Here is a 144,179-nt window from a genome sequence, read left to right on the forward strand (position 1 = left end):
TGTTTTCCTACACCCCATCTCCTGAAATTGGTACCCAGAAAGACTCTGTTTTGTGATATACTGGCTCTTACCTTGGCAATGGGATTGAAGTGTGAAAAGGTTAGCACACTCTTCTTCCTGCAGAAATATAGATTCACCAGTGCACTCCAGAGAGGCTCTTAGAGTGGTATAAATTGGTTCAGGAACACAATGTACCCCAGTACGGCTGCCAAATATGATATAGTAATGGTCATTACATATCTTTTCACTTACTGCTGACATATGACCTCCTCTTATACTACCACAATGGCCCAGAATCAAAGAAAAATAAAATGACTACTCAACAGCAAAGTGTTTGGTCTGTGCCATTTGTCACAGCATGCAGCACTATGCATATGCTGTAAATCTCATGCAAAGATGGAAATATTGTTCTAGTCTGTGCTTGTATATGAGTGTTTGCTGTCTCTACAGATTTTCTTACTTTTACATTAATCTAAAAACCTAAAAAAGAGAACAATTTAAAAATGGATTTTTATTAGTCCATGGCTATTTATTGATACTACAGACTGGAAATAGTGTATATGTGAAAAAACAATTGTAATACATTTAATGGAGATATATATATATATGTATAAACTCCTAGTTTTATTAGCAATATAAAAAGAAAAAATACATCAAGACATTCCCTCTTTTTGTGTGATGATACCCAGTCTATAAGGATACACAATAAAGTCTTAAGAGGAAGTGTTCTATATATTTAATTTTAAACTTTTCTTTGTTTTAAATGCTAATATGTCCCAATTCTACTCATCATATCACATATTTTAGGATATCAAAATACATGACGAAATATTTCTTCTTAAAACAATGACTTTAAAAAAAGGGACAAATTTACAGCCACCTTCTTTTCCTGTATGAGCACTATCTGCTGCTTTCTGTATTGCTTATGTTAATTGTAAAGTCAGTAGGAATCGTTATATTGACATAAGATATTGATTAGTAATATTCCTAAACTCACTAATTTCTTCTGGCAATACACACACATTGAAAAAAAGTGAATTCTTACCCTCTGTTGAAATTTCTCCTGGGCAGTACTACATGACTTGTGAAAACTGTAAGAGCAAGGCACAAAACTCTCTTTTTTTACCTAGATCTTACAGTCTCTGCAGATTTGAACAGAGAACAGCATTCAAATGATACAAGATTTGTTCTCAGGAAAGGCCATTTAACTGCGAGGTCATTGATCTGTTGGTCTTAACACAATACTTTCACTGTTATTAAACCATTTAATGCAATATTGTTTATTATATCCTATATCTACCAGGCAATTATTCTCTGTGTTTGGATCTGTGGATTTGTTTAATCCCACCTCTTGATCTCCAAGATCTGTCACAGAGCTGGAAACATAAAGAGAACATACCTTGAGGACCCACACAAACAGGTCTGTGCTCTGGGATGTTCTTTCTCTAAGGGTAAAAGATCTCTTCCATGATGGAGATGGAGCTCTGATCTCTCACCTTAAGACCAGAAGGGACCTGATGAGATGCATCCCAGAGTTGTAAGGGAATTGGCTGATGTAAGTGCCAAGCCTGGAGAAGAGATAATTTGGGGTGACCTAATTGCAGCCTTCCAGTACCTGAAGGAGGCCAACATGAAACATAGATAGAGACTTTTTACAAGGGCATATACTGATAGGACAAAGGGCAATGGCTTTAAGCTGAAAGACAGTAGGCTTAAATTAGATATTAGGAAAAAATTCTTTACTGCGGGGGTTGTAAGGCTCTGGAACAGGTTACCTCGATAAGCTCTGGATGCCCCATCCCTGGCAGTATTTAAAACCAGGTTGGATGGAGCTTTGAGAAACCTGGTCTACTGAAAGATGTCCCTGCCAATGGCAAGGGGACTGGAACTAGAGGAAATTCAAGGTCCCTTCCAAACTAAACCATTCTTTGATTTTATAATTTTATGATTCTATGGCTTTGCTTTTGCAAATGCTAACATTGATTTCCACATGCCTATTGGAGTATGAGAATACAAGATAGCTTGGAAGACTACTGTCATGATTTTCATGACAGTATCCTGTAGTCTGTAGTTCAAGCTTTGTCATGCTCAGTATAATGAGCTATTAAATACAGAGAATAATTAGGGACTCAGATGCTTTTTAGACCTTTTCTACAGAAGTGGAACTGGTACATTGAATGGAACTGAAAGACAATGAACACAAAACTTACTGCAAGAGGGCAAACATAAAACTGATTAAAGAGAACTTTATATAATATATGTCACCTGTACCACAAGATAATATTGAGGATAGCAGTGTAACAGTTTACAAAGACAAGGTGAGTGGATGAAAAAAATAATATTCAGTTGTATCTGGAAAGATTAAAAAATTTTATAAACTTTTTTAGATATACTGTGAAACCACTTTGTGAAATGACTGTTTCACTGTTTCATACAAAATCTGAAAGTCCTGGGTGATGGTTTGCTGTAAAAGCCTTCTTTCATGCTGTTAGGTGTCTCTATATCCTCACTATGCTGAATGCTAGAAAGTTATAGTTTTTTTAGAAAAAGAATGGTTCTGGTGTGAAACATTTATAGTGAAAACTGCTGCTATAATTGTGAAAAAAAATTAAAATCCCCACAAATAATGTCTTCAGTAGTTACTTACTGATCAGAAAATTGATAGAGATACATAAAATGTACTCATAAATGTAGCTGCAGTGTAAGTTCCACTGAAAAACAACCATGCAAATAAGTTTAATTTGCCAAATAATGCTTTCTGAGAGCATCTTAAGGTAGATTTGTGTTGAGAGGAGGCTGATCATTCACTTAGAACAAAAATAAGATTGGGAATGAAAAGTAAATCAGCTGTTGTCTACTTTTACATCACTAAAGCAGGGCATGTTTCATTTCACCAGTTTTACTGTAAAATAAAGATAATTGTAGGCTAAAAGAGAAATTACAGCAGAGATTGTTTTCCAGTTTGGGGTTTGGAGATTTCAGTAATAATAATTTCTTAACAGTTCATGTTCTTTGTTCTTTCTGCATTTCTGAAGTGAGAGAGACCTTTGCAGAGCATAGTGATTCTTTCAGATACATTTGAATTTGACATATGGTGCATTTGATATATGATGCACCTCAGCTCTCCTCTCACTCAGTGACACAACTTTTACCATTCCCACACATTTTGGCCATTGTGTTTCAAACAACTGTCTTTAGTCTCACACAGTGTATTCCCATATGTTTAAGCTCCTCAGGGCAACTGCAGTATCCATCTATTTGTTTGCAAGACACATGGTCCTGTCTAGAGTGCCGGCATCGTTATAATGTGCATAAAAAATTAACAGATCTTCCTTCCTCACATTTTAGTTTCTCCTTGATACTCTCTCTCTTTTCCCATTTAACCTCACATCTGTTTTCACTCCAGAGTTTCTCCTCCTAAGCTGACCTGTGCTACAGAAACATGAGCCCAGTTCTCCTGGTTGCTTAGTCCCACACTCAGCATCCCATGATAGCTCCCCCAGGATCAAGAAGTCTCTTCTCTGACCATAACTTGAATTCACACTGTCTTTCTAGCTCTCTATGACATATTGCTTTTAGAAAAAGAGTTTTTTTTTTTTCTGTACCAACCACAATCATGGAAATTATTAGTATAATGTTAGTCAGATAAAAGGAGTACATGCGAAAAAATTTTAAAGGACCCGAAGTGAATTCTGGAGTTGGATTCACAAATTCAGACTCATTTGTTGGTTTCTTTTTAACCCTTCAAGAAGTTTGGCTGTCATAAACTGTACTGATTTGCCAGTAATGAATCTCCATTGGGAGCAAGCATTTTAAACTTCAGCTTTTAAGATATAACCTAAGGTGTAATATTATGAAGTATAATGTGCTTTTAAGCTATGTATTTCTTATTTATTAAAATGAATTCAATGCAGAAAGAACCGTGACTTGCAGAATATACCATCCAAGGAGTTTTTCTGCTGAGCCTTTTGCAATCGGATATGTCTATCTCGTATTGGCCTCATTAGCCACCAGCGTGCCTGTAACAAATGTGGATAGAGCCTTCCTAAATCTTCATTCGTGAAGCCCAGCCATGATTAAAATGAATAAATAAAGTGTATGCTGAATGACTTTGATGTAATATTTTAAGAAATGGGTCTTTGATTTTAAGAATTACACAAAATAGAAGTAATATAATAATTTAAATTTTATCTTTTAACTGTCATGGGTAAACTATGATATTTTTCTGAATCATATTCCATAAAAAGTAGTGAACTGTAAAATTTACTTAAGACAAATTTCACATCAAGTACATAAAATAAAAGCCTTATTAAAGTGTTGGATTTATTTATTGTTTGAAAGGTAAGCATTTAACAGATATTCTTAAATTTTTTGCTGAAAACCATTAATTGTTCAAACATTTGCTATTCTCTTCACCTAAATTACACATCTAATACAGAAACATTAAGCAAAAGTCTATGTTTCTAATACAGTCATGGTAGAGAAAGCAAAGTTTACCATTGCCCTCTGAAGGAAACAAAACCATTAGATGAGTTACAGATTTAAATTAAAAAACTATGGATACTCCCTGAGTATCTATCTTAGCAAAGACAAGTATAAGCACAGTGGATAAGAACAGGAGAAATTTAGTGGGCAGAAGGGCAATCATGGGGAGCAGACACATGATCTGTCTGGGAACGTGAGCCAGGGGAATTGGATCACAGCAAGAAGACAAAAAGCTTCCATAGAGCTGGTGCTGTATTATGAGACCACTCCACAAACCCACCACACCCAGGTCAAGAGAGATGGCAGTGGCACCAATACTTAGCAAGAGCAACTTTTCCACTTGTAGAGAAGGGTCCCGACTTTGTAACTCTAAAATCATCTCCTTATAATGTTCAAAGTTTCTTATTCTACACAACAATTACTTTTACAAAGTACTTTTGACTGAATTTACACCCCCACCACCACCCTCCCCCCCCAGGAACTTGGTATAGATTGGGTAAAGAGCTACACTAACATAACTGATCTGCTTCCAAAATTGAGCTGCCCTGGGAGGAGTTTTTCCATATCTTATGGTTCTGTATTGGGACAATGAGCCCTCGTGGGATTCATCTGGTACAAGTAGAGGCTCTTCTGGTAAGTCTGAACAGTAAGCTTAGTTTAGTTATGGAACAGATAAGTAAAGGAGACTGACCACATGAGTAAAGAAGACTGGCCATATGTGGGAAGAATAAAACTAATTCTGATTGCTGCAAATTAGATTTTTTTCCCAAGAAAGATAATTGTAAAGGGAACAACTTTTTACATGTAGTAGATGTTACCTTTGGAAGGGCCATGGAATATATTGGCATTAAAAAGAACACTTAAAAAAAAGGAAAAGGAAGCCATATGTTATTTTATCTTTAGGAAAATATACTTCATTAGGAAGTAAGGTAAGGTTGGTTCTATCAATAGAATGTAAAATCCTGCAAAGGACATGGAAATATCCTTCATTTTAACAACAGAACTTCTTCTCTGGAGATTAGAATCACTGCACATGTAGTAACCAGCTACTGTAAGGTCATGTCTGCTTTGCCATTGTCAAACTGTGTTTCAGACAGGACTGGGAACTGCAGCTGTGTTTAAGAAAGCAGACATCTGAGACAGTCAATTCTGTTAGGTAAACTTCTTATATTATTCATAATTCTTTGTTGTGAAATATGAAAGAATGAAGGTCATGTCCAAAAAAATCAAATTTGAGAATGGCTGATGCAGTAGATTTATTGAATAGAAGCTATCTGATAAAAATGATAGTTCAAACAATGGATCAGAGAAGGGAGTCATGGAGCAACTCCAATATGACCATCTTCTTTTTTTCCGATCAAAAAAAAAAGTAAAATTTGAGAATGCAGAGGTACTGGACAGAAATAAATACAAAACATTCTACAAATCAAGCAAAGATCACGTTTATTTGTAGCAGGATGTTAAAGATAATAGAGTGGTCATCAAGTGCACTGGGATGAGAGAAAACAACAACAGGACTTGAAAGCAGAATTAAAAATAATCTTCATTTATTAAACGCTACCTTTAATCAGATTAATGTGCAAGTCAGGATGTCTTCAGTCTTAATTTACAAAAAGCTGGATATGCAACTTCAGACATTGATAAGCTGCGAGTATAAATATTTAGCATGGCAATGTGCTTATGCTTACTGTGCACTCCAATTAGAAGATCAGAAGTGTTAATTTGTTGTTGCTTTTTGTGCAAACTACAACTGAATCACTTTGTGCAAAAGAGATAAATCGGCTCAAAAGATTGCTGCTGAAAAGGCAGTCCTGCGCTGCTATGTCAGTGAACAGGAGAGGGGAAATTATTTTCTGTATCATCTGGTACATGGAATTAAAAGCTGGCAAGATAACACAAACGAAATGTGTATTTCTGCATTGTAGGAAGTAAGAGATAGTAATATCAACATGGTTCGGCAGCAAAATATTGTTTTTCTCAAATACCCATTAATGTAAGACTGATAGCTCAGTTCAGAACCTCTGGGAAATAGAAACAAAGAACAATGGATTTTCACCCTGCCTGATATATGGTGGGCAAAAAATCTTGGAATGAAAATAGTGGCACCCCTAAAGCCATCAAGCTTAATAAACTATAAACTAACAAATTTATGAAAATGCTTAGTACTCTATGTAAAAGGAAAATGTTCTCTTACCTTACAGATACAACTAACAGTCTAATATGGGATCTATCAAATCATTTTGTGGCAAAATTGATCAAAAAGATCAGCTGTGAAGACCATGTCACATTGGAAAAGATTTCTAATTAATACTTTCTATGGATCAAATTTCAGATTGTTTTTTGGAACTGACTTCAATTTTCTTGTCCAAAAAATATATGAAACTATTTACTTTTATAATAAAATCTAAATAGGATCAAAGCTTATATTTACAGTCAAACTGACCCCAAACAACTGATTTACTTGAATACAAATGCTTGCAAAATATTGTATATAAATATTTTGTCCTTATTTTGGACTGTTTTCTGTAAATAACTTTTTAATGAGATAGAAAATCAATTTACCCAACCTCTCCTTTCCTTTTTGTCCCTTCTGTAAAGTGAAAAAGCTACAGACAGCTTTTTAGTCAAACTGAATAATGCAAGACTTTCACCTAAGAAGCTGGTTGCTCTTTCTTGTTACTAGGATAAGCATTCTACTCCGTGTCAAAATCAGAGGCTCACGAATCCAATGTAGACTCAGCTTTCTGGCTAGTATAGGAAATTTCTTTTTTTAAAGTATGAAATTTGCAGCAAGTCTAGATGGCCTGCCCCTCAAATCATGGAATGATAGAAGAGCTTGGGTTCGAAGAGACTTTAAAGGTCATCTAATGCCAGTCTTGGGCAAACACACCTTCCACTAGACCAAGTTGCTCATAGCACTATCCAACTTAGCCTTGAACACTTCCATGGAGGGAGCTTCCACAGCTTCTCTGGGCAACTTGTTCCAGTGTCTTACCATCACAAAAATGAAATATTTCTTCCTAATATCTGACCTAAACCTACTCGCTTTCTGTTTAAAGCCACTCCCCATTGTCCTATCACTAAATGCCCTCGTGTAAAGTCCCTCTCCTGCTCTCTTGCAGAGACCCTTTAGGTACTGGTGGGCTGCTGTAAGGTCTCCCCAGAGCCTTCTCTTCTCCAGGCTGAACAGCCACAACTCTCTCAGCCTGTCTTCATAGCAGAGGTGCTCCAGTGCTGCTCTGATCACCTTCATGGTTCTCCTGTGGTCTGACTACAACAGGTCAATACCCTTCCTGTGCTGAGGACCCCAGACTTGAAAACAATATTCCACATGGAGTCTCACCAGAGCAGAGTAGAGGAGGGGAACCATCTCCCTCAACCTGCTGATCCCCCTTCTTTTAATGCAGCCTAGGATGTGGCTGACCAAGGAGAAAGAAGAATGATGTTTCAACAGCTGAGTATACATAAGCAAAGATTCTAGTGAAATTTAAGTATACAATGTTAACATTGACAGACTTTGCAGATAATTTTTTTCCTTCACAGTTCCTTCCCATAGTTCAAACAAATGTCTGATACACACAAAAAACTTAATTTTTCCTTATTCAAAAGCAAGTAATGGTAAAAATTCTCCCAGTTCAACATTTACAAGGAATTTGTTCCTGATGCCCAATAGGAGAGACTAATAAGAATTAATTTGTGAGAAATCTAAAAAGACTGAATGCTGGAGTACCATACCAATGCATGCATTACAAGATGAGGGGCTCCATCTCCTAAGAGACACCTCAAAGTCGGACAGCTGGATGGTGAGATTAGACCTGAGGGATGTCTTACTATCCTGCTAGTGAAAAAAGTGTCAAAGGTTCCTCCAGGCTTTGCTGGGAAGGAGAACTTTGGCAGACCTCCAGCCTACCATTTGGCCTCTTGTCAGCTCCATGGTAGCAGCCTTCTGCGTGCAAGGGCTTGGGATAATAGTCTGTTTAGACAACATGCTGACTATGGTACAGAACAGAGAGCTTTTAGCAGCACAAGTTGATTTGGTGAAAACAATTCTCAAGAGCCAGAGTCACTGAAAAATTACCGGGAATCAAATCTGGCTGCTGCCCAGAAAACAAAAATTTGTTGGATTTGCAGTCCTGATGCCGCTGCTTCAGATGTTTTTAGACCTTTCCAGGGTGTAATCTGGAAAATAAAATGACTTTGGGGAGACAGTCATTCACCTTAGGGGAACATTATATGTCAGTGTAATTAAATTAAGAGATGCAAAAGGCATGTAGGTCATCCTATCCATCTTGTCAAAGAGGGAAGGAAGGCACTGTGCTCCAAACTTCATTTGTTTCCCTTCTCATCTTCTTTCAATATTTCAGAGTAATGGGTCCACTCCTTTGGAAGGGAATTCTATAACATTTTTATAAGGTTTTTTGCATATAAAAATTATTTTTCCATTTCTTGTACTGCTGGTTATGTAAAAACATGGAATTTTCTATGCCCCATATTGATTAGTCCCAAATTTATGAAACTGTGGAAACCTCCGTTCCTACATTTTTTCACTTCTTAAAAAAAAAAAAGTTAAAAATTAAGTAAAAAATTAAATTCTTACTTTACAAAATATTTTCTTCATCTTTTCAACTACATGAGAAGTAAAGCTCTTATAGAAAAAAAACAAAAAAAAAATTACAATTTTCAATTTTTTCCCATTTTTATAACAGAATTAATTTCTTTATGCAAGTAGTTTTCTTTAGGAATTCCTCTTCTCAATAAAAGCTTTTGTTTGAAAAATTGACAGGTATCTTAAGAATCAAAAGATATTTACTTGCCATATAACTTGTATTATAATGTGTAAATATCTTGCTTTTACTAACTGTGTCTCTTCATTGCAGTTTTGGTGCCTTCCATAACTAAAGAAACAGTGAAAATAAAGAATTTTGTCACTCTGTGCAGCAGTTGTATTATATCACACATTAAGAAAAATTTTCTGGAGGAACAGCTCCTGTTAACACATTGCTCTCTGGATATATATTATTAAACAATTCAAGCTTTGCAATGTTTTCTGTCTACAAAATTTGCATTCCCACAAACATACTCACAGTGTTGGAGTAACATGATTCTTAAATGCCATTTGCATAGCACTTAAACAGCAACAGAGAAAAACAGTCCATGGCTTGTTTTGTCCTTAAACAAAGTCTGTGAATACACATGATCTTGTTTTGTTCATTTAGATTCATGCAGTATTTTTAATGTCCTATCTAGCTGCTGCTTTTAAATGACTTAGTCTTACTGGAAAGCCTTCTGAAACAGGAACCAGAATGAGACATGACTCTGGATTCAGGATACTAATGCTAACAGAGCACCTAAAAAGATTTAGGGAGATTTAGCGAGTTGAGCGAATGAGAAAATGGTCAGATGCTCACCTGATGAAAATAGGCAAAATATTTAAAATTCAGCAAAATATTTACAATTCAGCAAAATATTTAAAATTTGAAGAACTGGGAAGTGGTGAAAAAACACAGAAACACAAGTTGAGTCTAAGGTACATGCATTTAAGCATTTTTCAATCCTATCCAATCTAGTTTAAAGAAACCAAAAGTAACAGTATATGAACATTCGTGAAACGAAAATTAAGTATTAAAAATTGTACATCAATGGCATTGCATAAATCTTTTTACATCCATGTAAATTCTTAAAACATTCTTTTAGAACAACAGATATTTAGTGACTTTTTTAGATTAAATGCACTACAGATGTGGCTACAGTAATTTCACAGTTTAAGCCTTGAGCATATGGAATTTAAAACAGAACTTCATCACTCTAAAATTACACAGTTCTTTCTCCACTGAAAAAACCAAGAGGTAGGTACATTAACTCCAAACAATCATTACTTTAGCACAGTCTTCCTTAGTTCTAGCATTTCTATTTCCCTACTGAAGCATTATGTACTTCCATGGCCCCTATTATTATAGCTCTCTCAACCATTTCTTATGTATTTAGCTGCCCAATTACACCGTGAGACAGAATAAATCCACTTATTTCTATTTTATGAGATGAGGAAACAGGACTTGGAGGACTGGTGACTTAACTAAGGTCACACAGCAGCCTTCTCAAGCAACAGCCTTCATTTCTGAATCGACCCCATATGCTGCTTGAAACAGCCTAGGCATGGTATAATAAATACATTATGAGATCAAAGAGCTCATTGCTAAGAAAAGAGCCTTTTCTCACAAAGTATTGATTTTAGAATTCCAACTCTTTCAGAAAATCAAAAAACCCTTGTTGTCCCACCAGATATATCCAGTTTATGTGGAGAAGTAAAGTTTTTATATAATTTCAAGTCTCTCATGCCGCATAACACAATAATTATTATTTGCAATATTAATCCATATTTTGTAATTTAATGTCATTCATATCCACACTAGTAATGGTGGATGTACAATACCTTGACCCACAGTTAAGCCCTGAATGGGCAGTACCCTGTGTCTGCAGAGTAACATGCAGGGGATTTCCCTGGATGTCCCCAAAACTGCACTGTTCTGTGACACTGTGAAAAGTAGTCCTCTATTATTGGCAATTTTCTCCTCTTTCCCAGAGTACAACAACATGCTTTAAGTAGTCAATATTTTCTTGATATTTTTCTTGCTAATTAATAACTTACACTGTCCTTGATTTTTACCATTCTGTCTTCTTAAACCTCTATTTGTAATAAACACACAGACATACAGAGACAAATACAGACATAGAGAGTCACCCCCACCCTTTTGCTACAAAAAGTTTTCGTTGAGCTCCACAGCAGCTAAAAAGCATGAGAGATGTCATTGTTTATAGGAAGAGCATGGTATCACATAAATTAGAGAAGCTACACCTGCTTTATCTCTGAGAACAGTTAGATACAGTCAGTGTGCAATGTATACTCGCACAGGTACTCACGCAACACACATACTGGTATTTTGGAAAAGTATCAGAACTAAATTCTGTCATAACCGTTACAGATAATAAGATGTGATGAGATTTGATAGTTTCGGAAATGGTCTGCATTGCATACATTCCTAAGATTTCTCCAGTTTCCATACATCAATTACTTGAGTTAAGAAAGCTTTATGCTAGAAACCTTAACGTAACCAGATTAGATAGGCAACTACAAATGGCCTGTACACTGGGTAAAATCTGCAAATCCTGTCCATGGTGGTAGTAGTTGGATACAAATATTTGTCAAAAATCAAAACTTTTCAAGGATGGCTGGAAAGTTCACTCCAAGATGGAGACTAAAGTTTCACTTTACCTGTTTTAAAAACAGGAAAATCAGTTTCAATGATTAAAGAGAATTGGACTATAAATCTACACATACAAACAATATGCACTCATTTAATGAAACTAATTCACATTATCCTTTTAGTGACTCAAAGACAAAACCAGATACAGTTTTTCTAACAAACAAATTTACAAATTACCAAAACATATTTAAAAAACTTTCTAGTTATGCTACTGTATTTGCTCTGTTATGCTTAAGAGGTTCAGACAGCTCTCATCCTGGTATAAGAGAGGCAATAGAATTGAATTGACTTAGAAAAGAACCGTGCTTCCCTGAGATGCAAAGAAGGTGGGAGGCTTCCTGAGTGTTGCTACTGTTCACATGGAGGAAGTGCAATGCTCCCTGAACATAACAGGGCTCAGGAGGTGTGATTATGGATTAAATTCTCATTCCAGGTTACTCTCTACAATCTACCTTCTAAAATTTAGACACCTAGCACTCAAAGGCAGAAATTTCAGAGTTTCTGACTATCTCTTGCTGAAGACTAGCAGGAGATTAAGTTATCCAAATCTAACATACAAATTAGACTGTTAAAGTCAAATTCCAGATAATAGAGGGTGACCGTGAAACTGCCAGGTGCTTAATTTTGCACTGGGTCTTCTTTTCACATCTGTGACTGACCTATCATACATCCTCAGTCCAACTGCTTCACTTCATCACGTCACTTTTACACCACATCTCTCAGTGGTCTATTAGTGTGATCGGTTTCATAGTGGAAACTGGTGTGAGTGAAAGTTGCTTTATAACATTTTCCTTTTTTTTTTTCTCTACATTGAAGCACAATGTATGGTAAAACACTACATATAAGCATGAAAAGGAAGATACCACATAGAATATCTGTTCTGTTGTTTCATTTCCTAATGAGTACTTTCTTAATATCATTGCATCAGGAACAGTGTGGCCAGCAGGAGCAGGGAAGTGATCCTTCCCCTGTACTCTGCATTGGTGAGGCCACACCTTGAGTATTGTGTTCAACTCTGGGCCCCTCAGTTCAGGAAGGATAGTGAGGTGCTGGAGCGGGTCCAGAGAAGAGCAATGAGGCTGGTGAAGGGACTGGAGCACAAGTCCTGTGAGGAGAGGCTGAGGGAGCTGGGGTTGTTTAGTCTGGAGAAGAGAAGGCTTAGAGGCGACCTCATCACTCTCTTCAACTACCTGAAGGGAGGTTATAGCCAGGTGGGGGTTGGTCTCTTCTCCCAGGCAACCAACAATAGGACAAGGGGACATGGGCTCAAGCTCTGCCACGGGAGGTTTAGGTTAGATGTTAGGAAGAAATTCTTTACAGAGAGGGTTATCAGGCATTGGAACGGCCTACCCAGAGAGGTGGTGGATTCACCATCCCTAGAGGTTTTTAAAAAGAGATTGGACGTGGCCCTTAGTGCCATGATATAGTAATTGGAGTTGGATCAGGGGTTGGACTTGATGATCTTGGAGGTCTTTTCCAACCCAATCTATTCTATGATTCTATGATTCTATGATTCTATGATTCTATGATTCTATGATATGATTCCACACCAGCAAGAGTCAATTTTGTGCTATTGTGAATGCAGCACCCTCAAAAGACATTGTGAACAAATACCAATTTGTGGAGAGATCTATTAAATTTGGAGAGTGTTCAGAATGCTAACAATTTCCATGAAATGATAGGTATATAATGTTTTCTATACAGTTCCTTCCACCTGACAAAACAAATAAGGGAATTGAAAAGAAATGATCCCAACTAGATCAGCTCACCCATCTCTGATGTGAAAATCTTCAGGGGTTAGTAAAATTCATTAATAGAATAATTACCATGAGAGCACATTCACCCCAGCCAAAGACATTTAATTATACCCTGAAGTTTCGAACTATTTTTACTTCAATCAAATTTCAAATCCACTGGAGATTTGGGTATAAAGTTCATCCCATAAAATAGAACAATTTGCTTAAGTGTTTCTTTTTCTGGGAAAGGTGCTTTGCAGAGAGCCTTCCTCAAAGCAAGGTTCTTGCAGGGTCAGCCCTTTTTCCTGACTGTAGAAAAACCACCAGTAGCTTTTTGCAAAGTGATATGCAAAAGACCACACACTGAGCTAGTGACAGAGCCAAGCTTGTAAACATGGGACATCTTCGTGTGTTTGTTTTCATTCTCTCAGAATAAAACTTAAAAAAAAGTCTGAAAAATCCGCTTTGGAAGGGATGAGTAACCATGAGACTGAATTTTCACTTCTACAAAATGCTGGATGCAATTCATCAAATGTTTTAGCATACGTCTGTTTTGAAGCAGAGGAGGATGGTAAGAACATACAGAAGGCCTTTTTGAGGTGTATACAGGTAACATGGAAAAAAATTTGACAAAGTGTCTCAAATATGAATAATTTGAAAGATATCTGCATGCTCTAAGTGTCTGTTCTGGTATCTCACATTCCAGTACATTATAAATCTGTTGAGCTGGCAGCATATTAATGCTAGGAGAGTGTTTACAAATCCATTATGTTATAAATACTATTGTATTTTTTCTGTTCTGGTCTCAAAATATGCACCTAATTGGAAAGGTGCTGTTGCTTGCAGTACAATCCGTGTCACAAATACACTTTTGTTAATGTCAAGTGAAGCCATAAGGAGATGATGGGCCTACAAAATGAATCTAACACATTGAGTTACTCTGATGGAGCCTTCTCATTAATCACTATTGAGAGAGAGTTTGATTAATGCTTTAGTGCCAGAGCTGCATTTGTGAGAAGACACAGCATATGCAAGGCAATGTCTTGAGACCTCACACCCACAATGTTCCAAGACAGGAACAAGAAGAACAGCTGTAGGCAGTCTGAAGTCAGAAGTTGCTCCTACCACACCCAGTGGTTTCAAACTGTTTGGTAGGGAAGGGCACCTTGTCAATGGCATGCATCCTGCGGGCAGTCCCCCATCATGTTCATTACTGTTGACAGAGCTAGCAAGTGCCCTTGTGCTAACGAGAGGGCAGGTAGCTGGCTCCCAGGCATCAATATGCTGCACTGCAGGAGGGAACCCTGCTACCCAGTACTGACAACTTCCGTGCAGGGCATTTTGTCAATGTTACTGACACCTTGCCTTTTAGGAGTACATCTGGTGTTTGGGAGAATGCTAAAGAGTTGTCGCAACCTGCGAAGCCGCCTGATGTGTCATGAATAATCACACTGAAAAACTTAATGCTTCCTAGACATTTTTTAACATGTAGACTCCATCAACAATAAAGAATTAATTAATATCCTGTAAAAAAATCCTCAGACAAATGCAAGGATACTATAAGGTCTTTTTAATTATCAATCTTTGCCCTTGGAAGCCAGCCCAGCTCCAACTGCCTTTTGCTTTTCTGGCTCCTCTCTCACAGCTTTGACCAACTTCTATTCAACCCTTGAATTTTAACTCTCTAGGCCTCCTGTTTTCTAATGGAAATACTATGACTTTGCTATGGCCTGCTGTACATCTCCGTGGTTCTTTCCTAATTTGCAAATACTCCAAGCCAGAAAACACAGTGGAGTTCTGTTTGTTACTCTCAGGTGACCTCTGAAAGAGGCTTTCAGAGAGAAATTTTTCACTATAGTGCATGTTTTTTCTTCTCTGGAGGTAAAGTCAGGGGCTGTGCAATGATGACAACATTAGCATATCCTGAAAGTGCTATCAGCTAAGGTAGAGAAGCAGAGGAAATGGAAAGAAGAGCTCTGTAATCCTGAACGCAGCTCTGGCATGCCCTTGGTTGGGTGGGTCTATGTTGAACTATTTCACTAAGGCCAAACTAAACTACAGGGACTTTTATGTTTACTAAAGTAATCTGAGCCTAATTAATGCCCTGTAGGTCAATTCATGTGAGTTTACTTTATGCACTATTATCAAGATGAGATGTGCTGCTTAAAAATAGAACATTTATGGAAAAAAAAAAACCACCAAAAAAACAACAACAACAACAACAAAAAACTACTAAAAACCCCCACAAAAAACTCACACATAAAAATGAAGCTTTGAAAGGTGTAGAAAAGTAAATCCATGACTGTGCCTCTATATTATTTGGAGAATTAAACAACTTCTGGAAATGTAGACAATCAAATCAATGTTGACCTGAATTTGCAGTGGTGAGGATTATTCATAAAAGCTGTAAGCTCACATATTATTAAAACAAATACCCTGATTATTATTAAGCACACTCAAAAATCCTTTAGCCAAATCATCTGACATGGGAACAGAAAAGCAGTAACCTTAAATCCTTATGTAGACAATAAAGCAAGGTTGGCATTTGGTTTATCAATCCCTTGCCTTCAGTTGTCTTTTTCCACAGCAAAAACAGCTGGGAGTGGTATTCCTGCTCTGTACAGAGTGTAGGACAAGAATTAGGCACATACGAAACATTAGCTTATGGAAAGATCAATGGTAAGTTCACTGGCATGCCATTTGGGCTTTTTTTAGCAGAAGAATTTAAGCATTTTAATGTAGACACCAGCTTCAGAAGTATTTTTAAGATCTTGATGAGTCCGAACATGTTATTTAAATTGTTCATTTCCTTAGTCTGGCCACTAATAGTATGGCCAAATTTGCTTATGGTCCATGGGTGCTGGACAGCTTCAAGTCTGAAAGACAACTTTGCTTCTCCACAAGGTATCTGCTTGCAATTTGTTCAGAAAGGAAGAGTCTGGCTTGTCAGATGTGACAGTTTGATTGATATGAAGACTCTTTACAAAGGTGGATTCCTACACCCTTCTCCCCCAGCCATCCTTATTTCTTTACCGGCTCAGTATTTTATTTCTTGGTTACAAATTGTTTTTCTAAATTGTGTGGTTTATCACCTTTTATAATCTAGTTTTGGCATTTTTTTATGTGTTATAACTTTTCCTTCTTACATAGAGTTAGAATGTCTCTAAATAGACAAACTGAAACTTTCTGCTGATTCAGAGTCATGTAGCTTCCTGGGCACACTGTTATCTGTGCAAACTAAAAAAGAAAAAAAACAAATGCATAAGCATCTTTCAAAATAAAACACTTTGCAAATATCATCAAAGTGGTGTTATAAATCTCACTCAAGGAAACATGTACAAAATACTTTCTTCAGTGTTCGTTGACTAATGTCAACTTACCAGTCAGTGTCTGTTGTCTTCCAGCAAGCTGTACTGCACAGAGGTTGGTTGCTGATGACCTGTAAATCTCAACTTTGCTCAGAAACACGATTAGCTGATCTTCTGTCTCATTCAGATTTGTGTTGCTCTATCAGTAATTTGACAGATACAATCAAGGTATTATGGTGCACTGCATTCAACTTCATAGACATGGCAAGGATGGCTGCTCTTAACCATGCAGCTTTATTAGATTTATGGGATGTGTTCTCTTTTCATGTATGTTGAAAGATTATCAGAAAAAATAATTGCATGTTGAAGTAATTGTGAAGGTCTCCACTAGAGTGACTGGAGCATAAACATGAGAGAAGTTTATTCAACATAATAATTGGAATGGGCTGCTCAGGGAGGTGGTGGATTCACCATCCTAGGAGGTTTTTAAGATTAGACTGGATGTCTTAGTGCCATGGTCTAGTAACCACGGTGGTGTTGGATAAAGGGTTGGACTTGATATCTCAGAGGTCTTTTCCAACTCAGTTGATTTGATGATTCTATATGGTTTCTGGGACTGATCCTGAGAGGCTTAGGGACAAAATAACTGAATCAGCATTCCTTTTTTCCAGTATTATCTTCTGTTCTGGATTTCACTCATTTTCTTTAAAATGTGTTGGATTCAAGAATAGTGACATTTTCAGGGAATACTCTTGTCATAGGATCCCTCACTCCTGGACCCTTTCTGTTCTGCTATTTTATCCTAGTTTCCTCCTACCTAACAATGCAGCAATCACAAATCAGCTTGTCTGTCTTTTGAAATGACTCTTTGTATACAAATAGTCTTGATGGCTGTGTTTGGAGACTGGTACCTTGGGCTCTTATATTTCATCTAATCAGTTGGTGGATATAAAATATATGTAAATGCTTTAGAAGAATTCCTCTGTACCTGATACCTTAGGCAGCTGATATTCCTTAATCAGTCCATGGGCTTATTAACTCCATCCAGTCTGATCTGTTTAATTCTCTGTGTATAAATTGACTGCAGAAAATTAACAAAACTTGTTAAGCAACACATATTCCATTTATGCTCCTGATCTCTGTTATATTACCAACTCACTAAAATGAGATCATGAGAAAAGATTACTATGTCTAAGTTCACTGACAATTTGCTCTCCTTTATTATATATGATATTTTCTCTTTCCAGTTTGCCTTGCTTCATGCTTTTAGCCACCTTGTTAATTTTTACAATTTGTTTGTTTCTTTAGTTCTTGCATGATATAAACAATCACGTGTGTTTAGTGCATATGTACATACCCACACACCACAAACTTCTTTTAGAACAAATGTAGGCAAATATTAGTTCAGCAGATCCAATAATGAAGGCAGTGTGAAAACTGGTCTTTCATTGTTGCACTGGACTGGACAATCAAATTGACATGTATACATGTGTATGAGTACATGAACACATTAAAAATTGTTTGGAAAATTGCTGATACAATAATAGGATCAGTAAGAAACCACCCAGAGATGCCAACTATAATACAAAGAACTCATAAAGTAATTTGAACTGAAAGTATAATCACATATTCAGTTATGATTTGTGAATAATAGCAATATTACTCAAATACCCCAGTCAATGGATCTATTTTTTTATTTCTTAGGTTAAAATTATTTTTCAGCTTGCTTTGGTTACACCTGGTAGCTCAGTTTGAGATAAAAGTTTATGAAAACATTTCAGAAGTGATAAAATAAAATATTTTACTAGTATCAGCTTTTTGAAAGCCATCTAGCTACACAACTATGAGGGGGAAAAAAAGGATATTGAATATTTTAACGGTTTGCTTTAAAATATTAATTCTAATTTATGTTTAACCAACTATATTATTAGAGAAAAAAAGATTAAGAAGAAACATACTTTTGTTAGTGGCAGTCTGGTTTGTATAAAAATAGATACATGTACACTTCTTTAATGAGGAGAAATCAACAAGGAGATGATGTATGTCCTCTTAGGATTCATAATATCTAACCATTTGGATTTAGCAGGACTGGACTTTTTTGGGAAAGCTGTTTAACCTTGCACCAAGTTTTCATAATTTTTCATAACAGCTTTTCCTTTGGCCTTAGCTGCTTCAGAGGAGAAGGTGCAATTTGCACCATTTTTCTAATTCTTATGAAAAGAAAAAAAATCCAAAACAAACACCTAAAGAAAGTAAAAAAAAAGGTGGAGGAATCAGGAATCCCAAGAAGAATAGCAAGAGGCAAAAAAAAAGCATTATTGGAAGAGGACTAGGAAAGTAATGGAAGGGAGGTTAATAGGAGGTCCATAAATAGTAATTAGGGAAAAAAATACAATCATAGGAGCAAACAACAATTTACTAGTATACTCTTACACAGTTAGGTTTTTCTTCTAGAATTGTTAGAAACTCTGATGTATCCCTGCCATTTTCTGTTTCTTTCTAAACTCTGAGTTTTCATGTCTTGCTTTTCTGGAGTCTTTCAGACAATCTTTTTTATTAGTATTTATGTCACTCAGAACAAATGCATGGAAAGAATAACAAAAATAAGTGTTTATTCCATGTCTCTCAGACTCTAATGGCTGAACTTAGTATTTTCTTAATCTTGTGATGTGAGAAAAGAAGTAATTTACCCAAACAAATTAGTGCAACCAGGTGTGCAAAAGTGTTTTCCGTGTTCAACTTTGGAAGCAGAACAGGCCAGACACTGCTACTGTATGTAAGAATCTAAGAAAAAAATTATTTCATTAATTGCTTATAATTGCCTTTATAATATTTCTGATTTGTAAGAATTATACCTATGTTGTAAAATATACACTTGTAGCCAAGGTTTTAATAATAATTCACTATTTCTGTAAATTGCTTATGATTTGTTCACACATCACATTTTCAAATGTTTTAAATTATTTTTTTAATTCTTCCTTCCAGTCATGCAGATGAGGTGGTTGAATCTCAAGGGATCTGTGCAATATAAATAAATTTAACCAATAAACTCAGAGGACTAATTAGATGAAGATAACTTCAGGACATTTTTGAAGTCTAGAAACCATATAATTATGATGTGTTTGCTACAGTAATATCCCATGATTGTCATTAAAGGAAGTACAAACCAATTTAAATATACGATTTTTCTGGCAATTCTATGCACTAGCATCTAATCCTATAATGCTATTCAACTAAGTAATATTTTTTTTATGTAAAATAGTGATATAGAGATCCAGCATCTCTTCAGATCCTTTCTGGAAAATGTTTTCAAAATATATTATCACTAATATATTTTTAATATAATTGGAATTCTTATACCTGATTGAGAATATTTATTTTTTTTTTAATTTGAGTGTATGGCACCACAATTTGGAAATGTTTATTAAACTTTTGCCTAATTCAGTCTTTTAAAATATAAATACCAGTCAACAGTAATTGTAATTTTACCTGAGCAAGGATAAATTCTAACCATTACAGTTCCTTCATGACTTGCCATAAGCATTTTTTCTTCGTCCCACAGTACATAAAAATGACTTATATAAGCATATGAGATTATTTTAGCACAGAGCACACACAGCTTCAGATTTTCTAATGCAGGCATATCACAGGAAGGGACACTCCGATCCTAAAATAAAAACTTTTAGATAAATTAGTTTGCACATTGATAGGAACACAATTAAGGCTGAAATTTCAAAATACTGGGAGCATTTTTGTATTTCAGTGTTTAAAGACTTATAGGAGTTATTCCCTGTGCATCTAATTAGGATATAGCCAGAGAAATACTTCTGACTGCAGCAGATCTAGGTTAAACCAGAAGTTACCTCCTCCTCAGTGCTGCAGCTTCAACTATTCATCTATACATGAAAGCTCGCTCTCTAGCAAGTGGATTGAAAACTTACCTCTCCTCATCAGTTTTCATAGACTTGTTGGTGCTGTTGTTATTGTTTGTGCTGTTCCCTCCTCTGGGTTGTTATTTCACCTGTCCCACCCAAAGGCATTTGTGCCCTGCATTGCACAAATGCATGTGGTCATGAAACTGCTGCAATACTGACCAGCACAATGACAAGAAACATATCAAATGCCTTTGGGTCTCGCTGTGTTACACAGCCCGGGGTTGAAGACTTTGAGAATGTAAGAGACTTTTTATTCTTTTTCTTTTCTTGATGTGTGAAGAATAACTTAAATGTTCTTCTAAAACAGCACTCTTGATAATGAATTTTATTAAACAGTGTCCCCTTTCAACCTATCTTGAAGGGAAATGGTATCCTGTGAATAACAAACAACACTTTGGGAAAAAGCAGAGCTGTATTTAGACCTTAAAAAATCCTATTCAGAACACAGGTAAGGAATGGCAGGTGCTTTTGGTTGTAGGAAAGGAGTACACTTAGTATTGCCAAGTGTACACTGAGGCAAGAAGATTTCTGGTTTCAAGGTCAGGACAGATTACCAGAAGGAGTATGTAACTGAGATGAAGAAAGGAAAGGTAAAGAATGAAAAATTTTGGTAGTTAAATTAAGGGTGGGATACACAAAGAAAATGGAGAATGCCAAAAAAATATAATATTGGCAGAGAGCAGAGTTAGATGTCATTTCTCTCCACTGTATTGGAGGGTCACTACTGTGGCCTTAGATTAATTGTTTGATTTCTTTGTGCTGTATTTCTTTGTGCAAGAAAATCTCCTTGCAGGACTGTCAGGATAAATAACTTGAAGACTGTAAGGCAGACAGGTAGTCTAATTGCAGGGAAAATATGAGTAACTTATATCCACAGGAGAAAAAAAAGAGGGATCCATCAACAGATTTTGAAGTGAAATCCAACTTGCAGATATCTATTTCCAAGCCAAATTTAGCAGTGCAGCTGAGACTGGTTGGGAAATATGGATCTGAAATATATAAGAAGCTAGATTTGATTCAAAAGATCAGAAGTGATATAGCAGTGAGACACTAACTTAAAACTTTATCTAGAATTATATTTCATTATTCAAGATTCCTTATTTGAGAAAGGATTTGAAGGAAGAATATTTAGAAGAAACATTTCACTATATTTCAAAATAAGTACCTAAATTGTGTAATTCATTAGTATATTATTTGCTACTAAACCCATACAAGTAGCCAGTTGTATTTTTCTGTATATAATAGAAAAATACTCTTTCATGAAGACAAATAAGTCACTATGTTGTGTCAAAAATGATCAGTAGACACAGATATTAAAGAAACATTCTCCTCCTTTCTTGTGAGAAGCCAGAAGGCCTTTATTTCATTGTTATGGAAGCTCCCATGAGATGCTTTTTGTAATCAGCATATTCACAGTCCCTGTGGGACAACATTTATTATTAGAAAAAGTATTGCAGCATTTGAAATCAGAAATAAAAAATTTATTACAGGGTTTATTAGTAGAATGTGAATCTCTAGTGAATACAAGTACATAGAGAAGTGAATTTATAATAAACTCTATAAAGAAGTACTCTTTTGAATACTCAACACACTCTTCTATGTCTTTTAAGTAAACTTTTTTCATGAAATTTCAAAGTCCAGGGATCAAGCTGACCTCAAAGACCTAACCTTTCACTATATCTGTGAAATATGGATTATCCATCTAGACTTTGACTCAGCAAAGTATTTCAGCATGAATTCAAGTATTTTAAATTCTTTGTTGAGCAAAAGTGAGAAAAGCATAATGTAGAATCCTGTTTTATTGAACAAGGTGATAAATAATAATTTTATCTGTTTACTTTCAACATTTTTGAAGAAAGAAGTGCTGATAATCAGTTTTGATGCTAAGGTTTTATTTTCAGACTATTTATAATAAGGCCTATGGCCCTCGCTTCATAAGTTCTTAATTACTCAAGAATATATCCTCACATGAGTGCCTTTTGCAAATCAATAAAACCATGCATGTAAATGAGTATAAGAAATTACTTGTTCAAGTATATTTGAAGGATGAAGATGTAAATCCACATAGGGAGTTAAAATGTGACTGTAGAAAAAGAGACAGTTCTTCTCTTTAAGTATTACATCTAATTCTATAAAGAATGACAATTTTTTCCTGGCAATATTCAATGGAAGAAAAGTGTTAATAGGAAAGGCAGAAAATAATCTCCAAGAGGAAGTCCCTGACACTTTCAGATGACAATATTGACAGTGTCAGAAGAGCTTTTGGATAGTAATAAATTAAGAATAAATCATGTATTTCTTCCCAGAAGTATTAAGCTTGTGATGGCCATCAGATTAATTTTCTCAGTGTCCCTCAACTCCCAAAACTGTACATCTAGGAAAAATTTCTGCCTTGGACATCAATAGCAAAATGCTAATTGGTAACAGTGGAGACAGGATTTTGCCCTGGATGAAAAACTACATCCCAGGCTGACTTAAGTCCTACCCCTGGGTCCAGAAAATAGGGAAAATATTTCTGAGACTCACAATAAGGCTCTGAAGGATATGGCTAATACCACATGAGAAGATGACCCCATGCTCAGTCTTTCATATACATCCAGCCAGCCACGCCATTAAAAGGAAAATTCAGGATATATAGAGCCAGATGTGGTGATGACATGAACTAGCAGCTGCTTTAGAGTCTGAACTGCCATACCAGATAAAATCTGTCCCTTGGAGGTTAGCACAACTGACCCCTGTGTGTGTGGCTCGCAGTTCTCAGTGGAGAAGGCATCAGAAGAAGCTGGTGTAGCACCAAGGGTCAAACCCAGAAGAGAACATGATGCATATTCCCAATCTTCTCTCAAGTTTCTAATTCCTTCTCTCTGAATGGGACAAGAAAAAATTATTTAATTTAAACAGTACCATGGAAATCGAGAAAAAAAGAGAAATACAGAAAATTTTACATGGTTTTAATATATTGACTTAGAGTTACTCAGTTGTCACTGAAACAAGAAAAGTGGTAAAAATACAGGGTTAGAAAAATAGACAGGAACTATGCTTATATTACCCATTGAAAGGAAAGACTGTTTAACTTCACTATATTACCACACAGCACTAGGCATTTATTTTTACACTAGCACTTTTAGTTTTGAATGGAGATGATTTCAGTTCTAGTAAGGGTGAAACTTCAAAAGGTTGGCAAATGAACTGTTTTAGTGAAAGCACTCATGAGGTCTCTTGCTATGCAAACCTCTTGACTGTAAACATCTCTGAGAGATTTCTATTATTATTTACGGTCACATGATAAATACCATAAAATCAGCCTCTCACGTGTTTTTCTGGCCTGACTTGCCTGTGGTCCCAGAAAGGTGTCTCAAAAGAGCAAAATAAATAAACAAGTTGACTGAAATTTTTAGACATAAGGGAAGATTTCCATGAGATTGACTTGGAAGACATATTTGGTGGGTGGAGGGTAGGTTGCTATTTTGGCTCTAATATTTACTAGTAGTGGAAAGGAAAATTCATTGAGTTTTGGAGTGCTAAGGCTGGTTCTGAAGGCTTGGAGCTAGCCAGTGCTGGGTCTTGTACATCACTTGCATGACTTTCTGATTTTTTTAACAGATATTTTTACAACTAAAAATTCCCTTCTAGAAAACGAAACACCAGTGCCACCACCCCACCCCCCTACCCCCTTCCATGGCAGGTGGGTTGGAACTAGATGATTTTCAGGTCCCTTCCAACCCAAACCATTCTATGAGTCTATGAGAACAAATTCGTGTGGATAGCTGCTTCCATGATTCCAGGCTTCTCTGAGAAATGGCCAGAATCTATATCTGGATTCATTCTTCAATCATTTCCTCTCCCATCTATAATCCACAGTTCAGCCTCTGCTGCTGGTTTATATTTATTCTGCAGAATGGCTAAACATTCTAACTCTGAAAGAAATCTCCACATTCTCAACAAAACTGTGTGCCAGAGAGGTAAGTCATGAAATAATATACCTTTACACAGAAGCCAAACATGTGGCAACCACCTGAGAAAGGAGGCTATGAAAGCAAGAGTATGTCCTGCTACTGCAACAAGAGCTTTAAAAAATTACTGTTGCCTTCTGGCCTATAAAAATAATGCTAGTTTTGAGCAATACCTTACAGTAAATAGCTTGTCATTTTCCCATGGAAGTTTTATAACCTTCCTCTGTTTATGACTTCAAAGACCCTGTTTGCTGAGCTTCCCAGTGTTTTCATATGCTATAATTTGTAGAATAAAATGAGAATTTTGTGTTTAATGCAATTAATAATGACCTGCCGAAAAAAAGAGAATATATATACTTTTAGAGCAATGTTCATTTATTCAAAGCAATATGGATAAATGTTCACTTTCAGTTGATTTCAGTTGTTAAAAATTACATATTACATTAACATTTGTCTGTGTAAATATCTTGCAACACAAATAAATTTCTGGTACTGAGACTGTAATCTGCTTTGAAAATAGGAGTCATTTCCTGAATCTTATTGTACTTCATAAGTAAATTTAACAAACATCTTTGGTAATTAGCATTATGTATGTCAAGCAAAGTATTACCATATTACTGTTATGTTATACTGTTGTAGCCATATTGCTATTATGCTGCTATCTCTTTGTGTTGTGACAGAAGCAGAGAAAATGTATTAAGCTTACTGGGATAATGTGTTGAGGATCATGTTATATCATTTGTATTCTAATTATGATTCTGTGTTGATTCAAGAACTGTTTGACTCATAAGTCTTTGTCTACCTTTTGTTTTCCTGCTTGCATTTTAAATTAGAATTCTAAGAGCAGCTAGAAAAAAAAGAATATTAGAAGGCTTTCTAGTACTGGTCACACAAAGACAGCCTAAAATAGTAGTAGTAGTGGTATCAGTAGTAGAAACAGTATTACGAGCAGTAATATTAATAATAATGCTATTAATATGGAAATCTGCTGAAGTATTTCTTTGGCAGTCATCACCTAAAATTCATCTGTGAATATCAATGTGTGCTTTTCAGTGAGAAATCTGATAAAGATCATTCATGGAAAAAGAAGAAGGAAGTTTGAATATTTCAATAGGAAAAGTTTTAATAAATAGCAGGCACTCTGTCTAATATGACCTTCCCTGACCTGAAAGAAGCATTAGGCAGTCAGAAAGACTGAACTGCCATTATATTTAGGGCATTTCTTTCTATTCCTGGACAACATACCTCTTGCAACAATTCAGCTCATTGCTCCCTGTCTTGCACTAATGGGCATGGACTAGTTAGATCTCAAGACACATATTTGTAGAGGATGCTATGAGCTCCTGCCTTGATGAATTTATACCTGCTTCTCAGGTATATGGAGTGCTTATGTAGCTCAAGGCCCTTTCCTGCATCAGGTTAACATAACAATCCATAGAGCGTATGGAAGAATTTCTTTATGGTAATATATTTGTTTACCAGTGTCTTCAGAACCTTTAGCCTCTTTAGGTCATTGCCATGAACAAGGTAGAAAAATAAGGGCTTTATTTAAATGTTTACAGCTCAGAATGATTTCTATAAATAGCTCACTTTGAACATGTTGAGCCATTCTCCTCTTTTCCTGTACAATGGGGCATTTTTTTTTAATTTCTGTCTTTTATTTTGTCATGGGAGAGGGTGTTCTTACATAGACAGTATGTCATTAGGATTGAAAGGATATGATATGTACATGCTCAGCGGAAAAAGGATCTTTTATGTTGAATCCAAAGGGATTCGGTTGACATGTGAAGAGGATAGATGGGCCTGTACTTAAATGTATTTCCAACTATGTGTATGAAGTTTTTTCTAAGGACCTGGTGAGAAAACAACTACACCACATAAAGCAAGATGGAGAGAACATGACAATTATGTAGAGAAAGCACATCACTAATTAAGTCTTCATGAATCGGTAAGTAAGTTTTCTTAAATTTATGCTTTAAATGTTATGTTTATTGGCAAGAGCTAAGATGTAGGGAAAAGAATTGTACACACCACAATATTTAGTTGTAGTATACAGTTTTACACTTTTCACCTTTTCAGATTGCTATCTTTCATCTTTCTCTCTCCCATCTCTTGCTTCTTCAGTATTAAAAATCTGTGCGTACTCTGTTCCATCTTTACAGTTAATTATTACTATGGAAGAAATAAATTCACTCAAAGGATATGCAGCTAGCAGCACAGGAATCACATGGTTTCCTGAAGAGCTATGCCAAATTAATCAGCTATACAAAAACATGTTATTAGTCAAAAGGCTGACATCAACCCAGTGTTAGTACAAAAAAATACACAAAATACCTTTTAGAAACAAGTCAAACCCAAGATCATCTCCAATCTTTTTCTTAGTCTAGCTACTGTGTAGAGTTCTTCTAAGCAGACTGGGACAATAATATTTCAAATGGAAATTCAGTGCTGAAAGTGTATGGGAAGGATGGGCTTTCATATTGTTCTACTTTGTTCATTTTTTTTTTTTCTACCTGATTGGCTATATGAAGTTTAAGATTTTAAATGACCATATGAATTTCATATTACTACTGAAAAGAGACACAGAAAACCTACACCTCTTCTTTGAAAAGTTGATGTTCACTGTACACAATAAAACATACTGTCAGTACTCGCCATCCTTAGCATCTGTTTAAATTATTACATGCCCTAAGTAGATAGAAGAACTGTAGCTTTTGATTCTTAATAGGGAAATTGAGGGAAGATATTTTTTCTTTCTTCCTTTTTCAGTACTTAATTAGCTCTGTAAAAGTGAGAAACTTCATTTATTCAACTGGTATGCAAAACCGCTAGTTATGAACCAACCCCAAATCACAAGTTTCCACATGGGAGTATAGCTGAATAGCAAATCAAACACACATGACATAAACAAGTGTTCTTTATTACAAAGGCTTTCAAGGATAATTTGCATCATAAACCCAATCTAGCAAGGTGCACAATTTTGCAGTCTAAGAAAGATAGTACGCTGTTTATTCATTTTCCTCATTTTGAACATTGTTATTTCTAAAATTATATGAGAAAAACACAACTATTACCTAATGAGTTCTATATTCCCCTAGCCTGTGGGCGTTGAATTACTCCAAATTGTTTTGTCAGAATTCCATATCTTAGACCTTGCATTTTTGCTAATGACATGATATCAGTGTACAACTAGGCACTAACTTCCATTTGTCTGTTTTGACCGTGCTCCATGCATGTTGTTAGGTGACACATCTCCTCTAAAGCATAGAAAATCTTAGACCTTTACAGCGCTCCTGGGAACTTGCCATAAATATACTTGTGTTGTGCTATCTTGAAGTTTCTTTCTATTCTATTCTGACCAAGATAAAAGATAATCAATATTCAGCATTTAACCTGGAAAAACAAGCCAAAATTCCTTGGTTAGATAGTCCATAAGGTTAAAAAAATCAGAGATTCAATGTTTAAAAGAGGTGACAAGCTCTCTCAAATTCTCTTTGGCTGTGGAAGGAGTATGACAGCAGATGTATGTTGTCTGCATGCCATTAATTTTATATTTCCTTGCTTTACAAAATTTATTTACTTAAGTGGAAAGTTCCTCTTAGATGGTCAGGCTTTCCAACATTTAAAATTTGTGCGGTCTGTGGGTTTGTATTTTATCTATGCTACAATATCCTTTAAGGTATTTTCCAAAAAGGTTAGTTTCATGTCTGTTAATAATTTGTCTTTTCATGACTGAGGCTAAGAAGCACCATTCCAACACACTGTGAAATATCTGGCTATGTTTATTATTAACAAGACCATCTTACAAGATAATCTTGTTAATAATGCAGATCACATCAGTGCATAAGATTTTCTTCTTGAAAAACTTTATTTCCTCTGATGTCTTTTCATCCTAGGGGACTACCATACAACTGTCACTCTATAAGTTACTGCTAAATTATGCAGAGGAGCTTGCAGACAGTTTTACTGTAAAGTAAATTTTCCTTAACAATCAGTTCTGTAACAACTTTTATGAAAAACAGATAGGAAACATGTTTTCTACATGTTTTTAACATCACACAAAAAAAACCCCAAACAAAGTTGTAGGTAAAAAGGGAATTACATAGCATAGGAGATTTAGAGATCACAAAGTGTGTTACTACACTGACTCATTTATGTAGGATTCTCTTTTGAAATTGGGTCCAAGATTATGTCCAGAGAAATTCTTCCTGCTTATTTCAGTTGGTCTTGCTTTTGTCAAAGACAGGATCTTCATACATTTGTGCAAGATCACCTTGCCTGGTCCTATATCTCAAAAAACATCTCTTCCTGGTACTTTTTTATGATATTGTCCTAAAGTATTTTTACTAACTTGATTAATATCAATTGAAACAGCGAAGAACATCAACCTTTGCTGAAAAAAAAATCACATGGGAAAAGTTATCTAAGTATCATATCTAGCAACATACACTTAAGTTAGAAATTGACAAACTTGCCAGATTCACAAAGAACTACTGAGGGTTTTTTAGCTGTCTAAAAATGTCATCACTAGCCTTTGAAATTATAACCACCAGCCTTTAGCTCACCTTGTTGCTGAATTCCTGAATGATCAGGAAGAATTGTCATTATCAGCCTAACCTGTAGCACCTGTCAACAACCACTCCTGAAGTGAAAGGAAAGGCATTCCTGCTATGGTTGTCTTTATTTTGCTGTATTTTACATCCATATATTTTTCATTATTTTTAGGTAGAAAAACAGTATGCTATTTGAAGACAACATGTAGTTATTGGACAGCAAACAAAAGCACTATTTTGTCGAGCTTCTTGAGAACGTTCTATGAGGACTCACTTATTATGCTTGCATACAACTTAAATTAATCCTAGACTATATGAAGAGATTGAATAAGACAGCAACAAGACAAGGGATGCTTAATCTGGCGCCTTCATAAACCTGGTTGACAACACAAGTTGTTGACAGCAGAGTTGCTGTTATTATTAATAGTCCTTTGGACTTCATAATACTTTTCATAGAGAATTTAATTTTCTTTCTGGAAACACTGACTAATTGCACCTGTACTGACAAAAACAGTTAATCTCCACATTACAGATAGGCAAGGTAGGAATTTAAGTAGACATTGGTAATATGAAAAGATAAGGTTGTTTCACTAAGGGTATAGAAATTTGGCAGAAAATAAACTCCCTTGTGTTCCAGAGATCAGAGAGGCTGGGTGTGGCTGGGTATAATTTCTTATTATAACAAATTCAGCACTGTTATTCTGGTCAGGCTCAACAAAAACTTGTCTGATCTTAGATTCACAAATAGTGTGATTTATCAATCCAATACTATAGGTCTGACCTAGTTCTGTTAGAACTTTCATGATCCAGATTCATGAATAGTACTGTTGATTGAAACAACAGGAAAACAGAGTCTATAGAGACTCAGACTATGGACATAACCTAAATATAATACAGAGAAACTCTGGATAGAGATTTCAGAATCACAGTATCACAGAATGGGTAAGGTTAGAAGGGACCATAGGGGGTTATCTGGTCCAATCTCACTGCTCAAACAGGGCCATCCTAGAGCACATTGCACAGGATTGCATCGAGATGGTACTTGAATATCTCCAGTGAGAGAGACTCCACAACCTCTCTGGGCAATCTGTTCTAATGCATGGTCACCTGCACAGTAAAGAAGCTCTTCCTCATATTTAAGTGGAACTTTCTGTGCATCAGTTTCTACCTGTTGTGTCTTATGCTATTGCTTGGCACTTCCGAGAAGAGCCTGAATCCATTCTCTTGACACCTTCCCTTCAGATACTTACAGACATTGATGAGGTCTCCTCTTAGTTGTCTCTTCCCAAGGCCCAGCTCCCTCAGCCTTTCCTTGTAAGAGAGATGCTCCAGTCCCTTAATCATCTTTGTTGCCCTCTGATGGAGGTACTCCAGGACCTCCATGTCTATCATGTACTGAGGAGCCCAGAAGTGGACATAGCACTTCAGATATCGAGTAGAGGGGCAGGATCATCTCCCTAATGCACCTTGGGATACCACTGGCCTTCTTGGCCACAAGGACACACTGCTGACTCATGGACAGCTTGTTATCCACTAGGACCCCAGGTCCTTCTCCACAGAGCTGCTTTTTCAGCAGGTTGACCCCCAGCCTGTCCTGGTGCATGAGGCTACTCTTCCCCAGGTGCAGACCTCTGCAGTTGTCTTTGTTGAATTTCAGGCAGTTCTTCTCTGCCCATCTCTCCAGCCTGTCGAGGTCCTTTTCAAGGGCTGCACAGTCTTCTGGGGCATCAGCCCAGAGCTTCTCCCAGCTTTGTGTCATCACTGAACTTGCTGAGGAGGCATCTGCCCCTTCATCTAAGTCACTGATGAATAAGTTAAAATACTTGGCCCAGTATTGAACCTTGTGGGACACGACTAGTGACAGGCCTCCAACTGGACCCTGTGCCTTGATTACGACTCTCTGGGATCTGCCGTTCAGGCAGTTCTCAATCCATCCTACTGTCTACTCATCCAACCTAAACTGCCTGAGTTTACCTATGAGAATATTGTGAGAGACAATGTCAAAAGCCTTGCTGAAATAGAGGTAGATGACATGCACTGCTCTCCTTTCACTCATCCGGGTAGTTGTTTCATTGTAAAAAGCAATCAGGTTGGCCAAGCATGATTTACCTTTCCATGTGGATAGAGATGGACTCCTGAATGAGGTGCTCCATCACCTTTTCAGAGATTGAGGTGAGGCTGACTGGCCAGTAGTTCCCTGGATTGTTCTTCTTGCCCTTTTTGAAGACTGGAGTGACATCTGCTTTCTTCTTTGTCTTACCAGAGAGAAAAGGGAACTGGAATTATAATAACAGGAAAATTTAACTGAAGTTTTTTTAAAAAATTAGGTGAAAAAAATCCCTAATTTGAGGTACATATGGTAAAGAAATAAGGAGGAATCCCCTTGTGTCCCAGAATTTGTGCATCATGCAAGATGTAAGAAAATGCTCATTTCTCCAGGTAGTAGAGGTTTAGGGCTGCGGATATTCTTTCATCAACACTGGGCAGCAGTGTACAGGGTAGTTCCAAATCAGATTGCCAAGGGTAAAAGAGAATGATACGTTGCTGGGCAGAGGTTTGATATAACATGTAAATTTATTTTGATATATCAGAAGTTTGATATAACATGTAAAATTATGCTTTTTTTGGCCAGCGATTCATTCCCAGCAGGAGAGATGGTAAAGGTACCTTTTGCTACAGGCATTCTTCTACACTTTTAATTTTTTTTCTTTTTTTCGTGTTCATTTCGTTCCAACGAATTGATTCCAGTGTAATGATTCATTTATAGTAGTTGCTTACCAGAAAAAGCAATATTCTGGCAAGAGAAGCTTTGGATGTGTCTTCCTAATATGTCAGGTGTTACAATACATGCATTGGTTTCACTCCAGCACCTGGCTTGCATCCATACACAACAGGAAGCAACTATTCCAAACTTTCTTAAGCCTGTAATTCTTATTAATGACAGAACTAAGCTGTACTGATTTTCTGTGTAGCCCAGCACCCTTCCCTTTGGTTTCTCATAAGTTACAGAAAACAGCCATAGCTCATGTAGAGATCAAGGTGAATAATGGATATAGCCAAAATCAAGTATACCTTGAACAAGCTACAATCAGTGTGAACACAACATAAAGATCATTTAATTGTGTTTATAGTGGAAGGATCAAAATTGCTGCTGTCATATTTGGTGTGCTGGTAGGCCTCTGTCTGTGTAGTGACTTTTCTTCAAAGATGACAAAATACTTCAGAAAATGTTAAACCAAATCACAGAAGTGACAGGAGATTAGAAAAAAAATTCTGCTCAGGAAATGGCAAGAGGAACTTAGGTCTTTCATCTTGGATAAGAAAAAAAGCAAGGACTTAATTCAACGCTGGGCAATGCAAAATGTGTGGTTTCAAGGCATGTCTTTTTAGTTCTTCCTTTTTTGATTTCAATTCTTATATATGTCAAAACTGCCTCGTTTTTTTCTTAGTAATAAATGGTGTTTGTTTTCCATGTGTTCCAAAATCTGTAGAGAAGTCAGAAAAATACACTTCTGAGGTCTAATTCAGGATAACAGATACAGAATTCGGTATATGGATTCAGCAGATTTTAGAGCACACCAAAGTGAAGATTCACATTTATAATCTCCATCCAAAATATGAAAAATATGAGTGTTTTGATGCTACTTTCAGAAAAAGCATTAACGTAGCCAAAATATTTTGCATTCAAAAGCAAACGGGTCCTGTCAACTCACAGGACCCATCCATTCTCCCTTTACAAACATAGAGAAAAGGAGATCATTATTACAAAGAGGTGGATGTGCGTTCTACTATCTTATTTGTGATTAAGGTTTAAGTGGACACTTTTAAAGTTAAAACTCACTCCTTTGCACAGAACTGTAACTGGTTCACATCTTAATAGGCACAAATGAGGATAAATTGTCCATTATGAGATTGCAATAGTTTAAATATAAAGGTTAAATCTCATTTCAGTTAAATCAATAGTAAAATCCATTTACTTCAGATTAACTGGTGAATCACTGCATTTTTCCCATGCAATAACTCACTTTTAAAATTATTAGTGGGAAAAGGAGTAGAAAGTTTCTGATCACACAGAGAGTTTCAATAAAAATTAAAAAACCACTAGCAAAATTTTTTTCCAGGTAAAAAATACTAAACATTCACTATATCATTCATCTAAAGACAGCTAGACTATAAAAACAATTATTTCAATCAATACTGCACCCAAAGTCGCATAAGTCTCAAACCAAAGGGAAACCAACAGTATGTAGTATGAAATGGAAGGGTGAAAGAGAGAGAGAAGAAGGGGTTAAATTGAAAGAAACTTCAAGGTATTTGCAACTGTAATTAAAAAGAAAATAAAAATAGAGTTAACAGGCAACCTGCCATTTTTTAAAGGCAGGAGAATAAAAATGGGAATAACTGGCAGAAGAGTTATATAGAAGTAAGGGATAAGAAAGAGGTTACTAATCTCTATAATGATTTTTTTCTTCCACCAAAACGAAAACCAGACAACCAAATAAAAAGCCCCCCAAAACAAAACAAATTTACTGAATGTTTATAATACAAATTTTCTTTTCAAAATGTATTGTCAAAGAAGTGGTTTTCATATATTTTGTCAATCTTTGATTCCCTCCAGATACTCTTCTCTTTATGCTTGATGGTTTCCAGCATTAATAATCCTATTTCTTCCTCAGTGCCTCATGAAACCATGAAGTTTAAGAGAATATTTCACAATTGCTTCTGAGAAACTGGAGTTCCTGTGTCATTTTGATTGCTTCATTAAGATATAGGAAATGTATTTTTCTTTTTTTTTTTCCCTTCAGATTCTATTAATATTTCATTTTGAAAAATCAACAAAAAACTTTCCATGTTTGGAAGTTTCATTGTACTCAATATTGTTTGGAGAGAATCAAATCTCCAATTAGTAATGGAGAGGATGTTAGCTAGTATATACACAAGGCCTCTTTTCCCCTTAGGCCAAACATGCCCTTCATTTAAAGACAGAATAACTGTGAGAAATAAAAAGTAAAATTTAAGAAGAAGCCTTTACAGTCCCCTATAAAAATCACTAGAAGTGAAGTGTTCACAAAATGTTGTCTGTAAGCTGACAATACCTGAGCTAATGCTATCAATTTGTGATTTTACGTCCCTTAGCTAAACAGATGTCTACCTGCAAAGGGCTCACACAGACCATCTAAACCAAGGAAACGTGAAAAACCAGGCCTGTGCCACTATAACTCCATTTTCCCTTCTTCTCTATAAATTTCATTTATCAGGTGAATGTTTTAAGACTCTGATTGTCTTTTATTACGTGCTTATATAGTATCTCATATAATGGCGAATTGATATAGCTATGCTATTTAGGAATCAGCATTATTAATTAGAATTTATTAGCCTTTACAATAATATATTTACAAGTGCTTCCAATTAAGCACAGTCCTCACGATTCTGCATCCCCATAAATGCAAAGGCTTATCTAGACTTGTCTCTCAATAGATGTAGCATGCTTAGGATGTATTGCGCCTTAAAGCACATATCATGCTGTTGTCTCTGATGCTGTCAATTACTGACATGTCATTAGAGCACTGCTGTCACTTCCTAAAAACACGGTCTTTAGGGCCTGTCTGACTGTATGTGTGTGTAAAAACAGTGGCTAGCACGTTGTGGGTGTCACTGGAATACAAATGACTGTGATTCTATTGTATATAGCACTTCTTTTGCTCAGTAACTCAAAATGTTGCATTTATCATTATGATTAAAGCTACAGATGTTCTCCATAGTGAGTATCACGTAGTGGGAAGCCATACTGAGAAAGTCTAGCAGCTATCTAACATCTTGTTTTCAGCTGATCATAAAGGACTTTCAAGGGTTATAAATACCACAGGACTCATTGTGTAAATGGGGAAATTGAGGCAAAGAAACATGAAGTCAGTGCCAGATGAAGTCAGAAGAAAGTTTTCCTTGTTAGTGTAGCTTTGGAAACAGCAGGATAAAAAACTGGAAATTCTTTCAATAATAATTTCCTTTAATTTAGATATTTAAATGCTTCTATACTTACTTCAGCATCAGCTGTTAATAGGTCATCCCTACTAACAAGCTATATTAAATTTGCCACTTTTTTTTGTGGTGTAAATTATAGCATGTTATTTTTGAAATGTATTGTAAATATATTTTCCTTAGGCATCAGATGTATAGGACTCAGAGTAACCTCTCATTTTCCTTGTATAAATCTTCCTGCTGATAACTTTAGAAAACACAATGAAGAACTCTCTTATTCCTACAATAATTTTAATTTGAGGGTTTTTCAAAATTTAGAAGTACAGAAAGAACAAATACATTCTCATATGTTCCTTACTAGTTTTCTTCAATGCATATTTTCCCCCATTTTTGTTTTTTTGTGTGTTTTGTTGGGTTTTTTTTGTTTGGTTTGGTTCTTACTTAGAAATTCTATATAAAATCCATTATTCCTGTTGCTTTCTTCTACTTGTGACATAAGTTTGCTATCCATTTTGCTGCCCACAGCTCAGCAAAGACCCTAAATACAAACCTATGCTTAATGAGGATAGATACTTTAAATACATTCTTAGCTTAAAGCATATTTGCAGGTGGTTTTATAGAATATAAAATAGTTTTGCAGATTTGGGGTTTACATGCAAAGTTACTTTCTTCCCTGTTTTCTTCTTTCTGCCCCCAATTTCTTCTTTCAAATTCCTTCCTTAAATATACTCCAGCACTGAAATTATCAATTTAGTATCCTTGAAGACTAAACTTTCTCCTTGAGTACCTTTACAAGTTATTTCTAAAGAATTACCATGTCTATAGTCTGTTGGTTCAGACATGAAGAATTTATATTTTTTATATCATAAAAGCGTGGCCATATGATATAAATTAAAATAGCAATTTTTTTTCTATTTTTTGATTGCCTGCATGCTAATACTCATGGCAGCACTTTCTATGCCTTTCCTTATGTACATATTAACTTTCTACTTTCTTCTGAATTATTATGTGCTCAAAGTAATATTTTCTCCCAATACATTTTCAGTAATATTTTCATTAAATACAAATTTCAAGCCAACATCAGATATTGTCTGGTTTTACTCTTTCGAATGAAATAATCCACCTAATATGAAATGTTATCTTAAATACACTTGTCCATACTTTGCCTGATGACAGTATTATGCAAATTATGTTAGCTGACAGGCTGTGGGACGGAGAAGGAAAAGGAGTTGTTACTTGTTTTATCTACTCCTTTGAAAAAAATAAATCTGATTCTACTCATCATATCTCTTAAAAATATGAGTTACACTGAGTGGATTTCATTGATATCTTAATACAAAGCCCATTTGAAACCTGTAAGAATCTGTCCAGTGACTTTAATGGCTATTGATTAAACCTTGAGTATACAGTATTTTGCAGTTCTATTTCTGTCTGGTATTCTGAAAATATCTTTCTTATTATACTCCCCTGAAATTGTTTATTACCTTAGAAATAGCAATTGATTGGCACATTCAAGACTGCAATTTGAATTGTTCTTTTGTATGGTTATAGACTGCAGAGAAATGGGTCTATTATTGACATTCAGGTTACTCTGTGTCTGCATAATTTGGATATTCTTACACTAATTACCATGAGCCACCATGTCTCCTTTCACCTGCAATATTCAGTGCAGAAAAGAAATGACCTTGAAATAAACATTAACCTCGAGGCTGCAGCTGAGTATAATCAAATGGTGTCTACACACGCAAGTACATAGCAGAGTACATATTAGGGTTTGAGATGACATAGTTTGAAATAGTTACAAGCATAAAAATGGAGGTCTGCCAATCATGTCTGTGATGAGCTGCTGGAGCATTTGATGGACTAGAAGCTCATGTGATAACATTTGGTCAATTAATCACTTCTCTCTGAGTGCTTATTTCTGAGAAGAATTCTAATGTTTCAAATTCCTAACCATTGCTGAACAAATTACTGTTTCTAATAATTAACACTCCAAGTAACTTTTTCTTCCCTTATTCAAAATCCACATATTTTGATCATAGTATAACACTTGCTGTTGGCTGAAAGATCATCATACACAAGTGTGTTTGTTTGGATACTTGAAATCCTTACTTTAGAGTCAAAAAAACTAAAATATGGTTATGCTAGCAGAAAACAGATTATAATCTACGTATGTGAATCAGGATTGTATTTAATTTTTGAAGGGTTCCAAGACATTAGATATTTTATATATTAAGATTAATAAGGACAAGAACTCTAGTTTGGGGTAATTTGGGAGATCTTTTATGTCACAAAGCTTTTTAATTCTTTGTCTGTTGGCCTCACTCTTAATGACAGGAAGTGGCTTTGCGGGCAGGAGGATACATTAAACAATTCCCATAGTTTCTAAAGACTCTCCCATGCAGTCTAAGATAACTTTTCTGTAGTATATGTAGCCTTACTGATGAGCTGTGAAATGAAAATTGTGACTGAAACATGGTCCTTCTGAAATGCATTTTGAAAAACAAATAAACACATCATTGTGTTAGATATCCTGTGCACCAAAAGTCAGGTTGGCATTGGTGTTATCATGGCATCACAAGCGTCAAAGGCTGTCTGTCCTTGCCCTTGTCTATATGTCTCCCTCTGAAGGTTCATGTCTTGCTCTTTGCCCTTTGACTGCCCATAGTTCCTTGCTGAGGACCAAATTCACTGATGAGTCCAAACACCTTATTTAACATTTTTTGTGGTTTGGATTTTAAAGCATCATCTGTTTTCTGTTTACTAAGAATAGCATTATTTTTGCCAGCAGCATGACCACAATTACCTTTACACTAATCCCTATTTAAGTCTCATTGCTGTCTAAGCACTTTGCTGATGCTATTTAATAGTTATAGATCCCTGTTTTCTGAAATGTTCCAGGAGTACAACAGGCTACATCTCTAAATAAAATGCATACAAAGGATTCTACATGACTTATGTACACTACATTACTCTGTGCACCTTCCTAAGTCTTTTTATAGTATAAAAAAAAATATAGATGGAATGGTATATCTAAGTCTCAAATGTTGCAGCTTAAGTAAAAAGAAAACACTTTCTGAAAGGACAAAACAGTCAGACAACTCATGTACCAAAATAACTGACCCAGAAAAAACTCCAAAACCACCAATACAGCAGCATCTGGAGACCTGTGAAGAACCAGATGCTGCTGCAAAAATATCTTCCACAGTTTGACATTTGGTGCTGTGACTGACATCCAAAATACAGTTGTAAATATAATTAAGCTTACCACCAGTCTACTGCTACTCCTTTTTTAATAGAGAAAACCACTATATAACATGATTTAAGACTTCCAAGTAGTTCATGAGTGGGGGAATGACATAGATTTAACCAAAAATCAGTAATAATAATTAAAGAATTATACTGTGTACTTCAGGATTTGCAGTCATTTTCACATAGATGAACTCCAGATCTGACCCAAAGACCTTGAATTAATTCTCAGGTTTTCTCTAAAATGTTACATTAGGGTTTATAAATACATTTGTCAAATTTCAGAAAACCTTGGAAGATGGACGTTGTTTATTGCTATGTGTTTACTGGACTTGGAAGTTTACTTACAGTGAAAGTCAATGATTAAAATAGACTTTTATCTCAATTGACAAGACTTACCACTGGAAATAATTTTTAAATGATCTTTTTGCTTTCACTGTGTATACTTGAAAGTACTTGCTTTCCCCTACCCCAAAGTAGACCTCTGGATGAGGCATACTCTCTGATCTACTTCAGTTTTACCCATCCCGTTTCCTTTTTTTCTCCTTTTATGAGGTTTTTCTTCTATTATAGTCGCCAAAACCACTCTTCAAGCAGAGCAGAAAGAGGCTGATCTTGTTCATACATTGCAAGGAGGAGGTTAGGCAAAAGAGGTTCAGAGTAGGATCAGAAAAAGCAGACTGAGATGAGTAGGATGAGATATGCAAGTTAACAGCTGATGTTTATCCATTAAAAATAAAGTAATGAGCATGCATACAGGAATATGGAGCCAATCTTTTCAGAACTCATTTGAACTAAGGTTCAAAATGAATTTATCATTTTCTGTTGTTTACAAAATTGCTATGCACTAAGTAGCCTTGGTAGCCTGTGTGTTTGCTCTGTCAGCCAACAACTATGAAATAATGAAAAGAGTCTAGGAAAAATAAAAATTACAGCAAGTCATATTATCCTGCCTTTGCTCCAGGCAAAAATGTTGCAAACAGGCAATTCCTGTGGCTCAGCCAAAGTGCTGTAACCGGTTAAGCTACGATAAATTGTGCAAATGTGTAAACATCTAGGTTAGCTCATGCATGCTGTACAGACATTCACAAAGAGAGGCAAGTGGGGTCAATCCTTACTGCAACCATATCAGAAAATCACATGCTTTACTTTCTATTAATTCCCAGTTTCTTTAAACCATTTTAGCCTCGAGCACATGCTCAACCTATTTTGAGTGGTGTCCTGAGTAGTTAGAGGGCAATCTTTATTTTAGAAAGAGAACAACTGGCAACTTGCTATGTTTCTGTGTAGCAATGGCTGATCCATTAGACTGAGACTGAGGCTGACTACATCAAGCTCATTGTCTTGCTGTTACTTTGTATTTTCCCCATCTGTTAGTAGCCACCTGTTATATCTCATGCTAGTTCCGGATTAGGGCCTCCTGACACTGCTGCAATAAAAAATAAATAGCAGTCAAAATAAGAGCAATGAGTTTTTCATTTTGTGAGTTAGAAAGCATTCATTTTGCATTCATTTTGTGAGTTAAAAAGCAAAACAAAGCAAAACCAAACCACAGATTTAAGAGGCTCCATCTACACACTCTTTTTTATTTTTTCCCTTTAGACCAAGAGGTATTGACTGCCTTACATATATATTCCTCAGAGATGATTGCACTTGGTGAAAACAATGCTAAGATCTTAAAAAATGGTTAATGATCTTTGCTTTTCCACTTGAGATCCTTTAGAGAGACCTAAAAATGATCTGGAAGAGAAGAATAAAGACCCTATAAAGACCCCTAAAAGAATGCCTGAATCCACTAGCCTTTTTTAGATAATCTTGGTCAAAGAAAACACCCAGAGTAGCAATATGTCTTAATTTAATGGTTTGTTTTAAGTAAAATCCAAATGTTTTCACTGATGAAATGAAAAACAAGATGTTTTCAGACATTCTTGGGAGACTGAGATAAGAGAAAAAAATGAAACTAACCTCATAAACTCAGTTTATGTGGTTGCTTTAATCCAGAACTGAAGCTGAAAAAATGACCCGCCTCTGCAACCTCTGCAATGTGCTGTGACTTAAATGCATAGTTAAGATATGTTTCCCAACCAAATTCTCAGAAAAAAACACAACAGTGCCAAGAACAACTCCTTGTCTTCTGTCTGAACCACAGAAACACACCCGAAGTTTTATTTTGTTTGTTTGCTTGCTCAAGTTTTGCTATTTTTCTTTTCTGTTAATAATTAAATTGGTTTATCATTTCACCATATGTTCATTTTTGTTTACCTTTTTCAATTCTCTTATGACTGAAGTAATCACACTAAAATATAAAAGAACCACAATGAACATTTTTATAAGCACAACAAATGCATCCTGTAATTCTTTCCTATTTATAATTCGGAAAACTCCAAATGGTAGTAAAGGAAGAGAGTGCCTGGGCTGAAAATATGATGGGAGTTGGATCACTTAATTCATTTAGTACAGTGGCCAGCATGGCTAACCTGGAGGTGAAAGCAGTGGCAACTGAGGCTGCTCTTACGGGAACATGCAGAATGGTGTAAAACCCAGGCAATAGAGGACTTTTGCCAGTGTGATGCAGATGCTGTTTTAGAACTTGAAGATTCTGTAGTGGTCACTTGAAGGGCATGAATAATCTGTCTGAATAGATGTTCAGCAGCCACCTAGTAGGGAACAGGTCTCCTGTCCTGAGATTCAGCACTCCACCCGTGCCCCTGTTATTTTTCCCCACCTGCCAGTTCTTATAGCTCTGTGAGTATTTCTTTTGCATACCCTGCTGCATAAACCTCCCTGCAACAAGAATTTGCAAAGTAAGTCCATATGCACTGAATCAGGGTGTGTTTTGGAAAATGGCTTTTTGTTGAGTTGGAAGCTTCAATCATGGCAGTTGATTACAAGTATCAGGCCAGGTCTTTCTGTCCCAGTTGCATTGCAGTCTTTGCTCACGTAGGCAGAATGCTAAGTGCATGCAAGGGCCCACTGATTACTTCCTAGTCACTGCATCTACAAACCGAAATTTGCTTTGGCAGCAAATCTACTGCACCAAGCAATAAAAACCTTGTCATCCAAGGCACGTTTTATGAAAGCAGTGTGATTAAAGTCCTCATTCCACCTTATGATGGAGGAAAAATCATGTGGCTTTTGTTGTTGAACATGGTGTCATAATACTAATATGTTATAGAAAAGTCAAAACTGTAGTTTATCATCCTATTCCCCTTGCCCACACATAGTGCATACAACATCATCATACTTATAATTTATTTATTCCCATGCGTTTGCAAGACAGCTACAGCATAAAAAAGTTATTGCTCCCCCTAAATATTCCTGCTGGACTGTGTAATCCAAGGCATTTATCTCCATATCATTTTGCAAAGTGAGATTCAAATGGCTAAAGAATACCCATCTGTCACATAGCTCTATTTGTCTTACTGTCTTTTCAGGTATCTTACTATATCAAGAAATAAACTGCAACAAACGTTACTTAGGATGTGTGAATCTCAAAAATTTAAGGAGTGCTTCTTCATTCATCATACTCATCTGCAAATTAGAACAGTCATGCAAAATTTGTTTGAATTTAACCAAACCAATCTGGCTTGAAAACTAGACTGGCAATACTGTGGGAACCAGTATATTTTGTGGTACTTCTGACAGAGTCCCTGTCAAAACCTTGCAGTTCATGAAAACTGACAAAAAAAACCCCAAAAATCTTGATTGTGAGGAAATGTTCAAGTAATTTCTTATTGTATCCAGATGGGATTACCATTCCCTAGTCACTGACAATGAACAATAAAAATACGGAGTAACAAGATGAGTATAAATGAAAATCCTTGTATTTGGGAAACCAGACTTTCAGTTCCTCATTGAGGATCAGATGAGTTTCATTGAAAAACACTGTAAAACTTCATCTTCCATTAGGCCCCTGAGTCCCACTTAATAAAGCATCTATATATTGGAAGTCAAACTGGGCTGTGAGGTCCTGATTGCCCATCCTCAGGCAGTAAATACAGATCATGAAGTCACTTTTTTGCACAATATCTCAAGTACCTGCTATTCTTCCATATGGGAGGATCTTGTACTTAGCTCCTACCAAATGTTTGCATATTTCCTCCTCTAGGCCTTTCTGAATTTTTTGGTTTATTTGCCCCCCAAAATATTCACAGAGTTTTGTTGTATGGGTGAGAAGCACGAAAATAATCAACAAGATCAGTTATTTGAACAATATCCTGTCACATAAGTTCATGAACCAAACTCCCCACTCAGCAGGTTTGCTAATCTTAGTGGAAAATTATGTGTTCTTTAAAGCAATAGACAATATATTGTAACTATGTAGCAAAGAGAACCATCTAAGTGCTTTCAATAACCTGAGGCTAATACAACAGAATGATTTTGCAGTTGGTTATAATCTATTTTGTATCTTTGGAGAAAGAAAAACTCAGTGAAAAACAGATCATGTTTTTAAGAATGTTTGCTAAGAATGTTGCTAACAATTAATATAGAATTCAAAACTCTCAAATGTTCGTATACTCCAAAAGCTAGTACAATACAGCAATCAATAAAATAATATAAAAAAGGAAATTTTTAAAAATTTCCAGAAGGTTGATGGATGAGGAAGAGAATGGGAAAAGGAACAGGTACAAGTGAGTAGGAATCTAAGTTACAGCATGTAGAATGCAAAGCTGTGAAAAGTGAATGAAATAAAAAATCAGAAAAACTACTCGGAGATAATTTAAAAATATTTTAATATTCCATAGGAGGCTTCAGAGATAATGGATCAGTGCGTAGGATGGTACTCTCAAAGGATATGAGGACCTTATAAAACAAGAAGATTATTTTTTCATATCAACCTTCAGCAAAAGGTGATGAGCTGTTAACAAATCCTTGAGCAATTTTTTGCAAGTTGTGAGGTTTTGTCAGATATGAGGAGACTGTATGGGAACACTGCAGTTACAATTGTTTTTTTAAATAGGCTGAAGCTTCAGGAATGATTAGAACAAGGCTGAATCCTTCCTGCCTAATTTTAGTTGGTGAATATCAGCAAGCCTCTGTGTATTCCAGGCCTTCATGCACATGTCGTCAGAGCTGCTCTGTGGTATGACTGTCCTCTAAGAATGTCTCCAGGTAACAGGTTTGTCACCTTTTTTATCTGATTGTATTAGTTCCCGAGGGTTCCTTCCTATTAATTATTCCTGATGTGTCCCTTGTCTTCTTGGATTAAAAATAGAAAGAGTGAACAGCTGAACTCTAGTAAATTAGTTGCCCATTACTTCCATTCAATGTCTTTAATTTTTCCATGATTTACTGGTTTTGGGTTTGGTTTTGGTTTCCACCATTTGCGTTAGCATGAACATTGCAGCTTAGTTCTTATAGGTTCAGTAATTTGATGGTTGAGCTGTTAAGTCAGCCTCAATTTTACCATCTGAAGATACTACTTCACTCAGCTTCCTTACTTCTCATTGTCATTTTGAAGGTATCCAAATTTTTTGGCCTTGTTGCGCAGAGGATTCTCATTAGTTCACACACACACACACACACACACACACACACACACACACTTTCTTTTCCATAGCTAGTTGCTAGCAATATTTTTTACCAAGCCAGATAGTCTTTTGGTGTTGGTTGCCATGTTGGATCAATATTAGAGAGAACTGTGTTTGCAAAGTCTAAATATGCGAAGCCAGAAGTAAACAACAAGGCAAAACTCCAAGATGCATGTGTGTATATTTTCTAAATATATCTACTTTACACCATTCACTCAAGAGTTGCCTTAATTTAATTCTACAAGCTGCTGCATTGTATGCAAAGCCTTGACCTCACACATCTTTTGATACTCCTTCACTACAGTCCTGGATATTTTTATGTCATGCACTCTCTTTAGGACAGGAAATTTATACTGAGGGACTTTGCCGTTATGCATTAATAGAAACATGATATAACAAATGATATTGCTAAAAGAACATGCAATGAGCTATTGCAATAAGTCACAACAACTCCTTGATATCCATCTGAAAGTCCTGAACCTTGCTATGCTCCCAATATACTCCCATCAAGCACTGGTTTGGAAGGCGAGAATCTCCCTTCATTGCATGAACCTCTGAAAAATTACACTAAGATGAGTAACTTATTCAGTAACTACTTTTGCTTCATAGTGAGGTAATTTTGAGGAAAATTCTGAGGAAAAATTACTCTTCAGAACAAAATTTACAGAACACTAAGAGATGTATAAAAACTACAAAGAAAAAAATATTTCTTTCCAATGAACTCTTTAGAAGAAAAAAAAAATACAGTGGATGTTTAGACTAAGTAGTTACAGTGTGTTAAGATGCTTTAAATTCTTTTTTTTTTAAATCACTCACAACTCTGTTTCTAGCTCATTTTCACAAAAAGCATAGATAAACTGTAGCTGTGTACTAAAAATATTAAAATATGTGAGGAATGTGGCAATAAATCCCCAATTTTCAATGTTAAAAGATATAAGGGCACCAGTTGGGAAGCAATAAGGATAAGATTGTGCCTAATTAGGCATGTATATGCAAGAATTTGAGATTATGAGGTAGCAAAATTCATAACTGAGTTGCAATACTTAAGACAAAAAGGATTGAAAAATTCAGAGAATTTTGACAAAATAAGTAGAAGAACTAAAGAGGATTAAATTAATGTCATCAGTGTTCATTGGAAGGAAACAATGAGCTGCACTGCCATGGATAAAGCCTAAATTAAGTTGAATTTGATTAAATTTGAAATTAGTAAAGAAAAACCTTTTTTATGGACACTCCATGAGATATTGTCAGTAAAATGACTCAGAGACAAAAATAAAATAAAAAGGAGAAGGAAATAGGAAAAAAAAATCACAAATTAATGGAAAATCTGAAAATATCAATCTTAAATTACATGCAAAAAAGGGAAATAGGAAAGAACAAAAACATATTAATTTAAAATATTAGATTTGTTGAAAGAGTTCTATGTGAAGAAACACTTATCAAGAATAATACTGGAATAAACAGTAGCAAAATGGAGTTATTAATCATAGAGTCATAAAATATTTTGTGTTGGAAGGGACCTAAAGATCACCTAGCTCCCACTCCACTGCTGTGGACGGGAACACCTTTCACTAAATCAGATTGCTCAAAGCCCATCCAAACTGGCCTTGAACACTGCCAGGGAAGAGGACCCACAGCTTCTCTGGGTAACCTGTTCCAGTGGTTCACTATCCTCACAGTAAAGAATTTCTTCCTGCTATCTAATTTAAGTCTACCCTTGTTCAGTGTAAAGACATCACCCCTTGTCCTGTCACTACATGATAGGACTTTTTTGTAAAAAGTTGCTCTCCATCTTTCTTGCAGCTCCCTTTAGGTACCTGAAGGTTGCAATGAGGTCTCTCCAGAGTCTTCTCTTCTCTAGATTGAACAACACAACTTTCTCAGCCTGTCTTCATAGGAGAAGTGCCTCAGCCCTCTGATAATCTTCATGGACCTCCTCTATGGATGAAAAGATCTATTGTACGGTTCTATTTTACTTTCTATCTTCCTCCCCAAAAAAGGAAAAGGTCTAATAGCATTAAAATGCAAATATTTTGGTCTAAATGATTAAATTAACTGCATTTTCCTATTATACTTTATAGGTGAATCTAGATTTAAAAGCATTTTATTGGGACAAATTGCTTAGATTGCAAAACTCCTTTTCTCTGGGGTATTATGAGTATTTCTTTTTACAGTGAAAATAAAAACATTAGGTATCAGTTCTGGTGTCTAGTTCATAAATAGAGTAAAATAGTCATCAAATAAAGTGCTGTATAAATCTATATTATGGTATGTGGAGTATCACTGACGCAAAAGCAAAAGAAACCGTGATGACTATTTTACTAGTATAGAAGTATATTTCTTCAACGAAGAAGTGAAAGAAAACATAGTCAATCAAAGATATGTCTTCAAGGAAGAGACTAGGTAGATTTTGTACTTGCAACAATTCTGTGCCAAATCCATTTAAACATGGATTAATTTCAGAATTAATGGAATTAGTTCTTTTCAAAAGCATTCAGATACAACTTATGTCCTTGATTTTGGTGGGTTTATCAAATCCATTAACAATCAGAAAGCTCCACTTAGTTTTGAGTCCAAACAACAGAAAGTTAAATGACCATACAGTTTTGATTTTAGAATGATAGATACCTTCATGGCTCACCTTCACGGCTTCACAAGTGTGTGTATTACCCTAGCCTGAATGTCAAGTTGATAATAACTCTGTTTTGTTGCAAACATTTAAGACAGTTTACACAGTCAAAATGAAAAGCTTTTCTGGTTTTCCAATCACAGATTTTATTTTTGAACTGTTGTTCTTTAGCTTTAGCATTTTACAAAGCCTAAACATGTTTAATGTATGAAGAAGCATCCCAACAATAACAGATCTGATGAGTATCTGACTGCTATTGCTCCTGTGAAGCCCTGATAAAATATGAAAAGGTAGCACACACACTCCTTCCTGCAGCACAGTACTATTTGGCCAACAACTAGGCAGCAACAGTGGATCATGATTACAGTTACTGCCTGTCTGGTATTTTCTGTTATCTGTAATCCATGTCCCTGTGAAATAGGTATGAAGGTTTGTTCTGCCTAAGTAAACTGAGGAGGAAGATATTTTTCTACTTAAGTGACTGAGGAGACACCAAGATCCAGTTCTTGATTAACACATTAATATGGGTATATACCTTGCAATTAAATTTAAAACACTGTTTTTAAAAAAAAAAACACCAAAGTAACAGAAAAACAGATATTGGGCAAACAATTTTAAGAGTCAATTTGCATGAATCATACCTTAGCAGTTAAAACATTTATTTGTTTGTTTGTTTGTTTTAATTTTGCTTTTTCCTTTTATGTGTTTTCTGTTTCTTTTGTTTTCTCTTCCATTTTTCCTTCTGTTTTTTTCTTCTTTCAGCTTTCTTGTTTCTTTTTTTTTCCTTACTTTTTCTGTAGCTGCATTTTCAATCAGGAATTCATATTTTATCATTATGCTAGAATAATATATCACAATTTTCATGTATTCTATATTAACTTTTGCTATAAATACAAAAATCATTAACATGACACTATGAATCAGTCCAAGTCCAGAAAGACTGGACTGAAAATTGCAGCAGTATTATACAAGATCATATGCTTATAATACAACTGTATTATATGTATTACAGACAACCAAATAAGAATATAGACATATGTTTGTTTCATATTGGAAGTTAGGTAAATTACTTTGTTGGCCTTCCTGATCAAAATCTTGTTTACTTTTTTGTCATCTTTAAATTAAATTATTTGTATAAATAGAAATATTTAGTTTTAGCAAAGTTTGTTTGAAATGAATAATTAACTACCTGTAAAATAAATTTGTTTTGAATGAGTCTCAACAGATGTGGCTTGCTTTATTATGATCTTTATTTTTTGTTTTCTCTACGGCAAGTCATACAAGAATAAAATAACTACAGAATGAATTTGCCAGGTGTATCTAAGTAAGCAAATGACCTCACATATTAGCACTTTGAAGAACAGAAAAAAAAGAAAAAAGCACCATAATCACCTTTATTTTTATTGATCATTTTAAGTACAAATGTGTATGGCAGTCCAAATTGTCTTGTGTGGTTCTTGGGCTAGGAGTTCTTAATTGAAATAATAACACAATAATTATGACAGAACTAAGTTGAAAACAGTCTGAAAAGCCTTGCAGGATAAATACAAGGTTTGGTAACTATACTTTTACCATTACTGATCAAGCCAGGTAAAAGTCTGTAAAGATACTGATACCTGAGTTTCAGCAACACCCATGCTGTCACTAAAAAGATTTATCCTAAGAAAGAACATCAAATATTAGTGCTGTCAGTAAGAATGAGTGTCTGCTCTGCAGAAGCTTTGCTAACAGCAGTATCTCTAACAGCCGCCGAGGATTTAATCCTTTATATCAGTGTTCACCAAATCCTCTGACTTTTGTTGCACATACAGGAAATTAAAAAGATAAAACTGAAACTAATAAGGAGAGGAAAGTATGACCACCTTCTATGAACAGTATGCTTAGTCTTGTCATTCAACAACCAACAAGAGTGGGTAAATATTTTTTTTGTGAGATCTGGTCTTCAGGGATTTAAGGCAAAGATGCTCATTTCCAAGTTAAGTAAAATATATGGGAAAATTCTTTAAAGCATCTTATTGGAAGATAAAACCTGTGAGAAATCCACTGAGCACAAAAAAAAAAAAAAAAGTAATCTAAATAAGGATTAAACCACTTCTTAACACCATCTTTTGGGCCTTTGTTTTTATTTTCCCCACCAAGTAGACATAGCAAGTCAAAATAAGTCAACAGTTGAATAGCCCATACAAAACACTGTAGGTGGATGTTGTCTTAGTTATGTTTGAGTTATACTTAGCAAAGAGAGTATTCAGCAGATTCACAAACTTTGTGGCTAACATGGGAGATGGGAGGTTTTTTAAACTTTGTTGCTAAAAATTCAAGCTCACCACGAACAGGCTATTTGTCATTCCTAGGATTAAACTATTCTTTTCTCTTTCTAGCAGTGTAAGTGCCCAGAAAGAGCACTGTCTCAGACTACAAAAGTGCTTACTAATATTTTCACAGAATTTGTCAGAATAAATAAGATAAGGAAGATGTGTCTTTATTGCTACTACTTTTGGTAGTACTCGGCCTTGACTCAGTTGTGGTTACTGCCTAATTTGCATTTATATCCACAGGATTTAAGTGGCACCATTCCAAGAGCCCAGAAAAATAGCTTCCAGTGAAGGTGGCCCACACACTTCAATTGCTGCTGGCCCTAGTGAGTCTGAGCAAAGGCTGGTTTAGAGGAACCAGAGAACATTCACTGCAAGAATAAGGAAGCATTGCTGTATTGTTTGAACATAACTAAGTTTATATATGTAACATAAACACATTTTGCAGACAATCTTTCTTAATTTAAATTTCATTTGGGTGAAGTCAGACACAGATTTATTGCCCTAGATGAACAGGAAGAAAGCTAAGATTCAAAGCACGAATTTAGAATAAACTTTATTAATTGAACTGCTACGAGAACAAACAGCAATAGTCTGTACAGTACAGGTCACGATTTCTTTAAATATTTCCACAACTTGCTGTACTCACATAAAATCCTGTAACTCCACACCTGGACCCCAGAACTCTTGCTTCGTTGCCTGTTTCTTCCTCGGCATTCTGTTATGGGCAGAGGGCAGAGGAAAAAGGGTTTTCTTAGAATTCTACACATCAGGAGCCCCAAGTGCATGCCCTCTTTCTTTTAGGGGCTGTTTTCACACAAGTGTCTGGTAGCAATTTTACATTTGCATGCATTGCATGCACGGTGCAAGGAAGTGCAAATTGCACACCTGCCAGTTTGCAAAATGGCAACTTTCGAAGCTGAATCTCCTGAACACTGGGTTCAGGCAGTTGCAAAGAAGGCTGCCCAGTGGTGTGTGAAAACAAGTCCTTCCTTCTACCAGGAAGAGGCAATTAGTGAAGTCCAGAAAAAAACCAAAGACCCTATGTTGTGGCCAGGCAGAGTGTATAAATAGCATGAAGCTGGGAGGAGGCAGCTTATACCGTCTCTTTCTCATGCAAGAAATAAGGTACCCCAGAACAAAGGCATACATTTTGGGAGGATTAAAATTTGTATTATAAAGAAAAATGTTGCCATAATCTGTCCAGAAATGACACAGAAGCATTGCTGCACTATCATACAAATATAATACACTCAAATTTCAGACCCTTCATTGCTGGTAAGCAATAAAAACTGAGTGATAAATCCATTGACAACAAACTATGCAGTTTATGTTCATGATCCAGTGTAAATACCTAACCAAGTTGGGTATTTATCTGATTTATCTGTATAAAAAAATACTTAATAATTCTCACCTTAATAAAGTCTCTTTATTTTGTTTCTTGTCCTGTTAAAAATAATCACTAGACAACTTAACTTCTGGGCAGAGATAATGAAACACTGGGTTGTGCCCACATTGTGCCCACCCATTTCTGAGACCCAGAACTGCAGAATGTTTGTGAATATGCTAGGTATTATTTTTATCTCAATTATATCAAATTTTGAAAATTATTTATATATTACTAAATTAAAATGTAGTAACTACATTTTTATAATTTAAGACTTGCTCCAAAACATAATGTAAGGGAAATTAATATCTTAATGGATGTCATTAGGCTTGCACCAAAACATCACATAAAGGAAAAGAGATTTTTATTTGATGTCATTCACCTTGGGATCAAGTCCAAAGAGTAAACTAAAGTTTTCACCTTAAGTGTATCATTATTCATGTCTATACCTTAGATAACATTAAAAAAAGTATTATGGTTGCAGTGTATTTAGTTCAAGCTATTATTGATTGCAATAACTTGTGATTTACCAGAACCATCTCAGGTTTTCTTAATAAAGTCCAGGAAATGTATTAGTTGAGGTGGCTAGCTTATGTTACTCCAAAAGAGAATTATTCATTAAAATAATATTGCAGAAAGTATTAAAAAATAAAGTGAATAGTTCAGATATTAATGATAATATGAATGGCATTCCTGAATTCTTCCTAATTGTCACATTCAGAAGAAAAATGTTTACACAGAATTGAAACTATTGCATCAATTCATCATAGTCTAGCATGGAAACTGAACATGAGATGTCAGGGAATTGAGGAGATAGGTTGGAATATTTATTCCCCAGAAGACAAGAAACCAACACAGAAATTTTCTTATACTTTAAAATCCTTGATTAGACTTTTGGTGGAGACTAAAAAGAACAGAAAGGAGCATAAAAAAATCATCCACCATCATAGGCAACAAATCTGCACATCAATAAAACAAAACCTGATATTAATCCAGTATTCTACTTCATAGCTATAATCAGCACTATTGGGGAAAATTATCTGAAATAATTTCTAAATACTAACATGAAAGAAAAGTTCAGTATTCGAGGAAAAACATACAATGCAAATGAGGAAAAAATGACACCTCAGTTAAATGAAATATCATTCACATTTCCAACCTGTTTTGAATCCATCAGCCTTAAACTTGTCACAGCAATTTTACCTCAGGCTAGTAGATCCAAAGTTCCTTGAGTTACAAGAAGTGCAACCATACAGAAATACAGATTAAAAATCTATTCACTTCAAGATATTGTAGGTATTTTGGTCATTGCTGGGGTATCAATTAGTACACAGAGAAATGCACGTGGAGGTCCATGATCTCTCTTGACATAGTGAGACATGACATTAAAAAAGTCTTCAGCCTCTAAACTTCCCAAAATATATTGAGAAAAGTCCCAGTCATGTTTTCTTCTACCTGAGCCAGCAGTTTTCTCAACATCTTGTAAAGCTGATGTTTCCAGTTTTGTATTGTCTGTGTGTCTGTGTGCAAAACTTGAAAGACATCTGAAAGAACTTTCCAGTTGGAGGTCAGACATGCTATACATTTTGGTCAAGATGTGATGTCCTCTTAAGAAGTGTGTATGAGGAATAGCAAAGCTATTGGGACTCTCTCCAGCACACAACATTCTCCCTAAGGATTCACCTATCTGTGTCCACATCCTCTGCTGCTTTCCATCCTGCCCTCATATTCTCCTCTTGTTTCAGCAACACTGGCCATAATGTTCCTTGTGTCCTCTGCATATCACACACCATTTATTGAAAAATACTGTCTTTAGTTTTCATTCCATTCCAGTCAACCATGAGCTGAACCAAATAAAGCTGGCTTGACATAACACTGAAAAAAATTAGAACTCCTGATAAGATGGTCCTTCTTTCTCATCTGTACTATTTTAAGTTATTACAGCATCTTACATCCCTTAAAACAAAAATGCATTTTTGTCTCTATTTATAGAGAATATTTCTTTCTATTTGTAGAGAAACTAGAGACACAATTATAGCAAGAGCTTTTGAACATCTGGTGCAAATAAGTTAAAGAGATGTCCACTGCTTTCTACCAGCAAAAGTAAAATTCTCTTAAAGCCTGCTTGTCTCAAGTCTTAAGAAAGTTCACAAGCTTAAAGTTGTTTGTTACATACATCACTCTAATACATAGAACTTTCTGTTGAAAAGCTGATTTTTATTTTCACATTTTCAAACCATTAGTATTTACTATTCTAATTCTTAGTTTCCCTTTTGTTTATCTGATACTGTCTGTTAGTTTGCATATGTAATATTTATTGGTGGAATTAGGTCTAATCTTGAGATCTTAAAAAATACATACTTACACTCCCATTGGAAAGTAGTAGAAATGTCCATAGTCTTCATTTATTCCATGTGAATTCCATTTATTTCACTTCACATCATGCATGTGACTTCACATGCAATTACAATACTTTAGAAACTTTCCATTTACCTCATAATTGCTATTAGCAAACTTTGGGTGGAGTAGATTACAGTAATTAAATTACAGTCTGCAGTCATTATTGTCTTCAAAACTCAGGAAACAATATTTTTTAAATGAAGAATCACTTTGAAGGAACTCTCCAAGCCTATATTAAAATCTGTATTTAGAACTCTTTAGTAATATGTGACTATTATATGAACAGTGTGTTCAGTCCTGTGAAAATCTGATGTTTTTAGAAGAAAAAAGTGTGACATTAAAACAAACCATCAAAACTTAAAAGCCTTTTCCAAATAGACCTCTATATACATGTTTCAAATGAAAAAAATCTCATGTTAATAAATTAAACAGAAAATCTTTTGACATTTTGGATACTTTTCTGAATACAAATAACTATTCCAAAAGCAAAGTAAATAATTTTGTATCTTTATATCTTCTCTAAAACACTGAAATTGATGCAGTATACATAAAATTTGGTTTAAAGATATTTTCAGACAAGTATTTTGACAGTTTGTTTCAAACTTTTTCTAGTAAAATCTAAAGGAATCAGAGAAGCTGAAATATTTTATTCTATAGACTTCACAGGAAAAAAAAGCCGATATAGATTTCATTGTTTATAGCAAGTTGCCTCAAACAGGGTGGCAAAACTTCTGTGGGGTTTCCTCTCCCACTGAAGACTGATTCAGTGTTTTCCTATCCAGATGATCATGGTACAGTTTACAAATAATCCCAAATTGGATGGTGTAGTAAATAATGAAAATAACAGACTCTTTTATCATGGTCATCATTGCTCAGATAAGTATTCATAGGCCAAGAGAATAAAATTTAATATGTTCAAATACAATACAGCATATTATTCAAGAGAAAAAGGTACAGGTTCTGTCTGCAGGGTGAAAGACTTTTCTGAAAAACAATGAATTAGTAAAGGATTTATTGGTCATTGAAGATAAACACAACACAGACTCAGTGCAAAGATGTGCCACTAGGAGCTGAGTTATGAAAATTATTTTGTAGAAGCAGAGAAAAAAAATCTTGTTTCTGTACAAAGCACTGTTAACAATTCAATCAAAAAACAGTGCGCATTTCTAGTACCTGTACTTCAAAGAAAAATATAAATACACTCTGAAGAACATCACAGAAATAATCACTAGGCTGAAATAGAAGTCCTCGGGATGTGAGCTTAGGGTCTGAGCATGCAGGTGTACAATTAGCTCAGTTCTGAGTCCAGGGGGCTTGTCTTCTGAGCCCCTGATCCATCTTTGCCATGTCCACACTCAAGGGTCATCAGGCCATGTTTTCACTTGGAGGTAACAATTGAGAGCTGTACGTGTACCTTTCATTAAAGCAGTGGTGAATTATACTAAGTTGCTTGACCTTACACTGAAAGAAAGCAAGCACTTGGGTCATGTTTCCTTTCTTCACAGAAAAGAAAAAAGAAAAAAAAAAGGAAAAGTTAATATGGAATATGATTTTCTGCTTTCTATTTACAATAGTCTCAGTATTTGCATTTAGAAAATAATTATGAATGACTGTTGTTGCTTCAGGGAACTGACCATCCAGGAAGAATTCTGCTCTCAATCTCTGTTCTCTCTTCAATTCTCGCGTGGACTATTAGTTGTTGGTTATGGATGGAAAACTGAACGGGAAAACTGGCCAAGCTATTACCAAGAAAGGTACATCTAGCCATCTAAATCACATGGTCAGAATCAAACAGATCACTAGATCAAGCTGGGTTCTTAATTCCGCCGGAAACCATAAAGCGTATTATTTTACCTTCTAGTGTAAGAGGAATCATGATTGATTAAGAATAGGATGAAGCAGTTCCCAGGGCTGAAGGTAGCAACAGTCTCTGTGCACACAACAAAAATTATTCTACTGAAGATGTGAGTTTTCTGCTTACTAACATTGTTAGGATCAGTATATTGGTAACTAAGTGAATAGCCCATAATGTGGATAACATTCAGATGATTTGGATATCCCTCTGATCTTAAACATTATGAAACTATTAATCCAACTGTTTATGCTTTTAGATACAGATATTTTTTGGTTTTCAAGTCTAGAATTTCTCTTTTGAATGTGCAAGAAGCATGAGGTTTCAAAATTATCTGGTTTCAGAGGCATATATCTTTCTTAGGCAACCTGCATCTACGTTTTTGTTTAGCACCCCAGGCCGTATTTGTTATTTAATCTACCTAATGTCAGAAGGAAGTACAGTTCTATACAGCCATGTGGTGATGAATAACACTTCTAATGGAGTTATAAATTGAGACTAATTGGTTTATGTGATTGTTATCAAGTCCTATTTCATCTGGTTAATGGAATGTAGTTTGGCAGGGAAACAGAACTAATGTTATCAGTTAATTTTCTTTTGAAAATATCTTAAATTTCAGTCTTCCAGATCCACAGGTTCTAAATAAGATAGAGCCATTCCCTCTAAAAAAATGCCTACTGCGTGCCAACACAATTACATTCCAATATTGTCAATAATGTGGCTTTAATATTTTATTGCATTTTCACACCATATCACCACATCTTACGTTGCTTTCAAAAATGGTCAAAACATTCCAATCAGTGAAACATTTCAACAGAGACTTTAATTCCATCTCACACTTGCTTGAATGGTTTCAAATATCACATAATGAACAAATAAATTGACTTTCATGAAAATCAGATTTGGCAGGAATGCATGAATGCCTAGTTAAAGCAGCAGACTGGGACTCCAGGGGTACTTCTACCCAATTTGTTGTTTTTCAAGTGTAATAGTTCTTAAATTAGTATCAAAACATGGACCAGTTTGAAACTTGAAATCAATATCCACATGTGATTTGAAAGTTGAAGGCTTGCCTGATCATATTAAGATTTTGAGGACTTTTTTTTCATCATCAGTGTAATCCAGTGATGCACAAATAGGTTGTCAAGTCTAATATCCAGGCAGCAATTTGTCTGCATCTTACTGCTGCTTCCTTTGAGTCTTGTTGGTAAGACTAAGAACACCATGTTTAAGATTACATAGCAAAGTTCATGAAGATTAACAGCACTAACATGGGTTTCCCTATTTATAAGACTTAACAAGTTTATACTTCATCACATTTTAATAGAAACACCAGTAGGGCATAGTTCAACAAACACAGATATCTCAAAAAAGAAAACAAAAAACAGTGACAAGTTTAAATTATTCCTATGAACAAAAGCAAGAATTAGAACTTGCACCAGTAAAACTTGGAATTCCCAGAAATAAAGGTTTCCTAAATCAGCTGGGTAGGTAGCATTTAGGGAACCTATGTGGCTCATATGTGTGGTCACTGCTAAAGGAGAGTGGCATGAAACTGCGTCCCAATGGGCAGTTGTCCTTAATTTTGACAGCAGTGCAAAGGGAAAGTGAAGGTTCTCAGGCATTACATACTCAGACCTAGAAGGAATTTATAGGCCACAGCATCATCTTGAAAGCAAATCTGGAACCAACAAAGTTTAATATTTTCTCGATAGCTACCATCACCAATCTGGGCTCTGCATAGCACAACACCTGTAGCTTCTGAATGGCCTTCACATGTAAGCCCACATTGAATGAATTACAATGATGGAATTTGGAGGTTACAAAGAAAAGGATAACTTTGGAATGGTGAGCACCAGAGAGTTAGTTATGACTGTCTCTACATATACAAATTCAGGTGATGATTTTACCCATGCACACAATGGGGGGACATCAACAAAGGAAGGGATAGAGGAAGGAGGGCATGAAAGAATGGTGACAGGTAATGGTAAACCATTGCCAAATGCCACTGACCTTAGAAGAGGTTACAATTTCTCCCACATGAAGATGTTATGAAAAATTCAGCATCAGCTCAAAAAAACTCAAGGATTCGGTCTCAATATTATCAGCAAAACCAAACACTTTTTTCATTGTATTTCTGTTTCTTTTTAAAGCCTGCTTGTCATTCAATGGGTCTGTATCCATATCTCAATGTCATCTGGACCCTACAGCTCATGTTCCCACAGCCTGAAGTTGCCAAAATCCTTCTATTGGTATTTAAATGGCAGATTTCAGGCCTTCCTAGCCATTGGAAAACACAACCCATAGGCTTTATGCATAATTTAGGGTACTTGAGTTAAGATCCCAGGTAATCTTTTGATTGATGAAGCTGGCAGGAGTCTGAGAATCAGTATTTTAAAGATACCTTCATGCACCATGCTTCAGAGTAACTTCACACGACAATTCATCCTGAAAACTAAGGACCTACATGAGCACATATTTTCATAATAATTACTAATTTTATATTAGATTCTGCATATTCTTTCTCAACTTCTCCAATTCTTCTTTGAGAAACATTTTTCAGACAAGTAGAAATTGAAACACAAGCTAATATACTAGAAAAAAGATTGCATCACCTGATGTTATTTAAGAAAGATAAAGGGTCTTTCTCACACAAGTAGTGATTTCAGTTTCTTTCTTCATCCAAAACAATAAAAAACTGTTTTAAAACTCAATAGTAAGAAAAACCAACAAAGACATTCTTTAAGTCCATTGAAAAGTTGTCTTTTAAGATTTTGCTACTTTCAAAAGGTTGTCATAATAAATTGTGAGGGTTTAAATAATTAAAATTTCTTGAAATTACAATATTCTTTCATTTTTTAAAGAAAATAATTAAAAAGTAGGAATTATACAAAAAACCTGATTTAATGAATGAAGTGATTTTAAATGGGTACTTTTCTCAACAGAAACAGTTCTCTCTTGATCAGGCTGAAAATCTCTTATTTTCATAATACTTTTTCTTTACCCAGGTAATTATTAACTTAATTTTTAATTTGCATTTCATAACTCTTTAGTTTAAATCTCTGAACATTAACAATGCATAGTTCAATAAATCCCATTACATCACCATATTTAATCAGAAAACTAGAAAGTAATCCATATAAAAATTGCTTCCATATTGCCAATTCCTACAGTAGTTTCTGAGCCTACCTACTTTTGAATGTCTGTAATTCCCAGAATTCCCAAGTCAGAATAGTGTGGTTGGAAGAATATAAATTCCTCCATTAGCCAGACTTCCAAAATGCTAACTGTCTTTTGTAACTCATTCAATGGTCTAAACAATTGACCTTTAAAGAGGAGAATATGATACCCAAGCTCTCAGTTTGCCTGTTCTCCTTATAATGAGACAGTTCTACTGTTAAAATTTTAGGCAGATATACTTTGATTTTCCTGTGGTCACTTTCCATCACCACCTACTCTGACTATTCATTTTCAAATCCATATTGGAAAAGTTTATTTGTTGTAATTATCAGGAAACGGCACAGAACTTTTGGAACCAGTCTCGGTTAAACAATGCAGCCAGAAAAGAAAGTTTCAAAGAAGTTTAATTAAAAAGCTCAGTGGTTCAGTGAATAACCTTGGCTATGAAATACTTTGAAAAACAATTGTGATCCTTTCACCAATATTTGTAGAAAAGGGAGATGAATTTAATGTAACCAAACTGAATATCCGTTATTCATTTGATCCATTATACATTGTTTTTCTTGCATAGAACAATCTAAATTTTTTAATCATCTTAAAACTCTTAGTCAAAGACTGTACATGCTACTTGAAATACTCTTATCACTTCTGACATTTTTATATCATTACAATTAAGACAAACATATGAACTTAATATCTGAAAAAAATTGATAGAGCAAGCATGGTGAGTATCATTCAACTGATTTATTGCCCTCTCACACTACACATTGCATTGTGACTTTTCAGATAACAACATGTCTTTATACAAATAAAGACATGTTAGAAGGAATGAACATTCATCTCCTGAGCTATTTTATCTTAAAGACAGGTATCTTTTAAAAAATACTAGTTCTAAACAAATTCGAGGGAAAAGAGTACCAAATTTTAACAAAAAAGTCTGTTCTACTCTCTGCCTGGTGTCACCTCCACTTCTGCCAGACACCAAACAACATGGAGACAGCACAGACTCTAACAGGAGGAACTGAAGAAATAACTAAAACAGAATTGTCTCTGCCTCATTCTCTCTGTTATTGATTTTCGCAACAAGCTACAATGGGGAAGGAAGAAGAAAAGAGAGAGGTTCACGTTGAAACTCGACAGAAAGGTTTTGGCAAAAAAATATTTCCTGCAGTTACTCAGTGCTTATGTTTAACCTGTTTTCCTGGCCCCCTTTTTTTCAGGTCTACTTCACTTCTTTTATTTTAAATAATTTCTGGATTTTGTTCCTATGTCTGCTGTAGCTCAGATCATCCACATCCCTCATAACTGCCTTAGAACTTAGTAGAACTTCCCAGTCCTCAGGATAGGATCAAAACTCCTATTGCGAAAAACAGCTGGAGGATATGCATGAGGAAAAAAGAAAAAGAGATGAGTCATAAATGACTCACGTAACTCACACAGGATGGGAGATTTCTAGAAAGCTAGGAACTGTTTGGAGGAAATGGGAAAGGAAAGGGAAAGGAGTAATTTCCAACAGGTCTTTAGGAAGTCTTTTTCTGATTTTGTCCCTGATGTATCATTTAAAAAAAGAAAATAAAACAAATGAAAAACACAGTCTCAAACCCTGGAGATGGGTAGAGAGAGAACTCAAGTTTTTATAGTATCTCTCGACTTTCCTAGATATACTTTTGTACTAACAATTCCCAGGTAATTTTAGGGTTCCTGTTAATACCGTAATTCTTCCCGAAAGCTTACATAGCTCTTTAATCAGATACTCATTTATTTGTGTTGGGTAATGACTGCATCTCATTCTTAGAGATAAATAGTACCTGTGTCTTGGTCACCATGTAACTAGGCTGTTGTAACGCACTTTACATGCAATTACCTCTTATCATTTGGAAGCAGCAGGTAACACTTCCCATCATTCCTATTTAACAGATTTAGTTACTCTGGATGGAACTAAGTTTTTTAATTGCAGTTTAGAAGGTTGATCTCAAATTTCACAGCCAAAGTATTTCTGATATCTGCTTATGTGGGACAGTGTTTCTTTTTGTGTGATTCTGGACTCCCATCAGAGAAGGTCAGAAGAAGAAATTTCATTTGGTGTCCTCAACTCTGGAGCTTGCTTCTGGTCCAAGTCTTTTGATTTATTGAATCTGGTAAATGTGCTGCACAGTTTAGCTTTATTTTTTTTTTTTGTGAGGACTTGTATAATGGATGAGTTTGTAAAATGCAGGGATTTTATTATCACAGTCACATCTGTCTTGAGCACAATGAAACTCCTTGTTTAATGAGTTAACAATAATTTAAGAATTGCTTTTATTGTTAATATTTTGTATCCAAGTTTTTTAAGCACTCAAAATAATTGTTGATTTTTTAATAAATTGGAATAAAAATAGTAAAATATTTTCAAATATTATGTTTGTTTCTTCCTTTCATAACACACAGAAATTTTTTATTTATTTGTATTTGTCCTTCCTTCCTTGACTCCTGTGTTGAAGGTTCTTTTGTATTACACTTCTGTGCTTATAGATTTTTACTTTTTTTCTACTAAAGATGTCATCATCAAATTATTTTCCATTTATTTGCATTAAAACTGTTAGATTCAGATGAGAAAATGGCATGTAGTATTACTGCACAAAAGGTTGGATTATGTCCTGAATTTCTTTTTGTTTTTAATCAGAGAGTAAGACAAAAGCAAAGCATCAATTAGCAAAGTGGGAATGCATAGCTCTTAAGTTTTCGTTTCCGTTTATTGTCTGTAATATTTCAGAAGGACAATCATCTGTTGCTAGGAAATCAGGTGTCATCCATTGCTGTGTCCTCCTCCTGTGGTCATATCTCAGCCAACTCCGATTTCCTCCTAGTCTGCTCCTTGTGGTCCTCCCAGAGTTGGGTGCTCAAGTTCCAGCTGTGATGCAAGGAGGTTGGCAGTGGAACAACCAGATGTCTCCAAGTGCCTGAAAATCTCCCTGGCCCCTGTTTGCCCTGCTCCATTCTGCACCTTGGAGCAATGCTGTGACTTTAGGGCACATCGAAATTTGTGTGTCCCACCAGTGGAAAGCTGAGGTTATTGGATTGTATCATACATTCCGTAAAGGTTAAGTTCCACAGGAGGGAACAACAGCTTATCCTAAGTCTACAAAAAAATCACCCTGCTGAACTGTCACCAAATAGCCAACTATGAAGGTCCATCAGTAGTTTTCAGCTGTGGAGCAGAAACTCGAACGAACTCAAACATGGAGCTTTTAGGCAAATTTTAATGGCAATGAAAATGTGCCTGGCTGAAGCTGGGTTTTCTGTGTGTTATTTCTAATAAATCCATCACCACAGGACATGGCAGCTGTCTAAAATATTAGTTAAAGTAATAAATAACTCAGAAACATTGTAGAATTGCTTGAATCAGCCTATTTTCCTTGTTCCTCCTATTGTTCCTTCAGAGAATTTTTATATTTAAATAAAATAAGCGAAACCAAATGTTTTGCAATACTCATCTCTCTCCTTTTCCTCAACATTTTCCCCCCAAATTATTGGGAGTATCTGAATTCTGGCTAGTAAATGCTCTGATCTCCCTGGTAAGGAACCATACAGCTACAGAACATGTATATAAATAGTTTACATCTTTTTTTAATCTGCCTTGTATGGACAGCTTGTTGTTACCAACACTATTTTTAGTCATGCATCCCCAAAAGTGGAATCTACTAATGACACTTTGACCCTGAGTAGACTGATATTACTGTCTCTTGCTTGTATGCCAGAATGATATTCAATGTAGCAGGGACTCAGACAGATTAGAACTGCATATTTAGGAAAAACTGGGTCAGGCTAACTTAGTACTGAAAAGTGCAGGATCAGTTTGGGTATTTAAGAATGTGGGGGAAATAGGGTGATTTTTGGAACAAGACAGGAAACCTAGAGAAGTGACTGACATGTCAGCAGTAGCAACATTGCCAGTGATCCACAGCCACTTCTGTTTTAAGGTATTTAAAATACACTGAAACTTTTACTTTAACCTTCAACAAGAATAACCATAGGAGGGTTTCCCGCAGTCTTCATAATCCTGAAGGGCAAGAATGTCCTCCAGCAAATTCACTGCACTGCAACAATGCCAAGAGTCTCTAGAAAGTGAACAGTTTGAGAGTAGTTAATGGATCAGACAGTCCATGATCCCAACCAACAAGTGTAATATAAACTCTAATGAACTCTAAGAGTCCCAGACTAAGCACAGTAGTGACTTGCCTGTTCCCATATTTCCCTGCTGTTGTGATTTTACATGTTACACCATGGCAGCCATGCAAATTGATTACAACTGGAAATGACAACTCTTCCAGCAATGCATATCACCATTGTTTAAAAGATGCAAAAAGCATTCCAGAAGTAACATGAAATCTCTTACTTCATCTCTCCAGTCTCCACAAAGAAAGTAGAAAAAAAATAAATCATGCATACGATTAAACCCATGAGAACCAACATGAGAACTCAGATACAGCATTTAAAAATTTTAACTATACTGTGTTAGACCTATGGTTGTTTACAGGGTACATACAGAAAAAAATGAAGAGCAAACCAGTGTGACACAAAACCTTGTACTCATATGAGAAAGGAAATACCCATTTTAATGTGGAATTGAATGATTTTCAAATAACTGGGGAGGGAATAATAGCAGTTGCAAATATAAATCTCATTCTGATCATAAGTATGCACACAAGGCTCAGATGTACAGCATTTTGAATGAGGACTGTTATAAAGAATCAATGGGTAATCACTGATCTTGTTGTATTTTTGAGTGTATAAAATGAACCACCAGGCATAGCTTACTTTTTGTAGAGTGTACCAGACATAGTCTACTTCAGGTCTGGTTTTCAAATCTCTTTTACCTAACATAATGAATAAAGCTGTACAATATTTTTTTTATGAAGTTTGTCTTGCAAAGCGTACTATGTGTTCTATGATTTGCAAACTTTCTGAGTTTTATTACAATTTTGTTACTACCAAATTAGACATATTGGCAATTTTTCAGTTATTTTGCCCCAAAACAGGGTTATTTTTTCTCTCAAAATTAGATGCATGTTTATTTGAAAACAAATCTTTACTCTCAGGAGAGTAAGGTTTCCCTTAAACTGTAACAACACCTAGGGAAACCATCAGCATAAAAAAATAGGTACACTTCCAAATCACAGAAAAGGACAAAAATTCCTCAGATTAAATAGTTTTGTACTTAATATCTATCTTCCCGGTAGTCAGAATTTATACAAACTTGTCTGATAGACAACCTTCCCATGACATTACATAACATGACACATGGCTGTCTTCAAACAAGGCCTTGTCTATATTTTTTTTATAATCTAAAGCCAGAGATCTAATAGAGGGTTACAATTTTTCAGAGTTAGAATATATCATGCACAATTTTTCTTTCCACTCCCACAGAATAATCTCATGCCTGCAGTGAACCCCTGGTATATACAAATATTTAAAATAATATACGTCTCTCCTTTTGGCGTTACTTCAAGCTATAGTTTACAGTCCCAATATCCAATAAAAGCTATGATGATTAAATAAATATATTGTGTCTCACAAGTGGTTTTCACCATGTGCTCTCAGAGGCATTTTCTGCTTATGATGGCTGTTCATCAAACTCTCAGATCCAGAATCCAAAAGGTCAAATAGTCAAAATGATACTCCTCCATCTGCACAGTAAACAGAAGAATTTAATCTTCTGACACTTCAGGTGCCCCACAGCTCTATTTCTTTTACCTATCCCAAAATAACAACTTTTGTTTTTTCTTGTGTAAAGTATCTGTGCCTGAGAATAAACAAACAAAAAGCTTACTCCAACTCTTCCCCAAAACGTTGAGGAAAAGGGCTAAGGGTCACAAATTTGACTTCCTATATTTCACAGAGTGTTACCTCTCACTTATTTATCTCTATTCAGGATCAGATTTTGGGTGGACAAAACCTATTTTCAGGCCTTGGAAAATTAGAGAACTGTATTCCTCAGACAAAACCAGGGTAGACCAATGTGCCATTAATTGCCATGGCTACGCTAGTGCTAGAGGATTGATTAGGTGAGACATGACTGCTAGGATCATCTGGGTAAGCTACTTTCAAGGCTGAAGGAGAAGGTAAAAAATTCCAGCCTTGGAAAAAAAGCTTTTTGAAAAAGTCAGCTGCACAGAAACAATCTCGTAATCCTCAGTAAATGGACAAACGTAGGATGTTCACTGCTGCTGAGTCTGAGGAAAGATCTACCTTTAGGGTACTGTTTCTCGTATAGTGTCTTTGGTGTGGCTCCAACTTCTCTTTTTTTTCTGTTGTCCTACATGTTATTTCATACTACCTCATAATTAATTGCTTTCCGTAGTTCTGTGGTAAACAAAAACTAGATTTGAAAAGTAAATGGTCTAAAATGTTTTTACAAGCAAATATCTGTACAGAAGATAGTTAGAATAACAGCTCACTTTTTCTCCTAAACAGAGGGTTGAAGTTCTAAGTTTCATTTCCAAACATATATGGAGAAACTGTAAGTAGGGAGAGAAAAAGCAAACATTTGAGCCCACTACAGCACACTGGAGAGATTATATAACTGCAGAGGAAAGTTTAAATTACATGTTGTCACAAAGACTGAAACAATGCCCAGAATCTTCTCCATATTTCATCTTATATCCCACCAACAACACACTGGTTGTGCCATCCTTTCCAAGTTCTGCTGCAGAAAAATGTCTGGGATCATGCTTCATTTGGTAAAGGGTTGGACAGATTGATTCACAACCAATGAATCCTATCAGGGCTTACTTAATAGTATCATTTTGATAGTGAGAAATCTTTAGATGCTTTTCTTGTTGTAGGTTAGAATCCAGAGCTGGGGATAGACAATGGCAAAATATATCAAAATAATTTGTGAATCCTCCTTGAGTTAATAACCCTTTTCCCTGCTACTCCTTCAGCTATTTTGGGGAAATATGATTTCCCCATCACCTCAAAACAAGCAGAGTATTTTTCCTTGAACATGTGAATACATTGTGGTACCCATGACTTGAAACATGGCTGCAGACATAGTCACAAAGAAACAAGAAATCAAACCTAGCTTCTCTAGGAAGATCCCTGCTTTGAGCACAAAAAGTTGCAGAAAACATAAGAACTATCATATTAGGTAACATCAAAGATCTATATAGCCTAGTATCCTTTCTCTTATAGTGGTCAGGAGCAAATGAATGGGTAAAATTTATTTAGAATAGGAAATAAAAACATTCCCCGTGACTGATGCTAGACTTCAGGTAGTCTCTTGGTTTTATCCAGACCATGGAATTTAATATCCCCATGACACTTTTTACCATTGTTTTTCTCTACCATGTTATTATGTTAATTGATATCTTGCCCTTCATAGCATCTTATAGCAACAGATTCCTTGCTTTCATGACCATTCCTTCCCAGTCCTTCTTGATAACCTATATCAGTTTTACTCATATTAGGTCCTGAAGAATGTATCGAATAAGGCACCATGCTAGCTTTAAAAAGTCTATCTTTGTTTCTAGAAGCAGTGTCTATGGAAGTAAAAAGCTAACTTTCTCACTCTCCCGTTCTTCTTCTTTTTCATTCCTTCTAAACTTTTCCTTGTTACTCATCTTTTAATAAAATTATTGAAAAAAAATCCTGATTTTATAATAGTTTTCCACACAACATGATTTCAGGTTGGAAACATGTCCCATTCACACCGATTTTCCACAGTCAGAACAAAAAGCCCTTACATTTTTATTCAAAGTCTTTCTCAGGCTTAATGAGTAAAATCCCTTTATTCAACCAGTATTTTTCAGACCTAAATCTCAAAGCATGAGATTAGTGAATATTTCTTGTAAATCCACTAATATCCAGACATCCTTTTTCTTTTCAAAATATTTGTGAGAACTGAGTAATTTCCACAGCAAATTATGCAAATGTGCTGTACAAGCTCCCCAGCATAGCTCAGCCAGTGCAAATCCTGACCTTCTACCACTCCTGCTGTTCTTGTTCAGGGCTTCTCTTCATCAACCTGCCAATCACATGCCACAAAGCCAAGTTTTGCAGTGTCATTAAACATCCACTAGAAGCCAAGATAATATCAATGAACTTATTTTACACAAGAGGACTAAACCCAGATCCAAAGTCTCATATTAAGAAACAGTTTCTGGACTGAATTTGTCCAAAAGTAGTAGTTAAACTTGATGCAAGGATAGCTAGATAACTCTCTAGTCATATTACACAATTGTTAGTCTGAGTAGATTGTTGGGTCAGAAGAGACCATTGAAATGATGAAATGTCTTAGCTTCAACTCCTTACCACATGCAATTAAAAAAATTCCCCAAACTATTCACTATTAATTTAATCTACCAATAAAACGTGTCTGGAAATGTTACACCACACTCAGTGTTCATACAGTAGGACCTGAGATCAAATTGGTGATTAGATGCCAAATATGCACCTTCAAAATATTTATGTTTTTTAAAATATGTACTTTTTGCAAGTATGGATGCATTTGTACTCTCCTAGGTGATAACCAAAGGTATTGTAATAGTTCAGTGAAAACAATAACAGCTGTGCAGAAAAAAAGTGGTACATTATGATAGTCAGTATTAAGGTACTTCTATCAGGAAATCTTAATCAGATTTCCCATTCTGATTTGAAACAAAATGGGAATTTATGTTGATTTCTTCTGATTAGATGACAGAAAGCCACTAGCTTATTACAGTACTTTATAGAGTTTAAATTTTCTAAAGAACAATGCCCAAAAATATCTGTAGAGACCTTCAAAGTTTAGATGTTATGTTATTGCTTTCTTTCCATAAAAGGCCGAAGAGGGAATCAGTGTAAAGTCTGACAAGGAGTTTTCTATTCTTTAAGGAAACTCTCTTCCCTTTTTAGTAGGCTGTGCAGATAAATGCTTTGTCTCTTTATGTCTCTTTATTCTACTTTACTTAATCCTAATAGATATTAATCCATTGATTTCCTGACTTCACAGATATTTTAGGAGTAGGATTCTTTTGCAGTGGTGAAAGTAAGTTGTTCTGTCAATATGTGTAGATCATTGAGAGCACTGGAATACTTACTAGTCAACATCTTAGTTACTTCACAGGAACCTGTACAGAAGAACTCCTGTATGCCATAAAGCTGTTTTACTTTGGAATATTATAGCATATGAAGCAGAAGACATCCCAAAAGGTTATCTGGGCCTTAGGGAATTAACAGAATCCAGTGTCAAATTCTCTTCACAGTGCATGTGGAGAGTTAATCAGTTTAGAAAATGGTTCTAAAATAGTAAGAAGGCAGGAGGGCAACCTGCTGATAAACATCAAAGAAGTTCTGAGGAGTCAGGTGTGTATTAAGTCCCCCTCTCTGTGTTCTTAGGGTTGATGACTCAATGGTGACCACCCAATGGTGGTGTCCACCAAATGGGCTCAAATTCACTACAGAAGAGCAATGTAGAGAGTAGAGAGAGTGAGTAAGAGAGATTCACTGACCCCTAAAATGTCCCTGATCTAGCTTTCCTACCTCTACTGGCTTGTCTCAACTTCACAAAACTTCCATCACAACACAGCTTAAAAACTATGTGTAAATTGTTTAGTGTTCTGTTGCTGCAAAGAAATGAGACTAAAATACGTTACCAACCTTGGGTTGGCACAAATTTTTTTGACTTGCTTTCTAGAGAAGCTTTCTCTGACTGATTCTCATTGCAATTTATTTCCCATTCTTCTTGAGGGACTAAGATTAATCTCTGTTATGTCCTTGAAGGTATTGTCTTGCACAAATCTATAGGTAAATGAGAATGCAAAATACTTTCATGATGGAGCTCTCACATTCTGATAAAACTGTTACAAATTCACTGTATCAGAAACAACGCAAGAAGTAGCAGAACTCCTTACAGGTAACCTACTAGGTGGAGAAAGATCCTGGAACTGAGGGAATTCTATGACTAGTCCATCAGTAAAATTCCTTACTTCCATTCTAGTCATATATTCTAAGATGAAGGGTGCATAGAGAAGTATTCTCATCCTTTCCTCTCAACTCGGACTTTAGAAAACCCCACATGCGAACTACATGTTTAGAATGGATCATTGCATGATGAGTACTGTTTTCCTCAGGGAAGTGTTGAACGTATGTTTAATCCTTTAATATAACAAAATGATACATGACCAGGAACTTCTATACTTGTGTAAATGCTGAATATAGCAGCATGTGAAAGCTGTAGGCTTGGACTAAAAGCAGAAAACAGTAGTTTAAACAACTCACCTATTGTAAAAATCCTTTCAAAAGAAGAAGCTGGATGACGGATCCGGGTCAGAACCAGAGCAATTGGAGTACAAGGTAAACATGGAGTTGTTTGCCTCTGACAAGACTGAAGTGGTTGAGAACTTTAAAAGTGTAAAAAGAAAGGCTTATAAGGCTACAGTTTTAGACCATGGTTCTTCATTAAAATAGTGAACTTCAGTGCAAGTGGCAATTCAGCTACCTGCCTTCTTTTTAAATGTTTAAAGCCCTAGATTTCATCAGAAAATATTTCTTGTGTTGTAATGTGCTTTGATAATTACATACTCCTTAGAAGCAAAGCATTTATGCTAATAGGAAGAAAATTGTCCATTTCATCACACCTTCTCAGCTGACATGATACAACAGGCCAAGGACATATTTCATTACTAAAAAAACCACCCCACTGATGATAATCTCATACTTCTCTCACCCACTTTTGTGAACTGGCTACAGAAAGCAGTAGTGTTCTGCAAAGCACAGCACGGAATTGGCAAAAGCTATTGCCAGCTCAGTCCATAATTTTGGGTGAATTATCAGCTACATATTGTGTTTGTTTGCTTTGTGTCGAAGTGCTTGCAAAGGGGGAACAGGTTACCTTCCCATCTCTTTCATAAACAGAAACTTCATTTAAAGTGACTTAGTATCTTCTTTTCAGTAGATTCTGTCTTGAGTAATGTAACAACTTGCAGAGAAGAAAACTAAAAACCAAGTTCAAGAGGGATCCATTACTACTATCTAAAATTAATTATTTCAATTGCAATATGGAAAAGATTTTTTTCTGTTTAAGTAAAGGAAAAATACAGATAGTGGTTACTTCTAGTGAATTCACTTTCAGATTGTGCTTGCAAAATTCTGCATTTAGCAACTAACTAGAAGAATACTTTTTATGATGTGCACCAGCTAGACAGATAAACACCTTCACAGTTCAAAACAGTTCAAAACCATCAAGAATCTTCACAAACCAGCACACTTTATGACTGAGCAGATGTTCTGTACTTTAATGCTGCTGAAATTTAAAAAGGCAATAGCTCTTCTTAAAAATGCCATGAAGTTTTCAAGAATGATAACTGTTCTGCTTGGGTTTCCTTTACTCATGTTTGACATTTTGAAACAGGTATAATTGACATTATAACTGACTACCTGTCAGAGTCGAATTGCATTTGGTTGCTAAACAACATTATCCCTATTGATAGTGTTGTCCATCACTGACTAGCATTATCTTAAGTGTTTGCACTACCTTACAAACACTTGTAATTAATAATGGCCAAATCACCAGAGTCTGAGATTTGTTCAGATTTGGAAAAGGACCTTATCACTTAAACTTTTCTATGGTGTTTGCATCTTTCAGTCATTCAAAAAGTGTCACGAATTGCAGATAAGACCATCCGTTGTGCAATCAAGGATACATGAAGAAGTATGGTTGCATCTATACTGTTCTCTGTTTTTGCTTCTGACAATTTCCAGCAGAGGAATCTTCTACTGTTCAGCTTAACTTTCATGTATGTATGTCCAGCAGTGTAGCAAACAGTCCTCAAGGAATACTGGCCTTAGCTTTTGTCCCCTTTCAACTTTTATTCCAGTCTCAGGCTTCTGCGTCATCCCATCCTGAGTCTCTATACTTGTTGACAATATTTCAAAGTACCTCTGGAAATGTTCTTTAACATCATGGTGGTTGTTGTTAAATGTTTTAATGAATTTCGTTATTTTTTTTTTTCACCAACAAAGAAACTTTTCTCTTTTTTTGGGGGGGAAGTGAAAATCTGTAAGATGTGACTGAATACTTCCACCTCCCTCTTGTCTCTTCTTTTTCTTCAGTGTGGCTGCTTGATGATTAGACCCTGGGACAACAAAACTGGAGAAGGGATAGGGGAACATCACTAGCTTGGAATTGGCCTATGTTCATAAAAGGAACAGGAGAATCAGGAAAGATACTAGAGTCTTTGGACAGAGAAAGTGCCTGTGAGTGGACATACTCACAGTAGATATCAAGATTGTAACAGCAACATTAAAGAAGAAAAGCATTCTTACAAATAAGAAGACGCCGGGGGGTTGTCCATAAGGTTATTCATGTCTATCCTAAAACTATGCCTAACAGGGACAACCTTAGGCTACACTGACTTTTGTGGAAGAACAAAAGCTGAACAGTGTCCGATCCCGCTTGCAGCAATTATCTTGTTTCTCTTGTAGCTTGCTGAAACTGCAACCAAGATCAGAAGTGAGTGCTCATTGTTAGAAGAAAAGAACAGCCTGAGGAATGTTTTGTATTCAGGAGAGACAGAATGGGAAGCTCATATAAGCTTTACAAACTTTTCCTTCTGGGTTGTTTTTTTTTGAGGTGAGGGGCAAGGGGAGCAGTGTGTTTAGGTATTGGAGGGGGAGGGGGTTGTGGGTTTTTGTTTATTAGTTTTTTTGTTTTTCTCCTACATTCTTTTCTCCTAGCATGTTCTTCTAGAAGTAGTAGCTAGGGTATGCTGTGGTCTGAAGCAGCCTGTTTTCACTGTGGCAAGAGAGGAAGGGCAGGAATTGGTTGGATGAACAAGCACAGCCACACTGGGTAATTTTCCAAGTGGTCTCATGATGACAGAAGCATTCATGTGTGCACAGCAGCCAGCTGGAGCACTGTACTCGGCAGGGCCATTCCAGGCTCTCCCTGTGGCATATAGATAGGAGATTTGGATCTGCTGGCAATTCTTATCTTGAGACTTTGCCAGTAGTGGCAGAGAAGAGGCTTCAAGTGAAAGAATCAGATATGACTGAAAAGCTGTAGCTGTGCTGCTCATTATTTGGGCCGTTCTCTAGTTATCTTTGTGAAGGTGAGGAAGGCCCTGACTCTGGTCATGGCTGAATATGTGAGAGTTTCATAGACAGCTTCTGTAGGGTTTCTCTGTGGTGAATGGAAAAATGTCCTGTTGTCGTGAGGCAGTTACTTAACTCTACTGAGCCCAGTGCCCCATGTTACTGTCATTTCACAGGTGGCTTCACACAAGGTTTTGGGACCCATGCACCGTATTCCATTTTTATCAGGTAATAAAAGGTATGAATTACAGTAGTGTCTACATGAGAACAAGGTAGAGTAAAATATACATCGTCTTGGTACATTAAAACCTTTTCTATGAACAATCTCTTGGTTGTTATTCCCCTCTGGGACATAGAAATAACTGGCCAGGTCATTAAGTTCAGCTTGACTGAAGGTTATAAAATAATAGCAAAGGTGGATTAATTCCCTGAAGATGCAACATTTAAGGATTGCTAGACCGTAACAGAATTCATCCATTCATAAAAAGTATTTGCTAAGTCCCAGCATGCTTCCAGTGTTTTAGAAAACATGTTGAGGGAGGCAAGGCAAATCAAAGAAATGCTCTCTCACTAATCTCCACCTACACATGGTGCAAAAGCAGCAACAACTCCAAATTTAGACCAGTTTTTGGAAAAATGTTTTCTTTGTGTATTTTCTTTAACTGAGTTAAAGAATGTCATTTATGGCACTGATTTGAGTAAGATTTTGTGACCTAGAGGACAGAATTTTCTCTTCAACTCATCTTGGCAAGTGTATTTGGACATGAAATATCCATGAAATGTTGGACTTGTGAATGTTTAGAACCACCTCCTGGCACTTTTAAGCCACTTTGCATCTCATGGGACTATCTGCTCAGAGGAATCTTGTACTGTTTTCTCATGATGAGCAAGGGCTCAGTGACTTCATTGGAGTTCATGAATACTTGAAGGATAAAATTGCTACATTTTTAAAAAATAAATTCATTTAGTCCTTTACTCCTTCAAAGTTACAAAAATAAAGTATTTGATATGCCAACCTTTGAGCTATTTTCTTGGCTATTCAAAATGAAATTATTTGCTGCATATATGATGGAAATTGCCTGAAAAATTGTCTATTTTATTCACTCTGCCCAGAATATGAACTGATTCTGGAGAATGCAATTAGTAATACTTATCAACAGTTCAGGAACTATTACAAACATATTCCCAGATTCCCACGCTGATTATCATGGCTTCACAAAAGTCCTGACTTCACTAGTAGTGTGGTTGAACTTCAAGAGATTCAGAGGAAGAACACTTCAGAAACAGTACATCCTCAGACTACAGGTTGTAACTAAATGACTAGAATTTATGAACAACCTTTGAGAAACTTAAACCATCTTAAACTGTAAAACTGCAAGTAGTAAAAAATGTATGAAATGCCAAAAGAGCAGCACTCCAATGGAAAATTTGGTGGAGGGAGACAGATAAAGACTCCAGAGGAAGCTGTCACTAGATTATTAGTGTCATCAAGTTACTGATTGGTGAACCAGAGGGACCCAATCACCACGGAAACAACGAAGGGTAGGAAGAAACAAAGACTATAATAGTTGATGAAAAGATGTATGATATTCCATTTTCTCCTTCCCATCCACTTATTTTTCATCCCACTTCCCCATAATGTCTGTTTTACAAAACATTTTTAGTGTTCTTCCACTGTAAAGGGCCCAGAGTCCTTTTATGGCAGCAGGACCCAGCTTTCTTTTGGCTCACATTGAGATTCTTCTTTTCCCAAGAGTTTTCTTCTCCTCAGACATTGACTAGTTGTAGCTATTATAACTCTCCTCACCAGAGTATTTTTTCATGATTTATCTACCACAGAAAAATACAATTGAGATTATATTAAAAGAATGAATTAAATGCTACATTACTAGGCAGTTTGCATCCATGTAGATGCTCTCACATGCTGTTACTGTTCTCATTCCGGAACCTTTGTTATTTTCAGTATCTCTCCATCATGTTACAGTCTGACAGTGCAGACATGCCCTGAGATTGATTAGAAACGGCTGCCTCCACACTTAATTTTCACAGATGTTCCATTCTTTAGCTGCCTCTCTGCCTCTGCTGGAGCCGAGATATCTGGTTATAACTTGAAGACAAACCTGAGTTACTTTTAAAAATGCTTGAGCATCAATAACATTATGCAGAGCAACATCAGTTGAATGTCTCAGCAAATATAAGCACTTGGTATGATTCGTGAAATCAACAGACTGGACAGGTCTGTAGGGGCTACAAGCGCTACCCTGGCTTGGGTGATCAAGACAGATGTGACTTTTGAGAGAGTGAAATTCTCTTGGTCTGATTTGGTTTTTAGTCCAGGTGATAGTGTACTTTCTCACAGAATCCAGCAGATTTTCACTGTCTTCCCATTCTCCAGTGCGTTATCTGTGGGAAGGGATATGCTACTGTCAGATCACAATCACCATGCCTTTCTTGGATTATTTTCTTTTGCAATCTGTCTGACTGACTGAGAGGTTTGCATTGAAGTGGCAAGACATATTTTGTCTTATTTTCTAAAGGTTCAGAATCTGTTAGAATTAAAATCCAGTTTGCTTGAATTGTAAGGTTGTAGTGAAATCCATCATGCTAAAAATAATGGCATTTAGCTGCTAAGAACAGGTCTTTACAAGGAAGATATTTATTTACAACTGTATGCTTTGTGATAACATTGTACCAGATAGCAAATTAAAAAATGAGTGATGGGTAATAGAGAAATTATTGATTTTTTTGAGGTACCAGCAAAATAACTATTTATGTTCTTCATACGTTATTGTTTTTTACCAAGAAAGAAATGGATATTTATAAAATTGATCAGTGTTGCATTAGATTTAGAACATATTAGAATTCTAATTCTAATTCAACAGTGTTCAGTTAGAACAGATTTACAGCACTTTACATGGCGAAAATATTTTTTTCTGCATAGTGATTTTCATATGTGTTAATTGCAACTGTTTAACAATTCAATTATGTAAAAATATTGGAGATATGTTGTTAGGACCAGTTAGTTAAGGTAATGAATTAAATTATTTTTTTTTATCTTTTGCAGTTGATACACAACCTTTTTTTTTTTAATTGTTGTTTTTTAACTGACAAAACACTGAAACACCTTTTCAGATGTTTGCATGTACCCAAGTCTATCCATCATTCTTTATTATAACAAACTTAAGACATCTTCTGTCCTCACTAAGGACATAAGCATGTCATGTATGACCCTTTAAAAACAACTTCTGGTTTTAGCTGAAAGCAACAAAAATAATATTTGTTTTGTTTTTTAAAATTAAAAGCAATAAAATAATTTTCTTTATTAAATAACTCTTACTCACAAGCCTAAAAGCCATAGCTACTTGCATAAACCAAACTTTGGTTACATGGGTTGTGAACACTCGCTAGGAACTGAGTGTAAGCATGCAGATCTAAAACTCATTTATCTCAACCTGGGCTGCTATGGCTGTTACAACTATTATCACCAGGTATCCTGTGGGAAGCCACTAGAAGAACTAGATCTCTCTTCCCATTAAGCAATCTTAATGTATTTGTGCTGCAAGTGAATGAAGAACACACATTTAATCTTTGAGTTCAAAAGAAAATTTCATTGTCCCCAGCTTAGAAATTCCTTCTTGCATATTAGTTGTATTATCATAGGAGAAAGAGAGACAACTGATATTAGAGTGTTGGGCTTGTAGAGTAATCAGTTCAGCTAGACTGAATATCCAGATACCCTTGGTTTGTACAAATGTCAGGTAATAGCCATGGAACCTCTTTGATTTGGTAAATCCTCAGCCTCTTAAGGAAATAAATTCATGAAAAATGACTCCTCAAAAGTTTTATTTTTCACAAGAATATATACAGAAGAGATAACTTTGAATCTTAGTTCCAGTGTGAAACTTTAGGCAGTGAGATACCATGGAAAATCTGGACTGCAGTCAGGAAAGCAGAGGCAGGATGGGAGCCTGTTTTATCTTCATAATTTAAGCAGAGAAAATAATCTGCTAAGTATTATGTTTTCCATGACAAAAATTGGGGTTTAACTTTTTTTTAAAATTACATTAATTTTTAAATCAGTAATATTAGGAATTATTCCTTTGTCCCAATGATATGAGGTAACCCTTTAAAAAACTTAGATATAAAACCTCAACCCAAACATTTAAATAGGCTATGTTCTAATCAGTCGATAATTAATCAATCATCCTGTCGAAGACAAATAGCATTCTCATTTAGCTAGTATCTGACTGGCTTCCAGTCAAACTTGCTCAGTGCTCAGATTGCCATTTGAGACAAAATCAGCCTTATCACTTCAGAGAAATTAAAAAAACAACAAAAAGACAAACATGAAATATGAAATAGATAATTTCTTTCTTCATTTTCTTTCCTACTGTGTGCATTTGTCTGGTTGGTTGGTTTTATTTTGAGGTAGACCTCAAGTTCATATAATCAGGGTAGGTTTTATGGGTTTAGTGACACTTTTGTCTGGTTGCCAAATGTAAATCATCTCTTGGTTAGAAGAGCCATGTTTCTGCATGAAAGACCGCTGAGATTATTTTAACAGTTTTAAAGAAAGTTTCAGGTGACCAAGAAGAAGCATTGAGGCATTAAAATATATTACATCTTCCAACTCTTTCATGAGTTATTTCTGGGCTACTGATAGGAAACAGGATAGAAATGACTTCATGAGGTTGAGTCAAAATACAGTTTTGGTTGGTTATTCCTAGTATGAGACCTTTCACATAAACTGTTTAGCAGTTATAATTTCATACAACCATGAACAGAAGTACTAAGAAAAACCATCAAAAGAAAATCAAGAGAGAAACAGAATGCAACAAAACCATAAACAGGGATTTTGGCTCATACATATGCTGTTTCCTCTAGAGCAGAAACCAAAATTTGTGAATAAATTTAATGTATTTATTTTTCTCAGATTACTTGTTAACACTAGCATCTAAGCCTTGCAGGTTTGATTCAAGATTCTCATGACAGTCTTGAGGCGAGGAAATCACACAAAATTAATTTTATCCTTGTAAAAAGAACTGAAAAGAGAAAAGTAAATCATAAACATCAAATACACTCTCATGACAATTCAAGTTATATTCTTATTGCTGTCATATCGTCTTTCTCATGTGTCATGCAGTTACACAAAAAAAAAAAAGATAAACTAATGATGGCATCTCTGATAAAATTCTCTTCACAGTGTCAACATTAACCAAAAATTTAAATGCATTACATCAAGAAATTAAAAGTTATCTATGATATTACATATTACCTGGGATCATAGGTAATAATGAAATATTATTTTCTAAACTTCCAATTTTCAGCTATCTGCTGAAGGGGAGATTCCTGAACTTTAGGCTTGTCAAATGTAGGACTTCTTGATGTATTTAAGACTTTTCACCTTCTGTAATAAGAAAGGGAGTAAGATCCTGAAATTTGACATCCATTGCCCAGCAAAAGAATAACGAAACGCTTGCTGGCTGCATGAAGCTTTTCAACACTTCGTTTTTCATTTGTTTTTAAAAATATTTCAACAAGAAATAGAAAAAAATGTAAATTCTGAGTTGCCAAATGGCAGATAAGGAAAAAACAAAATCAAATAACAATTAATACCTATTTAACGTATATAGAAACTTCATCCGGTAACATTTCAGCATTTGCACACTATCTGTCCAAACCTTAAAAATGTTAAAAAAGCGTTATTTGTATAGAGTGAAAAAAATATTGATCAGTTTAGTTCATATGTGAAATTGTGAATCTACTCTTTTAACTCACTATGTTTCACAAAATGTTAAAGTCATGATTAGGAGTAGTGACCTTCACCAAATTCCATCTGCAGATTTTTTTTTTTTTTTTTTTTAACTCACACTGGAAATTATGTATCTGCTTTTATAGGCAAAGGTAGCTGTATACAGTGGAATACTGTAACAGATTTATATATGTGAACATACGAACGCCTTTGAACAGGCTTTTTCACAGTATTTGCTCTTCTGGAAGCACAGTTATGTGAATAAGAGGAATGTTTCCAGCCTGCATTTTAAGGTACTTATGTACTAGAACTAATATTGTAATTGGAGCATAATCATGATTTGAGTGCTAGTGAAAAAGTGTAAAGAAGAATCACACTGAAGTTCTGTTGCATATGACCAATTGTCATTTTTTTTACACTCATTTAACTAAATAAGACTTCATACCTTCAAAATTATCTACATACCCTTATAGCTGATCTTTATAATTGACTGAAAAACTACTCGTTAGCATACACAATAGAGACACACACAATTAACAAAAGCATTTTGTTAAATAAATTGCTGCAGGTAGTAGAATGATCATAACATACAGTGTAACACTGTGCTGTGAATGATGAGGCGTAAAGCCAGGACAGAGAGAGATCTAAAGAACCGTAATTCATAGTTCCTTACCAGCAGTTGCACAATATGTACTATATGGTGATGTGCCTGACTACTTGATCAAAATAAAGAGTCTCAACTAAAATGTAAAGTTCTTAGTGTTATGAGAAAGCTGTAGCATTCAAGGGGTCTCATGCAAGAAATGAATCTGTAGCAGCAGAAAATTATAGCTATCTCAGACCCATTTCACATCAGAGAAATGTGTGAAAATTTATGGCATTTAGGACCAAGGTGCTCTGAAAACTATATTGAGGTGCTCTGTGAGCTCTGAAAACAATTTTACTGGAAAATGAATATGTATAAAATTCTCCAGCTTTTTTGTAAGATCTTTTAATTTGGAATGATAATTCCAGGTAAACTGCTTCCAAAACAGAATAAATAAAAATTGGACCCTCAGGCTAACAATAAGTGAAACGAAGTAAGGAGGTTTTTCACAGTCCTCTCTCCTACATGTACAGAACTTGAACTTCAAGTTTTCTGACTTCAGGACTTATTTATTTTGCATACTAACATAACACTGAAATATACTGAGATATATTCTGTTAAAACACTCATACTTGCAAATACACACACACAGACATTTTTTCCTTTTAGAAAACCCAGAGTGTAACAGCATCACCAGGCTAATTTGGGTATGCAAATATAGAGTCTCATTTGATCTGCCAAAAAACTCAATGGCAATGACTGGATAAATGTCAGCAACTTCAGCAGATGTTCCAAGGGACAGACGGCCCCCTTTGCTGTTCCTACTCAGCGTGTTCAGCAATGCTAAGGGCAGAAGCTCCTGAGAACTACTCCAGCTCTTCTGTCTCATATAAAACTCTGAGAGCAAAAGACATCTTTATTAGGTTGTGCTGCACATTATTATGTATTTGCACTTGCTTCCCTTCACTGTAGATAAATGTACTGAAAGTAGAAAATAACAAAAAAACTGATTGTAGATATTTCCAGATCAAATTCATATCAATGTATGGGCCAAATGCAGTATTTATGGCAGGATATAGCATACCAAATCCCATCATGCTTTTCAGAATATGTATGTATTACCACATGGACTGAGCAGTACTTGAGAAGATGAGACCTTTACACCGAATTTCTCTCTTAGTATGTAATCATGGATCATAAATGAAAAACATTATCCTTTGGAAGAAATATTGTTCATGAGACAATAATGGGCATCTCATATACTTTTAACCTCTTTTGTGCTATTTGTCTTTTTACTGTTTTCAGTAACAAACAGTCTATTAGGTAATGTCAGTGATGCTGTTTGCACTGATGTCAGTGGAATAATGCTGCTGTAAATGAGACCAGAATTAGATCTGTGACAGACTAACTATGCTGCAGAGCCCTCAAGATGAACAATGATATTGTTTGAACTACACATGCTTTTTCTATGACTATTTAATGTGGAAGACAGTTTCAAATGGTAGCTTTTGCTGGTAATGTTGTCAGTATTCTTTCCTTCCCAAAATAGGGAATTTGGAAGAATTAATTAATTTCTATAAGATCTGGTGTTATGAACTTCTAAGGAAGAGATTGGGTGAGTTATGTTTTTAAAGAGAGAGCTTCAAAGAAATAAAAACCATTGTCTGAATAAATAGTACAGCTAATCACATTTTAACAAAAAGAAAATTGCTAGCAAGCTTCTATAAAAAAAGAATCCTTACTTTTGAAAACATCTAACAAGCACACAACAGAATGCTGCATAACCAGGATTTTTGCAATGAGACCACTCAGGGGCTTAAAACTAAGCACGTGCTAAGAGCTTTACTGGACCATAGCCAAAATGCTCAGAAACCATGCAGTCTCTCTTAAGGCTTAAATACTTTTGAGATATGCTCTTTTATATTATTTACCATCTTCCCCTGATGCTTGCTCAGTATAACAAAAAACATTGTACTTAATACAGGAGCATGAGATTTCCCACTCCTGACCGTTATCCATGCTGGAAATTAATAATATGTTCTTAGTCTGTGAACTTGATTCTTCTCTTTATTTATAAGTTTTATGTCAATGGAACTAAATGGAAAAGCTTTTTATTCCAAAGTATTTTGCAAACGACCTTCTGAAAATTAAAATAAATTGTATTGACTTTAGCTTATAGCCTGCAATAACTACTTTTAAATATGGTTTTATCCCCATACCAATATATTTTCAGCTATTTACATGACTGGTAAACGATTCTTGTTGCAATCTCTGTAAAGCTGACATTGTCCATGAGACATGAAAATTATCTAAATGCAACAACTAAAGTTAGCAAAAAACCCATACCAAAACTTCAACTCCCACCTCCCCATGAAATCTGTGGTTACAGTGGTAGCTGAGTAGGAACAGGTTAATGCAAAATCAACATGTTTGTTCACTAAAACAATCTGAATAACTAGAAGTAACCATGGCATCAAATTAGTAATTTAGTGCCAATTTGTCTTATCTTCAACAGAAAAACAAGATAAAAAAGCACCTACAATTTTTCCTTTTAATTTATGGTGGATCCACTATAGCAATTATCCAGGCACTGTCAAGACTAAAAAAAAAAAAAATATCTTTTACTTCCTTGGTAACCTTTAGCTTGGCAATTCAGAATAATATACTCACTCTAGCACAATTAGACACAATAAATATGAGAATTACTATTCTGATGCTCTTTACAAAAACAAAAGATTTTTCAGAAGGAAATTGTAATATGATATGGAATTATCTTTTCTAACTTGCATATAAAAAGAATTTCAAAACCTTTGAGATGTCATAGGAAAATCACTGAGAATGTAGCCAGGCTTAATGGATCTCCATATTTAAACAAGAAATCTCACGAGGATGGGTTATCTTTGGTGATTCCCTGACACTGTAGTTGCCATGCATAATTTGAGTTGTTTGCAGTTATTACTCAGTAACAGGATGCTACATTTTGTTCCTGTGTTCAGAAGCAGGAGATTGTCACCACAAAAACTTCCATGACAAACACTTTGGTAAAACCTATTCCAGATGCAGAGGAACAGCATCAACTCTCTGATGTCTTAGTGGCTTTAAGTTCATGGAAACACTGCTAATAGAACAGAGAGATTGGAAGAGATCATAGAATCTTTAAAAATCTTTGAAAATACATTTAGGATCACCAAGTCAAGCCCTGAACCTAGCACCACCACCAGGGTCACCATTAAACGATGTCGTCACGTGCCCTATCCACATGTTTTTAGAACACTTCCAGGGATGGTGACTCTACCACTTCCCTGGGCAGTCTATTCAAATGCTGGACAAATGTTTTATGAAAAAATCTAATTTGAGCCTCCCCTGATGCAGCTTGAGGCCATTTCCTTTTATCCTGCCACTTGCTACCTGGGAGAAGAGGCTGAGCCTCACCTTACTACAATCTCCTTTCAGGTAGTTGTAGAGTCATAAGGTCTCTCCTTAGCTTTCTTTTCTGCAGGATGAACAACACCAACTCCCTCAGCCACCCCTCATAAGACCTGAACTCTAAATCCTTCACCAGCTTTATTACCCGTCTCTGGACTCAGTTCAGCACCTCAATGTCTGTCTTGTAGTTGGATGTGGGAATGTGAATGGAAAAACTGCAAATCTTGACAAAAAGCTTAATATTGCCCAAGTTTGTCTAGCTACAACTTAAGAATAGTTGCTGACAACATACCTGGAGAAGTTGAGGTGATAAGGTCCCAAAAGCATAGAAAATTAATTGATTCAAATATTTTAAATTAACTGAAAAGTATAAAAATTTGTATAAAACCTGTAACCAAAGGTGAAATAATAGAAAAGACTATAACTGGAGAGCATAAAGATGGTTCACTGAGGATTGTCCAGCAAGAAAAAATAGCTAGGTAACTGTTTCAGTGCCTAATCTATAGCCCCCTGAAATCAGTGAGAATGCTTTAAAGGGATTTCAGGTCTGAGAAAACAAATTAAAAGCACAAGCCTGTAAGTAGACGTACACTGTCATTGTAAGGGTCAAATGGTGGCAATTTGACAGAAAACAGTGGACCTTCAAGTGACCCCCGAAAGGATTGAATGCAGTTGGATTTTCTTCTAGTTGTCCTTTGCATATTTGTGTAGTGGGACTCAGGACATCTCAGAAAACAGCATCTCTGGTATTTCACGTCAGAAGTGAGGAGATCTGCTGGTGCTACATGCCGATGGTGACAGCTGCTATCCTGGTTGTCATACAGGGCACTGGAACAGGAATTCTAGCAGTCTGAGTAAAACCTGCTGAAGCTTGTAATCAAGCTTTCTGGTATGGATTAGTACAATCATGTCCTGTGGAGAGTAGGCACAGATGGAGACCTGTAATACATGTTCACCAATGAGTTACACAGACATGGACAGGATGTAGCTGACCTTATGTTCTTGAATTTGTCAAGAACCACTAAAATTATTATCAATGAATTTCTGCATCTGACTTGTGCCCTGAGAAAGAGAAAAGCTATTCTCTTCAATCACTAATTAATTATCATGAAGTATATTCTTTAATCCCATGAGAAATAATAGCCTGTGGGTTTAACTGTGTGCCGTACCTAGAAGTTTGTGGGAATGGACTCCGTAAATTTCTCATCTGAGCAAAATAACATGTTCTGAGGAAAAAAAAGTAAAAAAAAAGACAGCCCACACAAAAGAATGACCACAATTCAGTGCTGTTAGCAGGACTTTCTTTTTTTATGATATAAATGTCAACAAGCCTTATTGGTAACAAAACTTGATTTGCTAAGTAGTATGAGATATAAAGAAGATAGGTGGTACTCCTACTCTCAGAAGAAAACCTTGCATAAATGAACTTTGTCTGAGAGAAGCTCTGTCTTGCTTGCTAATTTCCTGAAGAAGCATTTATTGTACTACAATCTCTTTTCCTCCTGCTTAGTCTCTAAGGGGAAGTGTGGGGGAGGACAGTATAATACATGCTCTACTGTGCATATGTGCAAAATATCTTTAATTGTAATATATTTTAATGGAATATATTTTCATTTATTAAATAACAGTGAGGTAGCACTTATCCGAGGAATCAGGGTGCACTAAAAATCTACTAATATTTTCATTTTTATGTGTCAGTTTGAATGAAAGATAATATATTGTTTTAAAGTTGTGTGATACATATGTGAGAAAACTTGTTGAGTTCATTTATGCAGAAATACGTAAACACAGAGAAATCCATTCAAACATTGACATGACTAGGCCTGTAATTTTCCTGAGCAGTTCTGGTAAGTGATGTGGTTCAGTTTACTGTTACTTCATGTCTGTTGATAAAATATATGTATGTTGGTAGAAACTTTGAGTGTTTTCAACATGAATGAGATTAGCATATTAATATGCAGCGTTCTATAACTGGATTTTAACAAGCTCTCTCACATTTGGTAGTTTTGGTTGAAACAAAAAACATACAGGTTTTTCTCATTATAATTCAGTGAAGAAGCTCAAAATGGAAGATTCAGTGATCAGTTCTAAGAAAACAAACTCCTTTAGATTCTCCTCTTGGAGGAAAGAGATTCTCCTCTTGGAGGAAGGAGATCGTATATTTACATTTCAGCAAGGCAGAAGGCCAAAGGTGAGCAGGGAAGAATAACTTTTCAAAAATTTTTTTCTGTATGTGGTATTTGAGATACTGCACCGTATCCAACCTAGTGTCTGGCTGCTGGTGCAAAGCTCAGGTCCTGGGTAGGCACTGTGCTGTACCTGACAGCTCAAGTGGCAGTAGATGCTCCCGTTTAAGCTACTTCATGTCCCTTTTTGCATTTCAATCTTCAATCTGTATCTCACACCTCAAATATTTTACCACTGAGCATTGGCTCAAGTGGACCTTCCTTCTGAGGGTGGGGGAAAGCATCTGCCCTAGGCTGAGTGTAGGTTTTCAGTCCAGTGGGAATAAGGTAACTTTCAGGAATGTCTTCCCAGAATTTCCAAGTTAATACTCACTAGACACAGATATATATCACTATTTTGTTCCCATTTTTTCTTTTACAATGAAATTAAAACTTCTATGTAGTTAAAGTGCAGTTGTATTTTTTTCCATTCTTTCCAAATTCAAAATAAGTATCCTTTTACGGTAATAACGACAGATCATTTATCAGTGAGATATACTTTAAAAATGAGGTAAGTTTTCTCTTTTTTTGAAGATTCTGAAGGACAGGCTGTTGAGAGGAACTACGCCTATTTGACCAGCTGGAGTTTTGCCTAACTGGCCACAGGAAAGTATTGCACAAGCTTATGTGTCCAGTATACAGGAAAATATCAGGGTCTCCACTTCCCAAAGTTGTGCTAGAAATCAGAGACATTTTAAACTTCTAACTGATACAGACATTTCTTACTTAAAACACACATTTTTTTAGTTCAGATTTATTAACAAAATTTGAACAACTTAATCAAGTTCAAAGCAAAAATATTGCCTCTGGGAGTCAAATGCTTTCTGTTCTGAGCCAAACCTGACCTGTATGTAGGGAAGGGTGGGGGGTGTTTTCCAGATACTATAGACTCACTCTTTCTGGTGGGAATTCTTTATAACATGCAGCTTTTATTAAGGTTAGGAGTTATTGGATTAAATACTGATGTAAAATCTCATCCTAAAAAAATAATTAAGAATGCCTATTTTTAAAAAAACCCACAAAATTTATTTTACTGGAAACATTTGGTCTTGATTTTAGATGTTTTTGCTTTCACATTGTTCTGCTTTGTGAAGCTTATTTTCTTAGAATTAATCATTGAATCTTCCATTTTGAGTTTTTTCATTGAATTATATAGAGAAAAACCTGTATGTTTTTCATTTTAACCAAAACCACCAAATGTGAGAGAGATTGTTAAAATCCAGTTATAGGACACTGCATATGAATATGCTAATCTCATCCATGTTGAAAACCCTCAAAGTTTCTATCAGCATATCAGGGAAAGATAATTGTCTCTCAGTCAAGAATTTGCTTTTCAGTGCGGTTCTGAGTGGAAAGCACAACCATTATAGTTCTCTCTTAAAATACATCAAAATATATTTGGTGTTAATACTTTTGTTTAGGAGTCTTTGAGAATAATGATACCAATATGAAAAGAAAAAGAGGGTTCTGTCCAAAAGGCATTTCACAAGGACGTTTTGCTGCATTATTTCATCTTTGCACACTTCCTTCCATTGATTTCTCAACTTGTCTTGTGATGGAAATAGACATGAATATGTGTAGGACTTTTGCAGTCCCCAGGATGGAGATATTGGAGTCTTGTTCAGCCTTATGAAAACTGAATGGCTCTTGATCTAACACTCATACAGTCAGAATTCTTCCAAGTGGCGAGGGTGAGATATCTGTGCCTACCCAGCCCTAAGAGAACTCTGGTTTTGAAGTTGACAAAAAGCAATGGTTACAGAAAAACAGAAGGCTGCAGCAGAGGTTTACATGGAGGCTTCCTACCCCAGTGAAACTCTAGTCTCTTCCAAGGCCTCTGATGGCAATTTTTTTTTATTTGCAATTGATTAGATTTTTTTTGTTTATATCTCTACAGATAAAAAGAAACATTATAGTGAAGAAAAGAGGTTTGGGTTCTTTTAATTAAATAATTTGTCAGATAAATGTCAAATAAGCATGCCATTAAATTTTATGTTGTATATAATAATGGAGAAAATATTTAAATTTACATTAGATGGATAGCAGCAACTATTTCAAAGTCTAAAACTAACAAGATCAAGAAGTGCATTTCAACAAGGTCTAGCACATGAAGATCACATTCCAGCACTTTAAGCAGAAAGTAAAATTTTCTAAAGAGGGCTTATCTGTTTCTGACTACTATATAAAGTGGTCAATTTTAGTGCATAAAACCACTGAGAAATGAGATGTGCATAATGCCACTGAAACTGAGATGCATGAGTATGATCATGTGAAAATGCAACTAATAATTTTTTTAAAAAGTGTTTCCTCTCCATACATTTCTGCATACTTTTCTGGATGAAAGCACAGTATTCATACTGAATTAATCAAATATATTTTACACTGAGAATCTTATCTCTTTCCTTTGTTTTGTAATCTATTTACAAACTACTGAGGCACTGTAAAACTAGCAGGATTACAGAGCATAAAACTGCTGTTGAGAAAGCTAGCATCTGAACAGCAGTCAGGCTTAAACTGTGTTTGAATTTGTCCAATAAGGATGCAAAGGATCAAAACTAATAGACTAATATTCAGCTCTGATTCATATTCATCATTGTATAGGTAACATGAACATAAAACATGCTCAAAACATCAAGATATATGGTTCTGTGAAATTGCAGAGCTGTTTTGATACATGATGAACTATAAAGTCTTCATTGTTGCTCAGATTTTTTATTGTAACAAAGGTTCCTTCTTTTGAAGGAATATGTCATATCAGACGTATCATAATCGCCCTTTTCTTACATTAATTTGTCCATCCACCCTTTATATCTCATTTCACATAAAAACTTCACAGGTCACAAAAGCATCATGAAGCACAGCAGATCTTATCTGAAATGTATTAGCCTTAACTGATTCCAACTAATGGGAAGAAATAGATATAAACACTTTGCTTGTTTTTGTCCCATTCCTCTGTGAGATAAGGGCTGATAAGATGAATAGCAAAACACTACAATATGTGAATCTGAACATATACTGTTTGTTTTCGATTAAGGTAGAAAATGTAGAACAGCAAATATCATTCATCAGTAGTCTGTATACACTTGTATGTGCAAAAACGCATCTCTATATGTATGTATGTAAAATATATGTGAATCCTGTACTGTGATTAAGGTGAAATCCATGGAGTACCACATCCAAATATATCTCTCACTACACACACAAAATCATTATGCAGGAAATTACTCACATGCTTATGAGAAACGGTATTAAAGAAATAATGTGCACCCTCAGCTATGGTTCTTATAGTGCTTCTTAGCAAACACACATGTCCAAATTGTCTTTAATTTAGGTCTCTGATGTTCAAGGTGATTGAGTTCAAGGTAGATTTACATTTCTAGAGCTTGATTGAACTAATCTCTCGTTTGTTCTGCATTGCACAGCTGCTTACACAGTGCAGGTCTTTGAGGATGCTTAATAAAAACCCATTATTATCTCTTACATATGATCAATAAAGTTATAAGAAGAGAAAGGCCCCAGTTTTCTGTCCAGTTCCTTGGTAAATAACTGGAATGCTGTCATCTATATCTAGCCTTGAGGCAAGATTAGCAAATGAATAACAGTTTTCCCTCTACAAGGACTTCAAGACAGATCTGACATACCAAGAACAGTGCAACTCATACTGAGGAAGATAAACAAACAAGGAAAAGGTCAGTTCCTACCCTCAGAGTTCTCAATCCGAGCACTCTCAGAGTTGAATTTGGGGGGGTAACGCTTCTTACACCAGAGTTAAAAATAAGATCTAAATTTGTTCAAGGCAATTGGACTTGGTAATTTGAGTGAAAATCCTCTCTGCCTAATGCTCAAGTGCATTCAGTTTTCTATGACCTCTTTTCCTTTCAAGCCTGCCAAAGTCCATGGAACCAAATCACTATAAACAAATGAACTGAAACTATAGACTATGAAAATTAGTCACTGTCCAGATTCCACAAAAGATTTTTCAGAAAGGTGAGGACTATTTCTCAAAAAGTAGAATATGGGAGTAGGTGAATTCCAGAAAAATCAGTTATACTAACATTATGAATGCTTCTAAAATAAACACAAATAGCACTGGAGTTGCAACTGAAAGCAATAGACTGAAACATAGTTTGACTGAAGAAAAAGCTCACATGGTTTATAAAAATCAAATAAAACCATTTCTTAATAAATTCTAGGTCCTCTGTCAAACTGCAAGATCCCTGTTCTTATCAGCATAGGTCTCGTAGCATATCACGCAAGAAATGGAATGTGCTTCTTATCTCAACTTGAGATAGAAAACCTAATAATTCTAAGAGAAAAGACTACAAGTGAATTATGAAGGCCTTATTTATACAATGTATTTTTCTTGTAAGAACGATGGTGTCAATTTAAAAGTGTGAAGAGAAAAAGAACTGGAAACCAGGAAAAGGAAAGTGGAGGGATTTTTTTCTATCACAAAAAGTATGCTTATTATTTCCTTTTCAGCTTTCAGGAAAAAGTACGGAAGCACAGTTTTATCATTAGTGGAAATGATGACTGTGGTACAGCAGGCAACGTTTTTAGGTTTTTTTGCAGTTTTTAGCTATGTAACCATCAAGGTATGCTATCCTATGTCTACACTGGGAATTTTTTGATGTCCTTGTCCTTGCCACTGTTACAGGTATGCTGTAGGTCTGTCATGAGAATCCTTAACTCTTGTTGTTCACTGGGTTACAAAACACTGATTCACACATCTTCCCAGTCTAGCCAGCCATCTTAAGTGTCCTGCAATGAGATACTGCTCCCCTCAGTCAATGGAAAAAAGAGATAGGCAGAGTTTCCATGTACATCCGATTATTACGATTATTAGAGCGAGATGCCCCTACCCAAATTAGAGGTGCAAACAAGACAATATGCCAAAGTCAGTAGCATGGATTTTATTTAACTGTAAAGGTGAGGTAGAGAGAGAGAGAAAGGAAAGGGGGGGAGAGAAAGAGGGTGAGGTAGATTAAGTAGAAAGATATCACCACCCCATGGATACAGATGCTGTCCCATTGGTTCTGTTCTTCTGGTCTTCTCAGTAGTGGGGGTCCCATGAAACATAGAGTTCAGTGGGTTAATATACATGCAGGCATACATGGGAATGCCCAAGTGTAGAAGGAGTGTCCAGGGATGCGGGAGGGGCATCCCGGACGCAGAAGCCAGGAGACATGTGTGGAAGCAGGTATTCTCATTGGTCACAAGGTCACATGAGTTCAAGGGATAAAAAGCGCGCTGTATTTGAATAAAGTCTCTTTGAGCCACACCATCACTGGAAGAGAGACTGCTTTATCTATTACACTGATAGAGCAACACCCGAGCACCTTCCCTGTGGTGGGGGCATGGGGCAGGGGGAGAAATTTCACACTGTCTTTTGCAACACTATGGGTCTGTTGCAACACTGTGGATCACACCCAGTCCTCTGGTGGAAGGCATCAGAAATGTGCCTGTGGGCTACGGCCTCCAGCCCCACACCAAGGCAGAGCTGATTTTCAGCACAGCTACTGAGTCGGCTTTCTTCGTGGATTCATGCCTCTCCCACAGCCCTGTCTACTTCTTGTTAGGCCTGAGATAATTTGACAATAGTGCCATCTTTATCTTATCGCAAGTTCCCATCAGGTGGCTTAACTTACTCTCTGGGGGGTTGCATGGGGCCAAGGGCGTGGCAAGATGGGGGGAGGGCAGCAAAGTGACTGGTGGTGGTGAGGGCAAACTCCTTCCGTGATTTTAACAATGTTTAAGGCAACTGTGATCCTTAAGGCTCTTACACCTTCCTAAAAAAAAAGACAAACCACAGGTATAAATTCCTAAAAAAGGAGAACATTAAAGGAATAATATTCTTTTATAATTACCGCATATAAACTTTAAAAAATACCAATATATTCTCATCATTTATTAGCAATTCAAATATGGGGAATAATCACAGCTGATATAGTATGATTTATTGCCACTGACATAACTGGTGCATACCAAAGTTCTAAGCAATGTCACTACCTATGGAATTCCAGAGCCATTTTTGCAATATCTGGGATACCTAAAGCCTTGTTGCCGTAAACTTGGGTCTCTACACAATCATACAGCTCCTTCTGCCAAATTTCTTCCTTAACAAGCTACAGTAAAGATTTCTGAGCACAACTACAGTGCTTTGAATGCAGTAGATGGACATTCAACGTCTCATTTACAAAACATTTACATTTCTGTTAAATGTGAAAGTGTGGTTTGTTTAAGTTTAAGAAAAAGCCTGAAAAATTTTTTTCTAAAGGATTCCACTCTCTTATCAATAATCAAGTACTCTAGAAATGTCCCACAAAAACCTATTATGTTACTAAAATTGCATATTATAATATTGGGATTGGTGCATTTTAGCCTTTGGACTGCAGCTCCAGGATGGGTAAAAGCATTCTGAAATCCTATTTCCATATTTCTCTGTCCAAGTTCTTGGGAAATATGCTTAATTTGCAACTTTCAACCAACCTTTCGTAGATGCCAGGAACCACAGTGGGATGTTTTTAGGGTACATGTGAGGAAGGGCTGGTTGAACGTGAGGTCATGATATGAAATATGTAATCAACTCCTTTATGACTAGAACTCTATCCATTTAAAACAAAAAACTGTGGTTCTTACTATTTTTTTTTTCTTTTAAATGCATCCTTTGCTGTAAAGCCAAGCTGGCTCTGTCTCCTGGTAAAACACTCCCCCAGAACAAATGAGCGTTTTTGTTAAAGCATGAGGATAGTGGAAGAATTATGATTCTGTTGGATAAAATCTCTTTGTTTTAAATAGTTACCATTTTTCCACAGAGAAATTAGACACCTTGTTGGTGTTTTCTCATAGTAAACACAAGGTCACTGAGAGGAAACGGGCTAGATGGAAGATCATCATGGTATTAAATTACTTCCATCTGCAAATGTTATAAATTATGTACACATAAAAAGAAAAGTTATGATAAGAACTCTGAAGTGTTGTGTATCTGGACTTTAAAACATTATTCTGCCAAGGACTTTATTCTACTGCCAAGATCAAGAAACATGAAGTCATGACTCAGGAGCTGGGCCCTGTCAAAGGCATTCTGCTCTAGAAACTCCTTCTTGGATTTTTTTTTTCATTCTCTATAGGAAAGATGATCTCGGATTGTCGACTGTTTATTGTGATTTTGTATATACACATTTTCTTAGTTCCTAGCTTGACACTAGTTCTAAGACCCTAAAAAGACATAACATATTCTTTTTTTTTTTCCCAAATATGTCTCAGGCTATGAATTTAAACAATCAGTTTTGTATATACACAGATCTGTACATACCAAGTACTCATATGTGCAACTTTAAGTGCCTAATTACTTTTTAACACTTACATTAAAAACTTAGTTTTCGCGTTTCATCACAGCTGTTTTGGTCACTCATTTCACACAGAATTTTCTAAAATTCACACAGAATGTTTCTAAAATCATAAAACCTTTCAAAATGACTCTGTGAAGACTTTTACTGTATCACTTCATGAAAATACATGCTAATTATGCCTGGTTCCAAAATTAGGAGGATGAAATGAATGTAGTTCATGCATGCAATTCCAAATAGAGGATGAAATGAATGCAGTTCAAAAATTTTGTAATTCCTGTAATTATTTCTTGAGAAAATGATATACAGATCAAGAAATAAATTTCCATTCTTTGAGCATTGAGTACTTCCACTATTTCTTCTCTGCTTCCTTTAAGGGAATTTACTTATAAGTCCTCAGAGATGCCTTTTTATACAAAAGTACTAATGTGTTTTGTGGATTTTTATCAGTTGAGAACAGCATGTTTGTTGCAGTATGTTACATGCCCTGAGAAAAGTCGATATGTGAATTAAAGTTTTTTCTCAAGGAGGTCCTGCATACTTGCCTAACAAAATACAGTACAAATATAACAAAAACATATATGCACAGACCACAGATATAAACATATGACAGGGGTAACTCCCATTCCCATCTGTCTTCTCCTGGTGTATTAAACAAATTACTGTAATGTAACAAAGGAAAGGCTGTTCCTTAAGTTGCTTTTCAGTTGGAACCTTGTCTTTATCTATTCACAGAGAGAACAAAAATGTTTATTTATGCATGTGGTTCTCTACAGTTGTTACTCAAAAAATGCTGCGTACAAACATCTAGCATTTCTTCAGCAAAAGGAACACAAATGGACACATTGAATATAATGACTATAGGTGAAAGTTCCATTTGGCAGTTGTCCACACATCCTGAACATATTAACAAGGAGACTTTAGAGAGAGATGCCAGATTTCTCTTCATCGCTACCCAAAGCATTGTTACAGTGATGTCTGGCTCCAGGTCCAAAAATTTCCAGCTAAAAAGAACTCCAGGAGTTTTCTTTGATTCTGCTTTGGATGGGCCCCCAGTAGCCCTCCCAAGGAGATGATGATGAAAGACAGTGATGAAGAAGGTTAGAATTTCTTTTAAGGAAAATCAGACCTTCAGTCTTGAGGTCTAAGCTAAGAAAATAGGAAGAAAATATGTATACTGATGGGTCCCTGAAACTGATGGCTCTGACTGAGTTGAAAGACGATCGGAAATATGCAGTAGGAACAGAACCATGCTTTTTAGTGAAACTTTTTCATTCAAATTCTGGCTTCTTCCTGAAGTAGTTCAGCAATATAGAAAATACCGTCTCTCTTCAGTTTGAATTGTTTTGTTCTGAGAAACTTTTCCCTACATTGGTCTACTGCACTGTTGATTAGATAATAACACTTTAAAAAGTTTTCAATGAGAGGATCATTGAATCTTAGGATTTCCATTTAATTTGAAATAATTGGAAACAAAGAAATTTTCCCTCATTCATTTACCTGAAAGGTCCATTTACCTTCTCAATCAATACAAGAGTGGTTTTAGTCAGCTAAAACTGTACACTGAAAGCTAATGAAAGTTATTTCATTCAGCTGCCGGCAGAAAAATAAGTTGTCTTTTAGTGCTTGCAGGAGACATAGTGGAATATTTCCATGGCAAAATAACAGTTGAGTTATTAATATAAAATTCCGTAACTATTGTAAATGGATCATGAAAGAGAAAGGCAGAGTATTTTAGAAGTGGCCAAGCAATGATCTATTCTTTTGTTTGTAATTTCTGAAATTTGTTCCAGCTATTGAACAGTTGAAATATTCATTTCAACTGTCACACCAACTCTTAAAACATCTGTGTTTCCAACCTGTCGGTTGCCTACTAAAAAATCCTGAATTTTAAGTTAAATATCTCAATGGAAAACTGTGGGGAACATAACTCATCACAGAATAATGGGCAAATGATCCTTCTGTAATTTTTTTACTTATTTTGAATCAGTGGAAGACATATTTACCTTACCAGAAGAGAGATATCCAGAGCATAAATCTTTAATCTGAGTTTGTAACCCTCAAAGCTCTTTAGGGCCGTTGAAGAGGTATAGCAATTTTTGGTAAAATTCTTTGTTGCATATTATAAATGCCAAAAAGAAGCAAGAATGTTTTCACCCTTAATGGACCATTTCTCCTTCCATAATGCTCTATTTTGAGTCTTTTTTCTAGTGAAAAACTGCTGACATATGAAATCACGATGTTGTCCATATTGTTATACTTACGGAACTGGAAGGTAAGCTACAATAACAGCGTTCTCTCTTTTGAGCTTTCCTGTGTGTTTCTGGTCCAGTCAGAGACTGACTCTTCTGAACTGTGTATCTACCATAGAATGATCATGGAATCACAGAACCACAGAATCATAGAATGATGTGAGCTGGAAAGGACCTTGAAGATCATCTAGTTCCAACCCTGCAGCAATGGACAAGGACATATTCCACTAGTCCAGGTTGCTCAACATCCTGCCCAAGCTGGCCTTGAACACTTCCAGGAATGGGGCAACCACAACCTCTCTGGGCAACCTGATTCAGGGCCTCACCACCCTCCTAATTTCTTCCTAACATCTAATCTAAACCTGCCTTCTTTCAGTTTAAAACCATTACCTCTTGCTACTTTTTGCCTGTATAAAAAGTCCCTCCCTGTTCTTTTTATAATACTCATTTAGGTACTGGAAAACCACAATGAGCTGTCCCTACAACCTTCTCCTTTCCATGCTGAAGTACCCCAGCTCTCTCAGCCTGTTTTTGTAGGAGAGTTGCTTCATCGCTCTGATCATCCTTGTGGCCCTCCTCTGGACCTGTTCTAACAGGTCAATGTCTTTCTTGAGCTAAGGACCCCAGAGCTGGACACTACTCCAGATGGGGTCTCACATGGGCAGATTAGAAGGGGAAAGAATCACCTCCCTCAACCTGCTGGCCACACTGTTTTTGATGCAGCCCAGGATGTGGTTGGCTGCCAGGGCTGTGAGCTCACACTCTTGGCTCATGTCCAGTTTTTCATCTATGAGAACCCCCAAGTCCTCCACAGGGCTGTTGTCAGTGGCTTCTTCCAGTCTGTACTCATGTCTACGATTACCTTGATCCAGGTACACCGTTTGTTGAGTTTGTTGAACTTCATGATATTCTCGTGGGATCATTTCTTAAGTTTTCTTGCTGTTATACCTATCTCTAGCTGTGACTTGACAAAGTCATATTAATATGGTTCTATCTGTTGGTGTTAATGAATTGCTAGTCAACAGTTTGGAATGGGAAATTGAAAATTACATGTTTTTCTATCTAGTAATGTCAAAGCATTTACAGAAAACATCTTAAGATAGATCTTAAAATGCAGAGCACTGGGAACAAGAACAAAATGCAGGAGAATGTATATAGTCAGAAAACTGAAGTAATGATTTTTGTGAAAAGAAAAATATTGTAGATAAACTAAACCTAGTTTGGATTGGAAAATATTGTTCATAACAGGAGATAGAAAATGGGTGCGTAAAGACCAGAGGCGGATTTTAGGAAAGACTATATCAAAGCTAAACATAAACTTTGTTTGAAGATTTCATTCCAAGCAGGCAAATAGAGAATGCTGTGGTTTCCATGTATATATACACATATATAGGGACTTATACATGTATATGTACACCCTCATATTTACATATATATACATATATATACATATTCATGCGTATGTATCTATTACTTGACACATTTTTGCAGCAAAAAATGAGTTAATTTTCTGAGGATTTTTTATTTAAAGTAAATATTCTTGTTTCTCAGTGATGAACCTTATTTCAACAATATTCCTTTAAACCATATTGCTTCCTCTAACTCGAAATCTTTGGATGCATAGTTATAAAATGCAAAATCCTAAGTTCTTCTCTCTGGTTGCCATTCAGACTGTAATGCCCTCTACTCTGAGTTACTTCCTTCATTCTTGAGTCCCTTAATTCCCTTTAACACCTTGTTCTCTGGGTTTCTTCTGTTTCTTCATTCATGTTAACCCCCTTCCTAAATTTGACTCCTACTTTAAATCCGCTCAAATCTTGATTCCATTAATTATAAGTATGAAGTGAAAATTTGTATGCTTAACAACTTTACACACATAATCAACTACTTCTCATAACAATGATGTCTGTGTTTCTTCTATCCAGTATTCTTCTTATCACTATTTAATTATTTAATCCAGCTTTTAACATTACTCAACTTCATATTTTCTCTCACACAAGTAGAAGGTTTGGAAAAATATCCAACTTTCCTGTATTCTCATTCAAATACTTCTTAAAGATGTTTCCTTAAAACAAACCTAATTATTGATTGGCACTCAGCAATCAGTAAGTATCAACTATGTCTTTGCTGTGTTTGTCTCCCTTATTCTTCTCACTCTTACAATTAATAACACTCTTGAATCTTCTTCAAAATAAAAAATGTATATTAGCAATAACTAAAACATATAAACAAAACAATGAATATACACAGATCTGTTCCTGGTTTTCCTCATACCTGTTTTCTCATTTATATTCTCATTATCTAGACTTTATTTCATTGGTTTCTTCCGAACTTCTTACTGCACAAGACAGAGGACAATTTATCAACTCATGGAGTTACCAAACTTTTATTGCAGTCCTCACACACTATCATCATATAAGCATTTAGTATTAATATCTCTTTAATTACAGAATAGTAATTTTAGTCTCCAATCAAATATAGAACTTTGCTATAGAGTTTTCAATACAGTACCCTAAGTAAAAATTTAACAATCAGTAAATTAATCAATTAATAACAAGTAATCAACAACCTAAATAAACAATTAAAATAAATATTTTCTTTCTGCCTTTATATCTTAGACCCATGACTTTCATAGGGAAGGCATGCAAAGGCAATAAAAGTTTATTATTAACGTAGAAAAGTTAAAGGGGATTAGAAAGAAAACAAATCAAAGACATGAAGTGTTTTCATTGTGTCTGCTCCAAGTCACTGCAGATTTTCACTTTCTGCCTTATTTATTAAGCAAAAGACAAATTACCCTGATGTCAAAGAATTACAGCAGGGAGGAAAGCGAAACAAGTGACCAGCGTACTTCAGTATTTAATGTTGTTTGCCTGTAGACAAAATTTTCATTTAAGTTTTGCTGTCACATTTCTTTAAATAATAAATAAATACATACATACATACATACAAAAGTAAATAACGCAGACAAATTTGTGGAATCACTTCAGCTATTAAAATTCTTATTTTTTCCTCTCAGTTTTTACAATCAAAGTTTACAGCAGCATTAACATCAGTTTAGACTTATCCCTCCTTTGGCAACCTGTGCTTTGTGATACTAGAGAAATGTTATAATAAAGTGGATGGTTATTGTATTTCCCTCATTTTTTTCATAGATCATAGATATTAAGGCTAGGGAAATCAAAAGAGTATATTGTCTGTCCTGTTTTCCTTTCATAAGCCATTACTTTTCTTATAGTTGCCTTATTTTGAACCTTCTACTTCACTTCAGTTAAAGTGCATTTTCCTAAAGCACCTCATCCAGAAACATATCCTGCCTTGTTGTAAAGACAATAAAGAAGTCCTGTGAAGACAGAGCAAAATCCACGGTTTCTTTTGACCCAGGGAACTACAGTCTCACGTTGGTGCCTTGCAAGATCATGAAGAAGATACACCCTCCTGGAAGCTATGCTAAGGCACATGGAAAGAAGGGGGGTGGTTGGTGACAGCCTACGTGGCTTCACTAAGGATGAATCATGCCTGACAAATTTGATGGTCCTTTTACAACAGCGTTACAACATTGGTAGATAAGGGAAGAGTGACTGACGCTATCTGCTTGGATTTGTGCAGAGCATTTGAGACTGTCCTGCATGACATCTTTGTCTCTAAACTGGAAAGACAGCAATTTGAGGGATGGACCACTCAGTGGATATGGAATTGACTGGATGGTCACACTTCAAGAGTTGAAGTCAATAGCTCAGTATCAAAATGGAGGCCAGTGACAATTGGCATTACGCAGGGGCCAGTATTGGGACTGAAACAGTTTAACATCTTTGTTGACCCCACAGACAGTGGCATTGAGTGCACCCTCAGCCAGTGTGATGATGATACCAAGCTGTGTTGTGCAGTTGACACACTGGAGAGACAGAATGCCATCCAGAGAGACCTGGACAGGTTTAAGAGGTTGGCCTGTGCAAACCTCATGAAGTTCAACAAGGCCAAGTGCAAGGTGCCCTGGGGCAGGGGAATATAAGACACAATTACAGGCTAGATGTAGAATGGATTGAGAGCAGCCCTGAGGAGAAGGACTTGGGGGTGTTGGTGGACAAGAAGCTCAAAATGATCTGGCAATGTGCACTCACAGCTCAGAAAGACAGCTGTGTCCTCAGCTGCATCAAAAACAACCCGGTCAGCAGTTTGAGGAAGGTGATTCTACACTTCTATTCTGCTCTCACCAGACCCCACCTGGAATACAGTATCCAGGTATGGGATTCCCAACATAAGAAGCATGCCATGCCATTTTCCCACTCTGGTCATGGTGCTTCTGGTTGCTTATGGTCACCAGGGCTGACTTTATAGAAATGAGGGGCAGCCCCATTGTTCTTGGCCCCGTGTCTTTTCAGCTGCTCTCATGCAAGCTGTCAGTTTGTGGCAGGTCTTGGGGCTCCCTTGGCTTTTCCCTGTCTCAGGAAACCCACCCTGAATGCCATGATTCCCAGTTCTGCTGCAAAACATGCCTGTGATGGAGCTGAATGACTTGAAATTCATCTTGAACTCCTATTGAAAAATTCCTTCTTATTATTCATGCTTTTCCATTTAAGTGTTCCTGTGCATCAATTATATTCCTAATTTTCATCAGATGTGACAACCTGCCTCCTTTGAATCATGGCCCATTTCTGTTATTTCTGATCCTTTTCTTTTATTTGCTTACACTGAATAGAAGTTATGACCCATATTCAGTCATTAGTTCCTAGTTGAGCGATTATTACATGTCATTATCTGTTGTGATGAAATTCAGTATAGTGTGATCCATACAAATACCTTACAATATCTTTTCTGTTAAAAAATTGTCCTGTATGATTACTTTAATACTGTAATGCTGTTTTACTATTGCCTGCCTGAAACCTTCCGCATTTCTCTGAATGTGAGTTCTCCATTATACAGGTTTTTCTCTTTCTGCACAGTCTGGACAGACAATGAACACATCATGGTTTTTATATGAGTCTGTGGTCTGTCACAAACTCCTACAGATGTTCCTTTCTGGGAAATGGTCAGGAGTGTGCTTATCTGCAATTATTCCAGGGTCCAACCATATGAACTATTCATAGTTTTACAATAGGGAATACCTGTCATAAAGAATGCCATCTGTTATGCCCTCTGCCTGCTCCATTTCTTCTGTAAAACTTAGAGCCCATGATTTTAGGATAACAACTCTATGAGCCCCCCCAGTTGGTTTCACTGATTCCATTCACATAACATTTTTCTTGCCAACAAGAATTTCCAGTTTGTCTGACTTGTTACCCAGATTCCTAGTATATGGAGGCTAAAAATCACCGTTTTCTTTCTTTTTCTTCATTGTTCATGATGCTCCACACCTTAGTTTGCAAGCTGCCTGCCTTACTCTTAATTTCATTTCCACGAACACCTAGTATTTAGCTAGGTGTCTGTGGAGTTTACAGCATAAATGCTGCTTGAGTGTAACCGTAGCAAAATCTGTGAGACTAATGAGGACGTCCTGAAAATATTCTTTTTCTATTCTCTGATAGCAATGCCCACCTTTAGGATATGAGACTACCAGCTCCCCCCCACTAGACAGGAGAATGAGACAGTTTGCTTAAGTTAGAAATCTTGCAAAACATCTCAAAAAAGTAAAGCCATTTGACAGCTCAGGGCACAAAAAAGAAATTAATTACCTCTGACACAAAAAAGAAAGAACTTTTAAAGTTCTGCTGATGTGGAGGGGGGAAAACTAGTACTCTAAAGACCAGTCTTGAACATTGAAACTAATATATGTGCCTAGGTGTCCAAGAAGACCAATGGCATCCTGGCCTGCATCAAAAATAGTGTGGCCAGCAGGACCAGTGATTGTTCCCTTGCACTCAGTACTGGTGAGGCCACACCTCAAGTGCTGTGTCCCGTTCTGGGCCCGTCATTGCAAGAAAGACATTGCGGTGCTGGAGCAGGACCAGAGAGGTGCAATCAAGCTGGTGAAGGGACTGTAGCACAAGCCTTGTGAGGAGAGGCTGAGGGAGCTGGGGTTTTTTAGCCTGGATAAAAGGAGGTTCAGGAGTGTCCTTGTTGCCCTCTACAGCTGCCTGAAAGGAGGTTGTAGCGAGGCGAGGATTGGCCTCTTCTCCCACGCAACAAGTGACAGGACAAGATGGCATAGCCTCAAGCTGCTCTAAGAGAGGTTCAGGTTGGACATTAGGAAGACTTTTTTCACTGAAAAGGTGGTTAAGCATTGGAAAGCTGCCCAAGAAGCAGCAGAGTTTCTATCCCTGGAACTACTCAAGAAATGACTGGACATGGCACTTAGTTATATGGTCTAGTTGGCAAGGTAGTGTACATTCAAAGGTTGGACTTTGTGATCTTGGAGGTCTTTTCCATCTTTCTATGATTCTATGTAACATTTTCTACCTCCATTACCTTAATGTAGAACAAATGCCTGAGGACCTCTACCAGTGTTTCTATGTAACAATTGCATTCTGCATTAGAAGATTTCTTATCCCGCTACACACTTTCTGTGCTTTTGTCTGTTGCTTACAGGGGGCCAGGGACATGGGGAGGGTGAGAAGGTGGAAGTGAAAAGGGAAACAGGATGTTTGTTCATGAACTGCTTACCAGAGAACTTGTCTGTTGGTAGCCACTGCCAGAACTTGGTTAAAGCATGCTTTTAATTTTCTTTTCTAACAAGAAATGCTACCAGTGTATATTTCTCACTGCCAAATATCCAACATATTTTGCCTCGTGAAGAATGATTGAAACTAAAATCATCTCCTTGTATGACTAGGGTGATGTCCCCTACATTTTTCAAATATTTGGATTCTTTCCATAAAGATGCCTTCTGATAAGAACTGTCTGGATGGAATTCTGTGCAATGTGCTCTAGGATGGCCCTTCTTGAGCAGGGAGGTTGGACCAGATAACCCACTGTGGTCCCTTCTAACTTTATCCATTCTGTGATTCATGGCAGTACCTGTTCTGATTCCTGTTAGGCACTGACTTCCCACATGACCATCGCCAACAGCTGCAGAGGAGTAACAAAACTGGAAACATAATTACAGTGAGTGGGAGGTCAATGCAACATCTGTCTTTCTTATCTTCTTATTTGCACATGACTGCACTTTTTTTCTCTTTTGTTGGTCAAAGAGTCTCTCAAGCATTTGAGTAATGCTTGCTTCACTGCATGTTTTGTTAGGTTGTCAGATTTCTGTAACTCAGAATTTTTTTTTAGTTTTAAACAAAGTGGGTAAAGTGGGTGCAAACTTTTCAGCTTATGTATTTCTACTGTATCTTCCAGAGTAGGAAGGAGATTTATGCAATTCATGTATATCAAAATATAAGTAAATATAATTACTACTTCTACATAGTTGAAAATATGTCTAATACAACAATAGCAGGAGACAGAAACAGTATGTAAGTTTTAAACTTCATTGATACTTGCCTGACACACCTTTTTCCTTAAAGCCTTATACTCTGTCAGTGCTATGAACTAATAAGTTAGTATTTCATACATGACATTATACAAGAGGAATCTGGGTAATATTGTCCACATCTCACCATTAAATATAAAGGGTAGCCTAAGTACCCAGTGTTGGAACACAAAACTACCTCTAAAGATGATTTCTGAATTCTCCATGTTCCCTATGCTATTAAAAAAAGTAAAATTAAAATTTTTGAAGTTCAAATATTAACAAGTTTAATTACTATTGTTGGTGCTGTAAACTGTGAAAAAAATCTACCATTCTCTGCCTCTATATTGTCTACAACGCACAGTTGCAAGGATGTGGTAAGTGCTAGATTTACGTCCTCTCTCCGTGAAGCATTCAATGTCACTGCTCCTCAATGGCCTCCTAGAGCAGGCTATGTGGATTCTTGGGGATATCTCGTTCACAAGACAGCTCACAAGGCAGCAACGTGAGCAGAAACAGGGGGTGAGGACATGCCAAGGACTTGCTTCTTCAAGGGTAGACACATGCATTGCAGTGCAAACGTTATGTGGGTGATACTGATCATTCAATGCATCAACGTTGCCCTTCGGTCTTAAACTCGTGTGTTTGTGTGGAAGAGGGAGTTGTGAGATAAAGTTGTAAAGAAAAAGTGGAATAACATACCATTATTTATTTTTTTTAAATGTCAACCTCATATGATGCTTTCCATTACACTATCAAATCAGCACCAATTAAAATTAAACAAACTATTATTTTTTGTTGTTATTACATTAATTTTATATAACACACTTCTTTGTGCCTCAGTTGACAGGCATTACCTAAAACAAGAGAGAGGGGAAATACTATAGGGGAAAGCAAACAGGATTGAAAAGGCAAAAGATTGAAGAATATAAAAAGTTCTTAGGAAAAAAAAAAAGAAAGTCTGTGAACAGAATAATGAAACATTTAGGAATGAATGGAATTTCCCCAAAACAAAAGATAGTATTTGAAATTAATTTGACTGAATAGTAAAAAGAGAGATATTCTACTGAGGCTGCTTAAAGAAACCAAAGCAGTTCTCAATTAAAAGTCAGAGTAGATAGGAATTTCTCTACTAAACGTTGTCCAGCTATTTCTAGTTTTTCAAAACAGGTCAATACTGGCAGGCAAGGGAATCCACAAGCTGCACAGTACAAGTCATGTTAGAAACATGAGTATTGGGTGATTTGCAGAACCTGTTTTTCCACTGAGAAAAGAGAAGGCAAATGAAGAAAAGAAAAATTTATTCTCAATGCTTGGAAAACATGCAAGCATGACAAGTTTCACTAGATGCAGAACACAGTCCACCTGAGAAAGGATTTCAAAATTCAATTGAAAATAAAATTAAACAGTTTATTTGAGCAAGCATAGGTGAATACAAATAAAGAGGAATAAGGAAGAAAGAAAAGTGAAAAGTAATAAGATACCTATAGAACTAAGCAGAAAGTATACGTCTATGTACAGACACCTCTAACCTAACAAAGACAAGCAGAAAGAAGGCCAAGAGCATAGCATGGAGTAGAATAGTCATATAGTTAGACAATTGTATTAATCTGTCTGTAATAGCATAGAAATTGTTAAAACTAACAAAATTATAGTTTTCATGAAATAGTTGCTAAAATATGTGGTCTAATAAGGCTGTCTAAAGGATAGCAGAAAATTTTGGAGAGCACATGGAATGAAACTAAAAGGTAGTGCTACTCAGGATAACTAAGTTTGACTGGCTTGAAGTAATGATGATTGAAAAACTAAGATTGATCTGGATGAAATAATCAAGAGATTTGTGATTAATTCTAATGAGTTTTGGATATACTTTAATATCCAGGTAAATAAACAGGTAAAAATTTGCATGACATAAAACCGGAAAATATGTCCAACACAAAATAAGAGAGAGACTAAATCCAAACTAGCTTAGGGAGTATAGGAACAGAAAATTGTCTTGTACAACTGTCAGCCTGAGAGGGGAAATGAAGGAAGAAACAATTCTTTCAATAGTTACCTAAACTGTAGAGCAGAGATCAAGCGCATTTCAATCGTTACACTTTTTAAGGCTGCAGATTTCCAAGGTAGTATATAAGACTGATAGAAGTGAATGATGTGAATTGCTCTGTAATTTGCTCCACAGAAACATCAATGTTAAACTTTGTTTAAACCACATCCAATAAAGACTTGTGGAAACTAATTGACTGTGAGGAGAAGGTTGTAAGATTTTACTGAAGTGCCAGGATATAGCTTTGATTAATTGGATATTAAATGACACTCAGTAATTTGATTGGTCATGAATTAATCTCTTTTCTTCCTGTTGATAGGTCTCATACCTCACTTATCACTATGTCAGACGTTTGATATAAGGCATTAAATCATTTTGAACATTTTTTAGATTAGTCAATTATAAACCTTGTGAATGTTTTATCTCATATCATTTGTTTGATGACAGCCCGCTCCATTAAAAAGTCTAGAGGAATCTAATGACTCAGTTATGAAAATTTTGCGCTTAGTAGCAATTAGCATGAACACCTAGTTGCAAGTACAAGACAGAAAAGCAGTTTCTTTGAGAGATACCCTCATTACAGAATAGAAGAAATATCAGGCTTTGCAGTAGTTAAAAAAAAAAAGGCACAAATCCAGAGAGACCATTGAAAAAGGTGGAAAGACACATTAGAGGACGGATCATATTTTATCCTGTAGTGCTTTGTTGTGACAAACCATGAACAGAAATCATAAAATGACAAAAAAATATGTCCATGGAAATGTCCAGAATGTACCAGAGTGGCTACATTCCTATTCTAAGAAAATTCCAAAGTTAAAGTATTTAATGGAGGAGTAAAATATGCAGTGAACAAGTTATTTTTTCAAATAAAGCATGTATTCATATTAAATAGGTTATGGAAATGAGTGAACACACTAATTTTTCAAGTGAGTAGACAATTTTCATCTGCATTTCAGTCCACGGAATTTGGCATCAGTTTAGGAATAGTTTTCTTAAACACAGATTAGAAACGTAGCCTCTAATTATGCATTTTAATAGACTTAAATTGACTTGCTATGTCCTGATAGGTCGCCATTGAAATCAGGCCTACAAATATTTATGAAGAATGAATTGAACCATGGCTTTTCTACCCCAAGATGAAAGGGAGGAGAGGGGAAAGAGATGAGAAATGTGAAGGTCTTTCTTACTTTTATTGCACCACATTGCTTCTGCAAGGGAATCTACAAGGGATCTAATGTTGCTCCCAGAAAGAGAAATGAGAGACAAAGAGACCCACACTCATCTTCTTTCCTTGTAGGCCCAGGATCAAGATGCCATGGTATTAATTGCCAGTAAAGAGAATGAAAACATGTAACAACATAACTAAATAGAAAAGTAAAACAGTAATTATAAATCCTTAACAATAATGACTAACACAATTGACATCTGGAACCACTTTATATAGAGCAAATGAGTTGACTAATTGAACTTTTGTTTCTTAATTTTTATGACAAGGCTTAGTAAGTAAATGGCAAGCAAAAGAGTTTTTTTGGAAAATATAAATATATCCATAATTTATATTATAATTTCCAGTAACTGCTGGAATGACTCATGACTTTGCGAGCTTAGCAGTCCCAAAACATATAATTTGACTATATAGACAGTAAAATTGCAGACAAAAATTGTCTTTGATTGTATCCCATTTCACTATGCAAACTCACAAATTTTGTTTCCTTTTTTCCCTCCTTTTTGCTGCCATAGGGATGATTTTACTTTGTGAAAGTAAAGTCAAAGAGAGGATCTAGGTCTGAGAAAATATTATCTCAGAGCATAGTGTCCAAATTTAATTTCCTTAGGTAGTATCAACACAGAACTCTGTTGCACTATTTTAGAGGTAGACTCTGATCTTGAGCTTTTGATTTCCAGCTGTTCTACATTTCCTCTGGAGAAAAGGTGGTAATCCACATTGGTATGTGCCATTTTAAAATAATTTGAGTCACAGACCACTATTATGGAAATAAGAATCTGGAATTAACTGTTTAAGATGTTAGGCTAGAAAATGAGAATGTAGTTTATTAATGCATTACATGCGTGATATTCAGCCAAACTGAAGAGGATGTCTACTGTAAATGCCTCTGCAAATTCCAGCAAATCATGGCTAACCCCACTCTGAGAAATCCATAACTACTAAATCTGCAGATATGTCCCTGAAGTATCTTTCATATATGTAGCTTTGTCTCTGTCAAGATAACCAGGCCAACCTAGTAGTTTTTACAATGAAACATTTGTTTCCATTTAAATAATGCTAAAAATAGACTTGAGGATCTCTAGCAGTGATTAAAAAAACCACCCAATAGCACTTAAACTGTGATTTAAAGAGAAACTTCATTCACCAAACACCTGCAAACAAACAAACACTGTTCCCTCAGACTTCATGGGAAACTTACTCTTATCCATTTCCAAACTTCCAGACAACACATATGTTTTGTACTAACTCCAGAAGATCCCTTTAGTAGTATGCAGGAAAAAAGAGGGCCCAAATATGCTAAACTTCAGGGAGAAGTGGTATAGCTTCATTGTTTGGGCTCTATACCACTACAGTAGTATGTCAACAGGAGAAAGACTACTCCTTAGATCAAATACTTTATGCATCGTAACAACAGCGGTTGAGAAAAGGGTACCAACTTGGATACCAAAACATTGTGTTACATAATCATATAGGAATGCTTAACTCAGGATCAAGATGCTGCATTGTGGAACTGCAAAAAGCTGGGAATGTTCTGAAAACTATATCTCCATAGTGATTTTTTCTAATCATGCAATAAAGTCATAGGTTGTATGGCAAAGTTATGTGACAGACTATAATTTCCAGTCCAAAAACTAGTTAGGTGTATTGCGATTTACCTTCATTGAAAGCAGCAAAGGCAAAGACCTGAGTTCAAATCTTTATAAAGGTCAAGCTGAACTCATATTTCTCCCACCTCTTGAACCACTAATGAGAGACTATACTGATCTTTGTCCCAGCAATCCCTGGAACAAAGAGATGAAAAGGTCAGCCAGTATAGCTTTGCACAACAGTAAACAAAAGGGTCTTACTGTCCCAAGTCTTTTATCTGGTGGGCACTTACAAGATGTAATATTCCAAAAGAGCTAAATTTCTTATGCATGATGCCCATGGCAGCATTTAACAGATAGAATGTGGCTGGCAACAGCAGAAGATAATGGACTGGAAGGTCATATCCCAAAGAATGCAAGGTCTTAACTCTGTTACAAGAAGGAAGAGTGTTTGACGTAAGGTCATGGCACATACATGTGGCTCTGTAGCAGTACAATTTCGTAACACAAAATCTTCCTTTTAAGGCTTGTGACAAATCCTCAACTGAAGTTCATATAGTCTGTTTCAAATTAATTATTCTATGTATTTATACACAACTCCAAACTTAAAAGATGATTTACATTACGGTATCATAACATTAAGAGAAAAGCAATTAATTTAAAAATAGTTGTACAGAGCACATAATTACCACTCCAGCTGTTTAGGGATGGGGTTCAACAGAACCACCTTACTGTAATCCTAAAATGCCATTTAAACTCTTGGGGCCATAGTATCCACTGTGAAAGACTTTGGACTGACTGTCCCTGGTCAGCCTCACCCGGGCCTCCCCCCTCTCCCAGGCCATGGCCCCATTTCAGTTCAGATGGGGCCATCAGTCCCTGCCCCAGTGATGCTGGTGGAGTGTTAGGATCTGATTCTTGTCTTCTACTTCTCCTGGACAGACCCTGGGCCTTGTTTCTCACCTTGTTGTGTCTGCTGTGGGACCTTGTCCTTTGCACCCTTCTCTACCCATCATGATCAGATGCTTCTTGGAGCAGGCATCGCTTTGGTGGGTCACCCTTGGCTTCTGGCTCATCGCCTCTCACTGAGAAGCATGGAACTCATTGCTCCCTTGTGCACTAGTCTGGGCCTTTTGAAGCTACCAGGAGCATAGATGTTCAGCCACTTCAGTTCAAGTTGCCTTTGTGGGAACTTAAAAAATCTCTTGAGTTTGAGACTGGTTATGCACTCATCAAATCTGAGCTAACTCCTCAGTTTGCTGTAGAATTTTTATTTCATCTTGATCTTCTGGGGTCATTTTAACTCCCAAATCTTTGATTAGAAAGGGAAGTGGAAAAATTCTTATTTTTATACTTTTCTTAAGATTCATTAATGAATTTATGCTTTAGGAAACTATTTTATTTACATTGTGCTCACTCCGCCACCTAAGATGCATGTTCTCCACAAAACAATTTACAATATAAACATTATAAACTGCAAAAATGCAGATCTGACAAGGTAGCTTATTGCCATTGGTATGTGATTGCTGAAGTAAAGGAAATATTTGTCTCAAGTGTTTCTGCTATATTTGTGAGAAGCTTTGTGGGATATTTTCTTAAATGGGGTTAAACTAGAGCATAATTGAGATGAACTGTTACTTCATAAATAGTCTTAGATGTAAAAAGTGTTGTTTGATAAAAGGTCCAAATATATGCCAGAGAAATAATGAGAGAAAGAGGAATGCCCTTACTTCAAACAGCTTCCAGCAGCTGCTGAGAAAAGAGCACCCTGAAGCCCTGTTCTTCAGCAAACCCCCAACTACTTATCTTGTAGGGTTAGAAATAGGAAAGGCCTCAAAAGAAAACTGAATAAGATTTGCCTTCAGCCAAGAATAACACAGCCAATGTACGGCAGTATTATTGGATTCTGGATACTTATACACCAAAGGACTTCTTTCCACTGCACTTAATGAATGGAGAAAGAAGAAGCTTCTGCTCATCTTGAATAGCTCATAAAAACAAGCCAAACCATCTCTTCACCTGTCCTCTATACCATTACACTCACTGAGATGAACAGAGGACATTCCTACTTGGAGAAGGCAATATTTCTCCACTGTTGCATCAGCTGCAGGGTAAGTCTTCAAGCACTGCCAGTGAGGTTTCTGTGTTTCAGGGATTGGTGCAACCTTCTATAAGGGCCATAGAGCTTCTTATTTTTTCTCCCTATACCTTCTCTTCTTAATATTTAGAATATAGGACACGCAGATAAAAGCACACACATTGTAACAAAAACACGTTACATCAGCAATCCCATTTTTGTTCTGTGTTTATCAGGCTGACTCCTTTCACTCTGAACTCTCTCCATTATTTCTTTAAAAATTAGTTTATCTACAAATGTATCATCAAATAGTTAAAATAAAGAGCAACAGAATGATGTCTTTGGCAGAGTGATAATGGTGAAAAGCTGATCATCTAAATGTCCTGTATATGTTTTCCTTCCTCTCTTAGTGTTAAGATTCAGAAACCAAAACCCTGACTTGATTATACTGAAGTAAGAACAAGTAAACAAGATAAAAGGGGAAAAGGAAAGCAGAGAACTGTAAATAAGCTTGTTGGCATTACAATGAATGATATTACAGTTTTGTGACCCAGTCATGTTTGTTATTGATAAAGTATAGTTTTAAAGAAGTGTTTTAGATATAAACACATCTGTTGCATTAAAAACAGATACTAGCTTTGACTTCTAGTTCACTCCACAAGATACTTTCTTAAACTTAAGGGAAAATATATTATGCCTACTCTTTTGTATTCATACGTGAAGTTTACAATGAACAAATTAATGCCATCTGTTTACAGTGTATCATACTTTGTATTATTATCTGTTGGCTCATAGTCACAACAGAATATTAAATACTCATAGAACTGTGGACTTAATAGCTGTGGCTATTAGTGGTTATACCTTTTAATATACTTGACTTTCTATAGATTATTAGGAAATGTTTTGTCATCTGTAAGGCATGGAATATGAAATATTTGCTGTTTAAATCTTTGAGGACTATTAATATAATGTAATATAAATGTGGCTAGTAGGCGATTGCCTCTAGTTCTAAAGGAACCAGGTTTGATATTCCTATGTTCCCTTCCATTCTTGTGTTCTTCTGTTTTCTATTTTCATACACTAATATGGATGAGACCAGTTTACTGAAGTGTAATGTCAAGAAAACAAAATTATTCATTTGTTAATTCATCTCAGAAGGAAAACATTATATTTCCTATTCAAGCCATTTTAGATTAAAAATTAATTCCATTCATAAAGTAATTAAATATTTGTGGGGATTCTGTAATGCAGTAGATATTAGTATTTCTGTTTCCATACTGGGAACTGACAGGGAGATTTTGAAAGTTCCTCTACTGGAAAAGAGCTATGAATTTATTGTTAAGACCAAAATCAATTGCATACTGTACCAGAGCAAAAATATCCACACAGAGGAAACAACTTTTCCTTCTGCATAACAATTACAACAGCACTCTAAGGTCATTCCTACTACTAAATTCACTGGGGGACACAATGATAGTATTTTCTTAATTAAGGGAGGGATTTTCATCATTAGAAAATGCAATATCACAAAGACTGCCTTGACCTACTCCCACTGAACTCAATGGTTGTAAGAGTGAGACTAGATTTATATTTTAAAAATCATTCTACCAGTTATGGCTTTGACACTATTGTCCTTTCATCTTTAATCTTAAGATTGATTTTGTTGGTTGGTTTGTTTGGGTTTTTTGTTGAACTGGACCGTTTATTTAAAAATAATATTTTTACTAATATTGATGCTCTAGTTTTGTAAAGTGACTTCTTTCAGAACTGTACCACTGAAGACGCCAAAACTTAGCAAACCTTTGCTTATTAGTTTTTCAGCTTATGTGGGAACCCAAAATTCTTCCTATACCCTGGAATTCAACTTTAAAGTTCTCGGTCCTCTTTATGTCACAACTTCACAACATCTAGCATGCAAACACAGTCTTCTGAGTCTAATGGCTTAAAAAACAGGCAAACTCTTTCCAAAGATCAAAGAAAATATGCCTACTCCAAACAAAAAAGAAATCATTACTTTTGCAGGTTTGGGTTTTTTTACTAATAACCTTGCATATATTTGAAGGGCTTAATATTAAATAAATGGAAATAGACATAATTCTAGACCCCCCAAGAGCATGTCCAACCTTGAAAAAAAATTAGGTTTAAGTTCTGTGACAATTATCACTTATTGTTAAAATATTTATTACTTTATTAATATTTTTAAATCAAAGAGGTATAAGATTATTTTCAAAATATCTTGAAACATATTTTTAAATGTTGTAACATTTTTCCTTCTTCAGTAACAATTCTGCATGTTTATTTTGGAAGTTAATGGCGTAACATATGCTTCTGTCAGTGATATAGCAACAAACTGTATTTATACTGCATTGTATTCTCCTGGTCAACCACAGCTGAGGTCTGATTGAGACTATAGCCTCAAGTGACTATAAACCAAACAATTATTTTTCAGACTAATGTATATGCTTCCTAATGATTCACAACATTAAACTCTCACTTGGAAAGACAGTCAAAACTCCATTTTTTTGCTCTAAGCATAAAAATTCTGTGGAACATTTTTTTAGATGATCGTGGGTGACCAAAATGCAATTTAAAACTTCAATGGTATTTGTTCAGGGTTGCTTGCTTACTAGTAATTGTTTCCAGAATGTTTGTTTGGAAATTTGTTAGATTATATATCACACACAATAACTCTATGTGCCAAATTCACTGCTGCAATACTTGGCACAGCAATTAGTTATGCTTATTTCAGCACCACTTAAAATAGCTGGTTCTTTATGTAAGCAAGAATAAAGGTGATTTCAGCTTATTGTTCTCTTTTCCACATGTAATAGCATTAAATGAGTTGCAGCAGGAGATATTTCTGACAATATGTTTTCCAATTTATTGTGGTCTCTTTTTCTCCTTGGTAATGAAAGCAGACAGCTTTCTTTTCATTTTACCTTCCTTTCTCTTTCTTTTAAGGTTTTTTTCATATCTTCAATAGGTTTTAGATTATTTAAACAGAGAAATCATTTACGCATAGAATATATCTCAAATCTAAAGCAAGTTTCCTAACACCTTAAGCTAATATAGCTCAGACACTATTTTAGAATATTTGAATAACAGGAATAACAACAAAAGGAACATTAAATATTAATTTATGAAATAAAAAAATTAGTTCGTTATTAATGTTCTGAACAACAATTACACATCAATGGTAATTCCTTCTGATATGTGAATTTGTAGAATTAGACAGTCATTTCGATTAGTAGGTACGTCTTGAGATTGTGTAGGCTAAACCACTTGCTCAAGCAGGGACAGCTAAAGCAGGCTGTCCAGAACTGTGTCCAGATGGATTATGAATACCTCCATGGATATTCACATCTCTGGGCAACTTGTAGTAGTGGTAACAGCCCTCTTAATAAAAAAATATATTTCCTTGTGCACAGATGGAATTTCAAGTATTTTAGTCTGTGTTTCGTGTTTCTTGTCCCATCAGTTAAAACTACTGAGACGAGTACAGGTTAAACCCTCAGAACTCTCAACCAGTCCCAGTCCCCATACTCTCAACCTCTCCTTAAATGACAGATGCTTCAGTTCTTAACCATATCAGTGGCCTTGCACTGGACTCCAGTCAATTCAAATCTTTTATCTACTGGGGACCCCAGAAATGGGGACAGGACTCCAGATGTTTCTCATCACTGCTTAGCAGATCACCTCACTCAACCTGCTGATAACGTTCTTCCTCAAGCTGCCCAAGAAAGTGTTGGCCTTTTCTACCATGAGGGTGCATTGCTGGCTGATGATCAGCAACTGTGTCCAGCAATCAGCTAATGATTGCTGGCTAATGATCAGCAATCAGTTGTCCAACTGGTCTGTGGAAGGTAGGTGTCTATGGATGACCTAATTTTCCTTGGGGTATATCTTTCATCTCAGCTTGAGCAGAGATCTAGAAATGTATAGGTGCGACATGTTTACAGGAGTTTATTTTTTCTCTGCAAAAAGTGAGTAGATAGATAAGCCATGTGGTTAAAGATGGTTTGTAAGCCAGATCTCTATGGGAGTTGGTTTTTTTTCATAGGAGCCCATAGGATGCTGCGTTTTGGGTATATGTCTAAAACAGTGTTAGTGAACCATTGGTGTTTTGGTTATTGTTGTGCAGTACTTGTACAGTAGTAGAGTAGACAAAAAGTTGAGAGGGAAGACAACCTGGAGAGCTAACCTAAACCGGCCAAAATATTCCATGCCATATAGTGTCATGATCAGCAAAAAACCTTGGGGGAGGAGGTTTTGGGGTAGGTAGCCATTGCTTGAAGGCTGTCTGGGTGTCAGTGTGCCTATGGAGCTGACTACTTTTACATAACATTTTTTTTCCTTCCTCTTTCCTTCACTTGTTGAACTATCTTTATCTTGCCTTATGCTTTTGCTCTTCCTGTCCCAGTGGGGCTTGGGGGAGTGAGCAAGTAGCTGTGTCATGCTTGGCTGACTGGCCTGAATTCTGCACACACCACAGATGTCCACACTGTAAGTCCACATTTCCCATCCCTGCTACTGTTCTGATTTCCAGGTAAAAGGTTTATATAGTTGCCTCTATAATTTTCTGGTACTCTGATAACATACTGATAAGAGCATGGAGTTTCCAACTGTGTAAACATTTCATATGAATATACCTTTCAGTAAGGAAAATCCAGATCTTCTAATTAAAAATAATCATAAAGATTTAGTGTGAGTAACCTATCACTTTTGTGCAGTATCAGCCAAGACAGTTCACCTTCTCTGTCAAAACAACTAAAATTGTAGGCAATTTACTAATGTGATTTGCATAACCTTTCATACTATGCAAAATAAGTTAAATATGTATTATTCATTATAATCTACTACAGACACATTATTGTCAAATAGACACTCTGTTGATCTACCACTGTCATATTCACTTCCAATATAATATTTCTAATGCAAACCTCAGAAATTCTTGGTTCAGAAAGAAGTTCTAAAAGGAGCCAGGATGGCTTAAGAAATCTAGAACTTCGGTAACCTGGAGACAAAAATTAGTTGGACAGTGTTCACTACTCCCAAAGCTGTGCAATAAAAGTTATGAAGAAAATAAATAAAATGCATGTGTTTTAATGCAATAGAAATCTGCAGTACATTTCACCACTTTATTGGTGCTATACATTTGAAGAAGATAAATTTTTTAGCTGAGGGAAAGTAAAGCCTATTTCAGATTAGGAAATTTTACAAGCAAGGACAAATCTTAAATGGCTGTTCCTGAAAGTTGTAGTCTGGGCTGCTCACCTGCGAGTGGCCCTTTCTCAAGGCTAAACAACACATTCAAACAGCTTTCTTTTTCTTTATTTTAAGTTAATTTTAGACCTATCTACATCTTAAACTAACGGAATTCAAGACAAAAATTAACACTTTTTTACAAAAACACAGATGAAACATAAAAAAGTAAAAGCCAAGTGAGAGTTAAAAATAAGTAGTGCAAAATCTTTATTGTGAAATAAGGTTTAACAGAAGTCAGTCAAATGCAGAGTAGAAAAGATTTAATAAGTATTCCTCTGAATAACATAGGTAAAAGTAACAGTTCTTTTGATCTATTTTATTTAATGATGTATTCACTATAAACAAGTTTCATCCTTTATTGCAAGTTACACTTGTGCAAACGATTTAGTTTTCAAAAATAATCTACAAATAAGGTTACATTTATTCATACATTATGTTTATATGTGAATTGGTACATTTCTGTGAGGACATTCATAGTACTTGCTTTTATATCTTGTATAAAATGGAAAATGAATATACAAATTGAACATAAATTATGACTGTCTTTCCACCTTAATTGAGAATGCATCCAAATATGTTTAAATATGAAGTACAGATAAAATTGTAACATATTTCTACCTGAGAAAAGGAAGAAAGGAACACATTTAAAATATCCTGATAATTCCAGTTTATCACTGGCTATTTTTGCATTTTCTAATGAACTTCCACTTACATTAGTCTTTATGATGATTAGGTCCCTTTCTCTCCAGTCTTATGTTTTTTGCTACTGGTCATAAGCTTTGAATTCATCGAAGGTGAACTACCTATTAGGGAAAGAATATTTTTCTTAAGAATGATGAACAAATAGATTTATGTGATCAATCAGTCTATAGTTAATTATAGAATATGTGATTAGTTCAAGGACTCAGTTTCTAAGGTTGTTTACACAAGCCCTTCTCTTAGGGCTGTGTTTGTTAGAGAATTGACTCTATGCAACTTGTGTGGCTGGGATTGAGCTAACCTCCTTCATAGCAGTCTGTATGGTGCTCTGCTTTCCGTTTGTTGCTAGAAGATGGTAGATAATACCATCTAATACCATTCTGGTATTTTCTTTCCCGATTAAACTGTCTTATCTCAATCCACAGATATTCTACTCTACCTTCTATTTTCTTCCGCTCTCGAGGAAGAGTTGCTTGATGCAGCTGGGTGGGTGTTGGCCAGCATCAAACTGCCAAAGTGGCATGATTTTTAACTTATCTGTAAATATTCTATGATTGAAGAAGAACAATGCCTCTATTCATAAATAGAAAAAAAGAAGTGTTCCAAGTCTGTTATTAAGCCTTTATCTTGACTTCAACACTATTTTAAGTCATACAACGAATTTGGATGGAAAGAATAATTTAGAATAGGATGGTAAACAGAGTATAATGCATTTTCAACATGATTTTATGAAGTCTATGTAATATTAAATAGTATAACTTTTTCTGCTAAGATTTGTTAGGTAGCATTATGCTGTGGAATCAATCTATTTAAATTTAGGTACAGAAATTAGATAGTACCCATAGGAGGTTCTTATTTCAAGAAGAAATGTCATGATTAATATGAGTGCTACAAAACAGAGAAGATGCCCAATCAAAGAGGAAAATAGGTGAGAGTATTGTAATTCATGGACTTAGGAGTTTCTGCTAATACAGAAGATGACAGGATCATTGTGTAGCAGGAATTAAATGACAGTTTTGGCTAGTGCAAAATAGAATGAAATTTAATAGTACAAAGTGAAAAGTCATGCATTTTCTCCATTTTATGGAGAGAGGTTTTCAGGCTTCCATGGTTTTGCTTCTTATAAGAAGAGAGAATTATGACATTTCAAACACTTTTGGAGGATAAACATCAAGATACAAATGAACTACTTAGGTTAAAAAATAACAGCATCACATGATCAAAAAAGTCATAAATCAGTCATTGTAGTGGGTTGACCTTGACTGGACAGCAGGTACTCACCAAGCCACTCTAGCACTCCCCTTCCCAGCCGGACAGGGGAGAGACAATAAGATGGAAAATGACTCGTAGGTTGAGACAGGGCAGTTTACTAAAGCAGAGGCAAAAGTTTGCACGTACACAAATTAAGAGGAAAATAACAAGGCTTATTCTCTACTTCCCATCAGTAAATGATGTCCAGCCATGTCCCAGGAATCAGGGCTTCAGTCTGGAGCACTTTCTCAGCAGGCAAACATTGCAAACAACTGATGTCCACCCCCTTCTCCTTTCCTTAGCTTTTATATCTGAGTTGATGTAATATGGTATGGAATATCCCTTTGGTCAGTTTGGGTCAGCTGGCTTGATTATGTCCTCTCATGGGATCTTGCTCTCAGTTGGGGGCGGAGGGGAAGAATGTTGATGGACAGTGCTGATGCTGTGCTAGCTCTGCTCAGTAGTAGCTGAAACACCAGTGTATTGTCAACACTTTTCAGGCTACCAGTGCAAACCACAGCACTGTGAGGGCTGATATGGGAAAAGGAACTCCATCTCAGACAGACTAAATATATTTTGATGGCAAGTTGGAAGACAGTTTCTAACCATGTGAACAGTTATATTGTGTAAGTGTTTCAATTATATAAAAGAAATCTGAATGATTTCAAGATATGCTTGTGAAAAGAATGAAAAGAAGTAAGAAATCGAGTGTACAGAATGACACTTCAGACAGCAAATCTAAGTCAAGATGTTTGATTTAGAGAATGGGACACTGGTTTTACAGTCGGGAATATTTGAAGATGGTATTATTCTGAGTGTAAAGCATGGTTTTAAAGGAACAAAAATATTAGCTCTTTATCCAAGGTGAGATTTTTATGAAATACTCATAAATATAATACTTTATTGACATTATTATTATTATTTGTACTGTGGTGCTGAGGAGATGAGAGCAAATATCAGGAGTTCCCTTGTTTTGTGGACTAAGAGCCTAACCTAAACCCAGTATTTTTTCAAAAGAATTTCTAACAAAAATACAAAATGTGAGCACAAAGCAATTGAAAAAATGGTACTGTGAGACATTGCCTAGTTCAGTTTTGTTTTATTTTTAAGTTTCCCAGAGTAGGTGTCTTTCTGGAAATCCTTACCCAGTTATTACCTGAGGGGCAAGTAGATTATGGAGTCTAAGGATAATATGCGGTTTTACTCATAGACTTTACAATTTTGAAAGTGCTGTAATCACTCAGAATTGTTACATGTTTAAATACATAAAAGGCAAATCGCCTCTGAGATATAGAAGCTATTAATTTCATAGAACATTTCTTGCCAACATTTAAATGCAGATAAGGAAATATGTTTGTCTTACTTGAACTTAACATTCCAGTCAAAATCTCTGCTGAAGGGAGAGGCCAAAAGGAAAATGTACATCCTTATGACCAAAGAAGCATTCACAGAAGTAAATACCTCTCTGCAGTGCCATGTAGAAATGGGAAAAAACTTTACTTAACCTTTTTGGATTTCTTTGTTTTTCCTGAAATGCTTCACTTTGCACAAGTGCAAAGGGTAAATAAAATGTGTACGCCTTTAAATGTTACCAGTTATGAAAAGAACACAATATCAAAAACAAGCCAACAAACCAAACCAAACGAACTAACCAAACAAAAAAAGCCCACAAAAAACTTGTTCTCACTTAAACATATTCTTTGATTTTTTTACAGAGATTTGATTTTTATAAGCACAAAGATATGAGGGAAAAATTTGGGGTTCATAAAAAAGTCTGCCTCAGGTGCCAACTATCCAGCAGGAATACTGAAACAGCTCTACAGTTATTACTAAATTTGTAAGCATGTGCATCTCTAGTCTTGGGAGTGCTCCAATATAACTCTTAGGCTTGTCAACAGTTTGAAATTCTCTGAGACCAGTGCTATAGATCTGTGCTTTGGAAAACGGATTATTTGCCCTCTGGTCTAGTTTACTACATGAAATTCCCTGTCCCCCTGCATTACTTAGAGAAGTAGTGGAGATGAGAACAAAGGACTGAAGTTGAGCCTAGGAAAAAAGAACAGCATGGGAGAAGGTGTTTTGTCTTTGTTTCTCACCATCTTCTTCTATATTAAATAGCCATAAATGAAATTGATTTTCCCCAAGTCAAGTCTGTTTTGCCCGTGATGGTAATGGGTACGTGATCTCCCTGTCTCTATCGCGACCCACAGTTTTTTCCATGTTATTTTTTCCCCCTACCCTCTTGAAAAGGGGGAGTGAGAGAGTAGCTAGGTGGGCATCTGGCAGCCAGCCAAGGTTAATCCACCACAAACCTAAACTCAGATATTAATGATTTGTGAAACTCATAAGTGGTTGGTTGTTTTCCCCAAAAGCTGGACAGAACAGAGGACATAAAACTGTTAAACACCAAGGTACAAAGAAAAATGTTCACTTAGCAAACTTTGTCACCCCAAGAAACACACGAGAACTCCCAAGTGCTACTTTAATACTTTTATTTCTTCAGATAAATTGATTTTTCTTTCGCACACCTTTCAGTATGAAAAAATATACTTTTCCAAAATACATGATTTCTTATTTGTGTCATCACATTAAGTCCAAAGAAAAAATGTATTATTTTTGAAAAGTACTGATTTTTATATTCTTTACCTAAGCACTCAGGAAAGAGGTTTTGTTGAATAGAGTTTTCTCCGAAATAACACCCTCAGTGATTCACAAGTGGTGACTTGCCTCTGTTTATTTGAGCTTTTGTTTCCATGCCTTAACCTTGTTCTTTCCCAGCACAATATTAATAACTTGGAAGGGAGCCATGAGGTATGTCCTTGGTTTAATGAAATAAAGTATCTGGAATATTAGAAGTACAACACTGGAATATCAAGATGACCTGTGCAAATTTCTTTAGTTTAATTTTAGCTTGGTAGCAAAAGTAAGATGTTTTAGTACATCATACCAATCTTCCCCTCATCAGAAGAGTGAAAATCTGCAGAAAGTTTCTAAGCCTCCCATGTGAAAATTTTTTTGTGGCTTCTGATCTTAGAAGAATATTAACATGAATCCTGGGAAGCCTCCATTATCCTGAGTTCAAGTAGCTCTGCACTTCCATTGATTTCTTTTTAGCCACCAAAAAAAAAAAAAAAAATCACATCCTGAACTACATTCAAAACTTCTGGTAAAAGTTACAATTCACTCTGTTCACCTGTATCTGATTGAAAAATCTACTTCTGTAATGCTATCCTGCATTGTAAAGCTACCCTGCAGGGCAGAAGGAGGAGTAGAATGGAAAAGAAAACCATTAACAAGAGAAAGGAACACAGGAAGAAAATTAGAAAGTAGTAATTTGAATAACAGACAAAACATAGCTTTTCCTTTTATTTTTATTGACTATTCTAATCCACAAGACAGTGATTGTCCTGAGCACTCAACACTGGGGAAAATTTAGATTCAAACTCAGCCTTAGAGTTTGAGCCCCAAGCCCATCTCTATTCCAAACGCAGATTTCAATGGCCCTCCTGTGCCAAGTGCCATCCAGGATCCTCCCACTATTGCTACTGATGCAGAGAATACAAAAGTAAATTTTCATTTTCTATCCTAAAAAACCTTCCAGAACCAATACAACGAATTATGGAGTAAACAGCTGTTGTGCTCCTAACCATGGCAAGCAGGAATGACATACCTGCTGCCTTCCCCAAGGCATGCTGCCATTCTCCAAATGGCAACTAACGGGAGCAGGAGGAGGAGGAGAGTTGCTCCAGCCTGTCAGCAGGCTTTGACCACTCAGCCTAAATTCAGCATAAGCCACATCAGTCGAGTGAGACATCACTGATCTGAGGAACACATCTGTGTCTTTAATTACTAACTTGGAAAAAAACAATAGAGATCATATTACTATGCTGGCTGCGGAGACATAAATTCTCGTTATAAAAGGTTCAAATATAACAGAAAAAAGAAGACGTGGCTTTTGGTTAAAAGATTTTCTCCAGGCTATTTAAATAAAAATGTAATAATTTACCTTGGTGGAATTAATTTCTTTGTTCTCTGCTTTTGACTGAAATGTTGTTTATTAATTTATTAATCATTAGATAATTAAACTTGGGGTAATATATGTTTAAGGTCTTTCCAAAGAGTGCAAATAGACCTAAACTAGAGGATATCAGTTTGTATTTGTACATTTCTTTTTCTCCTCACCAAGATCCTGAAACACACTTCTGTAATTTTATTTTTATTTTCACCATCCTTATTGCTGTTCTTTGTTTAGTGACTATTGATGCTACTCCTCTATATTTGAGGCAATGAATGTCTATAGCAAAAAAAATTCGGACTTTGCCTTCAGAAGAAAATGTTGCTCAATTTAAATAAAGATAATGAACACAAGTGGAAGGCTTTCCTAAGGTAGAACTTCTGTGAATTTCTAAGTGGCTAAAAATGCAACTTATAGAGTGAAAGATGTATGTCCCCACTAACGTTGGCATTCCAATGCAAAAAGGTAGCAGAACTGATATTGAATCAATGCTATTTAATTTTGGTTTTAAATCTTGCACCCTTCATTGTCTTTCACAAGTTCTAGTTCTACTGATTTCTTTCATGTCTTCACTTTTCCCTGCTACGCCCTCCTCTGTTCATTTGAAATATCATCCTAAACTAGACCTAGTAAAGAATTCAGTCAACCTATTTGCAACTTTAACTACCACAAGTCCTCAACAGGATTAGAACACCCTAACTGTCACAGCTATGCAACACAGGATATGGAATATTCAACTGTTTCCAGCTTCAACATATATATAGATTAACTTTGAAAGTATTCATAATAATATATTTTAAAAATTACTTATGTCACTCAGAAGGCCCACAGAATTAGGGGATTTAATGATAGATAACTCTATCAGACACATTATGTATCATAAAAATTCCATATTAATAATATCTTGTTTTATTGGAAGATAAGATTGTTGACATTATTGTGTCCACATAATTACTGTACTATATGGTTAACAAGACAGTGTATGTGCACATATGTGTGTGCTCACAAGCACATAGATACATATGTACATATAAAAGCACTTTTCACAACTCCTCAGAAAATTCCTGATCATCTCTAGCCTCTAGATACCAATTTTGGATCTTTCTTCACTGTCAAGTCTGAATTATCTCTACCTAAAATCATTATCAAGCACCAATATGAGACAAAACTTCACTCAAACCATTTCATTACACTACAAAATTAGACAGCATTATCTGAATCCTGTCATATTTACCATGGATATTGGCAGACCTTCAAAATAGGCATGTGAATGTTATGACACCTAGCACCATTCCCTTTGATGAGTGTACAACTATCTCCTAACTTTCTTTTCATAAACACAGTGCACTCAGACACAAATACCTGTATCTAGGTAAATGTATCTGTACAAACGCGTAATTTCAACATGTCAAAGGAAGAGATCACGAAAAAAATCAGCTGAGTGAAATGCTGAGTTGTTACCAACATTATCTGAAAGTTTCATTCAATGAAAAGATTTAGAGAAAAAGAAAATTAATCTAATTGCTTTATTTTTAAAAATTTACTAAGGTAGAGATAATTTAGTTCAGTTTGGACTTTATCTTGATCTGTAAATAAATAAGGAAAGAATCTAGTTCATTAGGTGATCCAAGAAACTCATATTGTTTTGTGCTTTAGCTGCACAATTCGTTCCTTGACCACGAATCTGTGCTTCATTAAGATCAAGTTGTAGAGCATGTGATTTTTTCCAGTAATGGTGTATCATTTGCCAGCACACAATGGAGACTTTGTGCACAAAGCTGAACTAAAAAGAGACCAAATCTGAGTCCTTGAGGTACTCTTTTTATTCTATACTAAACCAGAAGTAGTCCAGTGTAACAAGCCAATCTGCTTCCTCTTCATGGATACTTTAGCAATGAATGATTGATTTTCCTCATCATTTCAGGATTTTTAGGCAACTGAAGGGTATGATCGACCTTGTCATATGTCATAGTCAGGTAAAATAGCAATATTGTAATATATCCCATTGGGGGTGCTACTAGAGAGAAAATGAGAAATTAATATGGGGCTTTAATATACGCCAAGATAGCATTTGCAGCAGTTAATAGACAGAAGATTAAAGTATAGAGAGCTGGAGAGATACCAGCTTTCACAGGTCCTGTTAATAATTCTTGCTTCTTGTCAGAACATTATCACTCTGCAAGAATTCCAGGATATGACTGCACTAAGATCTTGTCGTCTCCCTAAAGATATGGATGACATAAAAAGACTTTTTCCAGCTCAGCTTGATGGACAAATTTCCACTCTGTCTCCTTTTTTAAACAAGTCCTAACTTGCACCAGCCTTATAAATATTGAAGGGACACTGTTAAGACTGGTAAGCCTAAAATTAAATCTACCAACTTCATCTGGTTTGCAAGCATGAGACACTGCCCCTTTGCTCTGTCTGGTTTATTGCTGTGAGCAAAAAAAAAAAAAGCAATGTGAATTGCAAGCACACCTCTCTTGAAACTCAGTGGTGTCAGTGTGAGTGCCAATGTGATCTGCATATCTGAGGAACTTCAAAGGAATCAAAAGTGAGTAGTGTGTCTTTTAGTCTTAAATCTGTCACATTATCATCAGTCTGCTTTAAGTTCCCATATTCGCCTGTTCTTTCATTGAATTCCTATTCTTTCCTGTTTTCCCTAAAAGTACTCGTGTGAACATTGAAAGATGCAAGGAAAATATCCCCTTTCTTGTACCCAGAACAAAGCAGCCTCTAGAAAGCAAGAAAAATCACTACAATAAAAGTCTCAACCAAAGCCTTCATGTCTGGTACAGAGCACATTAAATTTCCCAGAAGAAAGAAAACATTCACAGTCTTATTGACATCGAGAATAACACACAATAGAGAACCTGAAGTGTAAATACTCTATAGAGGAAAATTTAGTCATCAGGTTTGAAGAAAACTCCATTTACTAAATGTGACCTGAGATTCCTCGGGGCCTGGCATTTCAGCAAAATTTTTTTGCATTGTCTTGAAGGTGATAACAACACCAAAGGTGTTCTCTGGCATCAGAGTAAAAGTAGTATCAAATCTCTGTGCTGTGGCAAAATTTGATGCTGGAGTGTCTCCATAGAAGTGTTGTAGTAACAGCCACATAATGTTATAAACATTTTATAAATATTTTATAAATAATACTAACTTAGACTCTCTTCTTCCCCACAAATCTCACATAAACCTTTCTCTAGAGTATTTATTTTTCTCAGTTTCATTAAAAAACACCACATCTTACAGAATGCTGCAAAAATTGATAAAATTCCAAAATATTTATTTAAAATCTTATATTCGAAAGCTTTTCTCAAGCTGTTCTTAATTGAACTCAGACTTGTCTACAAAAAGTCTTCATGATGCATACTGTGGAGAAAACTGGACTTCCTCTCGAATGAATCCATGTTGTCCATCTCCCCAGTAAACTTCGCTCATTTTATACATGCATGTGTGTTTGTGGGTTGAGAACAACGTACAAAAAGCAATTAAGCTTTATACATCCAGACAGTCCTTGCTGAGAACTGCACATAGTGGAATCAGGAACTAGAGAAATCCTTAAGCAAGGCAATGTCAAATCAGAAAAAAAAATAAAAGTAGCAAGCTACCTGTAAATCACAAATTTAAAAAAAAAAAAGATGTTGCATAGAAGAAATTTAGCTAGACATTCTTCTCAAGAAGTGAAACTGAGAAGCAAAAAGTAGCTTAATGAGCAGTTGTATGCAATAAATTGAAAGCAAATGAATTTTAACATTTTTCATGGGAATGACCCAACATATATTGTGAATTTGGAAATTTCGTGATATTTGATAATCTTCTTTTGTAAACCAGAGAACATTTTAAAATTTATTAATCTTCTTGTTAAAGATCTACATGAAACACGCAGCAGGATTTCCTATAGACTTTTATACTGAGTAGCTGCAATTTCTAACTAGAAGTTTTCTGACTAGTTGGAGCACTTCTAAGCAGTCTGTTCCATGTAGATTCTCTAGTGTTTAATGATACCTAAGTTATGATGCTGGTTTTGCTTCAGTTGGGAAAGCTGTGTTGGAGATTAAGAGAGTATGTCTAAACTCCTATGCTTTCTGGGATATCCTTATATCTGATACAGTCAGAGAGTGCCCTTCTGTTATGGTAGCTGGAGGCTAGGCAGGAAACACTAGGATAGCACAAATATTAGTACAGTCCATGTTCAGGCAAGTAAATCATGCCCGAAGTCTCCCTCCTCCATCTAACCAAGTTTTTATGAAACTTGCAGAAACCTAATACATCTGAAACTTTTGTCTGTCAAATATTGTTTAAATCTGTCAACAGTTTCAAACACACAGGCATAATGGTGTCCCAAGACTCATTTTCTTATGAAATCATGTTCAAATGCCACATTGAAATAAAGTGTAAACACTCCAATCCACAAATGTTAAGCTAGGAACAAGAATGAAGAAATAAGCTCCTCTGAGCTTCTAGGAGTTCTCTGTGAACTGCAGATAATATCTGATTAGTCTCAGCAAACTGCAGATGCTCATGTAGAACTACAATAACAGCCGAAGAAGCAGTTGGAGTCCCATGGGGCTTTGCTTGGTTTTCTTGTTTATTCTCTTTACACACCAGTGAACAACTCACATTCAGTATCTATCCTAACACCTCTTTTTACTCAGACAAGACTGCTTGAGCTATTAGTGTAAAAAAATTAAATTTACCCTTTAGGGGTGCTTGTTCCTGAAAAGCTTGTTCCATATATCTTTTGATATGTTACTTATGTATGGAAAATACACCTTCACTTGTCTTATGTTCCCAGGTCAACAGTACACTGTACAAAAAGTGATGTTTGTATCATCAGCAACGATGCTTTATTCTCACAAGTTATGCATGCCTCTTGCTCACTAACACTTTGTAACATAAATAAAAACTGGCATCAATTGCTCACTCTCACAGAACCCCAGCAAAACTCTGTAGCTTTGTTAACTCAGCTAAGATATATTATCTGTTATTTTATTTTGAAGATATTTTCTTTTTTTATAATAGAGATATTAGTAATTTACTGTGATGTGTGACTGACTTGTCACACTGACCTAAAGAGCATGACTGGTATTTGTATGTCTGACTCTATCAAAGCATTGATACAGAAATAGGCAATTCTGCCTGTACGTTACAATTAATTGATTAGAAAAATCTACTGTAATATAAAAAAAAAAACCAAAATGCAAATAAAAACCCCCTAGAAAAACAAACAAACAAACAAAAATTAACCAAACCAAGAAACAAAAGAACAAAACAAAAATAAACAAACAAACCAAACACACATACACAAAACCCAAGTAAAAAAGCCCCACCCGACAAGAAAAAGCCCAACCACCAAAACAGTCATTTTGTCATGTCTTCCTATGACTTGGAAGGTGAAATTAAATAACACACAAGAAATCTGATTGTTTCTGAAGCAAGAAGCTGCAGGCTGTTTTATGGGAATCTTTAACCATAAACCACCTACCAAGCCCTGTAATTTACTTACGCTGTTTACTTGGGAAGATGGTATCCAGGAATTTTGACCTGACATCCAAAGTGTTCCAGGGCCTCTTATTTATTTCCAGAATATTGACAAAAATATATAGGGAAGTAAATTGAACAGGAAAGACAGTATGCCCAAACACACTACTAATCTTACCAGAAGGAGAACATATGACTTATTTTGATTATCACTAGTTTAAAAAATGTGAATATAACTCATTTTCATCAGACTTTCTGAGTTTTTTGATTTGAAGTTTAGAGTTGGATGACAAAGAATTTGAAAAGGGAAAGAAAAATCTTTAAATCTTATTATCATGTATAAGGCACCTAAATATTTATTCTTAGATTTTTCCTCACTATAACAAGAAAGAAAATAAAAGACAGGAGGGCCACTGATTTCTTCTCTTGTTTGTGCCAGTGAGAGCAACTTCTGTTTTCTACACAGTAGATGATTGTTCTTTTCTTTCATTTTTTTTTATGTTTAGCTGTTAACAAATCCCCTTTATACTCCTCACATACTTAAAGTTCCTATATTTTATTTTTAAACTTTCAGTCTTACTAATATTGGTTTTAAAAATATAAAATCAAATCTCATTTCCTCTTAAAACTCTGAAAAGTCATCAATGCTCATTCTGTTTTTCCCGGTTTGTGGCTTCAGACCAGTTCACAAGGAGGGGGTCTTGGTACCCAACTCCATGGAGAACAATTTGGATAATTTGTGTAAACAGATATAAATATCATGTAATAACAGTGGAACTATATGGAGAGATTCTAAGTCAATTGAATTACCCTCTGGAGATGCCTATCTCTTTCATGGAACCTTGGATAACTAGAAGCAATTCTAGTTGCCTCAGTAAGTGCTTAGGAGTAAAGTGGGATGAATCCTGTCCCTGTCCTAAGTTTCCTACTGCAAAATGAATGTTTTTCAAATTATCTTTAAAAGTACATATATAATGAAGTCTTTCTTCCTTGTTCTTTGTTGGGAAAAAAACCCAAAAAACATTACCAGGTTGGAAAACAGGTTAGGGCATGTAATTAATGGGGCACAACAAGGTCCCAAGACTTCAGTGAACAATTTACATAGCTGAAAACTGGGTCTTTTGCCATTAGATGTTTTCTGGATTGATATTTCTCAAATATAAATTATATTAGCAACTTTTTTCCATTATTTGTCAGATAATAATTTATCCCTTTTTCTGGATGTGCAAAAGAAAAACCATTTTTGAAAACAATTCGGTAATCATCTCTATAAATCTCTACAAATTAAAGCCACATTGTGCTATGTCTCAGTTGATGCTCAGAAGAATAATAGAGTACTGATTTAAAATCTTCTGTCTCTAGCAATCCAAAATATTTTTTTTGCATTTGATTGACTGTGGTATTTCGGTCACTAATATGTAAGAAAATGCTTTCTGAAGAAACTTTTTATAGACAGATTCTAAGCTACAGTCTTAGTTTGCAATCAAGACAAGACTGCACAAATCACCTTTCCTTCCTACGTCTCTTTCTCTCTGGCTCTTCCAGAAGGTCTCTTTCTCTCATAGATCCAGAGCTTGGGGATTCACAGTCTTTACAGTAGCTCTGCTTTTTTACGTATTAACTTTCTTTACTTCTATTGCCTCCACATGAAAGTTTAGTGATACATAATTATTTTTAACATACTACACGACCAGACATTAGTACTAATGCTTCATTCAGAGCATTTGTTTCATTTTCACATCATCATCACAAGGATGATGACAACCCATGAATTTACCATAGGCTAATCTAAATATACATAAGTTATATTTTGATAAACACTTTATGAGTTTCAAAGATGAAAGATATCCCTCAGTGGCCCTACTGGTAATACTAGCATTAAATTTCAGGTGGAGATGACAAGATCATGCAAGACAACTTCAGTACCCAAAGCTGTGACATAGTGAACAACAATTCACTGCATCTCAGGTAGCTGCATTCCAGATCAGTGATTGGATTTTGTGTTTTGTTTTTGTTTTGTTGGGGTTTTTTTTGATGGGGGAAGAAGTTGTTTTAATTATTACCAGTGTTCTGAACTGTAGGCAAAGGCAAACTGAAAACCCAGAGTCAAATTTCAAGTGAGACATACATTTCTTCATTAGTGTTCACATTTAAATAGAGCTACAAAGAGTCACACTGGACCTAAATGCTACCTGAAAACCTGCTCAAAATACAGGTTTTTTTGAGCTCTAATAAATTCCCATGCCAGTATTTGACACTATGGTTGAATCTTAATTAAATCTGAACAAAACAAACCAACCAACCAAAAAAAAAGAGAAAATGTTTAGGTTTCGGTTGAGAGCAACAGCTTAGTGAAATGTTGATGTCACCTACAACAACTTTGTTTACATCAATGAGGATTTTCAGGATTCCCCTTAATAGAGGAGCTTCATTTACACTATTTCCCCTTCCCCTCTGCACCCTGTGTTGTACAAGTCCTTACTCCTGCACTGGGAGATTTTCTGTATATCCCTGTCCACCCCAGTAAGTATCTGCTTGGCACAAAGACTGAGGTCTGCATGGAAGAAACTCTAGTTAAAATGATCCCGAGAAAAGGGTCTTATTAGACCCTGCATTATGAGAATGCATATTAAAATGTCAGGGTATTATAATGTCATGATATAAGGCTGTGTCATCACCCTAATTTCAAAATCAAAGGTTACTCTGCTGTCCTCCTCTACTCCCTCTTGGGCTGCTATGTGTATTCTGATCTCAAATCTCTCATTTAATATTGTTTAAGGTTGCATAAACATTTTTTAAAATCTACCAAAGGCACAATAACTACAAGTATCCTATCAGGCAAGAAAAGAGTTAAATACTATGTTGGACTCAAAGTATAAATGATTGTATCAACTGAAGTCTATGTCAAATATGATGTGATTTGCAGAACTGCGTGTGAGAATGTCAACCTTCTTTGTTCCCCTGTGTAGTTTAGTGACAGTGACTTTATACAGTCTAGCAGCAGTGTCATGAATATTCTCAAGAGTAGGTGGATGGCACATTCATTGAGATGTGTACAGCGGAATGCACATAAAACCAACAATATTTTTTGAATAACGTTACTAAAACTGTGATATATCTGCCATCACTTTACATATTTTTAAGCTCATTTGTCTCCATTTGAATCTTAGCTATGTTTATCAGAAGTTATTGTTTTAGCTATGACAGCATTATTTTCCTAGCCAGGTTTTCTGAATTTGTTGAAAGAAACATGTTTTAGGCCAATTTTTAACCTGAAATAACCCCCTTACTATATAAACAAGTGAAATAGCCACAAAAAAAAGGATAATTGATCTTACATGTATTTTTGTTCAAAATAAGTGTCCTTTGGGTTCATTAGCAACCTTAAATGTAGCATCCACAGGAACTCAGAAAAAAGCCATTTCCATCTAAAGACGTGAATTTTCTGTCCAATCTGACAATCTATATAAAAACCATTTAGCCAAACCAAAATTATCCAGTTCTGGTTTACTCTGTAATTTAAGACATTATAACCAGAAATCACTACAGTAGTGGTTTGGCAGATAAGCACAAGGAAGGGACTCGTGGTTGAAATATAGACCTGCAACACAGGAAAAGTGTTTTCTATTCTTGGTCTGGGCACTGACTTCTTCAGTAGCCACAGGGGACTTACAGTTCCTGAAAGGTGAGTGTCCAGGGATCCCAGTGACTTCATCTGGGATGTGGTGACTCACCATTTCTGAAAAAAAATCCTTTGCTCTCCCTATAATTTAGTTTTCCTGTGTAAGAAATGATGTTTTGAGATGGTCAGTTTGGGTTGAGCGGAACCAGTACCCATTATTTTATCTCTTTTTAACAGTTCACCCAGGGCACACAAGTAGAATAAGAAAGATGGAAGGAATAGTAAATAAATTGTTCTCACACTTTCTTCACTATTAATGTCAGTACAAATATAAAATGTGCTGTTGATTACCCCCTAAAAGCTTTGGTGTTTTTTCAGTCATTATTCATAGCAGTAGGCTTATGCCCTTTCAGCAGCCTTGTAGGTCAGGAATGAAGTTCCTCTCCCAACTCCTCAGAATAGGAATTGAGAAACGATGCATTAGGATTACAATAGTTTATAGTAATTAGACGAAAGGGTACTTTAGGATTACAATCACCATTTTGTGAATATTTCATGTCTGAATTCTCTGAAACAGCTCTTTCTTAGTATAATACTTCTTATAGCAATTCTTTAATACTACAATTTTGTTTTCAGTGTTCAATTCATATATATGCTTTATATATGGCATCCCCCATTCACACACATATCACACATTCACACTATCACACACAAAGTATAGGTGCATTTGTAGCCATCCACACATATAAAAAGGTTTAATTTTACCTAGTAATGAAATATGGGAGATCTCTGGAGTGCCTATTCTGGATTTCTTACCAATTTTACAATGGATATAGGATTATTTAATTAGCTAGAAATTCATTTACTTTGCCTTAATAACACATCTCCTACACAGTAACCTATGGCAAATGATGAGTATCATGCCAGTACCTAGAAATCATTCTGTTTGATATGCCTTTTTCAAGATTGTCATCTGTATTTTGAGGTGCCAATGGGAAAATTATAGATATTTGTCAATTTTGAGATTTTAAAACTTCCTCATCCTCAAAAGACTGTCACAGCTATAGTTACCCTTATTAGAAAAGATCTTAAAATATGGAACAATATTTCTAAAATTGTGAAACACTTGCTGCCTAGCCATAGTCTAAATCACTTCAGTGGGTGATATGTCTCCTCAGAGAAAAACATTATTAATAAATGTAATTAATTTGGTGAGGCAATATATACAAAGATACGCAACAGTGAACTCATTAATTTCTGCTAAAATAACTCTTTACAAATATTCATCTGTTTTTCCAAGACATGTTAATGAGTTGGAAAAAAACATGTACATTGTACAATTGGCTGAAAAACAGGTACTGGCTTTTGCCTTCAAAAACTCCCTTTCATGCTTTCAAACAGAAATGCTAATTTAATTGCACCTGAGTTAATGCAATAACTGCAGTTTTGAATCAGCTAAAATTAGTAATGGATTTACATAAAAATTATTGAATAATTTAGGCTAAAAATATTATCTGTCAGAAAAAATGTAATTTTGACATTTCGTTTTAAAGTACACTGCCTACAGGTAATTTTTAGAAGGGTTAAAAACTGAATTAACTTTGTTATGCATGAGATATGTCTGCATTTGTTTCACCAAGGGAATATTTGTTGACTTGATATAATTTAATTTTTTTTTCTCTCTTAGTTACAAAATAAATCCTGTATTTTTTCCATGGTTTTGCAGCTTAGGCTGTTTTCTGGGAATCTTTTGTCCTTATTTTCTGACTTTTCTTAGAGTAAACTGTTCCTTCAATAACACGCAATAGATGAGAAAGGGTTCCTTTGAGTAACACTTTCTTTCAGAAGGCATCAATTTTCTAACTCTATAGAGAATTCCTGTATAGACTGAAAATCTCAACACTTGAATTTTGAGACCAATGTTTGAAAAGCATATTTTAATTGTATCCTTTCACCATCATTCTCCAAAAGATTCTTTACACATAATTTTGCCTTTCCATTCAGTGACTACTGTGAGTTGTCAGTGTGAGAGTTTCTTTCTTTTTTTTTTTTTTTTTTTTTTTTATTTTTATTTTATTTTATTTTTTTTTTATTATTTTTTGGCTACCTGCTACGTGTTGCCAATTTTCTGGTATTTGTTCAGATTTTATTTGGGGAATGTTGACCCAAGATCAAATCATGTTAAAAGACTTCATCAAGGGCAAGATTCAGTTGCATAAATGCAGGCATCTCATGCTATTTTTACTGCCTAGGGTATCCAGAATATGTGCAAGGAACTGGTAGATATGGCATGGGCCCATCAGGATACCTGTGCCTTTCTGGAGAGCTTGATGGAGGTCCAAGACACATCCTTAAAGGGAAATCCTAAACTAAGGAAGGAACAACACCCCTGAGGGTTTTCTCGCAACAAATATTTTTAACTCTACTGCTGAAAATGGACAATGACACAATTTGGTCTGTTTTGCAACATGTAATTATATTTTTAAGGTTCTTGACTGATTCTTCAGATTTTAGTCTTATTTAAGGAAATGAACTCCCTATGGAAGCACCCAGATCACATTTAATGCTGATGTCAGTGATGACATAGATACTAGTGTGAGTAATAAAATAGAGAATTGCACTTATATGAATTTCATCATGTTTTAAAGTAAAACAGAACCTTTACAGTCTCTTTACAGTCAATCTTCCCCCCTAAAATTTTTCAGCATTATGAGGTCATATAATGAGGCAGTTCTGTAGGATTGTGTTCACTAAAACAGAAAACCACAGTTACAGAAAGGTTTATGTTAGTAAAAATAAAATAAGACACAAGAGAACTGTTTGCAGATAAAGTATCATTAAGTCACTTATCCATAAAGGCAGTAAGTGACAGCAATAGAAGGTAGAAAACAAGAGGTCGGGGTGTAATAAAAGTAAGCCACACTATTTTAGTTGAGTTTCAACATATTTACTGTAGGTTTTATGAATTTTAAGCATGAATGGAATGCTGTGCTTTCCTAATTGGGGCTTCAGATTGGCTATGGGCCAGTCAGGACTGTAGGGACTCAAAAGCTAATAACACTACAAACCTGTCTATGTTCTACACCACTCACTATCCATTTTTAGAAAATGAGCAGAAAATTTAGGACAACTATGGTGTGTTGAATTTTCCTCCTGACATTTCAAGTTAGATGCTATTCATGTCTTGGTTTTGTGTCAATTGATTATTTCAATTCCAAAGATTCTTCTGAAAAACTCGTGGATTTTAAGTTTTAGACTGACAAAAAAAAAAAAACAAAACTGGATTAAAGAGTCAATAACTCTGAAAGGTTTTACAGACTTTGCCAGAAAATTTGGGTTTGGGATTTTAATTAAGACGATATTAAATAAAAATAAAGTAAGTTCTTGGGGATGCATTTTGTTTATCCAAAGTAATAAGAATTGAAGTGCTACTAAGGTATTAAATGTTAAAAATGTTTTAGCTGTAAGGTTTTTTGGATGCAGCTATTTCTTAAACTCCATTTCAGAGCATTGCTTTGGTCTTAAATCTGTTTTTCAGTGGAATTAATGAAACCCAGTTTTCAGAAAACTGAAAATTCAGAATTAGCAATCAAAATACAGCTAGAAACAGTGAACTTTTACAGTTTATAAAAGTTACAAATATTTCCATGAGCAGCAAAAGTAGCAAAGACAATTTTTCTGCAGCTTTACATCTTGTGGGTGGCTTATCCTTTGTCTCGCAAGGTATGAATGTTCACAGGAGTTTTCTCCCACACATATTCTCTTGTTTCTGATAAACTCTTTGAGTTCATGTAACACAGGATACTTTCGTGAACTCAATCCTACACAGACACACACAAACATGTAAACAGCCCAAATCTCATAACTGTCAAATCCTTAGCAATTTAGTTTCTATACATATAGTCACATACATTTCTTCTTCAATGTCTGACCCTAATTTTAATTCATTGTGTTTTGAGTTCTCCAAATCAGTCTCTTGAATACTGTTCTTTAAAGAGCCAAAATAATTCTGACTATTTGCAGTGCTTTATTTACAGTAGAGAACATAGAAAGAGAACAGGAAGAAAAAGAAATACACAGGATTATTTTTTTCCACAAAGATATATTCAAGTAAAAATTAAAATCTGAAAAAGTTAAAATGCTGGAAAGAGAAAATAATGAAGGAGCAGCCAAGGTAATCTTCTGTGGTTCTCAGATGTACGGTATTTGTCCTGGCATTGGAGGACTCAATTTCACAGTTCTTCATTTTTCTTACTGTAGCATATTTTGTCAAAAATGTCAATTAAACTGTATCTTTGAATTGACTCTGTTCAGAAAAATATAACATGGGCTATGCACTATACATTGCAGTGGAGTTCAAGTTTAAGCAATAAGGCTAGGAACAAAGAACATCCTTGGAAGGTAGAACAAACATAGAAAAGTTAATATTAATTTAGATATTAGCGCAATTATACAGTGGATATCATCCGTAGACCAATATTAAGGATATGGTTATGCATTAGTAGGAGCAATGGCAATGAGTAATTCAGTATTACCACAGACTCACTGCTGAGGCATTCATTTGGTATTCAGATACAGCAGGGGCAGGCCAAACTATTATTTGGGAAATGATACCTCAGACAGCATACAATGACATTTTCAACCTTCTGTCTGCTCCCTCCTGCCCTGAACTTCTCATTACACCTCCCATTTAACTCGTTCAGATTGTATTACTGGTAATGCTAATATCTCCATATTTCCTCCAAAGTACATTTTAAAGCAATTATTAGAAACTAGCTTCCTATTTCACTTCTCATATCAAAGTACAAAGTACATCATTTTAATATAATTAAAAAATCCATTGGCAGTTAAGGCGTGCCACAGATGGAACACTAATCAGTTCATATTTTCCTGATGAGAGCTATGTTTCAGCTCAGTTTTGACCCGAAGAAAATAGGAAAATAGACAAAATAATTAACCCTCACCTGCTTTCTATGACATTGGAAAGACATGCTATGACACAGTATGAACAGGCATTATGACTTGAGAGATACAGACAGCACAATGACTACTCTGTGCATGGCAATGACACAGAAGATGACAGGATTAATTATATCTTCTCCACATGAACTCATGAATCTTCTCTTTCTGTAAACCTCAAGAATTGTTAATTTGAAATCTAAAAGTTAGTGAATTTTGCTGGCATTTCTGGTGAATTTTAGAAAGGAAGATAAACCGCAAATTCTTTAGCCATCACTGAAAGGTAGCATGCAGTGTTCTGTGGGTTTTTTTGAAAAGTTTCACTATATCTGCCTTTCAAAATCCCACTTTTTTTCCTGTGTGGGAAAATATGCTATCAGGGAACAGGCAGCTAAACACTGAGTAAACTGATACCAGCAATAAATCTTGTGCATACAGAATGAATCTTAAGCCTAGGGTAAAATAGTAATACATTAGCTGATCAGTTACATAAACAATCAAATAGGATGAAACAGAGGAAAACAAATACTGTAAATACTAGATGAAAAAGGTTATAAAACGAGATGTTTTCTTTAGTGTCTTGGAACTCTGGATATCGGAGTTAGAGTTGAAATGAATCAAGCTAAAACGTCTACCAGAACTGACATCCCTGGAGTCTCTGTGGGCAGATGAGGACACTGGAAAGAGACTAGCCAAGCATCAAGAAAGGAACTTCTTGTTAACATCATTAACAATCATGACTTTACCACTGGTTTCCCACTTTTAATTAGAGATAATTGGAATTGATCAAACTTGAGGGGAAAAAATCCTTTATTTCACTATTCATACAGCTGTAAACTTTCCAATTCACACTCTTAAAGCAAGTTCCAAATGAAGAAAAACTCATGAATTCCTTCCCAATTCACAAGTACAGTTTCCAGGAGAGGGCTCCAAAACAACACTAGTACTCGAGGGAAACTGCCCAAATGTCACTGTCTCACTCTGAGAAACAGATAATTAGTGATTAATTATAGGACTCATGCCCTTCTGCCTATAATTTGAGTGTGACTTACACTAAGATCAGAAAATGAAAGCTATGAGCTAACATGGACTGTAAATGTTTTGATTTAGAATAATATAGCTAAAATAGAAATACGAAAAAATTGAGACAATCGTAATAAACCCTCATTAGTGTTTTTAAATAGCATAATGTGCACATATAAATAATATAAATATATGAATAACATAAAAATTCATTACATACTATAGAATAAGAAAACAATTATTTCCCATATATTTTCCTAAACCACACATTTCTGTGCAAACAGAAGCTGTCTAGTTCTTCTAAGGGAATAGCAAATAACTAGGCTGTAGTCTACACTCCTCAACAACTGGAAAGAGAGATTCAGATATACATATGAGATATTTGAAGAGTTTTTAACTAATGACCAAACCAAAATAACAGTTAAAAGTTTCAGTGAAATATATCTTTAAATGTTTTACACATTTAAATGAGATATAGCTTTAATTGAGATATATTTTTGAATATTCTAAAGTATGTCATTTTTTCCCACTAATTCAACTACTATTGAGTAGATTTGTTTCAGGGGTAGATATTGAATGGTCAGAATTTACACTTAGGATATTCAGTCTTAGTCAAACCAATAAGATTTAAATTCAAATTTTCTTAGGTGAATGTTTTGGTTCTGTGTTTCATTTTGGCCCAGCATAGCATCAGATTCAAGTGGAACAAGGATTTAGGTTTGAAATCAGTATCTAGGGTTTGGCCCTGTCTCCAATTAATTGCGTAAAGCTGGCTCAGGGATTTTTAAAAGTCTCTGCTGAACATTGTGAAAGATGGATGAGGTGAAATTCCCAGGCACAAAAAATAGGGAGGTGTAATATGTTACTGTATAATGTACTAAACTCAAAGACACAGCTTATTCCACTCAGACACAGCCAAAAGAGCCACTGATGCCAAAAATCCCAAGGAAATATAAGGTTAGTTTTGAAATTTTTGATTTACTTCCAAATATTTTCCATCTTCAGGCACACAACTAGCCAGAGCCTATAAAAAGTGCAGAAACCTACACACCGAGCCTGCCATGATGACCTCCCATTTGTAACACCCTTCATGTGATGGGAGAGGTTTCTCCATGGAATCCTTCCAGCCTCCGGAGCTGCAGGGCGTGACAATCTGCTGGACCTCACAGTGACTTTGTTACGAGAATGTACATAGGAGCTTGTAGAAGCAGGCCACAGGGCTTCCTATTAAAGCAAAATGGGACACAAAATGTGCATGCCTGTCATACACTCATCTGTGAGCAACTGCTCAGAGGTACAAATTTATGTCAGCTGATGCCTGAAGCAAGAGAATAGTGAAATCTCTGACCTGGACTTGTGTCCTTCATGAACAGTATTTATCTGCCTCTCTGAGGAGTGTTCTTGCCCATATACCTCTCCAGTTTTAAGGAAAGTGCTATTTATATATTTTGGCATCTCCACGACAGACTCACCTAGCTTTCGGGTGGTACATTTCAATTTGGGTGGTGAGTTAATGTATTTCAGTGTTTTCAAAATCCCTTGTAGTAACAGGTATAACACATGTCCTCCAAGACCTATTAGTGGAGCATGTGCATTTTATTTATGCTTCTCTCATGATTTGCAAAGCAATACATAATGTTGTGTTACTGGATGGGTGATCTGCTAGTCAAAATGCTGGATTTCAAAGAAAAGATACAGATGTTACCATGACAAAAACAAACAAACACACAAACAAACAAACAAACCAAAACCACACAACTATATCTTTTGAAACATATTTCCTCCTTCTGATGAATCTCAACATCCACTAGCAGAGTCTAAGAAACCTAAAGCACGTTTCTAGTCAAACAGCTATTTCTCTTCAGTTGCCTCTAGACTTAAAAACTCACTCATTACAAAACAGTTTGGGATCATTTCAGTTCGTCTGGTGAACCGTCTATAAGGGCTGAGTTAATCCATCTGAACCCTTCTGTTCATTTCAACTGCTGTTTAACTTTTTGATCTGACAGTTTAATGCTGTTCCATCACAAAATATATGTTCCCACTGAAAACAAACATTTTTTATATTAGCAATAGAGACAACTTCAAGGGATGAGGTTATCATGAGGCAACTACACCTCAGAGGGATTACAGGCACTTATATAATGATAACCTTATCTTTAGTGTGTCTTATTAAATAATTACAAGGCTGTCACAGCCAAATATAAATACCCATAAGCTTCACATCTACGGGCTTATCACTAAACAAAGGTAAATGTTTATGTGAGCGTGGCAACCTCTACCACTTCTGCTAAAGCTTCTAAACAAATCTCAGTTTTTCATTTAAATGATGACAAACACTTAGTGATGAACTTGTCTTGCTCTAACGGGATGTTTGCCATTAGAGTGGGACTTGTACTGAAGACTGAGTTCTTTCTTGAGATTTGTAGACATTTTTAGATTAGAAGAGATCCCTTCCTCCGTTCTGAATACCTGCCAAAGTCCTGTTACATGCATAGGCCTATGTTGATGGAGTTTATATTAGACTATCAACTAATGAAGGGTGGATCTATCATATATCATTGCTAATTTATTTTTGGTGATCATTGAAGCTTAAAATTTATTTTTGACAGTAAATTCAGTCACTAACATTTCAATGGCAAGTGAAGAGGAAAGGTATGTGACAAACCATATCTTCTCATTCCACCATGTAGAACTGTGGCAGAACTGTGCAATAGGCATTCCTGGAGAAGCGTGGAAATAAACATTTTCTATGCATGCATATTCAAATTTCAAAATCATTGAATTTGTTCATGCTCGCTGTAGTTAAACAAGAAAATAAAATTCTAAATCACCCCAACACTGATTTCTTTAGTGTCCAGCCATGTAGTTATATTTCTTTCAAAAAAAAATTCTTTCTTACATTATACCAACGATGGCAATAATAGGTGATAGTAACAATCCACAGTATGAGTAATGTCCCTAGGCTGCTGCAGTTCAGTAGTGAAATTCAGATGCAATGTATTTCCAAACTATTACAGAAAGTGATAAATGTCATAAGCAAGTCCCAAGAACTGAGAATAGTAAATCAATCAGAGAATGGCTGGCACTAAGAGCAGACTAAATAAAAGCTGTTTGCAGCAAAAGTTTCCCATGTTCCATGATGTACATAAACCAATAGATTTTACAGACTGTACAATGAGAAGCAGATTAGGAGCTGAATTCGTTTAGCTCTCCCACAGGTCAGTGTGGGGAGGAGAGAAAACTATTCTCATAAATTAGGAATGTGGAAAAGGAGAAATAGTCCATGTTCTCTTACAGAGTGTACAAAGCACAAAAGTGTCAGGAAGTAAATGTTTCGTTAAATGGAGAAGGGCCTCAAAATTGTGTTTTTATGTCTTCAGTGTTTTATATCAGTAGATGTTAACACAATTAACAATGTAACCCAAGGAAAAATACATTGTAAATGGTGGGAATTTGCCCCAATAAGCTGTGAAAATTTAACCTGGTTGAAGCTTAAATCAAGGTAAAATTATTTGACCCTTTTCGGTTTCCTGTCAGCAAATCACTGCCTTCTGGGCATGTGACATGCATGAACTTTTCAAGTAATTCAACATGTTGATACATTTCCCAGATCTAGTAGTCATTTGAGATAAAATACAACCACTATATCAACTTCAAGCATAGATCCTACTTGTTAAAATATACAAAGTTTGCACTTAAAACCTATTCTGTACCCAAATGTCCACTTTTTGAAGTTGATATGCTTATTCCATTCTTAAGACAGAAGAGGGACTTTCATATATTGTATTTATTTTTAATAAATCCACTGTGCCTAGAAATGATCAACATATCCTCTTTTAATTGCTTGCAGATTGACAGTTACTGGTGTATTAATCATTCAGCTTGCTCAGTACAACAATGCAATTTACAGGTCCTTGATCCCTTGTGTCCACTTGTTTTTCTTCCTGAAAATAACTCAGAGTGTAACAGCAATAATTTTTTCCAGGGTTTGTGGGGTTTTTTCCAGTTTCTTGACTAGAGTTTACTGCAATGAAATCTCAGAAATAATTGACTGTTTTGCTTATGTGTCTAACATCACACGAGGAGTGCAACAAAGCTTTTCTTGCCTGAAAAACAAAGTATTTTCTTTTTCTTTTTTTTTTTTTTAAGGGATAATTCTGTTTGATTTAAACAAGGTTGCTAAACCTGGGTCATAACCTGATGCTCTCCATGCATACAGTCACAAGGTTTCCCTGTTTATACCATTCCAGAAAGCTAACTTAGCTTAATACCCCTGGGAGAGTGGGCAGTAACTTCACACACTTATAACAGTCTAATTTCAATTGAAATTCAGCAGAAGAATGTCCAGTTGTCACTGATATAAAGAAACTACTGAGAAGTAAGTTGCAATCTATTAGGCTATGACTTTTCATGCCCTAACCCTTCTGTGTCTGCAGCAGACCTGTGGCAAAGAATAACAGCTGCAAGTCTATGTGACTTAGGTAAAACTTGCATAATTTTGTATGTCATGGATTTGACATCCTTGTGGATCTAATTTGGCTAGTTCATAGACTGGATAAGCAGCATTTGCACAGGTGTTTCTCTGTAAAAGGAAATAGCCATTTTCTTATGGCTTTTAGCAGTAATACCTGATCACTCTTTATGTTGGCTCAGTTAAATCTGGCTAGTAAAGAAAGTAAAGTTCTGCCCACCTATTTGACTGATCACTTGCCAGCTGCCTGTGTGAGCAAAGAGTAGTGCCATTTCCTCGTCGGGATAGACTCTGTGACTAGTACTTGCAAACTCATTAGAGTGATAATGCAACTCAAACTATGTTTGCCCTATGTATGTAATGATTATCCTCACAGCAGCCTGCAGTAGTATTAGAAAAGTGATTAACCTGGTAGAAGTTTTCATGTAGTAACTGTAGTGAAAAAAACTCTCCAATAAATAGGAAAATGTAATTGAATTCACCAAAAAAAAAAAAAAAAAGTAGAAAACTGCATAGCTACCTAGCTGGCAATGTCCATTTAATCACTAAAATTCCTAATGTATATTTTAAGAAAGCAGCATTAAAGTAGGACAATTTAATTTGGATGATGCATGATAAATACATTAAAGTTTCAGCACAACGCCTTTCTCAATTCTGTCAAATATAGATTTTTTTCCTGTGTTAGCTGCATATTTAGTTACTTAAAGAACATGGAGTTTCAATGTGTTTCTGTTTTTACGTTCTCTAGAGACCTGTGTGAGGATCTGGAGCACATATATGAAACATTCAGGACCAAATGGACCAAAAAGATTACAACACTAAGGAGGACACCTAAATTAAACATTTATTCAGGAATGATGTAATCTTGTCAAAAGAACACACACAAAAGGTTGATTTAAAAAGGGAAAAGATAACATCCAGTCTTGCAGACTTGTTTTGAAAATGAGGGCTATGGAACAACTTCAGAATAGTTATCAGCTAATAATGTGGGCAGAGGTATCATAAGATACTCAGAGCATTTAGACATCTATTTTCATTTTTAATGCAGCTGCTTATGTGAGTAACTATTCATCAGTGTGAATAAAATGTTTTCAACTTGTCTGTTCAAATTTTGGTCATTACAGTCTAAAAGCTAACACATTTACTCAAAGAGAGCATTTTGTATAAAATTTATAACAAATTAGTGGTTTTGCAAACATTACCAAATCCTTGCTTCCAGAGTATATATATGCTGGTTACCTGCAAGATAAACAAATCCTCTCAATTTCAACAGTGTATAGTTTCAAGACAGTTCGCTGTTTGTTATCACAGAAGGGCAGATTTGAACATGTACAAGACACATATGTGAGGTCAGATTTTTAGGAAGACTAATACCTGAAGTCATTAAGCTTTTTTTGACAGTCAGACTGCTTCGTTTGAGCTTGAAATGGGTACTGGGTCATCTGAAGTTTGAACTTTGAAGGGGCTTGATAAGAAGTTTTGAAACACTGGAGATGAACCCAAAAAGTGTAGCTAAATTTATACTTTTACACTAGGGTATATGGAACGGTGGTTGCTGCAGGGTCCTCTGCCTCAGTTTAATCTTTAATTTTTAATACATTCTGGATATGACTCTTAATTTGTGTATTTAAACTAAGAGGATTCTTTAATTAAAGACAGTTGAAAGCTAGCTAAGCTGGCAATCTCCTTTGACTTGAACCCATCCTTCCAAACCCGGTTTTGTTGCATCACTTCCTTATAGGCATCGCTCATTTGGACAGAAAATCCCGCTTAGCCCAGAGCAGCAGCTTTCATTGTTCAGTACTATGGGTCCAAATGATCTTAAACCACTTCACAGAACCACAGTGATGTGTTTTGTCATCTGACAGATGGATTACAAATTAAGTGGAAGATGCAAACTTGACTCCCTATTTTGGTATCAACAGAGTGTAGCAGTCTGGAGGTAATACTTTTGTGCAAAGAGGAGAGACTCAATTCCATTATTTCCAGGAGACTGTCAGAGTCACTGCTGGATTCACATCACAGCTTTTGTTGTGGGGGTTTTTGCCTTGAATTTGTCAGAAATTTAGTCACTCTTCCAGGTAGTTGAGAAATACCTTTACATTTATTAGATTCAAAACATAGTATCTCAGATTAGACCAGAGAGAAGTATCAAAATTTTCATGCATCTCCTGGAGTTGAAATAACCTATCTCCCTGAGGCCAAAAGAGCCAGAATTTCATTATGTTTACCACAGGAAGCATCAATGCTTTTTATCAACTCTTATGGTCTTTATTTGATACTAATCCTGGATACCTTAACATATTTCATCCCCTGTGGCCAAAAACTGTTTAATGTTTTAGCATATCGATATATAGTGTATAGGGAAAGTGATTTGATTACTAAGTGATGATTGTGACTAGAGTAGTCATTGCTACTGACCTTCTCTCTTCAGAAATAAATAAACCTTTTTAATCTCAGTAGATGATCAGATTAAAAAGGCATAGAATGGCACTATTGAGAGGCATTCCTCAGCAGAAGAAAATTAAAAAAGAAAATCATTCTATATGTTGTCCATGGCAGTCAGGTCAAACCATGCATTTGTTTTGAGTACTGGATCTGTTAGTGCAAGCACCGGATCTGTTAGTACAAACACTAACAGAAAAGACACATAATTTGTTTTTCTGCATAAGCTAAACTAATACTGTATTTATACTCTAAAAATATAAACCATTGACTAAAACCAGCCTTCATATTTTTTATATGTTTTTGGATCTTTTAAATGTACACGTGAAAGAAACACTTTGTAAAGTCTGTTGTAGCGAGAGGAATACGCCAATTAAATCCCCTTTCTCTCATTTAAAAAAAAAAATTGAAACAATTCCTTCATATTCTACCATTGGGTTTGCAACTTCACACTCATGCAATGCTGTTCAAGCCTTTTCATGCCTCACCTAGCAGTAGTAATTCAATTCAATGAGTCTGTTGTACTCCGCATTGCAGAACGTCAGAATGTGTTTCATGCAATGTCAGTCATGGACTAATTTGACAAATTATTTCAGATTCAAATAGTCAGAATTCCTTTGAGGATATTTAAACCCAAAACCCAAAATACACATTTGCTTCCCAAAACTCATGTTTTTTAACCCCAGAACTAGAATGAGCAATGCCAGTTTCACTACGGATGTCAATCAAGTTATGTAGGGATTCTTGACCTCCCTTCCAGGAGGAAAATATACCCACAGCATACATACTGTAAGCTAAAACATCAGAAGATATTACTGTTTTTAGGACACTGACAACTCCAAACTCTGAAGAAATGTTCTCCCTTCATACTAAAACACATGACATCTGAAAACACATTCCCTGCCTCCCTTTAAAAGTCATGTGAACTTCATATTTTCATTTTTTTTAATGGGGTCCAAAACTCATTGAAGTCAAATATAGCATTTCTAATTCTGAAAGGAATATTAATAATTTGGTAACATGAAAGTAGCTTTTTTTCTGTTACTTATTGCTAACTTACAATGTTTGATTCTGTAGGAAGTTTTGCACACTGCATTGATCTCTGACATAACTTTCATCAGTTATTGATAGCAAAGACCAGTATAAATGTTTAAGTAAACTCATCAAAAGCCTCAGACTTCCAAAATATGTTAAACATCTTAAGCCACAGACTTTTTACCAAGGAAATTAAATCTTCCTACAATAATTTCCTTTCCTGAAGAAATAGATGTATCTGAAATAGAGACAAACAGAATGGGAAATAGAACCTACTATCTAGTACTACGATGTTATAAACCTTTGCAGAGAACTGAAAGGTTGTAGCTCTAACTCCTATTTTAAGAATATAAACAGTTATAGGAACTGCAGAAAGGCAATCTTTGCAATAATTAATGTCATTTAACTTGCTTATAGCATCATGAATAACCTTTCAATCTTTGACACTACAAGCAACAACTGCACAGCAACCAGCACTACTTTTCTGAGAGCCATTGATTCCATATTCAGCATTCATAACATCCAACAGCATGACCCTGAAACGTGTCATGGGATTTGTATCAGATGTTAACATGTAGGAAGTTTCACTGTGTAATCAAAAATTGAGACCTGTAAAACTAACCTTAAACACCATTGACAGATCTGTTGTCCATTCAGTTCACTCTCACCTCATGAAGCTAAGTACAATCACACATATTTAAAAGATTTTGTAAAGATGATAAACACCACATAAGTGCTAAAAAGCCCACTAGGGAGCCATCAATTTGGAGAAGGGAATTTAAGCAAAAGCATACATGTATATGTATAAAACAATCTCAGCTAGAGGGAGCATATGATATATATCTGGCATAATCTCCCCAGATTTGTGAAAAAAACCTCCACACATCAGACTGAAGGGAAGCTGGTTTTCTCCAGAAGACAGCGCAGCTGGACATGTATAGTCATAGAAGTTCGACCATGTGTGGACAGATTATAATACATGATGGGAAATACATGCTTTTCCACTAATGATTTACATCTGATTACTCTGTGGAGGAAATCCTTGCCCTCTATTAAAATCTTATTCTCTAAAAGTGGTTCTTTTCAAGGCTAGTTTTAAAAATAATAAATGAAAAAACTTTACTTTGACAGAAGTTTTTGAAATGTCCTTTTCTGCTCATCACTATCCATCATATTTTTTCAGGGTCATATTGTGTCATATATGACATAACTCAATGTGACATTATAGTTCATAACCTAATATACTCCACTGTATGATACTGTCCAATGAGTTTGTGCTAGACCTGTAAGGAGCAGCACACCAAATAATCAAACTGGGTAGTGAACAAAACCTTCAGAAGTCCTCAGATGGTTGCTGCAATGTTCCCTGTAAGCACTTGATCTTTATTTCTTGCCTGAAGGAACAGGCAAGGAAAGCAGAAACTCAATATATTTAGAATTATAAAAGGCCAGATTGCCAATGTCTATTCAGTCAGCAATAGGGGTAAAACTTCCATAGGAGGATCTGCAACTTTTACTACAGTTTTTTATTATTTGTTGAAAACATCAGGATGGTTTGTTCTTGAATGAGAAAAAACCTTTGTTACTTGAAAACCGTGAATTATCCAAGGCCTACCCCAAGCCTCTGCTGTCTTCTGGTCAGTTAACTGGGAAGACTCTACAAGATCTTTCCCAAAGCTTTCCGCCTCCAGCTCTTTCTGCAAAAGAGAGACAGATTTTCATTTCTAGTACACTTGCACTATGGCTTGTAGTTTATAACTAAGCAAAATCTAAGCCAAACCTATCCCAGAGTTGCCTCACATGGTCCCACCTTCTTACCAGATTCCAGATTTATTCAGATTGCAGACAGGAAGCAGTAGGAAGCACACCATACTTTCTATGATCCACCAGCCTAGACAGAGACATTCATCCTTGAAATATAGGTTAACATTTGGAACATTTCAAAAAGGAGCAAAAAACCAACATGATGATGAATCATTCCAGATAAACCTCAGGGAATAAGGAAGGGTTAAGCAAACATTTCAATAACAGGGACTTCTTGATTGCTCTTTATTCTTCTTGAGAGAAATACCAAGCAAAAAGTCCAAGTCATTAGGGACCGGAGTTACAGCCATTCAGTGTTCATAGCTAAGTTAGATTTCTGAAGTAATACAGCTGCAGCAGTAATACAGTTCCCACTGCATCACCTAAAGCTAACTTATTTCAGTATCTGCCGGTGTAGATATTTCTGACCAGGAATAATCTTGTCGTCTAATAAATAACAAGTCATTTCTTATTTTGCCTTCAGTCATACTAAACCTGTCCCATGGTCAAAGCATGCATCATCTCTGACCGAAAACACAGCAGAAAGCATAGAAGTTATTTATGAACTAACAGTTTCGAGTTGTTTATGTATGTTTTGTTAAAAAAAAAAGTCACTCCCCCAAAAAATGAAACCAAAAAACCACATCAAAAATTGTTTTCATCACCAGGACATTTTGTTTATTTTACATTCTTCATCTTACTGAGGCATGTACAATTCTAAGGACTGGAACTTCAGAGTTTGATAAGGGAGGAAAAAGAAAATTTAAGGCTTGAACACTACTTTTGTTTTGCAGATTCACAGGAATCAAAAGATCTCAGTAAGTAAGTAAGTTGCTAAGCTTGAGTTGGTTTCCCTGGAAAAGGTCCCTACAATTAAAGCAATGTTTCTAGATGTGGGTAATGTGAACCAGAATGCATTTACATCAACATCTACTTTTTAGAATCAATGTTATGAACAATTTGAAGATGATATGAAAAGATGTCAGGTCTTCATCTATTATAAACAGCTGTGTATCACTAGTTGTAAACAAATATAATAAATACAAATAATTTTAAATGCAAACAAATATTAATGTTGAGCAGATAGCAATGTTCACATTAGTTTCACATAAAAACAATAAATTTTTATAAATTATGATGAAAATGTAATTTTTAGGTATGTGCTGTAGTGCAAATTAAAATTCGGTTCTAATTGACGTACTAGGAAAAAACATGAATTTATATGTGATTGGGTTTGAAGAAAGAATGAGTATTCACATGGTGTCTTCAAGTACTGGAAGTTATCTGTAAGAAACTTGCCAGAATAATAGTACAAGGAGTTGCTGATTTTTTAATGTCATTGTACAACATGGCTAGTGAATTATTTAGTGAATCAAACT

This window comes from Corapipo altera, unplaced genomic scaffold (genome assembly GCF_003945725.1).
Source record: "Corapipo altera isolate COAL_440 unplaced genomic scaffold, ASM394572v1 22, whole genome shotgun sequence".
Lineage (NCBI taxonomy): Eukaryota > Metazoa > Chordata > Aves > Passeriformes > Pipridae > Corapipo > Corapipo altera.